The sequence below is a fragment of the Scaptodrosophila lebanonensis genome, unplaced genomic scaffold (assembly GCF_003285725.1).
Source record: "Scaptodrosophila lebanonensis strain 11010-0011.00,11010-0021.00 unplaced genomic scaffold, SlebRS2 tig00001412-arrow-pilon, whole genome shotgun sequence".
NCBI classification, from domain to species: domain Eukaryota; kingdom Metazoa; phylum Arthropoda; class Insecta; order Diptera; family Drosophilidae; genus Scaptodrosophila; species Scaptodrosophila lebanonensis.
The window spans coordinates 8,804,720-8,926,615 of record NW_022060739.1 but is presented as its reverse complement, the minus strand read 5'-3'; the positions used below and the strand labels follow the sequence as shown (position 1 = coordinate 8,926,615).

Here is a 121,896-nt window from a genome sequence, read left to right as displayed (position 1 = left end):
TACTTGTGAGTGTGTTTGAGTAAAACAAACTTGTTAATCAAAAAACAGCTGGCAATGGGATCTGGGCATGTGATTTGAGGCTCGAGACCGGCGGCTCGGGACTTCAGACTTTGGACAGACAGCTGCTTTGGTGGCGACTGTCTGCAAAGTTTTCAAGCAACACGTGCTTCGACATTAAAATTCTAACATCATCATTTGCAGTGCAAACAGAAAACTATATAAACAGACACACTTTGCTTCAGAGCACCAATAAGCTGGATGACAAAACCAATGTTAAACATAAAAACAAACCAGAAAGCTAAGCAGTGACAAATTATAGCAACAAATCGAAAATTAATAAAAAACGTTATTATGCAAGTGCGACAAAGTTTAAAGCGAGCAGTGCAAGAAACGCCAAACAAAATCCAAAGCATTAAACACAACCAGAAAGCACATTTAAAACTAAAAACATTACGACGTCGTTTAGTAAAAGTAACAACAGCAACAACAACAACAACAACAAAATTGAGCGAACAACAAAAGGCAAAAACCATTTACATTCTGCCACACCGGCTTTGTTCAAAGTCTATAAAATTAAGCTCATTAAAACGGAGGGTCTAACATTCGCATTGCTTGCGGGCCCCATGGGCCAAGCGGCAAGTATGTGTCGATTTCGTGGTTGTCGCTACAAAAAGAATAAGAATAGCAATAAAACGCCATCGCATAGCCAAAATAGTGGCAACAGTCCACAACAACAACAACAACAACAGCAGCAGCAATACGACCTGCAGCCAACAACAACAACGACAACAGGTGAGAGTTAATAAAGTTAATTGAGGGCTCTTAAATGATGACATTGAGTGAAAAGTTGTTCAAAATAAATACTTATACTTGTAGATAGAAGTTAAGTGATTTAAAGCGTGCTGGGAAAACGTAAACGTATCTAATTCAAAAATTTCATATTTCAATTAAAGTAGATTTGTTAGCTTGTTAAGCATATTTGTAGACATCTATAAAATAAACCTTTTATTTAAAATCACAATTAAATGGAAATTCAGAAAAATTGTTGATAAAAGGCAAACAAATCGCTGCAAAGCCTACAAATTGCAGCAAAAAGATAGTCATTACATCATCATAAGACTGGAAGTTAAGTGATTTAAAACATGCTGGGAAAACGTATCTAATTAACAAATTTCAAATTTTAATTAAAGTAGGCCATCTGGGCCAGATTTGTTGGCTTATTAAGCATATTTGTAGACATCTATAAAATAAACCTTTTATTTAAAATCACAATTAAATGGAAATTCAAAAAAATTGTTGATAAAAGGCAAACAAATCGCTGCAAAGCCTACAAATTGCAGCAAAAAGATAGTCATTACATCATCACAAGACTCACTGACCCCACGTTAATTATTATTCTATTAAATACAAGACCAACTCATCATCATCATCATCATACTTCGTAATCGCATAGAGGATGACTTAATTTTGTATACAATTTTAAAACTTTGAATTCAATGTTGTAAAAAAACACCCTTCTCTCATAATTCTTTTACAATGTCAGCGAAAAATATAAATGATTGCCATAGAATGTTTGCCAAAAGTATGCTTCCTAATATAAAGTCTTTAAAAAGTCTCTTTTTAAACAAAACTTAAGCGTTCTTCTTCACCATAAACATTCACCTAAACATTCACATTCATTTAATAAATTAAATTAAAATTAATGTTTGTTATTTAGGCATCAATGAAAATTCTCCACAAACTTGCCAATTGGTTATATAAAGAATGGACATCAAGTCGTACTCTTTATTATTATTGTTTGTTTATGTTTAAGTTTAAGTGCCTTAAAGCCTCTAAAAGCCTTTCCTGTGAAAACAAAGCTCTCACTGTTGCCACTTAAGCATTTTAAAGTCATTACATCACAAAACGCAATACAATATTCATGTTATGCATCCAAATAGCCGCCCTGAACAAAGAGAATGGAAAATGTTGTGACAATAAGCGAACAACCCTCCGACTAATTTGCATAAACATTTTGTCGCAATTTACAAATCAAAGACAAAACAAAATGTTGAAATGCCAAACGAATCTTATTCATTTATATCGATCTGTGAATCCTGGCATTTGGTGCATGCGATTATATTTGTATGTGAGCATATGTGTGAGAAGAAAAGAATGTTTTTGAACATTTGCCAAATTTCAATTTACATTTTGATTCAGGAGCAACAACAAAAACACTATGCATATACATATATAATCCGTGTAAAAGAGGAAGAAAAAATGTCTTGGCAATATACTTACCAGCAGAGCTAAAATATTTGCCACATGCAAAGGCACTCTCATTCTCATGTTCTCGTACAAGCTGACGCATGCAACCGCAAAGTTGCAAAGCACAACACGAGGCTGCGGCAACAACAACCACACAACTCGAAGAGCTGTCAACTCGTCATTTGACTTTGGAACATTGCACTGCACACCCACACACACACACACACACTTGAGTGTATGTGTCGACTCGAGACTCGAGAGCGATCCGAAGTTATTTTGCAAAATGTTTTGCATGTGGCATGTGGAAGCTTCAGTCAGGGGTGACGGGTAGGGAATAGGGGCGAAAAGTGCATACATAACGTCATGGGTAAGTGTGTGTATATTTGTGTGTAAATTGCACATAAATTTCAGGGCATTATGTAGCCATGTTTGTGGTTATTGGGACTTATACAGAACAATGAAATAAAAAATATACTTAATATAGACTGCATATTGCAGCAAGGAGATGGAAAAATGTAATGTGTACAAAATTTAAGCATATAAGTAGAAGCTTAGTGCTTGTATTAAAGGCGGGCTTGTTCTAATCCTTAAAGCAAATATGTTCATCATTGAAATGGATGAACAGGATGACAAACAGACTTACCTACATGCACTATTTCCTTCATGATTATGAAGAATATTGGTTGTTTGAAAAATGGAAATAGAAAATGCTGAGACAAATGCGAGTCGCAAGAAAAATAATTTATATTTTGATTGAAATTTGAAGTCCATAATAATTTTGCTTTCTTCACTTTATTTCCTACCAAATTCCACACAACAATTTATGAGATTAAAGCTCCAAAGCCTCAAACACAGTACAGTAGAATATTATATAGAGCCAATACTATAGATATACAAGGAGTATATATATATATATTAATCTATTATAATTTTCTTAATAAAACAAACGAAATTTTCCAATTTTTATAACTTTCTAGTAGTTTTGTGAAACAATTTGTAGCTGACAGCATCGCAAATAATTATCTTTAATAGCAACCATTGTATTTTATAAACACTCTACATTTTGTGGAAGCTTATTAAAAATACAGCCTTGTACCACAATTTAACGAAAATGTAACTCGAATGTAATGTGAAAAAACTGTATCCTAACGATTGAGGACGATAAACGACACACACTATCACACAATATTAATACAAACAACATTTTTTCTCCAAAGTACATAAATATTGTATCATATATAAATGTCAAGTCAATTTATGAAACCAGACTATAAATATTTAGCTTAACATGCCACTTAAAAGTTATATTTAGTGTGAAATTGCTGTTGTAATCCTTGCGATAACAACCAAACAATTCGTTTGTTGTGCGCCAAAAAAATAAAAATCATAAATCAAATTTTTTGCGCCAACTCTATGGCCAGACGCACCCACATAGATATGCTTATACTTGTAGATGTACATATAGACTCGACCTTTGTCAGCCATTCTATATCCGTATGTAGTGTACTTGCAAAAAGTTGTGAAAGAAACATCCATCACGCATGTTTATTTCTATTTTTAGCACTTAATCAGGCGCTCAATGGTGCCATTAGAAACACACACACAAGCGCGCCTTGACACACACGTGACACGAAGGGCCAATAACTCACGGAAATTGGCAATATTTCCGGTTAATGTTGAGCTACACGCCATTTTAAGGTTCTCTCTTGCAGCGCCTTTTACTTTAAATGTCATTGTAATTTATGGCTTTGTCTGCACTCAGCACCATGCTACAATTTGTCTCTATCGCTTCACTCCCCCCTACCCCGCTCCACTGGAATCCTCTCCTCCCCCTCTTCCGAGATGAAATGAAATGCAGAAATGCAGGCTGAGTGTGGGCAAAACTTTTTTGGAAGTCGTCGTTAAGGCAGTCGCTACTTAATTGCCACACAAACATGACGATGTGGGCCACATTTTCAAATTGATGAGCTGGAAAAACAATTTGGTGGCAAATTTATGTGAGTGCCGGGCACTTTCCGAAATGCCCCAAAATTGAAAAGTTAAACCAGACGTACTGCCATCACGACGATGAGGACGAACGCGGTGCTCATCTTTTATGATTATTTTGCAATTTAAATATGACAAGAGTTGGTTGTTGTTGTTGTTGTTGGCTTGTGTAGCGTGCGTGACTTGACGCTGTGAAGTGTGCAAAAGAATGGGTTATACAATAAGATAAGTGCGAGGGCTGTTTCCTGAGTATGGCCGACAGCTTAAAACTAAGGATTAACACCTCCTTAGGCCTTCAATTAATTTAAACAATTATTTGTGAGTTGTCTGGCAAAGTTAAATAAGTCCTTATGTAGGACATGTTTTCATTTGGGCTTAAAATCTCTTTCGAAAGTTCGAACTTTTGAGCCTAGTCGAAACTTAGTCTTGAACCCAACTTAAAGGTGCGATCGTTGCAAATAATCAATATGTATGTTCACAGACAAATGTGAATAAAAATAATGTATCTTGACCATACATACTACACTGTCAGAAAAAGCCATTCAGTTTTGATGGGATGTTCTGAATATTCTTCCAAAATACGAACTAATTATGAGAAAAGCGCTGAAATTTAAATAAACGCTCATCCATAGGATGGATTGCAAAGATAAGCTGCTCAGTCGTTTTGCTAAACATCTCTGTTCTTCACTGAGTCACAACTCTTTTCTGTAAAGAAAGAAGTAAACAAATGTATATATTTAAAGCTAAAAAAAATAGTCTCATATTACAATTACTTCCTATCCCCACCTCGTGCCGCATATCGATAGTCATTTGCATTGCAAATGATACGGAATTGAAGGCAATTGTTTGAATAATAAAATGGTTAAGCTTGTCACATTACATGCATTATCATATTTGTTGATTTTATTGAATTTTCCTTATCCTTGCAGGTCTGCACTTGCGCAGCATTGAAGAGCCCGCCTCCACGCCGCTCCAGCTTGCTTCGAGAATGCCCGCGGAGCAGGGGGGCACAGGGTACGTGAATGAGCACAGTTTACTGATTGCACAACGGACCGGTGTCCCCCTGCCTCTGTCGCCGCACGCCAATTACCCGCACAGCATTAGCAACAACAACAACAACAACAATAGCCACACAGCTGCATATGCAACATCAGCATCATCAGCAGCAACAACAACAGCCACCCACCACCAGCAGCAGCAATCACAACAGCAATCACTGCAACATTATCAATATCAGCAGCAACAACAGCATCAACATCAACATCAACACCAACACCAATATCAACAAGCATCGCCACAACACAGACCCTACGATCCAGAGCATGCTCGCATGGAGGCCTGGCTGGATGAGAATCAGGAATTTGTACAGGATTATTTTATAAGGTGAGCGAGCAGCGATTGTGTGCCAGTTGAGTGTTTGAATCGAGACTATGGGATTAGAAAATGGGAAGAAGAAAAATTGCTGCTGATAAATTTCTCTTCATTTTTCTTAGATCAGCATTTATCAAATCAAGTATTTATGCGCTTCTAACTAACTAAATAATGTGTTTAGTTTTCACATATTGAAGTGTTTTTTTTTCCTGTGAATAGAGATCAAATCATCGAGATTCCTTGCTCATTGTTTCATTTAATTAACATGTGAGAAGGAAATGTGGATAGCTTGTGAGTTTTTCACTGTCTTACAAAGTTACTTAATTTAATTAAAAAACTCAGAAATAATGCTTCAATATAATGGAAATTTAATGAAATAAAGTGTTTGTTCAGAGCTTTTTTCCATTCTTAATTTCTGTCAAACTAAAAATAAAAATTAAATAAATTTTAATCGGAACTATTTAAGTTCAAGCGCACAAAAATAGAGATCAGGGCAGCACAAAATGACGCAATCAAATAAATTGTAAAAACTTTCAGTTTGAATATTTAATTTGTTATCCTTTAGTATCTGAGTATCCAGAGTATGTGGCATAATTTAAATTAATAGAAAGACTTAGTAGATTTGTCCTTCTGCAATATAAAGCTATTCAGTTAGATAGAAGGTTGTAATTGAAGCACGATTGCGTATTTGAAAGTTCTTCCACAGCTGATGACAAACAAACTTAAAGAATCTTTCGAACTCCAGCAGCTGAAGGTTTTCAGCTGAACAATTTTAACTTATGACGACACTTCAATCAAGCATAGCTGATGAAGCTGCTTGTAAACAAGTCTCAATCAATTTATTAAATTTAAACTCGCAGCAACACGAAGTTATTATTTAAAAGAATAAAGTCAAGAAATGAACTCATGACATGCCGTTTCCCAAACGACAAACTCCGCAAGGACCTCTTTATTGTGCAACGCCATATTTACATATGCACGGCTATATACTCGTGTACAATAATATATGTAAAAAGTCATGCTGCGACAGCGACTGAATGTTCGTATCCGTTATAAAGCGGAAATTGTCTTTCATGGCTACAGGAGGCGCACAGCAAACGCACAGCATGACGCTATGGCAACAGAAACAAACACACACACACACACGCATAGATGCTCCACAGATACAGACAGACAGTCAGACAGTCAGACGTACGGACAAATAGATGGAGTGGGGGAGAAGCAGCCTTCGCAACAGACTCGAATGCCTGGCTTGGCCCCAATGCTGTGACACATAATAAAAATCACTAACAACTAAAAACATAAATTGGGCTTTATTTTCATGGCAACCGCCAAAATGCCGGCCGGCACAGTCAGGGGCTTCCCCACAACTCGAACCCAGCCGAGCTCAACTAGCCGACAGACGCGTCGGCCGACTGCTATTAAACGACGCAGAAAAAGGCTTCAGTTTTGTTTGCACTCGTACTTTGCATAAGAATGTGGCCTGGCACATGTTTCCTGGCAGCTACTGCTGCTGTCGTTGTTCTGTTGTTGTTGTTGTTGTTGTTGTTTTTGTTGTTGGACAACATTTAGTCGCTTGGTCCCAAACTCTATAATTCTCGTTAGCTTTCTCTCTGCAAAGCGTTGTGTGTGTGTATGGGTGTGTGCTGTGATTTTTATGCCGCTAGCGCGTGTTCATAAGGACACATGCTGTTGAAACTGCTGGAGATGTTGTTGGAGCTGTTGGCGCTTTTGGCCGTGACTGGCTCTCGTTGAATATTTATGAGCTGGCATTTTATTAGACAATTTTATGTACCACATGCATATAAAGCGCCCTGTCATGTTTGTCGTGTGTCCAATATGAATTTGCTGCGGCATTTGGCGTTTGGTTTTTTGTGATTTTTTAATACGCCAAACGTTGGTCGTAGTTGTAGCCACGAACGCAGCCGGTTTCCCACAACACCCAGAAGCCACAGGCACACTGTGTCAAAGCTACTTGTATATGAATAGGTCATGTGCTAAAACAAAAGCTTAAGCAGTTGAAGAAGCTGGTTTTTTGAGGAATCATAACTTTTTAAAAATATTTATATCTACTATATCCATCGAATATAAATATTTCGATTCTTAAACAACATTTTCTAGAAATATTTCTGTTAGTCTAGACTCTAGCGCACTGTGCTTGACTTATCGTGTGCATATTATTGGTTGTGAGTGTGTGTGAGTGTGTGTGTGTGTGTTTGTGTTTGAGTTGTTGCTATAAAAATTGAAGCTTAAGGCCTTAAACATGCACACTAATGAAAAATGCTGTTTGCAGGAAAGCAACACGTCAAACAGTGGACGCCTGGCTGGTCTCGCATGCCACCTCGGCTGGCAACGATGTCGTCAGCAGCAACTCGCCCACACATGCCGCAAATGGACAGGCGTGCTCATCACGTGGCGGCTCTGGCGCCACGACGCCAGTGCGGTAAGTTGATGGGTCCTTGATGGATGCGCTAATTGCAAATCCGAAAATCATCTAACATTATTACGCTTTACTGCCACAGCAAAATCTCGGCACACGAGTTCGAGCGCGGCGGCCTCCTGAAGCCCATCGTCAATACCATAGATGGCACGCCCACTTTTCTCAGCATCGGTCCCCAGCTGGACAGCTGTGGCTCTGGCGGTGTAGGAAGTATCAGCGGCAGCTGCTCCAATCAGCAGAGTGGCGTTGGCGGCCAGCATCAGTATCATGTGCAACAGCCCCACCATCATCAGCACAGTCATTATCAGGCGGGAGGGGCTGTGGGCAGCAGCAGCAGCGGAAGCGTCGGCAACTCCCATCATCAATATCAATATCATCATTACAGTTGTCATCAGAGACCGCAGCGACTGTCGCGCAACGAGCTCAAGCTGCTGGATGAGAAAGAGCTCATTTTTGAATTGGTGAGTGAAAGGGTTCAATTGGAACCGGATATTAAGTGGAATTTCCGGTATGAATGTACAAATTGAAAAAGGATATGGATTGTGGAAAAGTGTTTCTCGGAAATGTACAATTTCTGTAAAAAGAAAATGAAAAGGAGAGCTGCGTAAAGACAAAAAAGTTATGGGGAAAGTGCCATTTCCATTACACATGCAATTTGATTAACAATAATTACGCTTTTGAAGAAAATCAGGTAAAGGGAAAGTGGAATGTAGAAATAAATTAAAAAAGAATAGAACAGTTGTATATTCAATAGCAAGGATAAATGTAGGTGTGGAAGCAATTCTATGGCTTTTGAGGAAATGAACAGATCATCTGTAAGGCAAAAAATTAAAGACATACAAGTATTTGTACTTTTGATATCAAATAAAGCACAGCTAAGAACTTTCTTTCAAATTTATTTTCTAATTTGTTAATAAAATGGATTTCTTAATGAAATTTTGAAGTACCTTTGTTCTTAACATTACATTCCTTTTCAAAACTTAAAACCCAGCTTAGATTGTTTGCAGTTTCGAATAAAGATTACCAGAAACTGCTTTCCCACTTGCTTCCGTCCAATACTTGCTCTCCTATTTGTTATCTTTTGCCGATTATTATATATCAAGGCAATCGAACAGCTATTTTGTTGGCCAACTGAGAGCGTCTCAATTTTGACAAACGCAACAAACGCTTTGGCTTAGTAAGGAATACAAAAACTGTCTGACGAAGGTTAGGAATATACAACATTTGCATTTCTCTCTGACTCGTTAATGCTTATATACAAATGTATTTTGAATATGGAATGCAATGTATTATTTAGGCCGCTCCAGTACCCGTTGAATAATTGAGCAGAATTCCTCAAAAAGGCACGATACGTGTCGAAACGCATAGAAAAAAACACGTTAAACAATATTTATTTTTTTTTTACCGCATTTTCTAGCCCTACGCATGATTTCCTAATCTTTAAAGACGATCGCTTGATTAGCTTTCAGCTTGGCAGCATACACAGTTTACTTTCCGGTATATTGTGGAAATTATATCATCATTTATTCATCATATTTCGCCACTATAGTGGTCAGTATAGTACTTCCACCTAAAATGCGTCATGCGGTCAATAGTACAGAATATTTTTATTAGTTGCCTTTATATATTTTTCTTTGAATTTGATTTGTTCACTCGAATTGTAATTGAAATTTTGTGGCAGCGATTGCAACGTTTTATTTATAAACATTACTGCACGGCCGACGTATGCAATTTTCAATTGCTTTTTCCACACCCACATACATACTCGTACCTATGTACAAGTATGTATGTGTGTGCGAATATCTGCCCTCATGAGTGTGTTATTGGGTGCCAGCCTATTTGGAATGCCGCTGACGTTGTTATCAGCACACAGTTAAGTGACAAGGCACTTGCGGCGACAAATTGTGTCATTATTAAAAATAGTTTCACTGGAAACGTGTGCGAAGCGGGCCGCCTTAAGTTGCCTTTATGTCTGCTGATTTCAAAGGCACTCGACACTCAAGAAACGCACTCAAAGTATTGCTTTTAATGCCACAATAGATACTTTAAACGCTAGAAGGGGACTACCATGTTCAAATAAAGCCCATTTCAATCCGATTGCATTTAATTGAATTCGCAATGAGGGAATCGATGCTATCTGCATTTGCTATTACATTTCCAAACCGATGACTTTAATGGGACATGTTTAATTTTGTTCTCTCTCCCTCACTGCTCGCTGCCTGCTGTGGCTGGCAATTAGGTAAAGGATATATGCAATGAACTGGAAGTGCGCACATTATGCCATAAAATTCTGCAAAATGTGTCCATTTTATTGAACGCGGATCGTGGCTCATTATTTTTGGTGCAAGGACGCTGCAATGGCGCTGATGGCCTGAAAAAGTGAGTATATAAGAAATTTTTTATTTACGAATATATAGATTTTTTCTATTCAAGTTGAAAGTGAAAAAATATATATAAAACAAGCCACTAATATGCATAAATATAAATTAATAATGAATTATAAATTAAGTTCTGGGATTAGTTAAAAAAACTACCCATTGCCAATGAAATCCATAAAAATGGTAAAAGAATGGTAAAAAAAAATTGTGAAGAAGAAATGTGTGCCCAATAGCTTCAATAATATTAAAAAATCGGGTAAATAACGTTAGAAAAAAGTATTTGCTTTTAAAAACTTAACCTTAAATAAAGTAGGAGGCGGCCAAAGAATTAGTTTTAGAAAAAAATATTTGCTTTTAAAAACTTAAACTTAAATAAAGAAGGAGGCCAAAGAATTAGTTAAGAAAAAAATATTTGCTATTATAAGCTTAAACTTAAATAGAAAAGGAGGCCAAAGAATTAGTTTTAGAAAAAAATATTTTCTTTTAAAAACTTAAACTTAAATAAAGAAGGAAGCCAAAGAATTAGTTTAGAAAAAAAATATTTGCTATTAAAAGCTTAAACTTAAATAGAAAAGGATGCCAAAGAATTAGTTTTAGATACAAATATTTCTTATTAAAAACTTAAACTTAAATAGAAAAGAATTCCAAAGAAGTAGTTTTAGTTGCTTTTAAGTTAAACTGCAATCAAATCTTTGCACAATTTGACTTTTTTACGAACACTTTTGACACTATATAATAAATAAATGTTATTAAACAGTTTTTGTGAATTCTTTAATAAAATTCATTCACACTATTGGTTCATTCCAAACTTCAGAACCAAAATGTCAAATTATTTGCTATAAAAACAAAGTCTTATCCTTCAAAAACCCTATATGAGACATCATAATTTAATTGAATGATTAAGATATTTAATTACATTTAAAGGTATTTTCTTTCGGGAATTTCTTTTCGAAACCAATTTATATCTCCAAGGCAGCCCTAATCTAGAGTCGTACTCGATTTTTCGTTACTATTTAAAGCAATTGAGTATCCAGCAAAAAATTTATTTACTCACATCTGTTGCTCATGTGCTCGTCACTGGTGTTGGGAAATTTGGCCAAAGTCATAAATAAGAATGCATCAAATTGTGTTTGGCAGAATATTTATGGCCTTTGCATGTCTAGAAGCAATTTTTATTCTTCTCTCCTTGCGTTATTAATCAATTGATACTTTGAAATATGTACTCGACTGCTCTGTTCGAACTGTGTGCGTGTGCCATAACTCAAGACTCAGGCCAATTCAATTACCGAGTAATCCAGCACCCGAGCACCCCCACCGATGATGACTTCATCGTCAGTGGCACATTTTTACTGCACTCGCGTTTCAACTTTGTTTCAGCTAGCATTTTTATAGCATTTATATTTTTGGTATTTTATGTTCGCAATTGCAATTTGGCACACAAACTCGCAGACACACACAAACACACACACACACACGGGCGAACACTTTTGTCATTTTATGTGCAACGTCTGACGCCATTTTGTTGCAATCTCTCCAAATTGCCGGGCGCTAATTGCAATGTGTGCCCGCGCGAAGTTCAGCTGAGCTGAGTTGAGTTGAAAATTGGCAAAAGGCGAAACATTTATTGCAAAAAGTTATAAACATTCTGTGTGTGTGTGTGTGTGTGTGTGTGTATGGGGACATTGGCAAACAGGAAGTTGCAGCACAATTTATAATCCTTGCACACAGCTTTGATGTCTGTCGCTCACTCGAACTGTTTCATTATCCTTCTGCTTCTCTCTCCCTCTCTCTCTCTCTCTCTCCCTCACTCTGCAGATGTCTCGTCTCGAAGCTCTTCGATGTCTGTCCACGCAGCACAGTCGAGGAAATGGAACAGCAGGAGGAAGTGCGCGTCGCATGGGGCACAGGCATTGCCGGCCATGTGGCGGAGAGTGGAGAGCCCGTCAATATACCGGACGCTTACCAGGTTAGTAGTCGAAAGTTTTGCATTCTTCATTTTTCATCCGCCATTTGACAAATTTGAATGTCATTGGTACAAGAAGTACGAGTTTATTTGGAAAGTGCATCATAAATCATACGGCTGGCTAGTGGGGCCCCGGCACTTCAAACTGTAGTGCCATATAGATTTGTGTGTGTGGCAAGATTTATGGTATTTCATTAAGCAACTAAGCAGCAGAAAAAATGTGCAGTCGAACCTTGTACTCGTAATGCCAAACTGTTACACGAAATACAAGTGCAGCAGACATAGAATTTCTATATTAAAATATTAAGTTTTCCATTTTATAAAGTCAAGAGCAAGCTGTAAAATAAATAGAATGATTAGTCTAACTTTAATAACTAATTTGCTTCGAAATCAGCATTATTTACAATTTGTATTCTATTTAAAGCAAATACAAGTTAAGTTACAAAAAATGTTCCGCACCATGAATAAGTTTATAGAAGAAATGAATTGCGTTAGAACTTACTTTAATTTTTAACTGCACGCTGAACCATAATAATTTAAACAGTCTACTGGATAAATCATTTTACTTTACTTTAATTCTAAACTGAAGGCTCAACAATAATAATTTAAGCCGTCTATTGGATAAATCTTCTTTTTTTTTACTTTACTTTAATTCTAAACTGAAGGCTCAACAATAATAATTGAAGCCGTCTATTGGATAAATCATTTTCCCTACATAAATTAACTATTTATCCAGCTTTTTCATTATTGAGACGCTTAGATAAATTGCTTGTCGGAGTTTCCAACCGAAGTGGCGCCAAAAAGCATGCTTTAGTTTCGCAAATACCAATTTTTTCGCCCATATTTTCGTCCTTGATGGCCATTTTTCTTAGTGCTGCCAATTGGGCTGTAATTAATCTGAAACCGGCCAACAGAGAAAAGAGTGGAAATATGTGAAAAAATGTGGCACATAAATAAGTCAAAGGATACTTGTAGCTGACGAAAGTGGGGTCAAGCACTCAAATTGTTTGCCACTCCAGTGACGCAGAAACTGGTACATGTAATCCAGTTTTTAGTGTTGACTGTTCAATCGGAATAGAAAACAATAGAAAGCAGCTTAAAGCCACTGTCAAACAATAATAATGCGTGTTTCTTTTTGTTGGCAAACACGCAGAGACGGCAGCACGACAGTCTAAGCGTGCGCTATTGTTTGTCTATTAGCTGCCGCCAAAGGCCAACTTAAGCCCAAACTTGTCAGATAACTCTGAACAAATATATAGAATGCTTCTGTGACGCAAGAGTGACGCACTGCTTTCCCATTTTACTCTCAGTATCGCTCTTTATCTCAAGTTGGCCAACTGCTCTCTGCCTCAATATTTTCTGTTGACCAACAGCACAGCGTTAACACAATTAAGAACAGTAAGAAAAAAGCAGTTTAGCGCGCAAAAAACTTGCAGGTATAGTCGAATACTACTAACGAGTATCACGATTAGATTCTTTGCCCACAAAAGACATTGTTGAAGGTTCAAGTTGACTGCATGAGGTGTCATATGGTTGATTGACACTGTAAGTGGGTGGGCTTTAGAGCTCTTTTCTTCGCTCTCAAATCAAGCGTTCAAATATAAGGTTTGGCTAATGTTAGCAGCTCCACAAAGGCCGAGAGATAAGTGCTTTGTACTGTGTCAGTTACGTAAGTGTGAGAAAATACAAGAATGTTCTAAATGGAGCGTCTGCTTAGCTTGAATGCATATTTAAAGCCACTAGTTTAAGCACGATTTTAAAGAAAGAAAAAAACCAGAGTTAGCTTTGCTTGAAAAAATGTTTAGCTTATAAGCAGCATTGTTGAAGAATGAGCGTCAGATTATTCCTATTAAGTTATTTCCCCCGCAACTGGCATACAAAACAGCTAAAGATCAGGCAACTATGATGATACTTTTTGCAATCTTTAAAGTCTAGATAATAGACTGATTTATGAGATCTAAACAAGCTATTTAATGTAAATATTTTTCGGGTTGAATTCACGCCTCATTGGAATTTTTTTTTAATTTTTTAAACATTTTTCCAATTATTTGAATACATAAATGTAAAATACTCTCCTATAACTCTTTCTTTGCTTTTTCCTATTTTTAACGCTCACAGGATGAACGCTTTAATTGTGAAATCGATTCGTTGACCGGCTATCGGACAAAGGCCCTTCTCTGTATGCCCATTAAGGATTCAGCGGGTGACGTCATTGGTGTGGCGCAGGTCATCAATAAAATGAATGGCGAGTGCTTTTCTGAAATCGATGAAAAGGTGAGTGTGCGGTTCGTTCTGCTTAATTGCATAAGCCAGAAAGCGACAGAAAAGACTGCCAAACGCTTTAAAGTATGCAACAAAATTGTAATGTACAGAATTGAAAAGTACGGCAACATTGGAAATTTAAAAATCACTCTAGAAATTTTAAAGCATATATTTAAAGCGCGTAACAAACGAAATTATAGTTATAGGTAAAGCTTTGAAATAAACTAGTTAATTTATTTTAATTTATTTACATTTTTAATCTAGTTTTATTCATAAAATCAAAAAATCTCTTCAATAATTTGCAGGTCTTTGCATCGTATTTGCAATTCTGCGGCATTGGACTGCGAAATGCGCAACTCTATGAGAAATCTCAGCTGGAGATCAAGCGGAATCAGGTGCTGCTAGATCTGGCACGCATGATATTCGAGGAGCAGAGCACCATCGAGCACATGGTCTTCCGCATCCTCACCCACATGCAGAGTCTCATTCAGTGCCAGCGCGTGCAGATCCTGTTGGTGCACGAGGCGGACAAGGGCAGCTTTTCGCGCGTCTTCGACTTCGAGGCGAACGATCTGAGCGAGGAGGACTCTACGTCGCGCACCAGTCCCTACGAATCGAGATTCCCCATCAATATTGGCATCACGGGTCATGTGGCAACCACCGGCGAGACTGTGAACATACCAAATGCCTATGAGGATGATCGCTTCGATGCCAGTGTCGACGAGAGTCTGACATTCAAGCATCGCTCCATACTCTGCATGGCCATTAAGAACTCCCTGGGCCAAATCATAGGCGTCATACAGCTCATTAATAAGTTCAATGATCTGGTAAGTAACTGTGTAATGTATTCTTAGGTGAATAATTGATAATGTTCCCCAAAATGTGCGCAGGACTTTACCAAAAACGATGAGAACTTTGTGGAGGCATTCGCCATTTTCTGCGGCATGGGCATTCACAACACACACATGTACGAGAAGGCCATTGTGGCCATGGCCAAGCAGAGTGTAACTTTGGAGGTGTTGAGCTATCATGCCTCGGCCACCATGGATGAGGCGCATCGCCTACGCGTAAGTCATAATTTATGAGCAATCGATGCTCCCCTTTTGGGAATGGATGGGAAGGGAGGGGCAGGGAGGGGAGGGGAGGGAGGGGAAGCAAAAGTTAAACGCTGAATGCCGCACTCCATTTGCTTCTCCACTGCCTGTCTAACTGTGGTCGTAATGGCTTTGGTCTGTTTACTAATTTTTATGCTCCTTCATAAATTTATGCTCTACTCTGTTGCGTCTTCTGGACTCCTTTTGGGCCACAGCATTTTATTGTTTTTACGTGACAGCCTCAGGGCAACCTGCCAACGTGTTGACAGTTGTAATTAGTTTGTTCGCACAAGTGTGGGTGTGCGGACAAAGGAAAAGTTTCTCTGCCACACAACCATTAGGAGACAAACAGTATACGAATTGTAAGCCGGCAGTTTAAGCATCTTCATGTCCCTGACCAAGCAACAGATTTGAAGCATTTGCTTTGTTCGCCAACTTTTTGTATCTCTCCCTCTCTCTCCTTTCTCCTTTTGCTGTTTGTGTTTGTGTCGCTTTGTTGTTGTTGGCCTGCAGCCGACGCCCGACACTTTCTGTAATTATGCTGAGAAAATTATGACCGCCCTGTCGACTTGTCAGCGCAAATGACACAGACATAGCCAGAGACAGAAAAGCAGAAACGGAGACACAGCTAGCTACAGACGCTGGTTATTAATTTTAATTAAAATTATGTCGTAATACGCGACGCTTCACTTTATTCTCTGCTCTGCTCCTTCGGGCAATAAAATACGAGCAGATAGTAGTAAGTGAGCTGCAAAGCAAAAGTTTCGCTTAAACTGTCATAATTGTTAATCTACTTTTGCAGCTGCTCCTAATAAGGCTAAAGTTTATTTTAACCAACAGCTGATTTGCCTTTAAGCGCACTCTAATATCACACGTCTGGGACTTGTGACTTGAAGGGCATTACTCTTTGTTGATCTTTTAGCAGGCAGCGAGTTTATAAGCAAATGATGAAATATTATTGTTAGTCTCTACTCTTGGCCAGCCACTCAACTAATTCTATTTCAAGAAATTAAATTATTATTATAGCTGTATTTAGTTGTTCTTTCCACCGCTTTTGTTTACTTGAATTGCATATTTTTGTAGCAGAAAAAGTTTATTATTTGAAATTAGACTCATTTTCAAGAAAAAGCAGGACTCACAATTTCAATATTTGTAAAACTTTTCAATTATGATTTATGAAGTATTTGAAGAAAATGATAAATTATTTATATGTAGAATGGGCCTTCTATAAGAATCTTAGCTCTCTACGACTTCTGATATTATCGGCGCATATCACATTATGTTAGGATGATCTTATAATTATATATAGCAATTACTCTGATACTTTTGAGGCGGCCAGCGTGATAAATAAGCAGTTGATCACTAACCAGTTTAATATTCTGCTTATATTCATCTGGGAAAGGGTAATTTCTTTGCCTCATCTTACAATATCATATCAACATCGGATGTATAGCAATGGACTTTATTAAAATAATTTGATTTACTTAGAATAGATAATTCTCTTTTATAGAATTGTTGTTTCGAACATGTTTAAGTTAGAAAAGGCTTCGATGATTTGTACTTAAAGTATTGTAGCTACTTGCTTAACAATTTAAGATACTTTCAGAAAGCATTCAAGTCTCGCCAGGTAGAGCTATATAATTATCAAAAGAATTTTCTCATTTGTAATTGTGACACGTTTGTACATGTTCTCTATTATAGAATTGCTTAATCATTTGAAATGGTTTTCAAGTGTCACCAGAAGAGCTCTAATATAAATTTATCATAACTATAAATGCACATCAGAGTATTTATTGTAAATATTTCTATTATTTATTATGGAAAATGTCTTTTATCATAAATGTCATCCAGAATTTAATTATAATTACTTGAGTTAGTTCATATATTCTTTAAGTTGAAATAATCTTGTTTCATCCTTTCAAACACATTCAAAATAGGTTTTTTTATGCAGAGCTCTAATATGATGTGAATTTAATTCATTTTGTAAAGGTTATTCTATTCTATAGAAATAAATCATCTTTGTTAATCATTTCAAACCATTTCAGCTTAAAGTAATTTTAGACTGTCACATGGACAGCTCCAATATTTATATCCAATTCATTACCATTATCTTTACAGCGCCTGCGTGTGCCGTCAGCTGTGCATTTCCGCTTGCACGACTTCAAGTTCGATGACATACACTTCGAGGACGATGACACGCTGAAGGTAGGCTCTCTAACTAACAAATCTTGCTCAGTTATACATTTGTACATTTTTTCTTCAGGCCTGTCTGCGCATGTTTTTGGATCTCGACTTTGTGGAACGTTTTCACATTGACTACGAAGTGCTCTGCCGTTGGCTGCTGAGCGTCAAGAAGAACTATCGTAACGTCACGTATCACAATTGGCGTCACGCCTTCAACGTGGCACAAATGATGTTTGCCATACTGACGGTGTGTAAACGCATCAATCCCTAAATCGAAACGAACCTAAACCTTAATTGCTCTTGAATTTTGTAGACCACGCAATGGTGGAAGATCTTTGGTGAGATTGAATGCCTGGCGCTCATTATTGGTTGCCTGTGTCATGATCTCGATCATCGGGGGACGAATAATTCCTTTCAAATCAAGTGGGTAGCATTAGCTTCTAAAATTATTAGACTATTACTTACTCAGGCATCTTATTTTCTGTAGAGCCTCCTCCCCGCTGGCTCAGCTATACTCCACATCCACCATGGAGCATCATCACTTCGATCAGTGCTTGATGATACTGAATAGTCCTGGCAACCAGATATTGGCAAACCTCTCATCGGACGACTATTATCGTGTCATTCGTGTCCTGGAGGATGCCATTCTGTCCACAGACTTGGCGGTCTATTTCAAGTGAGTGTACAGCCATTTGTGAAAAAATATCTGATATAACTGAAGATCCTCTAATCCGAACAGCAAACGCGGAGCCTTTTTGAAGAGCGTGAGCGAACCCCTAAGCCATTGGGTGGATGAGGAGCCGCGTGCCCTTTTGCGCGCCATGAGTATGACTGTCTGTGATTTGTCGGCCATCACCAAGCCCTGGGAGATTGAGAAGCGTGTGGCCGATTTGGTTAGTTCGGAGTTCTTCGAGCAGGGTGATATGGAGAAGCAGGAGCTGAACATAACGCCAATTGTAAGTGCTTCCTTTTCTAAGAAATTCCACAAATTTTAACCCTCATTTGAGTAAAGCCTAACTTAACTTTGCAAGAGGAAGGGGAAACCGTAGGATCATTTTATTTGTCTTCAAATCTATAGTCTTATTAATTCATACATTTTTCCTTAACTCCTCTGCAGGATATCATGAATCGCGAAAAGGAGGATGAGCTGCCCATGATGCAAGTGAACTTTATCGATTCAATCTGTTTGCCCATCTATGAGGTAACTAAATGAAATTCCAATAAAATCTTAGAGATACTATTTAATGGACACCAATTCTAGGCCTTTGCCACACTCTCCGATAAACTGGAGCCGCTCGTGGAGGGCGTGCGCGATAATCGCGATCATTGGATTGAATTGGCCGACGATGTGAAAACCAAAACTAGTCAAGGTGAGGAGCAGACGCAGCAAATTGTGATAGCAAATGGTGACAAGGCCATGAGGGAGGACGCGGTTAGTGCTGATGATGATGATGATGATGGTGATGATGAGGAGGCGGTCAGAGCGACAGCCGAGCAGCCGGTAGCCGAGGAAGCAAGCGTAAATGGCCTGAATGTAGGAAAGAGCAACTGCGCAACTATTAACAACGATCTTGACGTCGCTTCTCCTCCCAGCAGCAAACGTCAGAGTCGGGCGGCCAGTGAAGACAGCAACGAGCAGCAGGACGAGGCGCAGCAGGAGGCGCAGCAGGAGGCGGACGATGACGGAGATGTGAACGGGCTGAGCACGGAAAATGGACACGTCTCCGATACGGAGCTAACAGCTACACATTCCAACAGCTGTTCCTCATTGGCATCCTCAACAACCGCCTCCAGTCGACTGTCCACGCCGCCGCCCACCGGCGAGGATGACAGCACACCCGCCTCACCCTCCAAGACGTTGCAGCCCACGCTCATAGCTGCAAACTTGGAAGCGCTATCCATGCCGGCGTCCAAAGCGACGCGCTGCAGGAGCTGTGAGCAGACGCGGAGCGGGCTGCAGGTCCGCAAGACCAGTTCGCTGAAGGGAGCCCATGAGTTGCAGTCCGAGGGCAGGCGGGGCAACGGACCCGCCAACTTGTGCAAAAGCACGCCCGCCATTGCACAGCAGCCGCAGCACCAGCAGCTGAATCATCACCACAACCACCACCAGCACAGTCATAGCCATCACCACCAACATCATCATCATCACCAGCATCAGCATCAGCACCATCATCATCATCCACATCAGCAGCATGGCGGTGGCGGTGGCATTGGCAGCGCCAGCATTGGCGGCAGCGGCCTTATTGGTCTCACCAATCCGCTCCTCAATGCGGCCGCCCTGCCCGAAAGTGATAAAATACCAAAAATTGTTGGCAAACTTGGAAATCTCGATGCGCTGCCCTTCAATGCGGTCTGCGCCAATGGCTTTGGCGTCTACACATCCAACTATATGCAGCAACAGCAACAACAACAACAACTTCATCATCATCACCACAACCATCACCATTTGCTGGGGCGTCGCCACTCGGAGACCACCGGCAATGGACCCACGGCGCTGGCGGCAGAGAAATAAATGTCTAGCCGTATATTTCAAACTGTATATAAGTAGGCATCTAATTCACCATTAACTGTCGATTCTGTCGAATCGTAGAATTGAATTTAAAGTAAATCGAGAGTTTGTCAAACTTAATAAGCAAAGCAAGCGACCCTTCCTCCTCATCCGTCACACCACACTTGTACATAACATTTCTTTTCTAATGATTGTCAATAAACAATATACAGTAGAAGCAAAAATCCGTAAAGCATACCATTAAGCGAATTGTTTGCACAACAATTTCACTTTTAAATGAAAATGAAAAAATATAAAGATTCCTATAACTATGTACTTGTACTGTACTCGTATATAGCACAACTTTTTGCTGTAATTTCAATTTTAGCTCATATGTATGTTCGTATATCTGTATGTTTATATATACGTGTATGTGAGTAGCGTGCATTAATGTTAGACTTAACGAATATCTGCATATACATATATATATATATATATATATATAAATGGTATATAGAATACACATTCGTGTAACACGATAGCAAGCAAAGAAGTCAAATTCTCTAGATATTTAAGCACAAAGTGTACCAAAAAAAAACAAAACAAAAAGGCAGAATAGAATACAATTACTCTTTGCTGTCATTATCGTCCTCTGCAACACTTGGTCGTTTACTAGAATGTAGCGCTCAATGCACCCAAAATAAATGCGAAAAGTATTCTATTTCCAAGCATATTAAATACAAGTATATCTATATAGATGTAAACGTTAGTCGAAATTATTCGATGGGTACCAAAAGTTTGACTGTAATGAGCCTAGAAAGCGTGCGAGCCAGCGAGCGAGTAACCAACCAATTAGTGATGTTTCTAACTTAAGTCGAGAGTCGCGTTAGAGTGTAACGGTAAACCTTTAAGCTTATTGCAAGCATTAGTTGTTAATCTAAAAGTAAAGCAGAAGTTAAAGCAAAACAAGAACCCAAAGCGCTTTGTATTTGTTCGGTGCGCTCTTTTCGAATTTAAATAAATATAAAGTCTACTCTAATATACTGCATATACTACAAAGATAAAGATAACTATAAATATAAAATATGTATGCATATATGTATGTATATATATGTGTGTATATGCAACATTATGTCGAAAAGCAAATTATTAAACAATTAAATGGTTGAAAACAAGGTACGGAAGTAGATCGATCGACGTGCATATATAGACAAATAATACATATGTATAGCAAATCGTACTTTGTGAGTTTTGTTATTTATTGTCAAAGTGTAGCCTAGACGGCATTATAGAGAAAAATAAACTCCACACACACACACACACACAAACACAAACTATTTGCTGTAATAGAACCACGTTCAACAAGTTGCAAAACTAAATAAAGCAAGCGATTATTTAAATTAAACAATTGAAGTTATTTTCTACAATTCGCATGTCATTTTAGGGACATTCCAAGAAAGTAGTCTCTTTTCTTCTTTCTTTTTTTTGGAGTTCCGTAAACTCTTGGATCTAAACGTTGGCAATGAAGCAGCTGAAGGAATTTCAGATCATCTTTCCATGGCTTTTGAAAATTGTGGAAGAAGTATTTCCAGTCACAACTTTGTTTTGTTAATATTTCTGTTTATTATCTGTATTTATTGTGTACTTTTTATACATACATATGTATAGTATAGTTCAAGTATAGAATATATTACGTACGAGTACATTCAAATGCTAACTAATCGGAAGTCGCTTAGTCTAGTAAATATTTGTTATTGTCGCGAACCTAAACAAACAATTTTGCTAAGTTTTGAATAGCGGCGCAATTCATTTTCCCAGATTTGTGACATTCGGAACTTTTAATTGGCAGCTGGAGATTTCGAATATGTATTTCGATATTCAATAAACGGTTCTTGTCTCTAGTAGGTTATACGAGTAGTCAGATGCATTGAAACAAGTCTTTAGATATACATAAGCGAACAAAAATTAAACTTAGGGCGACAATGCTGTTGGCTGTTGGTTGTTTTGTGACACATTGCCGTTAAACGTGCATAAATTATTTACAAAATACGCAAATACGTTGCGAAAGCCTGCTCTCAGCGACGCGTAGACGATGATTCTACAAGGACGCTATGAAGGGCGTCAGATCGGGAAACTTGAAGAGATTCTGATTGCGCGAACGTGTAACGCGCGGCTGGGCAAGACCCTGACGCTGCTGGGGACTGAAGCCGGAGGCCTGTTGGCCGGTCAAATAGATGCCGCACTGCGAGTTGCAGACCTCGTCACGCAGAATAGCCTCCTTGGGCCACTGACGTATCAGCTGGCCGCAGTCGGTGATGCGCAGTGAGGCACATTGGGCCTGGAAAATGGGTTGGTACAGATTAGCAAGAGCTACTGATTATTAAATCTGTATAACTTACGCCATCGGTGGAGCAAACACAACTGGTGCACGGCGAGGGGAAGGCGGACTCGCCAACACGCACATTTCGCGAGCCAATCTGGCAACCCTGCACATTCTCGCGCCAGGCATTCAAATCAATCTGTGGCATGGACTGACAGGGTACGCGAGGATTACTGCAAGGAATTACAGAGTTAGGGGAGTTCCAACTTTAAAAAAAATGTTTCCAGCTACTTACAGGAAATTGCTGGGCAAATCGAAGGCAGCACGTTGCATATCGCCGGGTATCTCCAGATTCTCGCAACTGATCTTGGCCAGCGTTACCTTACGTATCTCAGCCAGCTGAGCTTCGGTGAACTTGACTTCGGGGTTCTGATTCTCATACCAGTAGCGATCGCACTTGCGCAGCTGTCTAAACTGGATGCCGATAATGCATGCTAGTGTGGGACCCACCAGACCGCCCTGCAGCGGACGCTCTGTCATGGCACCAGGGAACAGATCGATATCATCGACGGAGGCATAGACCTTCTGGAAGCGGCTGATCACCTCGGTAGGTATTTCGCGACTCAGATCGTTCCAGTTGCTGGCGCGCTTCAGATTACACAAAGCACGGTAGTTGTTATAGGATGGTATGCCGTGATCGCGTGCTGGATGAAGGAATGGAAGGAGTTAGAGAAAGGGATGCAGACAAGTACCCTGCAAAGATTCTTACCACGCTGAATGTTGAGAGCGATCAAATCAATACCGGAGAAGGGAATCTTGCGATCCTCAAACAAGTGATTGGTGACCTCGCCGGTAATGAACTGATCCAACGTCTCCATGGGCGTGGCAACCAAACCGCGCATGATCTCATCAATGATGCCCGGCTGTAGCAAAGCGTCCATGCGGAAGAAGCCATCACGGAGCAGCAGGGGTGGATCCACAGGCTGATGCTGGACACTGAGACGAGGAATGTGGGGACGAAGCAGGGAGTGACCTATGCGGAAGGCGGCAGCAGCAAATTCATTGAAAATAATGGGACTGCACGAGGGATTATAGTCCTTGTAGTAGCCCTGAGGCAACAGCTTCAGGCCATACAAATTGACGGCGTTCCAGCTGAGAATGCGGGGCAGGAACTCGTTGAAGGCAATGTGTTGGACCTGAGCGCTGACAATACGACGGGCATGATGGAACAACTGTTCGCCGTTCCAGTGCGGATTGACGCCGCGCAGACCCTCGACAAGGCGATTGTGCTCTCGAATGAAGATGGTGTGGATGGCAGTCAGACCAGGTTGCTCGGAGGCGCGATCGTCGCCACCGCTGAAGCACAGACCACTGGGCGATTTGCACTCGGGATGGACGTTGGTCTGAGGCAACAGCTCCTTACCGCGCACTGGGTGGACGGTGCTGTTCATGCGGCCAGAGAAGCCACGCAAACGTGTAGCCACGCAAATATTCTCACCGTAGATCATGGATCCGTCCAGGAAGTGGGTGTTTTGATTTATTTGGTCACGTGGACCCAACGTCTGCTGGCCGGGCAGCGATCTCATCGAGGGGAAGCAAAAACGTTCACCACTGGTCACATTCACCTCAGGATAATAGAAGTCGCCAGGTGGCACGGGGAAGGGGTTGCACTCGGGGTGCACTGTCTGACGGGAGTTGCAACGTCGGCAGCTAGGAATGGACTCATGGAAGCCCTTATGTATGGGCGTCATGGTCAGATCGTGATCGACAAACTGCGCAAACTGCATGACCATCAGAGAGTAGCGTGTGTGCAAGTTCGATATGTCCGGATGTATGGTGGTGGAAATGGTGCGAGGGTTGGGCAATGGGCCTCCGGTAATGCCAGTAACACGGGGTGCCGAAATGCCATCCTCATACTGGGCAGGCAGCAGACGCGAGAAGGTGGTCAGCGACTTGCCCCAGTTGGGATTGCGCAGGTTGTTGCAACGTCCCGACATGGTGCGGAAGGGGCTGCTGGCATCGCATTGCTGCGATGGTTCCGGACATTCGCCCTCGTTCTGATGCTGCTGACCTATCAACGAACTTATGTCCACAGTCTGCAACGTGTCCGTCAGTTCGTTGCGATTAAAGGCTTTCTGATTTGGATTGAAAATTTGGCGCTTCCGACGCGAAATGCTGTTCAGTGACTTGAGAATCTCATTGGAGGTTAGCTCGAAAATTAACGAAGAATTGGCAATGTCTAGAGCAGCGCGATTAGCCTTGCTGAAAGAAGCTGCGGTGCCATCAGGTGATTTAGCGCTGACGCCGCCCTCTGTGGGGAATGGAAGAATGTAGTTAGGTACGTCTAGGTTTGTTGGTCTAGCACTGAAGTACTTACGTTGACGCCACACCTCGTACTCGAAGCGCTTGCGCTCCTCCAACTCCTGCTTGGCACGCTCCACAGCCGCCTCAATCAGCGCAGGATTCAATTCACTAAAGGCATCCTTGGTCTCGGGCTCAACATCTACATGCTCCACCAGAGTATCATCCTCCACACTCACTTTCCAGGGGCGTATATCGAACTTGGGCAGCTGGGTGCAGTCCAAAACGGAGTTCCTAAATGGTTACAGTAGGGCATGAGCTTGGAACTCCGAGTATAAAATGTCAGCTTTAACTCACAGATAGTTATCCTCGCGTATAAAGGCCTTTGATTGGGCCGTTGTTACTTGATGGGAGCCACAAAGCAAGCCGGATAGCGTGGTCTGACGAATGCTCTTCAGCTGTTCCAGCGTAAAGGAAGAGGGTGGAATTTCGTTCTCATACCAAAAACGATCGGTTTTCTTGATCTGCTCAAATTGCAGTGTCATCAGGCAGGTAATGGTGGGTCCGAACAAAGCACCGACAGCGGGATCTTCGAGCAGCGCACCCACAAGCAAATCAATATCCTCGGCGTTTCTGATAAAAGAAAGAGATAAGCAAATATAAGTTGTTGTGAAGGCCAAGACTTTCATCAATTGACTCTGAACTTACTGATAGATATCGCGCAAGTTGGTAATATGCTCCTCGGGTATATTGCTCAAGGTGGATAAGTTGTCGAAGCTCACATTTGTGGCTGCTGCGCCCTGGCCATAGCGACGCTCGCAAAGGTCCAATGCGTGCACATAGGAGGCGATGCCATGATCGCGGCCACGATGAACGGCCAACGCCAACTCAGACCAACCATCGGCATTCACTTGGCTGGGCACCAACGACTTCTGCAGAGCGGCAATCGACAACAGCTCGTGGGCAGAGCTCTTCTGTGACAGCATCTCGGGTGGGTACATGCTCCAGAAGGCAGGCATGGCGCTGGTGGCGAACTCGTTGTAAATGCCAGCACGCACTGAGCTCGAGTAGTTGGACGAATGCTTCTCGGGTGTCAGTCGTAGGCCCTCCTTGGCTGTGGTCTCCTGACCCAACACCAATGGCAAGAACTCGTTGTAGGTGATGTGCTGTATGGTGGCAGTTATAATGCGTCTAGCCTCCAAGAAGACATCCTGCTCCGACCACTCGGGATTAAAGTGAGCCAACTGCTCGCCAATATTGTTGTGCTGCTGCAGCAATGCCCGATGAAGAGCACCCGTGGCCCCTGAAAGTTGGCAATGACGGCAGCTCTCCACCTTCACACCGCCACTGATGTAGGTGCGCAGTTGGTCGAACTCGTGCTGAGTGGAGCCGTACAGACCGGAGCCATCGATATAGGCCGAGGCAATGTTCATCTGCTGGCGAGTATCTGCAAAGTAGGGCGTTTAATTAAACCAGTCTTCCATGTCGTCTATCATAAGAATTAAGTGAAAGGCGCCTGTTATAAATAAGATTTTTATCAAATCACTGACAAATCTAAGCATAAACCTTTACCTAGATGGGATAAGGCGGTACTCTTGAATCAAGTTTTTTTGGTGCTGGAGCAGTAAAAATATTACCATATTTTAAAAAAGCACCACCCGTCATGCGAATAAGTCTTCAAAGCTTATGAATCAGTGAACTATGCCTTATAGCTGTTATAGGAACGATTCGTGGAATGAAGTTGATTTGAGGGATTGCTGCACTTTATCAGCCTTTAGTCTTCCCCTTAGTCTTCTTTTTATTCAACCCAACCTTATCGCCTACTCACGTTTTTTGCATGCCTCGGCATCGAAGCCTGGAGCCGAGCGCTTGTATTCCTTGCAGTCGGGACCGGGACGGACAAAGCACTGCTGGAGCTCGCTGGGATCCTTAGCGCCGGCAGCCTGATTGCAGCACCGGCCGTTAATAGGCAGTTGTCCGACCTCGTACAGATCGTTGGCCAACAATTGGCCCCAGGCGGGCAGCATGGCAGTGATGTGCGGATGACGCAGCTCGCCCTCGACATGACGCTGCAGCTGCTCAATCACCAGTTCCGCATCCGGCAGGGCGTGAGTGCCGTGCGAGCTGCGTGGCTGACTCACTTCATCCGCATAGTCGGCTTGCAGCAGACGCAGGAAAATATCGCCCCGAGCGCCCCACTTGCGATGCGACACATTGTTGCACTCCGCTGTCGGCTGGCGGTACTTGCTCGGCGGGCACACATCGTACTCCTCGGCGGCCGCAACACCCGTTGGACTACACTGCGTCACAGAGCGAGCGCGCTCCGAGCGAAGCGCATTGACGGCACTCGACTCGAGATCCTCGGGCAGTCGTAGCGTAAAGCTCGGCGCACAGAGACACCTATAAATAAACAGAGAGAAGAGTTAGCAGATGAGTATGGGAAAATAGTAACTGTATTACGTATGGGGAGGCGTATTTCCCATTAGTCTAATCGTATTTCCCCAAGCTGTAAGCAAGCTCAGATATTTTGCATGCCTTGTGCTTATTTAATGGCGCAAGATCTCGATATACTTTGTTTCATCATTGACAGGCTAAGCCGGGTTGCGGGCTTTTCAATAGCTTAATTGTTTACTTTTTCACACTATTCAAACATTAGGCTTACAGTGGCTACAAATTATGCTTTTGGAGACAAAAAATGAAATAATTGTGGTAGCAATACTGGCATTAGCTGGAATTGTTGAAAATAAATTACAAATTTGCAAACAAACTAGTCAATTAGTGATAAGAAAACACTGGAGAGAAGCCAGACAGTGAAATATTCTTTACCATGCCCATAGCAGAAGCAATAAAAAGAGGAAGACCGAACGCGCTTCTTTAGTTGGTAGCTATAGTACTGGAGTGGAATTTTTTACTGATCACTTTTCTTCGAATTAAATTTGAATAAAATTTGACACAGAAGTAGAGAATCAGTAATTTATATTAATACGAATTAATTAATAATAATAACGTGTGCAAAGTTTGGTTTATATAGCTATGAAATTATGGACACTATTGAAAAAATTTTGAAGGGGGAAACAAATTAAAAAAATAAAATAAACTAGAGATGTCTGGCGATGAGCAGAGTCTACATACAAAGCTTTGTCAATGTGAGCTATACCGTTCCAGAAATACAGCCGTTCATACAGACAGACGGACAGATGGACATATCTAGATGGATTTCGCTCATCATGCTGCTTCAGCTTTTTACCCTTCGGGTACAGGATATAAAAACACACAGATTCCATAGAAATTTTCTTCAAATAATGAAGCAAGAAGCTTGCTTTAAATAATGAAAGAATTATATATGTAGCTCTATTCCATATTCAATTGTAGTTACTTAAAATAGCAAAGCTGAGCTGAAAACTAGCCGCAATAGCTGCCTAAAATCATCCAATTATTATATATTTAAAGCCACTGTGCAGCACATTTTGCTCAGACTGCCAATCAACTAAATAGATAAGTCGGAGGCATCAGCATAGACTGCTAAGCGTCTAACCGGATATCAGACGCCAGCTAATCATTTTATGGCCACTTAAACAATGGCTGTTGCTCTCTCAGTCAACGGGCAAACAAACAATGGCCTGACTGAACCGCTTATTATATCATAATCTCCGCACAAATATTTAAGCAATTGATTGGGGTTTTTTTCTATTCTCATTCTTTTGAATGAGTGGCCAATGAGTGGTTGGCTTCACGTGATTCTCTGGCTGCATTGACATTAATTTTCGAGTGTTGTTCGATGTCACATCAATTTGTAATTTGGCATGCTTGAGAGCTTTGTCCATTATGCAATGAAATGTGTATAATTTGCCATTATATCTATCTTGTAGTTGTTGTTGTTGCTTGCACGAGTATTGTGGGCGACGGAAACTCATAAAGAGTTGAGCAATGAACTCAATATGCGGGTCTGCGCACAGTCGAGTGCTCCCCCACCTCTCTGACCGACTAATGTCTTCAATTATGTTAATTACTTTTGCAAATTCGCCGCTAAAATTTATCTAATGAGAACATTTGTATGCTGTCAAAAATTATTGACTGACGCACATTGCGGGCTTGCACATAATTTTCAAATTATGACGTTGTCTATAAAGCGCATATTTTGTATTCCATACTATACTAAGTAGTACGAGTATATTGGACATAGTGAGTTGTTGTCTTTGAATTTCTGGTTTTTCAAATGCCACACAAACATTTCGAGCACTTTACGAGTATTTATTGTTGAAATATTCGTTTCTTGTTTGCTGAGTTCAGCTTCAGCTTAGATTGCTTCAAGTGTTGGCCAAAACGCAATTGGTGGCATTTGAGCATTTAGACGATATACGAGTATTCAAGGTTGATCTGTGTAGTTGTTTGGCTGCTTTGTGGCCGGCGAGTTTGTTGCCCAAGTCTTTTGTTTTGTACGTAAGCGTTAAATGCATTTAATTGTTTGTTTACCTCTCTCTCTCTCTCTCTTTTTATCTCTTTTATTTTACTTCTCGGAGAGTTCAAATGCCTGCCAACTCAGTCATTAGCCACATTAACACTTTGTGGCATTTTTCATTTTCTGTTCACCATTTTGGAAAGACTTTTAAGTGCCTGTTTAAACGCCACCAATGGCTTTAATACGCTTTTACAAACTTAACGACCAGCAGCTGAAATTGGAATATATGGGATTACAACAACAACCAGCTCCAAATTGGACTGCCGATTACATAAAATTTCAATAGCGAACGACAATTTATAAAAATATCAACTCTAATATGCAGAGTAGGAGGACAAAGGAAATGGTTTTCGGCTGCAGCAACATTTTGAACAAATATTTATTTATCGTTTATATTTGAATTTAAAATTTTGTTTAATTATTATAAACAAATAGTTTAAATTGACAATAATGAGTCCATTATTTTTAAAAGCAAAAGTAACTAAAACGACTCCGACTCGATGGCCTGACCTTTTTCACAGCCAAAGATATTCAGAAATGTTCTTATAGCCTAAATGGTATAAATATAGGAAACATTTAATGTTTTCATTCAACCTTAAAACATAAACTGATAAATAATTACAGTTTTTTCATCTAATTATATTTAAAAGTCTTCCAAAAATACTTTTCAAGAATATAATACATAGTTTTAAATAAATATAGTCTATTTTTAAATGACAGTCGATATACTTCGTTTTCAATTATAATATTTGTATACGAAAAAATATTTATTGAAAACCGATTTTATTTAATTGGAAAAACGTATTAATAATTGACATAATTGTGACATAAATAATGAAATGCTAACACAACAATATCTTCTTTAACGCGAATATTTTTTTGTTAACAAAAAAATAGTACATAAGCTCATAAAATTCGTTTTATTTCGAAACCGCTAGCAATTCGTTGCGAAGCAAATAAAATCAATTGAACAGCGTTGTTGCCAATTCTTTGAACCAATTCCAAGTATTATTAGGTGGCTTAAAATTGTTGCCAATTTCGGCAACAGCCACAGCAACAAAGGCAGCACATCAACAATAACAACAGTGCTCGCCTCGGAGTAATAATAGGTATTATATATTTATTTACTCGAAGCATTAGCGGAGCTTGTAGCCACAATAGCCATTACCTAAAGGCAGTCACGTCGCGGTTGATGCGCGCCTCCAACTGCTCAACGAAAGCGAAAGCTTTTGTGGGCCACAACGAGCAGCTGACACACAATTGGACGAACAGACAAACAGACAAACAAACATTCACACTTTGTACAGAAGGCAGCCAATTTACATTTGTTGTCTTAAAGTTGTGGCTTCGTTGCTTTGGTATTTATGTCACACACCCCGTGCTGAATTGAAGAGTAAAAAATGTGTGTCACATGTGACTTGATGACACCAATACAACAACAATAACAACCACAATGATAAAAATAATAAACAGCTGCAAATGGACAAGCAATTAGTGACGACAAATAATAGAAAAATAGGTATGCGCGGCACACACGTCGTATGAGTTATTCAATTTTTGCGCACAATGCAGACTTATGACATCGATCGCTTATGACTGCCCGCACCACAATTTGCTTAACAATTTAATGTATTAAGATGCAGCAACAACAACGACAACAGCACATCAATTTCCTATGCATTTCTGCTTTGATTTTGTGCAGAAAAAATGAAAGTTTCAGTTTATTTCCATAGCAAATATTTATGGTTGCTCCTAATGTTGACATCGATCATTTGGCAGATGCAAATCCGCAAATAAATTCATACGCAAATATTTGTATTTATGCTCAACAAACATTATATAATCGTGTTTTGCAAAAATGCCGATTAATTTTGTGTGCGTGTGTGTGTGTGAAATGAAAGCCCTTATTGAAAATGTTGTTTATTGATTTCTGCCAATTGGCAGGCGCTTGAACCTGCATTCAGGCATTCTTTACAACATTTTTGTTTTGTGATGATTCATCAGTGATTGCAGTTTAAGCGGAAATCAAATCAGCGTGTCGACTTTTTAATTAAAACATATAAAAATAATGAATTTAAATGCGGAATGTGTTTTAAGGTCATCAGCAACATTTCGAAGAACAATCGATGAATCGTTGTGTATGGAAGAATCATTTCTAACATCGTTTCGAGCAGTCTTTTCGGTAAACAACCATAAACCGATTTATTCATTATCTATCTTATTACTCCAAATTGTACAGCAGCTATTAAATAAATATGTTTTTATATATGAGCAAATCTGTTATAAAGGAATCCTTGAATGTATGGAATTTTAATTAACAACACAATATTAAATATTCCTACCTCCATATACTTATATTCGTAGTTACATATTTAATGATTTCTTATAATTACTAACTTTTTAATTACGAGTATTAAGCATGTGTTGGAAATATAAGTAAATACATTCCAAACTATCTCTCATTCAATAACTATTGTGAAATTGTTCATTCATTCATTACTCTTGCCTACTTTTTGAAGCTTCGACAAGAGCTTGCACAAATATCATCATCCTCTTAAGCATATGTACTATATAGTACATACATCTACAAATTTGTTGTATATAGACATTATAAATACCACGAATTACTGTCCGGCAAATACAAATAACTTGGGTATATACCCAAAGCTATTGCTGAAAGCTTGCATTTGCATTTAGCAATGTTGAAATAATAAAAACTGCAACTATTATCGCTGGCGCTGCTGTCAGTCAGTTAGGGAGTCAGTCAGTCAGCCAGCCAGTCAGTCAATCAGTTACACAGCTAGGCGGCGGCAATCACCTGAAACACGTGAATCTGAAAATACCAAATGGCAGATGTAACAAGTCAAACAGGTCGCCAGCTATGCGTCAGCTCGGGTGTTAGGGCAGAAGATTTCTGAATCAACAGGCAGTTGCAAATGTTTTCAATTCGATTTGTTTGACTTCCAGCGCGTGCCACAGCTATCATTGAAGCATTTAAGCAATTCACAAAAGCACTATTAATGCACGTACGCAATGCATATTAAAAAATTAATTAATTTGAAATCATTTTAATTGCTTTGTGTTGCCATCGAATGGCAAAACCTAATGCGATTACATAAAACTGCCGCATCATTTGTTGCCCATTAGGCCGCGGTGCGGTTAGTTGCGCACGCTTCCACATAATTAATTTGCAATTAAACAATTATTAAATGTTGCGCAGTGGCTGCCAATTATGCTCGCAAATTAAATGTCTTCCAATACCAACGACTTTCATTTGGATTTTCAAAGCTTACCCCCACATCTTGCATGTTTTCTTTTTTTTTATCGATTAGTTGCTGCTTACCTGCCAGTATGGAAATAAATAATTTATGTTTAGTAATGTATTTATTTTTATTTGCATCAAGCTATTGAAAAGTGTTGAGTTCGGTAGCACAGCTAATTATATGATTGCACATTAATGAAGGTTGTCAGGGACGCACGAGAAACGATTCGCGATAAGCAGATGCCTCTTGGCAGCCATACTTATCGGTTGGTGGATCGGTTATTTCATAAATGTTGCTAATGTTCCCCTCTTAGCGTAGTTTTGCTAAACAGCTGCAAAAACCTTTTGCACCTTATGCTATTTTTCTGGCTTGCGCAAAGCAGCCCAGACAAAAGACTTAGGCAACGAACTCGACGACTCAATTGCAAAATCAGGCAGCAACTGCAACAACAGTGGCACTAACAGTTAGCAGCAAGCACAACAACCAACAATTGCAACAACAACAACAACAATACTTTCAAAACGAAACCCTTGCAAATTATTTATGAGCCACTAGAGGCTTTTGTAAATACTGCAACGACGATATACTTGTACTTGTATGCATGAACTGGCCCGGCAACAGCTGAAAAGCGCATAAGGAAGTAAGTAGTAAATGCTTTAACATTGTAAGCATATTTTAAATCATTTGCTTGTTGAAGTAATAACTCTTTTAGGTTTCAAATGCTGGCTTCAATTTAGGGCCAGAAAAGAAAGCTATCGCTACTAAATGCTTTATTATGTTTATGAGTATTTAGACAGTTATTGAACTGCATAATTCTTGTTATAATACATTAACTGATAGTGCAGGGAATACAAGTATATAGTATGTACTATTTGAAGCATACGTGTACCTTTGGCAGTGTAGGCTGCAAACAGCAGCACGATTTCCAAACACTTTTTCAAGCTAAAACGCTTTAAGCGGTGCCATCTTCAATTTTATTACGGAAGCGTAGGCTGCACAGCAACAACAACAACAATCACAATACTACTAAATAGTAAGCCAAATGCCATGAGTCAGGGCTTGGCTTAGCTTGGACGAACTTTAAGCCCGACGCCTGTGGCTCGATTACTAAATTGGCAGCCCAGCGGGCGCGCTTTTCATTATGTATATATATATATATATATATGTATGTATGTACACTTGCCCGTGCATAGTTATGGGCATTCATGTCTCGGCGCTTTTTGTGCTGCAATTACTCCAAGGCACGTCGTAGCGTCATCATGTGACTTTGCAGCTGATTTCCTACCACCAAACAGCCACACACACACAGAAACACACCCATGAATATATACACACACACACATACATATATCCACATGTAGATATGCACTTTTTTGTAAGCGGTAGCTGGCGGCTTCAATATCGTCGTGGCACAAAACCATAAAACAAAACAAAACATAACCAAAGCTAGTCACATGATTTTTATAATTTTCATGTAGCCAGCTTTGCTTCTTCTTTTTCTTCTACTTCACCGTCTTCTCCGTTACGACTTGCGTTCGGCACATTAAGTTGTGCCCAGGTGTGTGTGTGTGTGTGTGTGTGTGTTGTTTTGGCGTGGTGTCTGGTCTGCCATTACACAATAACTGCAAAAATATGCGCCGAGCAGATGACTGCCAGACCCACGCAGCAGCAGCGGCAGCAACAACAACAATAACAACAACAACAACAGTTGGGAGCCTTTTATGCATTACTTAGCATTACTTTTGTTTAGCATGATTGAATAAAGTTAACACAATATTGTGAAATTAGACAGCAACCAACTCTAATATTTTAAAATATTTCATTTAAATGAGGAAACATTTCAAATCAAAGCTTCAGCGCTTTAAGAAAAAATGCAAACAAATGTTGAAAAAGTAAATGAAGAAAGTAACAAATTAGTTGAACTTAATTATGTCTTCGGTTCTTCTTTCTCAAATAATTGCAAAAGTTAACAATAAATATATTGTTAAATACAAAAATAAATAAATGTATTCTATTCTTCTTTCTCAAATAATTGCAAAAATTAATAAATAAATAGATTCATTGATATAAATTGATGAATTAAATGGGAATATTTCAAGGATTAAATAATAAACAAATTCTCTATATGATTAGCGCCATAAATTGCTATTTCCATAAAACAATCCTAGACTGTTTATAAAAAAAATGTTACCCAATAGTTCATCAACTTATAGATGGCGGGAATTGTTCAACAATTAATTACATCTGACCCCTGTTTAGAAAATTCCAACATATTATGGACATATTTATTAGAGCCCATCATTATTCAGTTTTACAAAATATAAATAAATTGAAAATGAATTAATTTCAAAATTTTACAAATCAGAATATTCATGGCTTCAACATCAATTATTATTAAACAGTTGATTTTAAAGCTAATGATGGCTAATTAATTACATCTAATACATACTATGTAAAATAGACGAATAGATGGGAAAGCAATAAATAATAAAATATTTGCTGGAAGTATTATTGAAATTATTTCAATTAAGAGTTCGTGATTTACATATTTATTGAAAATAATTGCTTTCAACAGCTACAACGATTTCCCTTTTTATTCTTAAATTCCAAATTCAACTGCTGATTTATTGCGAATAATATTACAATTTAAATGTAACAAATTATAACACATTGCTTTCAAAATATCGATTAAATTATTACATAAAATGAATTATTATATGAAATTTTAAACATTTCAGTTTACTTATTTGTACATTTTTCTTTATAGTTTTCCCAAGAAATTTTCGTAATAACTTCAATCAGAAAACGATTATGCATTATTTTTCGAAAGTTTTAATTTATTTCTAGCTATGATTGTCTAACGTTGAGGCCAACAGCTTTTTGAGTGAAGAAATATATAAAAATTGATGCACAGCCAAGCCCAAAATCAAAATTCAAGTGCAATTCATTACAATAATTTCAAATGCGTCTCAAACAGCAACCAGCAACTATGACAGCAGCAACAACATCATCGTTCAGAGCAACATTAACAACAACAACAACAACAACCACATCAATAACAGCAAATGATGCAATTGCAGTGCCATTGCAGTTAACAAGCGAACTCGCATGAAAAAAGAAGAGAAATATTTGTTACATTGCCAAGACTGCATTTTGTGGTGAACGTTCAAAGCAAATCAACAGGCGTGAAGATCATAATTCTATGCATGTATGCGCAGATAACTACATAGTTATATACATATCTCTATAGCTACATATGTATTCAGCATGTGTGTGTGTCTTCGTTCAACATCAGATAAACCATAATGTGGTAGAGTCTGGTGTCTTGTGACTGAATGCCTTTATATGGCCAGAAAGTGTAGACGTTGGCAAAGTCACGCGCCTGCCAGGGACACACACGCGTGCACACTCATACACCCATGCACTCAAACACTCACACACTCAGACACTCGCACACTCGCACACCCATACACTCATACACACGCACTTGTGCACGACTGGGGCATAACTTTCGTTTTCATTGCGAAAGTGCATACAAGGCGCTCGCAACTTGATATTGGTAAGCAGCAGCCACAACAACAACAACAACAACCACAGTGTCAGCAGCAGCAGCTGTCGGCCAACTGCGTGGCTTGGTATCTCTTGGCCTGTTTCTGCTGCTTGCTGCCTGCTGCCTCGAAAACAGGGTGTTGCATATTATGCAAATGATTGGTGGCCGGCGCACATATTTTCTCAATTTATGATTTATGCTCGAGCCTGGTTGGCCAATTTTAATAGCTTGGCCATCATCATTAATATGCAATCGTGTTACTCGTATCAAGGTCGCCACATACGCGCTTTACCGTTACGCCCAACCTGGGAAACTGTTACAAGCCATTATTGCCAGAAGAGGCCCCTCAGTGGGACATATTTGGAGCTCGATCGTGAAGTTTGCCAAAAAATTACAAACGAGTACTATGCTTGTGAATCAGCCTTACATGCAAATTTCATAATTGCCAGACGCACCTTCAAACCGAATGTTTGTTCAACGAATTTTCACTTTGGTGCTACCTTCGCCTGCGGCTGCATTGCCAATCACAATCTTCGAGCCAAATTAAGTGAAATGTATGCAAAAGTGAAAAGGTGTGCAGATGACTCTCACAGCTCATGGCTATATGTAAATAAACAGCTATAAGCCGAGGAAATTAGTGGGCACGACCTTAAAATACCCTCACTGATCTACTGGAGAAGGAGAATCAGCAGAAGCCAGGAACACACACTAAATACATAAGGAATGAGGAATGAAAAGAAGCAGATGATTTTATATTGTTTAACAATAAGAAATAGTATCTAGTACTAATTAAGCAACATAAGTAGAAACAACAAAACTTCTTCTTTTCAACCACCTCTCTAATTTATTTATTTGTTGTTATCGGCTTCTCCATATTTGTGTTTTCTCTTAGTGGTTTAACATAAATTAAGATAAAATCAAAATTCAAACTAATACAAATTAGTGTTTAAACTTATGACTATTATATAAATGACATTCATAATTCAATTATATAAAGAATTAACAAATAAGCGGTCGGCGCATAAATAATAGAGCAATTAACCCTTCTAATTGCTTTTTAACAAGAACAAAATCGTCTAAAAATCATTATTCTTATAGTACCTATAAATCTTATTTGACACTACAATTTGTTTGCTTTAATTGCATTTTGAGCGCTTTTAAAATAAATAAAGTATTTCATTGCAAAGAGAAATACGAAAGTGACTTAATTTTTCCTATATTTTTATATAGTGCATGACTATATTTTTGAGATACCTTTCTGCTTCAAAACATTAAGAAGTTCGTTAAACTTTGCTGGAATGCTTGGCATTTGTAGATTACTAACAACTGTTTATTTTCAACATTATAAAAAAAATGCAGCAACAACGCAAATATTTTTAATTGGCTGTCTGAGGAAGAAAGTTTATAAAAATGGATTAAAAATAGTGAGGCTTATCTTCTCTTTCTCCAAAATATTAAGTCGTTGCGATTAGACATAAAAAAACTTTGTTATTCTCACACGCGCAGAATATTTATCTATATTTACAAAACCGAGCATAGATTTGGCAAAGGGCATTATTCAAGCCGACATAGCAAGAAAATTCACACACTACTCCATTGTTCCCTCAAATTGAAGAGCCCACTGAAATGCCGGAAGACTTGAGGCGCCCGCAGACGCATCTTCAAAGACTTGTTGTCAGAAAACAAAAATTCGAAACTAAATGACAGTTAAATACACACACTTTACAAGTTTTATGGAGAGCTAAGCAAAGCTAAGCCGTTTAGTTCCGTTGTTGAAATCGACAGCAGCACCACCGCCACCACTGTCAACAACAACAACAACAACAGCAACCACTATTGTCAGAGTAATGGCAACAAAATAGTAGTGCAGAAAAACGACAACAAAAAAGAGTGCCAGTCGAGTTTTTTTGGTTGGGTACGGTTGCCGGGTGCCTATATTTATACTCCTGATGTCGATTACGTCTTGTGGCTGTCATATGTACGTTTGTGTGTGTGTGTGTGTGTGTGTATGCGAGAGTATTTGTGTGTGTGTGTACAGACAAAAATTTCACTTTCTGCGTCGTTATCTGTAGGCGTTGCGTATATTTTGGTGGCATTTTGTGTTAAGCTTTGTTGCTGCTGTTGTTGTTGTTGCTATTTTTACGGATGCTGCCGTTAACACTGAAATGTACCGCGTGCCGTTATGCGCTGCTGTTTGAAGGGGGGAAGGGGAGGGGGCGGGACAGTACCTAAAGCTATGCCAGTCGCGTCGCCTGCTGCTCATAAATTTCTTTTTAACCCAAATAAACCAGTTGTGAAACAGCATTTTTGTTTCTGTTTTTTTTTTTTATTTTGTCAATATATTTGGTTGATTGTGTCACACACACACACACACACACACTGTGCCAGCCCTGGCTAAGTGGCATGCAAACACTCAAAACTGCATGCGGAGACAAACAACAATACCAAAAAAAAAAAAAAAAAAAGTTGGCAAGGGGCGAGACACCTAAGCGGTTTGTTTTCGGTTTTCTTATTTATTATTTTTTGAGTTAACCTGTTTGTAGTATGGATGACGACAACTGGTCAGCGCAATAACCAGTTGAAACCACAAAAATGCTGTGCTGTGCCAATTTTTCCTTCATATTTTTTCGGCAGCCCCCTATACGAGTAGCTGCTGCCGTTGCCGTTGCCGCTGCGTGCCAGTTCTGTCACACATCAAAAGACTTGGGCAACGAACGGGCTAGTATTGAATATTTGTTGTTGTTGTTGTTTACTTGCAGCGCTTATCAACGCACATATGTACGTAAGTAAGTATGTACGAGTGTGTATGTTCATATGTTCAGGGTCAGCCGGTAGGCGGACAACCTTTCACTTTTAACCAGGAAATGCGCAACTGGGAAAGGTTCAGACAAAACCGAAACTCTGCAGCGTGCATTCAACTTTTCACCAGCTCCGCGCATTGTTCAACTTTTGATGGTTTCGAAGGAAAAAATGCTGCAATCGAAGATTAATTACCAAAGACATTAGCAACAATAGCCACAAAAAGCTAATGCATTGTTGTGGCATCGTAGGCAAGTAAACGAATGATAAATGACAGGCGATTCAAAAATGTGCAAATTTAATTTGTTTGTCATTTAATAAAAATCGTCGTACAGAGTACACTCTTCTTTCTCATCTCTCTCTCTCCCGCTCTTCTTTCTTTCTCTGTCTGCTATGGAGTTTCTGTTACAGCCTTGAACCCAAAGCCAGCGTCTAAATTTATGGTCATTTTTTTTATATTTACGCGCTGCCTAATTGAATTTTAAGCAGTTCTCGATTCTTGTCAAAATCTAGACAACGACAACAACGAACAACGTGTTTTGCTTTGATTTAATTATAAAAGCGTTTTATGGATGTTTGGCCGGCGGGGCTTAAAGAACCAAAAGTTGGCTAGTTGGGTTGCTGGCAGTGGCCTGCGCTTTTTGCACGCAGCCAGTTTTTGAATGTTTGGAATTCAATTCAATTATACAGATACATATGTCGATGTGTATAATGGCGCCTGCTGATTTGATTTATAAGTGTGCACGTCATGGCTCAATGTTTGGCTAATGAAGGTATTAATTTGGCTGTAGGAAGCGGGTGCAACTGGTTTAAAAAAATTCAATATGTGCCAAGCAAATTAAAAATAAAGCAGACAGCTTAGAAAAATAGCTACAAATGTGAATAATCTGAGCAGTGGTTTGTGCTTTAAATTCATGTTATTTTTAATCATTTATACCTATTTCCAGAAAAAGAGTTCCTAATTGCATTAATTTAAACAAATGATTAGATAAGCAATAAATGTATTTAATCGATAATATTTTATGTTAAAACATTATTGCTTTCATGCAAACAATTTGTAGTGAAAAGGTGTTTCTCACTCTATAGGAAAAAAGTAGTAGCTAGAGTGTTAAGGCCACCTTCAAAAAACTTTCCATTATCTCTGCAGCTTTAACATCATTCTATAGCTCTTCTTCATGCATTAGCCCCTGTCGCAGTATTTGTCCAGTAATATAAATATCAACCAAAACTTCAGTGGAGCACCCTTCAATTTGCCGTTATGCACACCCACAACATAATCTTTTTAACCTTGACAGCCACGATTTGGCGCAGTCAAGTTCGTTGCCTAAGTCTTTTGTTTTACGACCACACAACCTACGCCAGTGCTCCAATTAAAGCAAATCTGCGTAATTTTTGCTCGCATTTTTGCGCTTTTTATGCACAGCTGTATTTATTAGGAGCACATTTGTTTGGCCAAACCTTGACTATAGCGGCAAAGTTAATAAACAAATGTCAAATACTATACGTTTTTTTTTTTATTTTTTTAGTCGAAGTTGTAAAATATTCGACGAGCATTTTGCCAAGAATTCTGTGGGGCGACTAAGTGCCTGACTTAAGTGTGTCAACTAGACAATGTCAGCAGCGACGCGACGTCAAGGCAGCGGCAGCGACGCTGCGTTGTGCTTAATTTGCGAGCGAACATTACATTAAGTTGCTTGGCTGCATTCTGGGCGTCGCTGGCGTTGCATGACTAAGCAAAAGAAGTTGCAGCAGCAACTGACCAAGGCTGCAACTGCAACGGCTCAATGTCGCGTAGGCGTTGCCAGCAAACAGCTAAAAAAAAAAACAGAGTTGGAAACAGCAAATTTATCGGCGTATCAGCTTTGCTAATTAATTATCTAAGCAACATGTTGTTGAATGCGCACGGCTTACATAATTGCAAGCGCATAATAGCAGAAGAAGCTTGAATTTGCATAAATTAAACATTGATTAACACAAAAGGCAATTTTGCGCTGTATTGCAGAAGAAATAAAACTTACTTTCTATATTTAGCGTCAACATGCAAATTGGCTGACTATAGTTTGGGCCTTTAACTTCAAAACTGATCGAAAGACAGAGATTAACAAACCGCTCGGATGTTTGAAGTTAGGCCTAATCGTGAAGAGCGCGCTAAATAAATTATGTAAAAAGCGTCGAAAGCCAGACGGCGGCTCTCCTAACACAACAAAATTATGTCAATGTGGTTTTTTCTTTCTCTATCTCTCTCTCTCCTTAGCTGCCGCACAATGAAAATGAAGTCATGGTTATGTAATCGTTCCAAAAAACTACCACTGCCGTGACACACAAACATTAAAACTGAAAAGAAACCATAACAACGGCCAAAAGGGTCGCCTTTTTCGGTTTTCTTTTTATCTTGCTCCGTTGTTGGCCAAAAACCACACAGCAGCCATAATTTTAGCTGCTTCTTCTCTATACATATACGAATACCTTTTTTGTGAATACATATTCATCTCTGTGTAGTGTGTCTGTGAGTGTGTGTGTGTGTGTGTGAGAGAGTGAAAATGAAAGTGAAACTTTTCAGCTACTCGACTCAACATGAAATTGATTTTTCATGGCTTTTGCGCTTCATTGAGTTCAAGTGGAAAAAACAAAATTCAAATTCGAATTGTGCTCGATTAGCTCGACCCGACTATACTTTTCGGTTACATGATCCATCCGTCTGCCTGTCCATTTCAATAGCTCATTAAATTATGATTTCTTCTGCTGCTGCTTGCATAATTACTTTAAGCAAACTGTCAAATTTTAATACTTTGTTTGCTTTGCCTAATGGCGTTTTTACTACGTTTGTTAAAATGCAAATTCTTGTGGTTTAATAATTAATGCGCTTCCCAAGGCTCGGCTCGGCTCGACGTGGCTCGTCTCGTCTGTTTTTTGGAGGAAGTTACTGATAAGCAGCTGCCTAGCTGTGTCTAGACTTCCGATGCCCTGAACTTATGCGACGCGCTTTAATATGTGATTAATGATCTCTAAAGCTAACACTTTAAGTGCTTGCTCACATAAAACGAAACTCAATAACAACATAATTGCTGAGGCAGCATATCTCACATATATTATTATTTTAATTATTATTTTAATGGCCACAACATTAGACATAGGCTGATTCTGTTGTTGAAGATTATGTTTTGTTTTTATGCATTCAGCAAGCTGTGCATAAAGACTTGTAAAGGTTAACTGTCTAAGATTTTAGAATGAGAAGACTACACAAAAGCAATATAACTGGCTACATGGCTTGCTCATATTCTTTGATGACATCTTGTAAACACATTTTGTTTTAAGGATTAACACTTTTCCATTTAACAAGTGCCGCATTGTAATAAAATTAACATTTAGATTTTGCTTAACAATGAAGTTATTTCCTGAAACCGCGTAGGGTACAAATAACTCTTTTAGTCCGCCTGTGAATTAATTTTCCATAGTTGTTCACAATTTCATATTAAACCTGACAAACTTATTATTTGTAAAATCTTAACTTCAGAGTTTTTCAATGCAGCTTAACATGTTGACCGATTTTTGGTTAACTTTTTTCGGTTATTTAGAGCTATTCTTGAAAATAGTTAATTGCAGCAAACTCTAGAAAAAATTTTATTAGGAAAACTAAATTCTATTTCTGGATAACAACAGTACATTTAAAAACGAATTTTAAGAAGATAATATTCATTAGGAAGTGAAAACAAAACATTGTAAATAAATATAAATAAATCAAAAATAGAAAAACATGTTTAATATTACATTTATTGGAACAATTCATGTAAAACAAAACTTTTAAATCATTTTCAAACTGAATAAATTCAATACAAAGTAAATTAAGATTTCATTTGTTTTTTCGAATTATTACTTAATTGTATTGAAATATTTGTAATGCAATTAATCATTAATGAATAATAAAAATGCAACTCACCATAACATTAAACTAAATAGAAGCCCTTGTTTGACCATTTTGCCAACAAAAAAAGGAGTCCTCCGGTTCTCTAGTGGTTTGTCTTCTTTTTTAAAATAATTATAATTTATATTTAAATTTATGTAGGTTGTTGCTTAACAAATAAATAGCTTTTAAATTATAAATTATATTTGGCACGTTTGCGAATTGATTTAAATAAATATGTATATATGCATGTGTGTGTATATATGTCGTTGGATATTTGCACTTTTACTTGACTTAGCACTTGTTTATTTGAATTATTTTTAAATCGCGTTTGTTGTCAAAAAGCAAGAGAATTTTGAAGAAATCATAAAACGTCAGACGTCGTCTTGCCAAAGAGATTGTAACCGATAATGTACGCTATGATTTGTATCCTTTCGGTAATTAGCATAACGCAGGCAATGCAAAGCAGCACATTGACGCAAAAAGTATCGGACACACGACGAAGCTATCTTGGCCACAATGGAGAGCGCAGCGAGATCGCAACAAAGACATGCGCGTTCACGTCACGACCTGAACGAACGCGGCAACGAACTGAACGCAGCTCAGGCGTTCGACAAACACGGCGAGACCACAACAAACACACACACAGACAGACGAACCAAACGCTCGCTGGCACGGCAAAAACGTATCTGAAAGCTGTGAGCGCTGGGGCCGCGTCTTAAAAGGCAAAACACTCAAAACGGATCTACTGTAAGCCAAGCGTTGAGTGGCAAGCTTCGGCCAAGTTTTAGCACACAAAAACCGGTGGTGTAGGTCCAAAAGCTTTGCCGGTACCACTCTCACACAAACATACGCACAAGAGCGAGCAATTCCATTTGTATGTGTGTTTGTACAGCTCTAGAGAAAGTAAAGACGGGGCCGAAGACGACGCGATGACGAAGCTCGGCTTTACACTCTTCAACACAGCTTGAGGCCTACTCTGCTGCATATTTGTTCAAGGTAGCGCCATGCCAGAGCTTACTCTCGAATCTAAGAGAGACAAGAAAGAGACGCTAGAAAAAACTCAAAGGAATCTACAATATTGTTTATCATATTTCATCATCTCGCATTTTACATCATCTTGATTGATGGACTGCTTAATAGATCCTTTTTCAGTCGCAAATTTTTAAAGGAAAGAACTATACTGCTCATCTGTCATCTTACATCATCTCTCTAGCAGTTCTTCTGTTATAAAATAAATTTAAAAAAAACAAGAAAAACTCTAAGGAATCAATAATGTTGCTTAATATATTTCATCATCTCTCATTTTATATCATCTGTTTATATAATTTATGTACCTCGCCTCGTCCGATAGACTGCCTAATAGTCCTTTTTTCAGTTACACTACCGGCTAAACATCTGCCATCTTACATCATCTCTCTCCCTTTTTCTATGAACTCTTTCTCTCTTTCGCTAATCTCTCTCCCTCATTATTTGTTGTGCACATTAGTTGTCTGCACACGTTTTTAGGAACATACATAACTATATAAGTTAAGTTAGTGGCTTCTTCATTAATTGTTACTACTGATTAATCTTTGTACAAAGACTCAGAATTTGTTTTCAATTTTAATTGCGGGTTGATCTGACATCCACTGCTCATGCACTTGACTCTTTGAATCGTTCGCTTACTCGCTCATCTATGTAAGAGTATATCGGCAATTGTGAGAATTCAAAATAGCACGCTTGTTGGCGCTATCTTGTATGGTGTTGGGCCAAATTTTTGTTGTCATTGTAGTTCAAACGAAAACAAAATCAGGCCAACGTGCACATGCGTCGCGCCTCCAGCCCTTTGTTGCCAATTTTATTCCTCAACAATGCGAATATAATTTAATTCTGTTTTTTTTTTCAGTTTTAACACCTTTGTCTGCATTTTTGATTTCGTCTTTAGCATGTGAAAGGAGTCACGCGCTGTGTGTCGCTTGTTATTATTTTTTGTAATTTACACAAAAAGCAGCGACAAGAAGCCGCAGACGACCCAACAACCACAACAGCCACAACAACAACAAGTAAGTAAATGAATGAGTGAATAAATGAAGAGGCAAATATTTGTTGCTGTTGCTGTGCAAAACAAGTTTCAGCTGATTGTTCGGCTATATAGCTATATAGATATACATATATGGGCTCCTGCCATGATGTAAGCCAAAACAACAGACCGCGGGTGCCAGCAAGTACCAGTTGCAAAGGTCTCAAGGGGCGTCTGCCCCTCTTGGGCAATGGCTGCTATTTTATTGCTATCGGAGTTATTAGGGGCCTGGCCTCCACTATCCTAATCAGTCACCAGCACAGCCATATACGAGTACCAAAGGCGATAAAATTTCAGAAGCACTGATTAAAAGCCTAAGCATATCATTTAGCATTTAGGTGCTAAAATATTATATCAATATTGGCGACAAATGGCGACAGATGGCGACAGATGGCTTATTTGAGACTGCCACATGCCATATATTGGCCACACAGGTGTAATCATAAAACCCCAAAACAAAGCAAAAGCAACAGCCTTAGAGCGGATGTGGTGTTGGCATGCTAATTAAAATACGACATCAAGCCAATGTTTACATAAATCACAAAATGGTGGCGCATATTACAAAATCAAACATCTGTTAGAATTACCGAACATGCAAGGATTTTCCTATCATAAAACTAATAACGTTGATAAATTGATTGTCGACCCTACGCTAAGTTGAGAAGAGTTCTCACAAAAAAAAAAAAAACAAAACAATAAATAATCATAATCCCTGCTTGTACATTTTGTTAAGTTTGGCGTGTAATGTAATGGTTGTTAATCTCTTACTAAAATATATAAAAGAAGAAAAAAAACAATCAAGAATCCATCCTAATATAATCAATTGGTCAAACAGAAAAGTAATTGAATAATTTGATTATGAAATCTATCAACTAATCAGCTAATTCCAATCACAATTCAATCAATCAGTCAGTCCCACTCAACTCCTATCATAGTTAAATCAATATGGCAGTGAGTTAGGCAACGTTAAGCTTTAAAGTTATTAATGAAATAGGTAAGCAATCAATGCTTGCAATCAGTCAACTTTGTAGTCTTAATCATGTTTTTATTGATTATTAAAAACCTTTAAGGTAGTCATCAGTGAAAAAAAAACAATCTCTTTATAAATTCAGCAACCTATAATCGTACGATTCAATCAATAAATCTGTAAACTTATTTTAATCAAATAATTAATCGGTCAACGTCCAACTTTAAGCAGATCAATCAGTTAATGAATCAGTGTTTAGATCAATCAATTGGTTAATAAATCACTCATCTATTAGATCAATCAATCATATACATATATATTGTTTCGCATTTAAACATATGTCAGGATTTGAAAAAATGAGGCTTTTGAATTATTCCGGACAGTTTTGGGACAAGAGAGCTTCACATTAATGGGCTTTTAATAGGAAACAAGAAAATTTACTTAGCTGCTCTCAAATCTATCATCTATTTCTGTATTATTAAATCGTTTAATTATTAAAGAAATTTTTGGGGAAAATTCGCAAACACCCCCAGTTAGCCATTTAGAACATTTTTGTTCATTTTGAAAAATATCCTGTTAATGCAATTCGTTATTCGCTAATTTGCGCTGAAACTATATTCACACCTTCTTGAAACTAATGTCTAGTCTCTGACTCATGAAAATCGCGGAATCCCCAAAAGAATTTACTAACTATTTGTTATCTACGCAGTAGGTTCGAAGTCCCAATACAAAATGTCGTACAAATAAAGTCAATGAACGTGGCTTATTAGCGGTTGTTAGCAGCTAAACCTACTAAGAAATGAGTCAGAATCACAATTTTGAAATTTATACAAACCTTAGAAACGTGACAGATAATAGCTTATTTTTATTTTCTGTTTTGAAATGTATACAAATTTCGAAGCGTGTCAAATTTTTAGCTTATTTCGCATTTCTATACTATTTTTATTCGAGATGCAATTTTTTAATTTGTATGACAACTCTTAATTAGTTGAATGCAATTTTCAGTAAAAGGACAGCTATAGTATGTAATCCATTTATATTTCATGTAATATTCAGTAAAAGGACAGCTATAGTATGTAATCCATTTATATTTCATGTAATATGTATTTACCAAACTTTTAATCATCAATATATTTACAAATCAAACGATAGAATCTTAAAACCAATATATGTCAATTACTCTTCATAAGAGAATTAAATAAAATTCGAAAGAAAGGTGGAGATTAGAATCAGATGAATCTACTTGCAAAGTATGTGGGCTTAGCTGTTCAACTTAGCTGTTATTTTAGCTGTTTCTATAGTGAACAGATGACAGACATTAAGTTGATTCGTCGTTGTTGTTATGAAATGGGAAATGGTTTCTTTTCCTAATATACCCTTTGAGGCTTAGGCTACAGGATATTAAACATTGGCTGACTATGTAGACATTCACTGCTAAGGGTTTTTTAATTTTTTTTTTTAATACTTTGTTTTAGTTAAGTTGTAATAAAGATGAAACAATATTTTGAAAACTCAAATGTCGAAAACCTTAAATTAGTGTGCCTACTTATTTGCATAATGTCTTTATTTATTTTCAAATAATCTGCATTGCAACACTTGGTTATGGTAATTTGAAAAGCTATGACAACAACTTTCTAATCAATCAACACTGTTGTTCAAAAATGCCACCGCGAAGCAACAAATAACAAATATCAAATCAGCGCTAATGGCTGCCCTTCACATGACCTTGCTAGGGCCTTAATTTGCAGCAAATGTCATCGCATTTAAAAAATATTACTTCAAATAACATTTCAACGACCATTTCTGACGGTTTCTTGATTGCGAAAGGCGCACACAACCAAACACAACCTAAAATAAAATAAAATAAAAACAAAATTAAAGCGTAGTATCACGTGCTCTATGCCAATCTTCATTTGGTAGTTTCAAGTTTTAAGCTCACCTCGACGCCACCTCAGACATTAGTAACAGGAACCAAAAAAAAAAACAACAACAACAACATAACACAACAACACTGAAGCTTCAACAAAGCCAATATTGTTGTTAAATAAAAAAGAAGAGTGAGAGGGAGAGAGGAAAAAAACAAAAGTTGCTCGCTCACTTTTTTGTTAAAAATCATGTGACCAATTCGCTGCCTCATATAATAAATGCAATGAAAATTTATGAACTGTTTGTTTCAAAGCATTTGCTGAATTCCCAAGCGGATGTTAGCCATGCCATCAATACAAGCACTTATCGCAGACCGGCCCCCACATCCTTGAATGGAATGTTCTAAATATTTGCGAAGCTTCAGTTCAGACAATTAATGTTTGACTCTAATATGTAAATTGACAGAACTTTGAAGCCGGTTTGCCTATCAATATGCTTAAATATATCTATATATATAGATCTATATAATTAAAAAGCATTTTTAGATGGCGCCTAACACTTGTTGTGTTGTTGGGTTTTCTATGGCCTTTGGAGTGACCTTTTGCGATGAAATTCATCGGTCATTCCAAAGTCTGAACATTAGCGTGCCAGGCACGATCATTACGAGTATTTGGATCTTCTTCTTCGCATTCTGTCGATGTTGACGACCGCCAGATAAAGGCAGGTCCGGTTCGTCACATTACGTAAAACAATATCTTTTAAATGATATTTGAAATACATAAAAACGAAAAGTGAAATGATGGAATACCGTTAGAAAAAGTTGCCCCCAAATAATCACCCGAGTATGGCTTCTATTACTCTTCGTTTTATCTTAAAAGAGTAAAGCACATTACCAGAAATGAAGCACAAAAGTGTAAAATAATCAAAACTGTTTTTAATTTTTCTACACTTCAGCAACACTAGAGAAGTTCTAGAAAAACCAACGTAAAAATTGCAAAAAGAAATCCCCTTATAAGTTAGTTTTAATTTATTAAAAATAAATAAAACAATGTTGCTAATGTTTATCAAATATTCATACGAGTATTTATATTCACTGTAAACAACAAATTGCATTTATAAATCAGATGTTTTGGCTTCTAGCAGCCGAAAGGAGAATGTGAAGCTTGTTTTTTATTTTCGATTAAAGCAAGTTATTTTACCACATATTTTATAGTGTAGAAAGGTTTCGTAGATTCCCAACCTATTCGCGTGGTTTTCTCTATTATTATAATAACATTTCAATATCTAAATGTGTATCATTTAAATTTCTCAAAGACAATAAGCGAACAAATGATAAAGATGCGCACAAAAAAACTACTTTGTTTGCTCCTATAGATCTATAATTATTCTATGCTATTATATCGAACCGTAATAGCAACACTTCGCACTTGAACCTTCAAAAAGGCAGACCGGCGCTCTGCTTAACTACAAAATTTCCGTTAAATGGGAGCGCGTGCTCAGTGAAAGTAAAAGACTGGATGGGCGACAAAAAGCGGTTTCATTAAGTAGAATAAATTATGTAATAGATTTGCATAATGAATTCGTTATAGTGGCACAAGTTCAAGAGTGTAAAGCGCCCCGTCATGTGAATGCAGCCTACTTTACATACCTAATATTTTAACGTCTACAACTTATCAGCGATAAGTTGCTTAACTGCTTTTCGACTCCATACACCTATAGACATAAATCCACATATATGCATACATAATTCAATTCAATTCATCTCGCCAAGTCTTTGAACAAAGAACGTGCAACCCGTGGGTGTTTCATGAGCATTGAAATACGAGTCTGTCTAGCACACTCGTGATTGTAGCAACATACGAGTATGCCAAGTGCTCGGCATATTTGTGCCATGTGCCTTTTTGCTATTTTTGGTTTAATTAATTGAGACATACATAATTCATAGAATATGGCTAGATATTTAAGCTGCCAGCAAAACTGATGAAATACGCAACTCAATGGCAAGCAAATTCTAAACATCTCCGTAATAAAGTGGTAGCCATTTAGTCCAACCAGCAACAAGTTAACAAAGAAAATACTGTTGGCAAGTGCTTGTGGTGCCACAAGTGCAGCTATTGGCTACGATATAATAGCAATGAAAATGTTGTATATCAGCTATAAATTACTGATGAAATAACATTTGAGTTCAGCGGAAAGGTGGATTTAGATTTCTCTTATTTTCGAGCTACAAAAATAATTGCAATTTATAAAACAGTGGCTGCATATAACTCAACGCTTGAAATTTATTTGGGTAAAGGGTATTTTACATTCGGACTTGCTCGTCAGTAGCGTTCTTTCTTATTTGCCATACTTGTGAGTCGTCAGATCTGAAATATTGAGATGAAAACATCACAGATGACTGTACTGTAAATTTACCCGCAAAAATACCGGGATAAAAAATGTTGATAACATATTTTTCATTTATAAAAAAAACTTAAAATTAAAGCTGTTTATATAGAAAGTAATCAACAAACAATGTATTTATATGTACTTCTTATTAGTGATCATAAATTTCATTATTCAAATTTCATTATTCAAATTTCATTATAATTAAAACGTTGTGATGTAAGATCTAAAAACAACATGACTGAAAAATGATACTCTTTAATAACTTACTTATGAAAATAACAAGCTCATAAGTCATAGCTAATTTAAAGCATATCGAACTGATAATTTATCAGTATATTGCAATCATATGACCATTATTTACAATTTTCTTGCATCGTTTCAATTTATTTTACTTTAATTTCTTACCTTAGGCCACTATTTAAGATTTGTCATTTAAAAAAAAAAAAAAAAAAATTATAAACTCGTATTAATTATAATTGCGTTTATCAGTAGCACTTAGGTAAGGTCTCTAATTTTGCAAATAAATAAAATACAATTTTCGGATATTAATGTTAACTGTTTCTTTTAGCTTTTTTTCGCTAACTTTTCTTTCAGTTTCGCAAGTCAAGCACCGGCATTCTTAATAAGGAAATATTGAACAGAAAAACATTTTAAATTTCCATCAAATTCCATCAATTACCCTCATTATGAAGCCAACCTAAAAAGGTGCTAAGAAAGTAACAGAAAGATGTTCGACATATATACATCGCAGCCTAAAAGTAGGCAATTACATTTTTATTCTCTTCACTTCATAATTTGAAGGCATATGTTGAGGCAACTTTTGAAATTCTTTTATATATAGAAGAGTTTACAAGTTTGAATCAAAATTTTATAAAGAGCAAGTGCGCCAATGTGCCATCCTGGCGTCTTCTTGAAGGACCAGCTGTAGGAAGAACTCTACAGCTACAAGTACTTGGGCATACACTTGGAGAGGCGTCTCGCATTATAAATATCCACCGCAACAGCGACCCTTAGAGACAGAATCGACAAAATGACTTGGCTTGACTAACCAGCAAAAAGCTCTCTCTTGATCTTTCCTTAATGACTAGGCTGGTCTTAGCAAATCGAATTATGAAGCGGCATGTGGCATGTTAAAATAATATCACCATTTATTTTGCAGTGACTGTGACTTGGCAATGTTAACGATACATCGTATACGCCTAGCTATTTACAAAACACTTAAAAACTAGTTTGGAGGCACTCGGCCCCTCACAGCTCCTTTTTGCTTTCACGCGCCTTCACCGTCGTGGCACTCCACCATTTGCGTAAGGAGCGCAACATGCGCCAAGGTAGCCAAATGGTGAGCACCAGTACCAACAGTAGACAGGCGAGCACATCCAGTAACAGATACTGATAGAGGGGCATGAAAGCGCCTTGAGATTTCAGATGAGTCGCACCCTTATGCCGGATTATATACTCGATCCAGTAGCTAGCCTCATCGAGTGGATGCATGGGATTGTCACGAAAACGTTGGGACACTTGCTTGGCACTTCGTTTGTACTGAGGTTCGTAGATCAACGTCTCGATGTTGCTCACCAAGTCGTCGACGGTGAGCTTCGAGAAGACTAAGGAGCGCGCATAGCCCTCACGCACCGATTTTATGGTATTTCTATGCTGATCCCCATAGAGGGGTATGCAGAGCATAGGCACGCCCCAATGTATGCCCTCCTGCGTGCCAAAGAGGCCGCCGTGTGTGATGAACAACTTGATATTGGGATGCGCAAGAATGTCGTTCTGTGGCATCCACGGACTGATCATCACATTGGGTGGCAGCTCGCCAATCGAATCATTTTCGTACTTCCACAGCACCTGTTGCTTCAGCTGCCCGAAGGCCTTCAGAATGAGTGCCGTTTTCTCCGGCGGCATGTCCGTGCTCTTCATATAGGACCCCAAACTGAAGTAGACCACGCCATGGGTGGCCTTGTCAATGAAGGCCTGCATGTGCGCAGGTAGCGGTCGAGCGGGCTGGATATGTGCACCGCCCACATTCACCAGACCCGGCATACCGGGGCGTGGCAAATCGACACTGCGATGACTGTTGATCAACATCAGCGAAATATTTCGCTCCAATTGATGGACATGGGGAAGTGGTCCTGAAAAAACAAAGACAAACAACGAGACTATTAGAGGCCGCTTTTCAGATCGAAGATGCGATTGTCACTTTGACATTGAAGCGCTGACGTTAATAATTCCCACAATCAAGTTATATTAATCTACACATCTATAAATAAATGTAAATAAATATAAGCACCTTTTTATGTAAACTAATATCAATCCGTACTCGTTGCTCTTACTTAAGGTGCTTTAAGAAGTATTAGCCAATTATACTACAAATCAAATGTACTGCAAAAAAGTGATTATTATCAATCACTAGGTTTGTGCTTTTTTTCCTACAAACTGCCAGTCAGTTAAGGTTTCCAAAGCAGGCATAAATATAGCTTTCATTTAATTGTAATCAATAAGAAAAAGATCATAAAATATAGATTTGTGCTGAGAAAGGGATTGGAAAAATAATACAACCTGACTTTTGTTTAAATTACTTTATAGTGTGATAGGTCAGTTAAGCATCTATATATACTATTGCTCGCTATTATATGGAATATATAGTCTCAAAACCCAGAGAAATATATATAAGCGTTTTTTTCTAATTATTCATACACCTGCCTACTTATCAGCGTGATTTCATTTGTTTCCCACACTCACCTTTAATGGCATCACCGAAATATTTGACAGCCAATTCCTGCATTTTGGGCAAATAATACCAGCGTCTCATTATCGAGTCATACAACGATAGATATGCGTTATAGGCGCGTTGTGAGAAGCTCATGCGATCCGTATGTGGCAACAGCAGATGTGGTATAAAGGACCAAGGCGTTAACAGGCCCATAGCATGATCCATATTATCGGCATAGCCCATAGTTCCAATAGTAACGACGGGACAATTGAATTTATGGCCAAACATGAGAAAGGCCTCGTGGAAGAATTGCTCCAATATGACCAAATCGTAGTGCTGATCTGTGCTGGCCACGAGCTGCTTCAGCTTTTCATCCTGCAGTGCATGCTCGCTGGTCATGAGTCCAAGAGCCCACCACATTTGCAGATTCTGGAAATCGCTGGTGTATCTCATACTAAAGATGTTCTTCTTGGGAACTGAAACAATGGCAGATTTATATAACATGTTACGAATACAAAATATATTACTCATACGCACAGTGGAAGGGAATATCGAAGCTGGGATTGATGATGATCTCCGTCAAGTTTTCGTGCGGCTTCTTGGTGGGGTGATTATTGACGCTAGTCACCTGATGGCCTCGCCGCAGCAAATCCCGCTGGAAGTGCTCCAACCACATCCAGTGGCTCGGCGCCGGAAACGGTCCCATGAAGAGTATGCGAGCTGCCTCGCTGAGGCCGCCGGACATTAGAAGCGCCAGCGCCAAAAGCAGGAAGCGATTCAACTGCAGCTGCATCTGCAATAAAAATCAACAATCGGGTATTAAATTGCCAGTCATTTAGGCGACAGCACCTAATTAATATCACATCTCAACTTTAATCTGTTTTGTGTAATAATTAATTGTTTTATATCACAATTTGCATATTGCATCAGGTGTTAGTCTCGTTTCCACTTTGCGGTTGCGCATACACCTCCCATAAACATGATTTGCATTTGAATTGTGCGCACCGAGTGGCTGTGAAGTGCTTAAAGCATTTGCCATTCCTGATGAGACATAATAAGCTTAGCAGTGCTGCTATATTCGATTTGTAAAAGGCGCTTCCATGTTAGTTCCTGTCCCTAGCCACAATTGGCATTATCAGAAATCGGCACACCTATGACACTATATAGCACATATGCGAGTTATTGGAAATATAGCGTGTTCATTTCATCATTCTAATTAGAAATTTATTTATGAAGTGGATCGGCTGCATTCTATGGTCAATGCCTTATTCGGCTTGTAAGCCAATGTAAGTAACTTTATCTCTGGGCGTGCCAGACTGAATTTTATATTTAAAGCTTCATAAAAATTAATTATTATTAATTATTATTAATTATTATTATAATTATTATTATAAGTATGTCGTTATTAGCTACTATTTTTAAAGTTTAATACGCAAAAATAATGTCCAGCTTCGGTTAATAGAGGGAAATGGGCGCTCTTTGATTTTAAATCTTGCCGAACAATAAAATGTTTGCTTTAACAAGACTGTTAGATAAGGTGTCTAGATTAAAGTCAACTGTAATTGCGGAGTGGCTTGAAAGTTCTTCAAGGACAACTTCATTAAACTTCGCCCTCAAATGCAACCTAAGCTGATAGATAAAATGCATTTGTAAAAACGAATTCGAGCTTAAAGCTTTTTATGAATATTAATGTTAGGAGATAATTATGTATGGACAGATGACTTCTTTTAAAACTCAATAAAATGTTTATTAAAACATTTTTATAAAGCACTTATAAAGTTCAACATAATCGTACAAGTGTTCTCCATAAAACAGCTCGGAAAGTTTTGCCCAAAAACAATTTAGAACCCTTTGTATTTGCTTCAGCTGTTTGTCTCGTTTAATTCAATAATTTAAGTCTACAAGTCTGTTATCAATACCTATTTTCTTTGGCATACCCAGACGTGCGCTACTTCTTATCAGCAAATACTTAGTATTACGTATACACTTTCGTCTTATCTTCAGCCAGTGGGTCAACAAATATGAAGATCAGCTGCAGTATAGCAATAGAAAGTCACAGATAATCAGAGCAGCTATAGCAATTCAAAACAATATATCATTTCATAATATTGTAGCGCTCTTTTAATAAAAAAAATATGGTTCAACTTTGTCACTTCAGTTAAAATTCAGATAAACGGTGTTGCAATTTTTTTTTAAACAGCCACAAAAATGCATGATAAGCGCGATAAAATAAAAATGTTATTGTTGTTTTATTTTTCGCAAACGCGCTCGCAATTTTTTTCTGCTTTTGTTTATTTAGGTGTCGGGGATATGTCGTGCTATAAAAATATACATTTAAACGTTACTTGTCATTGAGAGAACTGATAGATCGCATGCCTCTACACAGGTACTGTTATGTTTAACAGTTTTACTTAGCAATTGCTTTTGTACAGCTGCCGATTTCTACTATATAGTATACACGTATTTGTCTAATAACATTATATGATATATGTATGACAAGTATTTTTACGGCATTCTCCAAGGTTCAAAGCGAGCTCAACGCGCATAATTACGCGTACTCATGTGGTCGGTTGTAATTGGCAATTTGCCAGATATATTGATATATACCAAGTTGTGTTTGATGATGGTGTCAATTATCTTGCGCAAAAAAATGTGGTTATTTTATTTTTAAAGCATTAAAAGTACACTTAAAATATTGATTCTTAAAAGCTATTTTTAGCATTTCAATAAATTGAATACATTAGTAAAAGGCCTGTTTGCAATGTTGTTTAAATTATCATTTGAAATAAAATGTGCACTCATTATAATAAGAATTGGCTAATTACAAGATGAGACCGGTTCTAAAGTTGAACTAAAAGTGGAACTGTTAGAATTGAAAAATTGTATTTATAATTTAAGCAATTAAAGTCTTTTTACTATTTATTCAACACTCGATTGGTCGTGCAATTAAAAACAATTGAATAATTTGGCATTCCCAATAAAATTATAAAAAAATTACAACGTTTTTTATAAACTAATTCACATAAAAAGTCACAATGTTGATCAGTTTTTAAGCTTAACTGCAATTTTCAAAGAACTTCTTTACGCTCTACTTTAGAATCATTTTAAATTTTATTAAAAACTAATTCACAAAAAAAGATAGATATTAACTCAGTTTATAAAAGCCACAAATATTTTAAAATCATTTATTATTGTACTATTTTTGATGGACTGGATGGACTCTGGAATAATATTATATATGTAAAATATTTAAAAGGAATATTTATTTGCTTCACAAACAAAGAAATTAAGTTCTTCTTAATACTTGAAATTATACACATTATATTTGTCTATAAGTGCAGCAATTTTTTAAATGTTGAACAATTTATATAGATTTACGTTTGCTCGTAATTATTAATTTCCTTAAAGGATAGTTTTTTAATGAAACGAGCACTTCAATACACTTCACATAACATTCCTTAAACATTCTTGTATTCACCTTTAAGCTTTTTTCACTTAGTATAACGATTTGGCAAGTTTTATTTCAGCACATTTATCACAATGCCAAATACTTATTTTAAAATATATTCGTATGTATAATCAGAAAGCGCTTTGTTCACGTTCTCGAGCAGAGTAGACTCGACTGCTGAGCTCTGCAGTGCAGTTATCACTGACGATCGGTTGGCGAACACCTCGAGTTAATCAACAGAAATCCAAACGACTGCAGAGCACTGTAAAAGCAAAATCCGAACCTCACACACAAATAAAAAACAAACGTCATAAAGAGCCTCAGACTTAGGCATTGGAGATAGAGACTGCCTTAAATGATGGCAACTTTTTGACTCTCACCGCGCAAGTACGTGGCGTTTGAAATGTATATTTCAAATGTTAAATGTAAGAATTCAACTATCATCACAAATTTGCTATTCAATAAAAAATAAGAATTAAATTGGAATTATGTTAACTGGCTAAGCTTCAAGAATGTCGGCTTAGCTGGATTGAGCTCAGCAGAGATTATTTACAAGGAGCTGTAATACGTTGTAATTTAGAATTTATTTTATATAAATAAATATAAGAAAGAATGAACATAAGAAAGTGCTCCCGCCTTTGCACTTGATTTTTTTTAATAGATAAAGCATTTTAATATGAGTTTATTTTTTATTTAGTTTCGGATTCGACATCAAAAAGCTTGACTTAAGTTGGTTGACAAAGGTTTAGAAAGACATTTGATTTCAAATTTTGTCATATGCAGTACAGAAGCACCCCATTTGGGATCTGACATGACAAGAAAGTATTTATAATTCTAACAAATCAATCACAGAGCACGTACATAGCGTGCTCATAGCGTGGAGAGCTTCTTGTGACGTAATGCCCAAGAGAGTGTCGAACAACAAAAACGCGTAATGGCGTCTCCGATTTCTTTTCTTATATATGTATGTGTGTGTGTGTGTGTGTGTGTACTTATGAATGTCGCTGTGTGTGTTTGCTCTGCTTAACAATTGCACTGTCGCTGAAACTGTTGGGACTGGCATTGAAATTAGTGACAATTTCTACTCATACATACATAATTATTTGTGTGCAAACGATGGGTCGACAAATGCCTGCCTATTCTTATTGTGCACAAACATACAAACAAACAAACATACATACAAGTACATGCATGTAAGTATGTGCGTGCAATTGTTGCTACAATTGATTGGCACATCGCTGCTTTGCCAAAAACAATTGCAGTCGCCATATGCATGTGACTGGGTATGGGATTGTCGAATTTTCGGGGGGAAGAATATCTCACGTGTTATTGAACCTGCTGTCTGCTGTCTGCCGGCTGTTTCATCTGTTTCTTCAGTTTAATGCGCATACAATTTGATGAATTTGAACAGCACGTGTGTGGGCTTTGGAGACCGAAACAAATTTTTTGCTGGCTGGCATTGAACTTTCGACCAGCAGTGGGAACAGAAACAAAAACACAACGCAATTAATTGTAAAATATATTTAAATATATTAAGAAACGCACTTGTCAAACGAGAAGTTTAAAGTGAATTCCTGTTCATTTATTATTAAAAAGAAATACAATGAAATTGCTTTAGTTATTTATTAGTTGTTGTTGTTTTCGAATAAATATGTATATTATATAAACAAAACAAAGCTCTGATATGAACACATAAAAAATATTGTCGCATCATCAGCAGTTTTTGTTTATTTACTTTAGAATAACATTTAACTTAATTCCTTTCATTTTTATCACAAAATACACAAGTGTTTTGCTTTATTTCAGAAATTTGTATATTAAAGTAGTTCTGCGCTTTTAAATTAATATTAATCGAATATCGAATAGCGAATTAAAGTGCATATATTTCAACTAAGTTCACGGACATGGAAAAGGTGCCTTGGACATTTTTGTTCATCATCCTACAATGCTGGCATTTCCTTTTCCAGTGAAAATTGCGAACAATAGACCGTCAACTAAGAAACGTGCTCAATTAATAAACGGAACGAAGCTTTCCCAACATACACATATGTGCATACATACATGCAAATAAAGTGTAATATTTGATTACCAGCTGGTTGTAACAATAAACGACCTCCCATACATATTTACATTTGTGGAAATCACAATTACGATTCGATGCGATGGAAGTCAAGTACGAATCGGCTGATAAGGCGAAGGTCGCACAACTGCAGCCAACAGGGCGACAAACGAATAATCCACAAATTAATTATAATTAATGTTTGCTGAACTTAATTGCCACAGACTAAACAAAGAGCTGTCAGAGCAGAGCTGCGTGCCACTTTATCATTTCGCCGCCAAATGCCACAAAATACATGTAAACATGCAACAAAATAAACAGCGAACAAAAACAACCGAAAACGGAGAAAAAACGGAGAATAAAACGGAGAAAAAACGGAGAATAAAACGAAGAAAAGACGCCGAAAACTTTTGAATGCAAATTGGCACGCTCCAATGAACCAAATCGAAACTGCAGTCGGGGAGAACGGGCGTGGGAGCCCCTCTTGTTGGCCGATGATGGACTGCACAGACCCACACCCGCTGACGGAAGCGACATCACTCCAAGCGATCTGGCCAGGAGACAGCAATGGAAAGGCATTCGAGCGCTTTTGATGAACGGCCCCTTGGGCAAATGCAGGCAAAACTTCATTCATAAGCTGGCAAGGAATAAATAGCTTTTGGCGCTACGCTGAAGTGAAATTGAATTGCGTGTGACGATATTCATGTGCATGACTGTATGCATACTACAAACACGTCTTGTATGTATATGTTTATAAGTATGTTTTAGCTTATGACAGACGATGCGAATTTTGGTTACTTTGTAGCATGAACGCATAAAAAATTTGGCACATGTTTTTGCTAAAAATTGATTTATATTTGTCGCATAACTTTCATTTTCTGTGGCACATTTTATCCCTACCTTCTAACTTTAAAGTCAAATAGCAAAAAAAAACTTGTATATCAGTGTAATAAAATGATGAATTTTAGTATAAGTTCACAGTTCTAATATAAATAAATGTTTGATTTTTTTTTCCGATATTAACGTTTTAAGAATATATTTATGCTTCAGTCAGAGCGGCAGTTAATTGGCACTGAAGCCAGTCTACTTCTAAAAGTATTTCAGAACTGTCCATTCACATAAGTTTGCAATAACAGCTTTATAGCTACACAAAAGACAATAAATTGAATATGAAAATATGAATTAGTACACATGCAATTATTATCTTAATCTATGTCGTATTTGAAACCTAATTTTCTTTATTATTGGATTGGCACGCTCTTAATTGTATTCAAATGAAATTGCCCAACTATTTATAAAAATAGAAAACCCACCATTAACGTATTTAAGCAATTCTTAAATAAGTCATATATAGATGGGAATCAATCAGCATTCTACTTGCATTTCCTAGCTAGAATTCATCACATTTATCAATCGAGCATCCATTTTTTACGAGGTGCAAACAACAAATTGCCCGAACTTTATAATTTAATTGGATAACATAACTATGAAACGTTTTCAGCGGCAAGCCCAACCCTAGTAACAGATCCAAACAATTTGTTAGTTTGCGCCAATTTAATGTTTAGTTTGCACTTCAATCCCGCGCACCAAATTAGGAAAAACTAATAGATACGTTTTGTGTTTCCCATTGTGTGATGTGCCATTTGTAGATACTCTATGTGCGTATCAATTAAAGCGCACATTTCCCAGGCGCAGTTCAGAGATAAAAACAAACAATATTTGAGGCACACACGCACACACCCCAATGCCCATGCCCATCAATGATGACACTGCCGATTTCCACGAAGCCAGTCAGAAATAAATACAAACATAAAGCATTCAAACTATATATACCTATATAGTTCCATGTATTTGTATGTACGAGTTGGTTTGGCAATTAAAAATTTCACCAAAAGCGCGTTGCGCATGATTAACGCACAAATTTTTGAGTTCGAGGCGAATTTCGTGAGGCCCGCAGCCTTACTGCTGAATACTGCTATAGTATTGAATATCGGAGCAATCAGCGGGTGGTCGATCGACGACAGCGGAAAATTGTTGCTGCCTCTGTTGCCGTCTAGACACATTGACACGATTGTTGTAGGGCGGGGGGATGTGTGTGGGGGGTGAGCGCGGTCACGTTTTTCTTTCTATCGGCAGACCAACTTCAATATTGTTGAGTGCCGTTGATGGACAAGCAGCTGTCAATGTGTCAATATTAATTTAATACGTCAGGGAAAAACAAAATTGTGCACAATTTTAAATTGAGTTATAAATGGGACGCATGAGATGTCTGGGGAGAGAAGCGTACGCTAAGGGTGAGCCGAGAATTTGAGAAAATTGTTTGTTTTTTTTGCGTTTTCCCATTAAACGTGCGAAGACAATTTTGTTTTTCATAACTGAGGTATTTATATAACAAATTAATAAAAATTAAAATAATTAATGTATCTGTATTTGGACATATCCCAGTTAGATTTTTAAAGCCATTGTAGGTTACAGAAAATTATAATAATATTAATGAGAAAATATTTATGCTAGATTGATCTACTTAGGCCGAATATATTGCTATATCTAGGCATAACACTATTTAAATATCCTTTGGCATAACATTAATCTTAATAAGCTTTTTGTGTAGTAATTATTAATGTTTTAGATTCTCTGTTTAGTTGAAAAAATTCGTTAAATAGCTAAGTTTATCAAAGAAATGTAGTATCTTGTCTTCCAATTCTGTCGTTTCAATCTTTTTGAATTCTTCTGCAGCACATTTGTTGGTTATGTTAAATGATCGGATTAAACTTACCTTAATAATAAAAAGTAGAAGAAAGTTATCTTTCTTTTTTTGCTGTGTATCTGTCCCGGATCTTATAGCGGACAAGGAAATGTTTGCACAATAGGCTCCAAATTAGTTTGTAAAGTGAGGCTTTGAATTGTTTTTTTAAAATGCTGTAGCTTCAGGCATTTAGGGAATAAGCCATATGACTTGTTTTATATAAGGCACAATACCTGTCACTCTCTCTTTTCTCTCACTCTCTCTCTCACACACACACTCTTTGTTGTCTGGTAATTATTAATGTTTTAGATTATCTTTTTATTGAAAAAACTCCTTTATCAAAGAAATGTAGTATATTGTCTTCCAATATTCTATTCTAATATCAGACAAAATATATTTGTTCAAAATAGATTGCAAGTCAGTTTAAGAAGCCGTCGAAATCCGTTCTTTAACAGTTGCTTTAAGGGATCCGTTTTAGGCTGTATACAATGTCCGTTCTCAGTTGAAAAATATTATTAAACATGAATTGAGATAAATATGCCATTGGTAAAAGGATCGCTTGCTCATGAGCGACTAGATTTGGTTTGAACGCAGATACCGCTCTCTGGTATGTCAAATGACAAACTAATTTCGTGCTCGCACACAACTTTATTAAGTGCTTGACTTACACATTGCCAGATAAGACTAGATGTTAGGCATGCGTGGATCCATTGCATGACTTAAGGTCACTTGAATTTGTAGCTTTCAAGTAACTGCCACCCCAGCAAACCTTTGACTTCTTTTGCATTTGTTAATTAGTGAATTACATGGTATTTGCATATAAATTCCAAGTTCATTACCTTTACATAAATTACAATAAATAGTGGCAAGCCATACACAAATATATATGTACATATAAGTATAATTGCTTACATACAGTAATGTACAAATATACACGCCTTAAAGTGATTCATTGACGAAATGCTCGAAAAAAGACGCCCTCGCTCTGAAGAATTTTGAGCTCAAAGCAAGTGATAGTCGAACAGTCATAAAAACTGTTCATGCGTGTAAGGATGCACCCGCGGTAAGTGTACTTACAATTTCCTTTGGAGATATGCGGTGCAGGGTTGCCAGGTCGACATATGATCTTGAAAAAACATATAAGTTTTCAATGCAAGTTTGTAGCTCTGTAATAGCAGTTCTCAGAAAATAAAAAGTTTGATGTTTAATTAAAAATTAAATATGGAACTCAGAAGTTTTCTGTCGTGGCAGTTTTGACTACGTTTTCATACTTTAAATATTCATTTAATTCAAATATAATAAGATTTATATGTTTCATCCCAAGGAGTACATTCTAATTCCATTCGAACTAATATGATTAGTTGTCGTAATATTCGTGCCTACTTTTGCTTTATTGTCTTAGGATTTTAAAACTAGTTGCTGTTCTTCTTTAAATATACATTAGATTGGAACACTATTTGCTTTAAGTGGTTAGCCAAATAGAACTTCTAAAGAAAATATCTAATCAATCAAGCAATCGCACTTTAAATCAAAACAAAGTTTTAAGTTTTATTAATTTTTGCCCTTCATTGGGCGCCGTTCTTTTTGAATTTCCTACTTATCAGCAGCAATCGAGTCCACTTCTTGAATGAATCGGTTTTCGTTTCAGCTTTCGTTCTAATTTAGTTTCATTAACTTAAGTGGTTAGTATAGCTTGAATATATTTTCCCTACACACTAGACAACTCTACACGAACGCACACGTGCACACATATTTAAATTTGTATGTAAATTGGAATAGATATATATGTATATGCATATTCTAAAGCATTTAAGTTAAACTATTTCCATGTGCTGCCCCTTCGGCTTTATCGAAGATTTCAAATGCGCTGCATTCGGAACATATTCGTGGCTCCCTTAAGCAATTAGTAAAAGTGCAGTTTTATGTGTTTTATTTATACATACATGCATACATATGTACATATGTATGTATGAGCATATGCATATGCCAGTCCGGAACCACAGCTGTGTGGCCTAACCTATAAACATAGTGGAGCGGCACTCCTACTCCTGCCCAGAACCAGACCCGGGCCCAGGCCCAGGCCCAAACCCAGATCAATGCCATCGCTGAGGCATGAAAATGTGACGAACTGCAGTGAAGAGAAACAGAAATTGTGCGTGCAATATAGTCGTTTCTCCATTATACGCTATATAGAAGGCCCTCTTCGCTTATCACACACGCCCCTTAAGGGTTGCAACTGCCGAGCAGCCCGCGTTGGGGGAGTGTAACTGATATGAGCACGAACACACACACACACACACACACACACACACACATACACACACATCTATGCAGCTGGTTCCCTCGACTGCTCCTTCATACTCATATAGTCGTACTGGTAGGTAGGTGTTTAGTGATTTTCTGCATTTAATTTATTAATGAGCAAAGAATGTCTAAGCACGACGAATGCTCGTGATTTATGTTTGGTTAGCTGTCAGAGGCATTTTTCTGATGAATGCGGAGGGGCACGGCCCGAAAGGTGAGGGTGTCAAAGGGTTCGTTAGCACGCCAAAAGGATATTCACACGCCCCGACAAATAATCAAGAAATACAAAGGCCCACAGGCAGAAAAAACATTCACCGAGCACTGGCACTGTGTAACTTATGCAACTTAATAGGCTGAAGAAAAATTGTTAGTAGATTTTTATCACTCAACGAAGCCGCACACACACACACACACACATGCTCGTACACAGGCAATCACATGCAAGGAGTTGACGACGACGACAACAACAACAACAAAGACATCGAGGCAAAAACAACATGTGGCCAGCAACTTGCCCAACTAAATTGTATCCACATGTGTGTGTCGCCCCAAAACGAATGCGATGCTGATCTGATCATCAGCAGTCGGCGGCAGTCGGCAGCAGCGGCCACAGATAATGCCCTGCAGCACCATTCGAACCAGTACGATCAGTTGTGGCTATATCCCTATATTTTCTATAATATTGTCTTTAATATTTTGAAACTGTTTGTAAAACTAATGTCAAGTCTGTCTGCTCGAGTAAGTTTTGAAACTTCTTGCATCTTTTATCTATATCTATATCTATATCTATATCTATTACTATATCTATATCTTTTATCTATATCTATATCTATTACTATATCTATATCTTTTATCTATATCTTTCACCTATATCTACATCTATGTATATATCTTATTCTATATCTTTGTGCTCATGCTCATCTGCAGAATGTGTGAGATTTTTGCGATGCGATTGATGGTTTTGTGAAGGAGCCGCTTGATCTGCAAAAGGTACCAGTTCCGCGCTAGTTCGCAAAAACCGCCGGGCAGCGATAGCGGCAACGTTAAACAAATTGAAAAATTCAACAACATCCTCGGCCTCTTGGCGCTCACAATTGCTCAATCGCGTATTTTCGCGTGCTCGCTGCCAGGCAAGGCACCCGAGACAGGGCAGAAGATGCCAGCCAGCCAGCCAGCCAGCCAGCAGCAGCAGCAGCAACAACAACAACAATATCATGTCCACAGCGAAGGCAAGAAAACTCAGCGCTCGAGTATGGCACATGTATCTAGATACATTTTGGGCTGCGCGCGCCTTCGTTAAGCGCCTTCGTCGCACACATTAAAAAGTGACTCGCGGGTGCGCCGCTGAGCGCTGCGTGCGGAATTTTCTTTTTCGACTTTTCGAGCGGCAGTCTATGAGAAAACGTCGCGCCGTTTGGTTCGTTTGGTTCGCTGTCTGTTCTCTGCTAGCGGCGGACTCTTTGGCTCTTTCCGATATTCGTTCATTGCGGAAAACTCTGTGCGTTTGTGTATGTGTGTGTGTGTGTGTGACCCTAAAGTATATTTACGTGTGTGGCTATGTGTGCTCATTAAGTGGAAAAGCGCGCTGAGCCATCCACCACACATTTTAAAAATTTAATTTATTTTTAAGTTATTTTTTCCTCTACCATATGAGCAGTAGTTCTGCTTGTTGTCGGTGCCTTTTGTCGTCTTTTGTAGAATTCCGGCTAAAAATTCAGAGCATGGTTCGTCGTTTTTGCTGTGAATGGAAACGTTTGTTATCGTCTAGATACTCTTTGGTATCTTTAAGCTAAGAAATGTGCAAAAATCAGATGCATGCCGCAATGCAAAACATATTACTAATTGACCGCGAATTCTGCTTTTGTGGCTTGTGGCATGGTATGGGAGAGTGCCAACGAAAGCTGAAAGTGATACGAAAACTTATAGCCACCAAGTGTGTGCCAATTGAAGTGCGTTTGTGGTTCGCAAAACAAAAGTAAAAGCGGAACTAAACACAAAGTCAAGCAATAAAAGTGCTCTGATAGTGATTGAAAATATAAACAAATAGAGGTTTTTAAAAATAATTCTGAAAAATGTAACAAAAATCCGCGCCCGATTATATTGAAAACAAATTTGTATAGTAATTAAGAAAAAGTACAAAAAAAATTAATATATAAGATCGTGCAATTAAAACTCACATCTGAACAGAATAATTGGAAAATAAGCGATTATTTTACAAAACTTAAATTTTGCAATAGGATATCCAAATCAAATAAAAATATAAAATAAATGCCCGAAATCTTTCTTAAATTATGAAAATTGCCATTAAAGTACTGCCAAAGACAAATCGACCTACTTCTTTGGTAGCTTTTTGTAAAAACATGTGCATTTTGTCTTGGAAATTAGGAAAACATGTTAAAGAATGTAAAGTACAAATGTATTTTCTTTAAACTACAGACAATTTTGTAAAGTTTTAAATAATTTTGGGACTTGAGCTTTATGGGTTTGAAAGTCAAATTTTTGCTTTAAAAACTAAAAATATCCATCTGGGTAAATAATACTGAACAAGAATAGATGATGTGTTCGTTTTATAAACTTGAGAAAATAATTTTGTAAAAATTTGTAAATTAAGAAACGCATTTTATTAAAATACAAGATTTCTCTTTAATTTGGGAGCGGTCTTTTTTATAGTGATATTTCCTAAAATCTAGAAAATATTTGTACAATTAAGTTGAGTTTTTGAAAAAGAAAACTTTTACTTAAAGCAAAAAGTGCACCCACTTTTTATCTGATCAGCTATTTCTTTTCAAGACAAACACTTTTAATATCGTATTACTTATAGCATTTAGTTTAAAAGTTCAAATCAATAGAAAACATTAGAGAAAGACATAGTGAAACAAATAAAGTTGGCTTTTAAATCTACTTTACTAAAAGTTGTCTTTTTTATTCAAATATGATTAAAATAAATTGCGATTCCATCCGTCAAATATTATTTTTGCAAAGTAAAGCAGAGCGTGATGATTGAAAAGTTTTGAACGAATTTTCTTGTCCATGCAATTCCTATATCTATGTATGATTAATGTTTGTAAAAGATATTAGCTTGGTTTTCAAATTCAATGATTGTTGTTAAATGCAATATAAATGAAATAATGCAATTGTTATCAAAGGCAATGCTTTTAATTTTATAATTACATTTAGATACATGGAGGGCAATCTAGAATCTTCCTTCAAATGCCACTCTATTAATAAGCTCTATATACTTACATACTTAACTCTTTTAAAGACTGACTTATTCAAGACAATTGAGGAAACAAGCTTGATTTATGAACTTTTAATATGGACTATAAATTTGTAACACACCTTACACTACTTCCTAAAATCTAACAAATCTCGAAAATCGATAGCCAGCTGCCTGTAACTCCCCACCCACCTTTATGCTCCAGAAGTAATATCGATTGAGATGCATTTATGTAAATACAGCGTGGGTAGTAACGCCTACCAATTTCTTTTCCTAAATGGTTGCAGTCACAACATTTTGCTTATCAAATCGAATTTCGAATTCGGACTACTAAAGAGCGCCGAGTTTTGTCTTGTGCCACTAATTTTAATTACCATAAAATAAACTGACTCAGAGGCTGGCAGCATGCAGAGGAAAGGTGAAATTTTCTATAAATGTAAATGCATTTATGAATTCTTATGTAAATGCACTCTACGGATAGCCAGCTAGCTGTCTGGCAGGCGTCTGTCGTAAAACTTGCCCTCAACGTTATGACGATTGTCGCTTTTGGCGCATGTCGTCTGCCATTTCAGAATTGTATGTATTTTGACGGCATGGGCTATAAAAATAATAATGACAAGCGCTTGCCGGCAATTCAGTTGGTATTTTCATAAGAAATTAACAAGCAAAATTAGCTGCAGTCTTAGACTTGGTTAGTTAGTCTTACTGGTAGGTACATAAGCGGCGAGCAGGCTAACAAGACGCCAGCGTCCTCCTCCGGCACCTCCTGAAACGTGCCCTGTGGCAGCAATTGACCCCATGATTTGCTTTGGCAACGTCGATTCTTCTGCTGTTGTTGTTCTTGTTGTTGTTGTTGTTCGTGCAACATTTTCCTTGCGACGATGACGACGACGACGCGACGATGACTGCAACTTTGGCGGCTGTGCTGCTTATTTTTAGATGCTGAAGCGTAAATAATTCATTTTCCAGTCACAGTTGTTGACGTTCGTCGCACAAAACGCAAAGTGACGTGCAACAGCAACAACAGCAACAACAACAACAACCAAGAAAAATAATAGAGTGTAGAATGTGCAGCCTCTTCCTGGGGCCTCTTTTTGATTTCTCCCAGGGGGAAGCGCGCGCGTCGCTGTTGATTTGCATCTAAACTTGAAAGTGTTTCTGCGCCCTATTTGGTGGCCTTTTGATATTTTATTTTTACACTCGACGCTCAGCACCGCTCCGCTCCTTAATAAACAGCCAAGGCTGTGGCTCGACAGCTCGCCAGCCTCTGTCAAGATGTCCGTCTGTCTGTCTGTCTGTCTTTCTCTGTGTCTGTATCTTTCCTTTACTTTGCGCCTTTCATAAATGCTCGCTAACGGTGCTTTATTGAACTTTGACTGCAATTTCATTGCGAAATCTTTTACAGCCTCTCACATTGAACTAGAAACCACTTCAAGCAATTTGTTGCTGTACTTGCATACATACATACATACATACTTTTCTCATTTATTTTAAAGTCCACAAAAAATTCAAAACAAAAAAAAACAAAACAACAAGAATTTCTCATATACAAGTATTGCAGCTTAAGCTCCGTGGCATGCCACTTAAGTTGCTTTTTATGGGCGTTTTACTTGGCCCAAAATACAATAAATTTTACTCAGCAGCTGGTGCGGTAGCCGCTGAGGAACTGAAGTACCTCCGAGAACGCCACTCGACGTCACCGACGACGCCGTCGAAGTCGAGTCGTAGTCGGAGTCGAAATGTATGTGGATGTGGATGTGGCAGAGGAAGCGGGCCAAGCAATGCGAAATGCGCTGCAACTCAATTAAGTGTCCATAAAGTATCTAGATACGCTAATCAATGATATATGTATGTATGTGCTCTGTCGCTTGAGTTACAAATGGTTGTGTGTAGGGTTCGAGGCGGCATAAAAAAAGAAGGAATTACTTTAGGCAAAACGGTTTCTGTTTTACAATCGTCTATGCAATTTTAATACCCTTTCAATTAAATCTTTTATGGCACACTTTTTGTTCAACTTGCAGGGAAATCAATTTTTCAAAATCCTAATGATTTGCATGTGAACTTTTAATGCCTTCAGGAGTTGTGGATACATTTTGATAGATGCACACAAAGGCTGAAAAATGAATGAACGTTTTTCAAATGAAGACTTATATGTATATACGGGATATTTCTCAAATATAAGATAAAAAGTTAGCTTAAATACTTTCAATTTCAGGCCACTAAAATCCTCGTTGATAATCAAATAATTGGACAAGCCAGACTTCAGATCTAGTGAAGATTTGTGAACTAAGTTTAGCCTTTGGAAAGAGTATTCTAAATTCAATGCTTAAAAGAAACAGTTTTGCCACTTTTTGCATTTCATTCAAGCAATTATGTATATCGCTTTTTATCAAAGAGATCTTTAAACAATCTAATATTTAAGTATTTAAGTTGAACATTTCAATTATTTATTTAATTATTTATTTATTTTATAAATCGGTTTAAATCAACAATAATTCAAAGTTGAAAATCCCGTAAAATTACTGTGCAAATTGAATAACGAAAAGAAAAGAAACATACAAAACACTTTAAAAGCAATTTAAAAATGAAAATATTTTAAAAATAGACAAACGAAATACAGTAAAAAAGTAAATAAACAAACAATAAATTCTAAACCATTAATATTTTAAACAACAAATTTGAAAATCATTCTCGAAAAATATCGAAATAATTTATGACCAAATAAATTTAAAATATAACTACACGTACGAATCAATAATTTTACACTTTTATTGAAATTATAAATAAACAAAATAAAATAAAATCTTTCTAGAAAAGCAAATCCAAGTTCTAAAAAAAACAGTGAAACAATTTTTATTGAAAATGGAGACGCAATTAAAGAAAATTGTTTCAGAAATAAAAATAAACGCATAAATAACGAAAAGTGTTAGCATAGAGTCTAATTATATCAAACAAATTTCTTCGATTTTGCAGTGCAGCAGTGAGAAAAAGTTCAGTGTAAAAACTTCAATCAAAATTGAGACGCAATTAAACAAAAAGCTGTGTCTGTGTCCGTGTTTGTGTGGCAAGTGCCAGACCAGTGCGTGTGCCATATAGAGTAGAAGATACAGATTTACATATGATGCCTATATAGCGAGTCGAAATCAACGACAACTCACACGCAAGAGCACCTTCGAAGTCGAAAGTGGGAACGGCCGGATCGGTCGTTCCGTAACTGGCAGGGCCGGGACCAGAGCCAGACGACAGACAACAGAGAGGCAGTCCCCGTCCCCCCCCAATGCAAACGCATGAGTTCTGTCAACGAAATGACAAGCAGCATCTGTCTATGTAGCCATAGCCATAGCTGTAGCTATAGTCCCAACCCAAGTCGAGGACGTGCTGCTGTGCGTTGCTATTTTTATGATCGCACTCGCTAAGGAGGCAAACACGGGAGGCAGAGGCAACAGCAACAGCAACAACAACAACAACAACTGGTGGTGCAGACGGATGCGTGGCCCCATGAAAAATCAATTAACACGCAGAATTATTAAAAACGACGAAAAACGAAAGAAACGAACTCTCGGCACTTGAAGTGCTCTGTAATTTTATAAGCAACCAATTGCCGCGCACTTCAAAAGCAGCAGCAGCAGCAGCGGCAGCAACATCCTCACAACAACATCCTCAGCAGCAACATGAAAATGTCGCCTCTTTGCGGATTAGGTTTTATGCTCGCTTTGCTGCAATTGCTGCACGGCAGCCTCTCCATGAAAGGTAAGTGCAATGCAGTTAATTAAACGTTAGACGTCAGAGTCAGTCACCAAACATGCACAGCAGCAGCTCTGCAAGAGAAATAGAACCTAATACCGCGCATAAGCATACGATTTATCTGCCAAATGATCAACGCACGATTTATGCTCATTACAAATATGGCCAACCACGAATTGGCGCACAGTGGCTGCCACGACAGAGCCACACATTTTCTGCTCAAATTGCCTGTGGAAGAAGCGACAGTCAGACAGTCAGACAGACAGACTTAAAGACATACTGAGTTACACCGACATGGACTATGTTCAAGCAGAATTTACTTGGCTGCCAACAACAAAAATACAAGCACAATAAATAAAAGTCAAAATAAAAAGTTGCAAATGCGTTGGCATGGCGTTATTTTTTACAGTGCACATACAGTTTCAAAGCCACATTTTTGGTCTGTGCTTTAAAAATGCAGGAAAATATATAGTACTCTTGAGATGACACATTTGATAAACCGATCTAATAGGGCGCACCCCTAACTCCCATACATTTAAGCTCAAATGCAAAACTAATTTATTTTGTTTATATGTTATGTAAGTATAACAAGACATTTAATTAAAGAACATTCAATTAAAAATAAAAAACACTATGATTATTAGTATTCAAAACTATTAAAAAAAAAAACAGATTCAAAGCTATATTCAAATCTTTGCTGATTTAAACAGATAAGATTTTTAAGCTTTTAACAAATACAGAAAAGCAAAAGTATTTAAAGTTCTTAGGGAGCAGTGATATTGAAACTACATAGTATTTAAAGCAAATCTATTTATGATAACATTTTGATTTGAAGAGCAGTATAAACTCATTTATAGCTTATTGATTATTATTATTACATTTTTAAGTGAAAATGCTTAACATATTAGTTCAATGTCTGAAAACCTTTTTCTAGCCATTTACTCCTATTTACAGTACAACTAAATTCATCGCTTCTTTTAGTAAGAAAAAGGGAGAATTGGATAATTTTATTCAATCTTTAAATGCTATCCACAGTGATTATTTTTATTATATTTTTAAGTGACAATGCTTAACGAATTATAGTAGTCCAATGTCTGAAAACCTTTTTCAAGTCATAGGAAATTTATAAAAAAAAAGACAAAATATTTGGGCGCAAATAGTACTCTTATTTAATGAAATTAGTTCATCACTTCTTTTAGTAGAGAGAATTTCATAATTCTTGGAGAATTTTATTCAAACTTCTTTAAAGCCCTTCTTCATCCAAACTTTGAATGCAGCATATGAAGTTTCTTGATTTTATGTTACCTGACTGTTTCCTGCATGGTATTATAGTTGTACATATTTCCAATTAGAGAAAATACTTCCTTTCCATCGTTGCACTTTTTAAGAATTTGTTTTCATTTGTCGCACATTTTTTGAAGTCAAATCATCAATCTTAGCTATCGAGTTGCAGATAACATGGTTTTAATTACACGATGGACGAGTAAAAGATATGCAGAGACGGGAAAAGGAGGAAAATCCTAGAGCGCCTTCCTGGTAATTGTTCTGCACTCATGAAGGCATCGCAATGGCCCTAAGGCAGCCATCTCCACCTAACCTAAGTTAGCTTTTTCGCCTCTTGGAAGCCATTGATATGCATTCCAGGGTATATTATTGTTATTTCCCCAACACTCCAGTTATAGCTGCCCAAAAGTGAACGGCGTTCCGCACAACAAATGCTGACACACTTAAACATTATCTTCATTGCCGACCACAATTGCCCGAACGAACCCCACAACTCTGGATGCCTTTCAGACCTCTCCGTTTAGTGTTAAATTTTCTCTACAACGTAACCACAACTCTCTCGCTCTGTTACCCATAAAATGCCACTTAACTGCAATGCGCCGCCGCAGCGTACTTAACGCATTTTTCACGCTTGACATTTGACTGGAGGCGCACTTTTGCCGTCTTCCTCTGCGATTTCGTTGTGGCTCCTCACTGGCCGCCATTTATTTGCTGCCAACCACACCACACCAACACACTGACGACCACATCTATATATCGTATATACACGTACGCGTGTGCTCTTAATTTTCTACAATATATATATCTGTATATATACCGACTTTTGGGTTGCTTGGCGCTCTTGGCGCGAATTGTGATTTCGAATGTATTTTTAGTTGGCACGTGACGTCACTTGTGGACGCTGGCGTGAATCATCGCGAATTTTCACTTTTTGCCACATTTATTTTTTAGCTTTTCATTTGTTTTTAGAACAACAAATAATGGGACTGTTGCCAAAAATGTATCTTTGTGTTCGTCTCTCTAGATACAATTGTATCTGAGTTGGTTTCTGTTCTTTTTCTTGCGCCATGTGCGCGTCTTTGTTGCTGCCTCTTCTCTCGATTATTCATTATTTTTTCAATATAAATTTCAACACATATGCTGCCTGACTGCACCCGAGTCGTGCAGAGTCGCCTGCATTTAAATAAATGCATTTTGGCGACGATATCGTCTGATTCTTTGACAACTATTGTCGCCATGGACATAAATGTCGCCAACGCCGACGCTACCGGAATTAAGTCATGGGAAAATTTATCTTTATAACTTTTCGATGGGTCTTGATATGCAGAAGGGGGAGAAAAGTACTTGTAATTGAATTTTATGCGACCCCGGAGTCTAATTAGGGGCGCCTGAATGTTTTCAAGATGTCTTTAGTGGCGGGCAATAAAAAAAATTTGTAAATGGGGAAGAGCTAAAAAATTAGGTTGCATGGGCGAAAACAAATTAAAATGATCTCTCGGATTGTCGCATAAGTTGTTGGTAGACACTTATCTTGCATTGAAGATTAAAAATATTTCTCCTATTCATTTAAGTACGTAATGAATTTGGGAAGAAGTGCAACATGCGCTTTAATTATCTGTGAGCGCATCATTTCAGGGAGACTTTCCTATCCAATTTATCTTATTAGTTCAATTATTTCTCCCAATTTTCGCTCCTAATTAAAAGAAAACGCAATACAATAAACACTTCATTACGTTGTTTTAATGAGTGCTTTAAACGGATCAGTTTCCAAAACTCTATGAAAGTTGTAGTCTCGGCAGACTGTAGAAAAGAACTACTGAATGAAAATAATAGAAATTGAAATATAGAATAGTTCTAAAACAGGATTTGAATTTGTTTAGTAAATTTTGATGAGCATTTATTGCACATATGTATTTAATAAAGTCCACCATTTAATATTTATTTTTATCATAAATAATTCGAAACCAACACAAGGTTAACTGTTCGTGCTCCACGCCCAAGCACAGACTATAAATCCGTCACAGACATATGTATATATAGATTTCTAAATTAGACTTCGGCAATTGAACAAACGACACGTTTTAGGATCACAAATCACACAAAAAACGCCAATAAAGTGTCACATTATTAGGTAAATTAACTAAGAAAAATATCATAAAATTATAAATGGCCAATGTCGTGAAAAATTTTAATTGATAGCCAAACATGAAATATAAAACACTCGCACACGAGCCAGCTAAACATCTATGGCTGATGTTGTCGGCGTCGGGCAAGTTGGAAACCCAAAGCCCGTCCTCTGCCATATGAAAGCAAATGCATAACACATAAAACAAAATATCGTTTGACTAAACAAAATGCGATGCGATAGAGGGGACATACAAGTATAACTCAAATAAAATAAACATTGCCAATAACATAAATTTACGCTGGCCAAGGCAACAGCCCCAACCGCGTCGGTGGCACCGAATGTTGCAGTTGCAGTTGCAGTTGCCGTGGCTATGGCTATGGCTATGGTTGTGGCAGTTGCAGTCGCGCGCGGCATAAAATATAAACATAAATTTAGCATTTTTGTGTGGCACGGGGAATGTGTACACAGAAAAAAACATTTCTACTAGCTGCAAAAGAAATGAATGGCAAGCAGTTTCTGAACAACCGCCAAACATATAAGTAAATAAAAACCCTTGAAATTCTGGAAATTTAACATTTCCCTTTATATTTATTATATATAGTACATACTTAGAAATGAGGAAAAAAAATGCTGCATATTTCTTGTTTCTATTTAGCACTTCAAATTTGTTAATTGATTGTTGCTGTTTCTTTTTTGAAAAGTTCAATTAAATTTAGAATTTTATGGAAACAGACAGCGCTCTGCCAAGGCAATTACATAGTGGAGAGAGCTTCGACCCAAAAAAAACTATAAGCTTACCTATTCTCTGACAATCTAGTTATGCAATAAAAGTTCCACATAGTAACAAATGATCGACACAGCCTAAGCCGGAATAGGTAATTGTTTCGTCTGTTGAGAGAATAAGGACACTTTTAACTAACAACAAGAATTGAAGGCACTTTAATACCATTGGTTGACAAATTATTTCTATCTTTAGTAATTTTATTAATAAGCTACTATAAATTTCAAATGGATTGCCTAATAAGCCATAAGTTACTGAACTTGGCAGAATTTCTTTTAAAAAATAACTGGAATTTTCTATTTGGTGGCTATAGCTCTTACAGTTTTAGAGATTCGTGTGTTCCTGCAGAAACAACAGCGTTTCTTGACTGCAAGCTTTAATAAGCCCGTCTACTATCTACCCGGAAACCTTAAATATGTACTTAAAAAAAAAAAAATTCTGCCATCAACTTCACTTCTATTTCTTGCCCAAGTTCGTATTGATTGTTTTATTTAAAAAAATATTGTTTATACTTAGTGTGCAAGCTTTTGAGACTTGTATGAAAATAAATAAACTTTATTGCTATAAAAATCAGATTTCATAGAATTATACTAATATTTTTGTGAGTGTAGCGTACAGCTTCGCTGTCACTTACCGCCTGGGCACTTGCTACGCATCTGTTGCCATAATTCTTGTTACGGGTCTAGGAAAGTTATGGAGTAAGTCCAAGGTGGCGTTGGCGTTGCTTGCATGAGCGATGACGTCTCATTTGTTTTTGGTTTTCCTCTTTTTATTTGGCTTTCATTCTGGGATATTTTTTTAAAGGCAGCAAAATTATGGTCGACATTCGAAATGCAGCCATCAACGCCGAATGCAACATTTTGTTTATGCAAATTGCATTTTACATACATATTTATAGCGCGATGTGGCTTCCTCAAAATGGACGCCCAATGGGTTTGTTTATTCAGCCCGCCCGCGCATTTTGTTTTGCTTAAAGGCACACAAGAAGAGCGGCACGATCGTCAACACCACCACCACTAACAACAACAACAACAACTACAACAACAACTAGGTCAAGACATTTGTATCACTTGGGAAAGTGTTTTGGGCTCGCTGGCTTTTAAGGTTTTCCGCCTTGACGCCTGATTGCTGCTAATTGGCGTCAAAATGCCACAATCAACGCCGACGCTGAGCACCAACGATCTTTTTGCCGTTGCCGTTGTTGTTGTTGTTGTTGTTGCTGGTGATGCTGCTGCTGCCTGTTTCTCATTTTTCCATGTGGTCCATTGTTTATCTATGTCGTCTGTTGCCTGTCTGTTATGCGAGGCATCTGTGCGCAACTGTTTTGTGTTTGGATTTGCTTTTTCAAAAAGAGTTTCAACCCAATTGGGTTAGGTCAATACTCTTCGAATTTGGAAGTGAAGTTGCGAATGATTACAAAACGAGTGAAAAGTGGGAAAATGGGGGACGTCTGAAATACTTGTACATCGATAAGCTAGAGATCAGTTGTAGTTTGTGGCTTATTCAATACTGTAGCTTGTTAAAAGCCTAGCATTGATTGTAAAGATTTTCTGTGCCTACGTATGTTTGGCTACTTGTTCCGAAACTTGTTATGGCGAGTTATATATTCAATAATATACTATATATATTCTTTGGTATCCAGGAAGTCCTTTCAATGGTCGTACTAACTTAGTAGTATAACTTAACAAACACATAAGCACCAGCCGCATGTAATAAATAAATTTCAGTAAAAAATTCCAAGAATTACTGGAGCTATAGAACATTTATTTTGGGAGAGTGGGGTGAAGGAGGAAAATTTTGAAACCCACTTGCACTGCGTACAAATATAAGGCATCTATGGGAAAAATTGTGTGTCTCTAGCTCTTATCTAAGTCTAGGTATTTGTACGAACAATTATTTATAAATAAGTACAAGAAAATTTAAGATTTTTTGTATTTGCAGAGTGTTTTTATTTAAAACTGTCCATCGTGGACTATCTTTAAATTGGTTAAATAAACTTGACAATGAATTTATTTCATTTATGATGAGTTGTATCTGGCTAAGAGAATTTGAGATGTTAGATAGTTTTGTTTCGATATGTATGTCTGAGCTAAAATACAAAAGCATGGTCGTGGTTCTAAGTAATTGAGTGAAACTTTCCAAGATTATTTCAATATCGTTTTTATTTTTCTGAAGCTCTTCTGTGCTTCTATTTCTAAGCTAATCATCTAGAAAATAAACTGAAATACACAGATAGAAATACTGTTTAATTGAATTGTGTAACTGTGTCTCTTTTATTTCTTTCAGATTAAAAAAAAGTTACAGACTTCCACAGAATTTCTTTTGCTAGCAATTTTTAAATCAATTTTTCGCATATACTCGTAATTTATTTATGCATTTATTTATATTCTATAAGTATGAACAACTTTTCTAAAACAGATTTAAAGTGAACGAAAATACCCATGAGATGTGCATCAAATATTTTTCACCTTTCACCCGCCACGCATGCCACACATACCCGTACTATATAGTATAGTATATGCCTCGCCTCGAAGTTGACAAAAAGCGGCAGCAATTTGTTTGCTGATAGAACATACTCGGAATGTTTTTAAGTAATTTATACCTCCCACTGGCGTGCTAAGTTAAAAACGCTTGTACTAAAATGTTAAGTAATCCCCAGGCTGTCAGCACGGAAACCTTGTCGCCGGACTGACAAATTTATATTTAATAGAATATATTGTTGCACAAGCAACAAGAGATAAAAATGCGTGTATATTAAACAACATAAATCATGCGATTGCCAGGGGAGATGGGAAGAAAGAAGCAAAGTAGACTGATTGCCTAAGGAGGGCAAAAGAAATTAGCAAGCGGCCGCGATCACACAGCTAATTAAGCAAATCAAGTATATAGCAGATGGATAGATAGATAGATGAAAGATGGATAGATGACGGGTTAGACATTGACTGACAAACGCAAGAATCTACGCTTGGACAGAATGACAGCTGACTGAATAAATTTGTGGCTAGATTGGCAATCAAATGGTTGCAGCAATTAAAGCAACGTCTGTTGCAATATATCTGACGATCTGAGCTCAATTTAAATTGTTTTTCCTTTTTTGTTTTTCGTTCTCTTCCCACACATGCGTTACAGTCTCGTTCTTTGGCGATGGTTACGTATCGATGCCGCTCCAGGAGGCCAAAATGTCAACGAACATAAGAGTCAAGTTTCGCACCAAGCAGGAAAATGCATTTCTCTTTCTGGCCGCTGGACGCACGGACTACTGCCTGCTGCGCTTGGAGAGCGGCATCATCCATTTCAGCTATAAAATTGACCAGGATACGTTAACCGTATGTTGCCAAACTGGCCCAAAATTGGTTTTCCATTCACGCATACATATACATATATGTACATCCCTCTTTACAGATGCTTTCCCCCAAGAAGCAGAAACTCAACGACTTGGAATGGCACGATGTGGCCGTCCAGCGTTTCGAGAATAACATAACACTACAGGTGGATGGAAACATTATGCGCAAGACACTGGCCATCGAAATGGCGGCGTTAAATGTGCATTTTGGCACCTTTCTTGGCGGCGTTGGCGATTTTCCAGCCGAGTATTTGAGTGATGTAATTGGCTTTCGTGGCTGCATATCCGATGTGAGTAGCATACCCAAATGTGGCCAAAACCCATTCGAAAGTATTTTATGGCAATTATACAAAGCAATGTATTTTCTTTTGAAGCGAATATTGGTTGGCTTTCGAAGAATGTAACGCCAGCATTAGTACCCCATCTTTTTAATGCTTCCTTTTAACCTAATTGGAGCTAAGAATGTAAAAGTTATTTTAAATGACAGAAATATGATGCAAACGAGGAAAATATGGTCATGGAACCAGTCCTATTTTGCATTTATTTGCAATTTTTGTTACAAAAATATTGAAAATCTTAAGCTTCTGTTTCAAAGAGCTTTTTTTTATCATTTTAACCTTTTAACATTTATGAACTTTTTAAATTTATTTATGAAAACTCTCACACAGTGAATTTAGTGGATCTTCAAAAATGACAGCAGATTTTATGCATTTAACATTTCTTACGTTTCATGTTTGCCTTTTATTAAAGTTTTCAATGTTTTATAGCCAAATATAACTGCTGCCACAAGAACAAGGAACTTTTTTTGATAGTTTTAATAGCTTTAATCTCTATTTTACCTCACTTGTGTGTTGAATTTTGCAAGCTCTCATATCAGTCAACACTCTTGCCAACAAAAGCAGCCAAAGTTGCCCAAATCGCAGTTCTCATTTATTCATTAGTTAGAAGTATATATGAAGCATTTCAGTAAAGACTTAAATATTGGAAATTGCAATTTTGGGAAAATTAGACTATACGTGTAAGAATGAGCTTAGTTTTTACATTATATTACTCAAGTAATCGTCAATTTCTGTAGGTTCCAAGCGCCTAAAACCTCTTTCATCGCACACTCCAACTTCAATATTGTCGCAATCAATTTTCCCCTGAAATCCCTCTTTGAGTGCCAAAATAGCGGTGTGCACAGCATCTGGTAGTTCCATTTCTGGGCTAAAGCGCTTCTCCAAAAATATTTTGCCCCTCTCTGCATTCTTGCCGAGAGCCGAGGCCTGCCAAGCAAACGAAGCGCTTGTGGGATCCACCTGGTAGAGATGCGGCCTATCAAAGTCCCACCCGCAAATCAGCATAGAAGCACCAAAGGGACGTACACCTCCCGACTGAGTGTATTCCTGCATTAGATCGACCATGCGCTGAACAAGTTGTTCGGTTGAAATGGCCTCCTTATAGGTGAGATAGTACTTTGTGGCCATTTTACGAGCGTGCTTAACCAGCATGCGATAGTCAGGACCCATGCCCGAGTACACCGATCCAATGTTGTTGCTTATTTTCTCCACACGATGTATGCTGTGCACCTCGACGAGTGGAGAGTTGAATTTGTGCTCTGTGGCAATCACAACGCCATTAGAGGCCACAATCCCAACGGAGGTGGCACCGTCAGCCACAGCGGCCATCGCGTATTCCATCTGGGCGAGGTTGCCAGCAGGACTGAAGGTCGTCAGCGAGAAGCTGTAACGTTCCCTCGACATTTTAGTGTATACGTGTATATGAGTTGAGGAAAAAACTAAAAATTATAAAATAAATATTGAAGTGACATAGAGAGAACACAACATTTGATTGAAAACTACGAGATGATTGATTGATTTATTGCTCTCAGAGGGCGGTTCTTCGTGGTTTCTCTGCTCTTGGATAATCATCCAAAAATCGTTGATTCGATGGCTGCTCCTGCACTGCCACTTACAGCTTAACATAGCCCCCAACAAGCTCAAACTGTTGTACAAACTGTTGTTTGTATAGTGAAAAAGTCTGTCAGTCTAGTGCATTCAAAGCTCTTATCTAGGTTCCCCTAGTTGGGTACGCACATCTCTTTATAACTATTCATCTTTTCTCCGCGCATTTACAATGTTATTAACGAAACTGTTTTGTCCATTCGCAGGTCTTTTATAATAACATTAACATCATCAAACGCGCCAAGGAGCGTACAAGCCATACGGCCAGCACTGGCGTAGCCTGGAGCTGCAGCAATGAGTTCGATGGTACCTTGCAGGACAGCATCAGCTTTCTCAACAATGATTCATTTGCCTTGATGCTCAAGGAGTCGCATGCAGCCGGCGAAACGTGAGTGGCTGATACTTATAAGAAGCGAAACCACAAGCGAAACTAAATTGTATTCGTATCCTCTAATTTGCAGTCTAACTCTACAATTTCGCACGATGGCCGAGTCGGGCATTATTTACTTCAATGGCGGCTATGACTTTGTGTTGCTCGAAATCGAGAATCAGCATCTGAAGTTCACCTTCAACAAGGCCGGCAGTCTGGTGCAGTTCATGACAAATGAGTCCGTCTCGGATGGCAAATGGCATCGCATCCATTTACGCTATGATGCCGCCATGGCCGAGCTAATGCTGGACGATGCGGCTGATCCCTATCACGGCACACACGCTAATGACACCAAGGCGCACATAAATCTCGAGAAGAGCATCTTCTTTGGCGGCGTGCAGGAGCAAATGCGCCGGCGGCTGATTAACAAGGGTCTGCGCATTAACGAACTCAGCTTCAAAGGCTGCATGCGCGGCCTGCAGGTGAATAGTTTACCATTGGGATTTGGAGAGATGAAAATCTCAAGGCACTTGGCACTCAACTGCCTATGGAAATATCCGTGTGTGGAGTACAGTCCGTGCCTGAAGAGTGGCGTTTGCAGTCAGTATGGTGTGGATGAGTTCATATGCTACTGTGATCAGTCCTATTGCATCAAGGCTGATTTCCAAGGACCCTTTAAGGTAGGATACAGCTTAAAGTGCACATTTTCTGGTAGAAAGAAATGCCTTTATTCCCTCTCTTAATTTTCTAGATATTCACCGAAACCAGTCCTGAGGTGGAGTTGCTTTACATAACGCCCATGCAGCTGATCGAAGGCGGCACTGCTTTTCTTTCGCCCCACTTCATAGACATCCTGCTCGATACGCGTCGCTATCCCAGTCTAAACGAAAACTCAATTGCCTTCCATGTCGTCCAGCAACCCAAGTATGGACAGCTTTTGCAATACTCTGCAGAGAAAACGAATTTCGTGCCTTGTCGCACCTTTAATTTGGCCGATCTGGCCACCGATAAACTCAAATATGTGCACAACGGCATGGAGAACTTCAACGATCATGCCACTCTCGATATGCAAATCTATGGTGACGCCCAAGTGCCGGAGAACTTGCTGGGCAAGCACCGATTTTTGTTGCATGCCAACATCACGCCCGTAAACGATCCTCCTCAACTGCAGCTGCACTCGCACAAGATCTTGCGTGTTATAGAGGGTATAGAGCGTATCTTGGATATGGATCTGTTTAATATTGATGATCCGGATAGTGCGGCTGAAGATCTAATCTACACCATACTTCCTTCGACCAAATCTCAGGAGGCCTACGGACGCTTCATGGTCAACGGCATACCGTCGATGACCTTTTCTCAGGCCGATGTCAATGTTGGCAAGGTGGCCTATCTATACAACTCGACGACTGCGGAGTCCTTCAGCTATCAGTTACAGCTGCATGTCTCGGATGGCATAGAGACCAGTGATACGGTCTATTTGCCCGTTTCGGTACATCCACTGGAGCTGCGTTTGGTTAACAATACAGGCCTCATAATGATACACAAGAGTTCGCTGCTCTTAACGCCGGCCAATCTATCGATTGGCACCAATGCCGTGGACGAGCACATAGACATTCGCTATGATGTGGTTAAGCCACCGCAATATGGTGCTCTGCAGCGACTGCGTCAGATTGATGGCTCTTGGGTGAATGTGGACTGGTTCAGCGATAGCCAAATGCTGTTGGGTCACATACGCTATTTGCACAACAGCGATTTCCCCTGGCAAGACGAATTTAAGGTGTGTATTATTAAGTGTACACTGTTTTCCACAATTGCTTACGATTGCGATTTCCCACCTTCACAGTTTATTGCTTCGTTCGGGTTTGTGACCACGCAAACATTTGACTTCCGCATCACTTTCACACGATTGCGTATAACAACCAGCAAGCCAGCTCTGGTGGCCATCAACGGATCGCGTGAGTTTCTGCTCACCAATGTCCTGCTGTCTTATGAGACTGTGCCCATTGGCAGCTTCCCACGCAGCATTATCTACAAGATTAGCAAACCGACCAAGTATGGTGGGATCTATGTGGAGGGTTCCCGCAAGGCGGCTAAGGAAATGGATTCGTTTACGCAGCAGGATATTGATAAGCGACGCATTCGGTATCGGACACACAACAGCTGCTACTCGAGCTTCAGCGATGAGCTGGAGTTCACGGTCTCTGTGGCCGAGTGTGATGATGTTGTGGGGAAACTAACCATACTCTACAGTCCACTGGAGGAGCTCACGAATAAGCTAACCTATCAGAAGCACGAAGTGCTGCAGGTACAGGAGGGAGAGCGGGCGCTGCTAACCAAGAACCATTTCGAGATACGTTTCAACATCTACGAGAGTCTGCAGTTTCATGTTGCCAATGCACCGGAGCATGGACTCGTCTGCATGTATGAGGAGCAGACGGGCGTGGCTACGCCCATCGTACAGTTTACGCTGGAGCAACTATTTCGCAACGACATCTTCTACTGCCATGATGATACAGAGTCGACGGACGATGGTTTCGAGCTGCTCATACTCTCGAATCCGGAGACAGATATGCAGTTCGTGGCCAAAATGCAGGTGCACATAAAGCTAGTAAACGATAACGAACCCTTTCGCACTGCAGAGCGCATCTTCCATGTGGTACGCAGCGGCATACGCACGTTAAACCCGGCCGTACTTCAATATCTCGATGCGGATGTGAATACCAATCACACAGACATCCACTATATACACGTCTCCAGCACCAATGGGGCCTTCTATAAATCAGGCCACTTTGTGGACAGCTTTAGTCAGGATGACATAAGCAATCGACGCATTATGTTCCAGCATAAGGGACCAGATGCGGGTACAGCCTCATTCATTGTCACCGATCACCAACATGAAGTAAACGGCTTGCTCGAAATTCGTGCCTCCGATCCCTTCGTCTCCATGCTGCCCACAAATGCGTCCATTGTCCAGGAAGGCAAGTATGTTGTATTGAAGAACAAGGACTTCATTTTGGAAACCAATTTGGATATGAAACTGGACGAAATCTACTATGAAGTGATTAAGCCACCCTCCTATGGCATACTCATGTATTTGGGCACACAACGAGGGAATGCGGAAAACAACGGCACTCTTAGCTACAAGGCTACTAACTTTACCTCCCTCAGCAATTTCACGCATTTAGATATTGAACGTGAACGATTGGTGTACTGGAACACAGAAATAGCATCTATGGATAAAGTGAGGTTAGTTTCTTCGAACTTACCTGAATGGAATTCGGCGTTCATTTAGAATATTTCATATTTACAGATATCGTGTGCACATAAAAAACATAACTACAGAGGGCGAGGTAATCTTTCGCATTTATCCCTCAGCCTATTGGGAGCCTCTGCAGGTGAAGAAAAATCAAACCCTTTATGTGGAGGAGTCTACAAGCGTGCTTATCTCACGCGATATTTTGGAGGTAAATAGAAAGATCAGCACTTCTTTTGCACAATTTAATTTCTTTTATTCTTAGGTTGTTCATCCGAACATCTCACCCGGGGACATAACATTCTTGGTCACTTCTTCGCCGCTGCACGGTTATCTGGAAATGCAATCCATGACCTTTGATGATGAATATAACTGCAAGGTCTTTGACCAATCCTCCGTGAACACTGAGAAAATGTTCTACATACAGGCTGGGGTCAACCAGTCAATGGATTACTTTATCTTCGATGTCACAAATGGCATTACCTGGCTGCGTCAGTTGATGCTGAAGATTGTTATCATTCCAGAGAAACTTTACATGCACACCAATATCATATCTGTGGTTGAGGGTAAAACGGTGCAGCTGAGCGCTACAGATATACAACCCTATTCCGAGTACTATCGGTCCAAGATTTTGGAGTATATAGTGACGATTACGCCCCATTCGGGATACATTATGGCAGGCACTTCGAAAGTAAAGCGCTTCACTCAAAAACAACTAGAACAGGGAACCATTCAATATGTGCACAATGGAAGTGAAAACTCAACGGATACTATTACCATGGTAGCCTTGGCTAGAAACAAGGAGAGCGTACCGTTTGAGCTGGAGTTTGCCGTAATACCAGTCAACGATGAAGAACCAATGATGGTAACCAACACGGGCTTGCAAGTGTGGAACGGTGGGCGTTATGTGATCAAATATACAGATTTGAGTAAGTGATAAAAACAACATTTTTGAACTATCGTACAATGCTAACCTTCTATCCAACTCTTACAGTGGCTCAGGATTATGATACACCAGCCGAAAATCTTACCTATATGGTACATCACATCTATGGTGGGTACTTGGCCCAGAAATCCGCACCGATGCAAAAAATCGATCACTTCACACAGTCACAGATCAATAATGAACAAATCTACTTCATACACGATGCCAACTCGCGAAAGAATGAGTTATCCTTTGTGGTAACTGATGGTCTGTTCAATACCACAACGCAGCTGCTCAATATAGAAATCAAGCCCATTGAAATAATTCAAGAACGTAATGAGAACTTGCACGTCTTTCCCCTAACGAAGAAGCAAATTTTGCGCGATCACCTGCACTTCAAGTGCTCCGATGAGGAGCGTGAAATACGTTACAATATCACGATGCCACCGACCCGAGGACGCATTATCAATGAGTACTTGGAGCATGGAGGCGGCCATTCGAAGGAGGTCAGCGAATTTACACAGAACGATGTGGACAATGGACACATATTCTATGAACATACGGTTCTGATTATGGAGTTTCGTAGCAACGACTCATTCTATTTTGATGTCTTGGCTGAACGCAGCGATCGTTTGTTGGATCAAAAGTTCAATATCGAAATATCCGTTTCTTCCGGTGGTCTATTGAGATTTTTACCCGTATCTAAACTAAATGTTACGGAGGGTGGTTCAGTGCCCATTAATCTGGATTTCTCCAAAATTCTCGAGTATTTGAAAACACGCGCAGGCATTCATAATCCGGAGTTGTTTATAGAAGCCGTACAAAACCCCACATACGGTCGTATTGGCTTGGGTCACGAGTTCAAGAGCTTGCAGCGATACCATCCGAGTGATTTCTTAACCAAGAAAGTTTACTACATACACGATCATACCGATACGCTTGAGGACACCATACTCATGTCTGTCTATTTAACGCAAGGGTGAGTTAGTAAATCAATTTGTTGAAGTACCACGCTTACATCTTCCTCTCTTCTTAGGAACATTTTTCTGTGTAATCTGACAATTCCAGTTTCGATTCAACCCATCAACGATCAGCCCTTTCAGCTGATAACGCATTTGCCAAAAATGACAGTTGTCGAAGGCGAGAATCGTACCATTACACGCAATGTATTGCTGACTGAAGATAAGGACACGCCGCCAGAGGAAATCATTTACGATGTGATGAGCGGCCCCACGTTGGGCGTGCTTAAAAAATTGAATAACGATGGCCATGCTGAGGAATTGCTGGCCTTCTCGAATCAATTCACGCAGGCGGACATTAACAACGATCGCATCGTTTATGTGCACTTTGGCATGCCACAGTCGACCACATTTTGCTTCACCGTCTCCGACGGTCAATTTAATCCGGCCTATGAAGTCTTTACCATCAAAGTGGCGCCTATAAGTCTGTTGCCAGCTTCCGAACAGCAGTCTGTGAGCGTGCAACAGGGGGCGACAAGTGCACCCATGAAAGTGGAACATATCGGACTGAGCACAAATGTGCAAACTGAACGCTTGTCCTACAACATTACCAACTCCCCACTCTATGGCATAATTGTGTATAAACATCAGCCCACCCTGAGGTTTACACAGCAGCAGCTGGAGACCTCGCAGATCAGTTACATGCAGACGGACCTGAATCGTTCAAATGACACCTTCCAAGTGAGTGCCTATGTGCCCGGCACCAATTACGCCGCCCAAGTTGATGTCGTAATAGCCGTGGAGCCTGTCATTAAAATCAACGACGTCGCCCTGCGCGATGCTGAGTCCAGCACGAGTGCAGCAGGTGGAAAGGTTAGGCTGAGTACCTCGCTGGTCAATGATAATGCTCTCTCTCTGAAGCTGAATAGATTCAATCCGAAATTCGTTATCACTCGCATGCCAGCGACGGGCCAAATTCGCAAGATTATACGCAGCACTGGTCTGACAAATGAGCCGCAGAACGAGCGCTCCACCAACATATTCTCCTACAAGGAGCTCCGTAGTGGTGTCGTCTATTTTGTGCCCAACAAAGCTATCGACGATACAGAAGCGGACACTGATAGCTTCGACTATCAGCTGCTGATTAAGACCGTGCAGCCGGCACAGGCTACTGTGAACATCGAATATCGAACACATGCCGATGAGGCGGAAACTGTTCATCTGGGCAGTACAAACATCTCGATTAACTATTTAGCTGTGGGTTGTGCTCTCTTTATCGTGATCATTTGCATTTTGATTGTGCTGCTTATATTGAAGCTGCGGAAGTTGCGGAAACACAAGGCAAACATATCGAAGGATCAGCCACCTGCCTTACCCTGTCCGCCCGACTTGACTTCGGTTAGTCCACAGCATAATCATCATCATCATCACAACCATCACAGCAATCATTATGCCAGCTCTGAGGCGGACTCTGTGCCCGCTACCGGCAATTCAACGCCCCTGCCGGGCTTCAGCAACATACCCCATTGCAAGATCATACCCGTGGAATCGTATAAGCACGAGTTTCCCGACTACGATCCCGACGAGGACGAGACAGACGATCAGTGCGATCCACAGCAGATTATGCTGCCCCACCGCTACAATCCCTATCAGTTGGAACACGACGCCTGGAGCTCTTCCTGTGACATGCCCAACGATTTTATGGGCTATGCCTCAGTGCCGCAAAGCATATCCGGTTCGGTCAGTTCACCGCCCTCGGCGCCGCCCACGAATCCGCTGCTGCGTCGAAATCAGTATTGGGTCTGAACGCGAGTATACTTGTATGTTGTGTGTGCTTTTGCAGATTAGTTACATAGCTATAACTACATATTTATTAATGATGTGTGTGTACATTTAAGGACTGACTAATGAGATTCGACCGTTAATTTTTAGCGCATTTTTTGACTTCATTACTGGCTACTTAATTAATTGTGACTTATCTGAGCCATAATTATACATACAAACACGAATGCATACATACTACTTATATGTATGTATGTAAGTATGTTTTTGATTTGCCATTTGCAATTTTAGTTTTACAATCTATGAGTTTTACTCAATAGTTTTATACGACTTGGCCAACTTTCAAATTAGGTCTTAGTATTGTGTTTGAAAACATACATTTGAATATTAAATAAATGACAATACTTTTAAGAAAATGTAAATGAATTTTCAATTTAATGCAATATTGGAGCGAATGTTTTTGGGAATAATTTACCTATACATTGTATGTATGTATGTACTAAACATATTTATGTTCAGTTAAACATTTATTTTGCAGTTATCTTATTGACGTCTGCTTTGTGCAGGCTGCGATTCAGCTATTACTTTATTTGAATTCATTGGACTTTTTCAAAAACTTATTTATAATTCTTAATCATTTATTTAAAATTCCCTATAGTTCCCTATATAGTAATTAAACGCTTTCGTCAACAACAAAAGCCCGTTTGACAACAAACAAACATGCGGCTCGAAGCTAAACAAGCCAACAGGTGTCGCAATCGCAACAGCTGATTCGAACTTTTGTCGTGAACCGCACCAGTTCCGATAAATGCCGCACGTGAACTATCGAATCACTTCATAATTCAAGTTTAACTAGATTTAACGGTAGATTTTATATTTTCGTATTTTTAGTCAATCTTTTTCTTCTTTGTTACAGATAAATTATAGGTGAATGTGTTTCCCAAAACAACTATGCACCAACTCTAAATTTGTTTATAGCCTCATTTCAGAGTCAAACGAATTTATTGGCGCGCAATATTGGAAAACGCAATATTTCAAACGGCTTGATCAAAAAAACAGCTGCCTTCAGCTAAAATCTAGTTGGTATAGCGCTGGCCTTTTGATTTGAACCTTTGTCTGCGATATCTAGTGGCATTTAAAAACGTTGATTTAATTTACATTTTGGTCAATTTTACTAACTACTTGTATTACTTTTGTTCCAGCAAAAATTCGCATTACATTTGATATTTAAAAAGAAAAACTAGATAGGGGGTACAACTGTAGTACTATACAAATAACATTTAAATAAAAAGATAATCAGCATAAATATTTAAAAAATAAGTGACCTATGATGCTTCAATTTCATAATACTATCAGATAAAGCCACGGGCGCTGATAAACGGCGTATCTCTATCTAAGATGGCGAAGAACTCACTCAACTTGAAACTATAACGTTATTAATCCCTGCAGTAGAAACAAATCTTTATTATCGATCAAAAGATGTTTATTATAAAACACTTGTGTGAACGTACATCTGACGCATAAGGGAATACCGCATCTAATCAATTAAATATATGATCAGTAAATATTTATATGACTCAGAAGCATTTCGGTCATCAACTGGCCCTCGCACTCAGCAGGAGATCCTCACTCGATCCAATCATAATGCATGCCAGACACATTCCTTTTAAATCTTTTTAATAGTAAATACAATATAAGAGTACATATATCTAATTTTTGCTGCCATCAATATCAGGTAATGACATTTTCTTGCCAAAAATAAAAGTTATAAAATATCACTAGTTTCAATGTGATGCACACTTTAACCAAATTATCGTTGCACTTCCATGGATGTGTGCCCGTCTGTATATGTTTCCATAGCGTGTCCAATTCCGCGTCTCATATGCCACTATATATAGCTTTAAGTACACAAATAAATACAAGTATATATCGATATCCGTAAGCAGGCTGCCTTTAAAAGGCCGCCGTTGTGACGGTCGGTTTCTCTGAAACTGGCGTCACAACCATGGCCTGATTATCGTACGAGTACTCGGTGACCAGTGTTGTTGGTGTTGTGCTGTTCTCGGCCGGATAGCGTGTGCTAACCGGGGTTGTCATGGTCAGCACCGAACCCTCGGCAGCGCCTGCAATAAATCAAAACAAACATAGTAAGTGCGGATATTTAGACATCAATGGAAGGAGGAAGGCTGGGAGCGCAGGTAGCAGAATGCAGAATGCAGGATTCAGACTTACCTGCAACGCTATACATTGTGGACGGTTCTCGCTCTATGTCCCGGTTAATGGCATTGATATTCTGTATGGTGGTGGCATTAAGATCCTTACCATTGGCCGTCACATGGTTCGGCTGTTGGCGTTGCTGTTTCGGTTGCAGTTTCTTCAGCAACTGGGGCACGCAGCGCGTGTGGCGCAACCAGCGCGCAAATTTAAGCAAATAACGAATGACAACCAGTGCCAGCAATATAATCAGCAGCAACAATATCAGATTCTGTGTAGTCTGAATGTTTTGTATTTCGGCTTTCAATGGCTCGTATTTCTTGTAATCTAAAATATATAGGAAATTTTCAAAAGATTAAACGCAAGTCTTAATCTTTGCTCTCGGCAGAGCTAAGCAATTTATGAAAACTAATACTTAATTGCTGAGAAATCCCAACGCTGAGCAAACAACTTGAAAAGCACAAAACATTAATTATGGCTAGTACAAGTACTTGTATAGAAAAGAAACAACAAATTGCTTGTGCATTGTGCAAAACTATACAAATGATGTAATCGCACACAATTTTTGTAACTTAGCCAACTTGAAAATCGTGTGGCAGAAAAGCTAGACACAAATAACGAAGCATAAAATGTCGTCATTTTATTTTATTTGTTAATAAAACGATAGTTTAGTAAATGAATTGCAAATGCAGACACAGTGCTTAACTTTAGCTAACAACAATTTCCTAACTGATCCCCAAATTACATCTTTCTTAGTCTGTTAACAAAGTTATATCTTGATCGAATGAATGTTTTGTTATTGCAAAAAAATGCAAGCATTCCCCTTACTCACAACTGTTTGATATTTAGTTATGCATATAGTATTAATTACTTGCTGGGGTTCAAAATGCACTCTTCTAGGAACCAATATAGTGACAAATATTTGCTTTACTTTTTCAATTACAGTACACTGCATCGTAGTAAAAAAAAAATAAGTTATTTGCGTAAGGAAGTGATTTACGAAAATCTGATTAAGCAGTTTGAAAACATACTTGTATGACTAAATAATGTAATAGATTTAAGATAAGATAAGATCTGGACTGGTCTTTAATTTAAGGAATTATCTACTGTAATCGAAGTTCAAGCATTTCTCTAAATTATTATTTTTGGTGCATTTCTGGAGTTTCTGCTTAACTTGTTAGCCTATATATATTTGAAGTTTTTTTTTAGTAATTTAAATAACATTTTTAAATGTTGTAAGCACATATCCATTATTTAAAAAACCAATTTCAGCATTACCCAACAAACTATTATTGCTCATGTTTCTAACGCTCATAGATGTGTTCCTAACTTAAGGGGGGAGTTTTCTTTCCAACCATTTCAATTCTTGTAAATATAAAGAAAAATATTTCTATTTAATCTGGAAAGAAATCTTTAATTCCAATAAGTTGCGAGTAAGATATCTTCTCGAAACAACTACCTTCTAAAGATTTCGCAGTATTTTTATTTGTATGGTCTTTCACGCCTAAAAGTCTGCAACTCTCAAAATGTATTGAAAGAAAACATAAATCCAAAGATTAGATTATGGTGTTTAGAGGAGACACCAAAAAATTAAAAATTTAATTAAATAATGCACGATGCATTTAAAAAATAATGTATGCATATGATAAATGAAAAAACTTCAACAAATCCAACTGCTCTTGTGCCCCAAAAAAGCCCCAATAATTCAGCCTCCAAGAAAATATTTAAAAGACCAAGTATGCAACTTTCTTTGTATTCTTTTATTGATTTTAGAAACCAAGTCGATCGGTTGCAAAATGAGGATTTTTCAAACAAACTTTGAAGCTATTTTTCCCCCCCTTGGAGCTCGAATTTTCCAAAATCCCTTCTTAATGCGCACCTACACTATGATAGGATACTTGAGCCCAAATTTGTCGATCACCAATCAGTCAGCTACATATCTGAATACAATATCTAGTAGAAAAAAGATATTTAACAAAAATTAATTTTATTTATTAATTATTTTATTATTATTTTTATTAATTAATTTATTTCAAAATGAAATAGCTGAAACTGTCTTTCTCTAAAATTTCGAATAACCATAGCGTTCTAGACACAACACAAGTACAGCGACTGCTTATATTGGCAGCTTTATCTTCTTGAACGATCTACCCAGTTAGTGGTAGCAGAATAACAAACTAACCTGCACATTCCTTGGCGCACGTATCGGCCTGATAGTTGTGGGAAGCATCGTCGCATATGGAGGCGCAGGCGACACAGTTCTCCGTGAACGGAGAGCAGTATTCGTCCCCCCGGCACACCTTGCCGTGGCAGTCCTTGGCATCAGCCGCCTTAAACAGCGAGAAGCTGGGCAGTAGGGTGGCGCCAATTGAGAGCGCCAAGTTACGCATTTCTTTGGGGGGCATTCGTAGGATGCAAAAATATTTATATACTGGTAGTATGTGTGACGTTATTTGTAGTTGAAAATGTATTTGTTATTGTTGTTATTGTTCTGTAGTAGTTGTTGCACTTTCTACATAACGTTTATTTGTAACGAATACATGTATTTGCCTTAACTTTTAAGAATTGCAGCTGAAATTATTATTTTATGGATCGCGGCACGTTGGGTGCTATGAATCATTGCTCTGCCGCTGCTGTTGACTTCTTTTTTAATTGTTACTGGATTTTTTATGAGCGCCAAGCTTCAGTCTGCATACAAGTGCGAGTGTGTGTGTGTGTTTATAAAGTTATGCTTGTGTGTGTTAAACGGGTTTTGCTTGCCACATTCCAGCACTTTTTGTAACTTTGTAATGCTTAACAATTTCCCTTTATACTAAGTATATACTTGTATGAAAAGGCACTTTTCACATTATTATTTTTGATATACAATTTGTAATTATCGACAATTCACGCACTTTTTAAATAGTTGGCTGACACACACACACAATGACTTTGTGAGTAACTCGGATTCTTCCGTCCAGACACTATAAACAAAAAGCCGTCGACTCGCTCTGAGCCACACTCAGCGCGTTACTGAAAAAAACCTCGATCGCTCACGCCGTTGTGTTACCAACTGATGAAACGCTCAAGCGCTTTGACTCTGACACACACACACACACAGAGAGATACATATATGCATATGTATCTATGTGTGGAGGAACACACACACATCGATAGAGTTTGCAAAACGCACTCAGCGCCCGCTGGTGTATGACTTGACTTTTGTTTATTTTGTTTGACGATCTTCACACACTTGTGGAACGCTCAGCGCTATTTGCTTATATGTATTCGAAAGTATCATGTATCTGGTAGGCAGGTAACTGATTTCTCTACTAATACGGACTCTCTACACACTCTCTACCTCTACTCGTGTGAGTGGCAGACTGTAGCCGACACTTTGAACCCGGCTTTGTTGTTCTGGGCCTGTCGATTAAAGGCTGTATTTGTTAAAAGCAATCGGAGATTTGTAAGTACGGGTAAACAGCCTAAAGCTAATATTTTCAAAAACAATATAAATCGATACACTTTCTCAAAATAGTTCATTTGTAGCGACATATTCTTCATTTTTCTGCAGATTCGATATTGTGTTTCTGTCTGAAATAAATGATATTTTTTGATGCTGGCAGATATGTAAATGTATATCAAGTTTTGAAATCATTTTTCGCTTGTTCTCTCTCTCTTAATTTTTAAGCATTTAAATTATACTATCAAGTCTTAAATCCTTTCAGTAGCCAATTAAAAAGTCATAAGGTTTGTTAATAGACTTGTATCTTTTAAAGAAGGGGACTTATTTCAAATATTTTGCGTTGCTTCTGTATTTAACAGAAATTGAAAATTGTATGCTTTTGTTTGTGCTCCCAAATGATTTAAGAATTTATTTAATTCGCTGTTCATCTTTTAATAACATTATTGAGCAGTAAGTGCGTTTTATTTCTAAATATGTATAGTAACCTAGCATGTAGATATCTGACGCATAAATGTTCAAAATTGTAAAAATAACAAACAAAACACTTTTAATATTAAATTAAATTTAATATAAGAATTCTTAAAACACACAATTAACGGCCCGCATTGATTTCGTTTTTAAACTCTACAAGAAATATAGAAAAGTATATTAGGTTTTCGGGAGGTGAAAAATGTTTTTTTTTTTTCAAATTTGACACTTTTTGTAAGAGGGGTATCTCTATCTCTTAAGAATAGAATAGAATATCAAGAATATATACAAGTATACTTTATGGGGTCGGAGGGAGTTCTTTTTCTCTGTTTTTTACTTTGCATAAACCTGATAAAGTGTATAGAGGGATAAAAAACCATTAAAGTTATCAAAATAGCCCGAATCAAAAAAATGAACTGCACAAATATACTATACATATGTATGTAGGTGTGGGAAAAAGTTCACAGCACTTCATGGCTAAAACCTTATTACAAACTTAATCCAGAAATAACAGGTAAATAAATACAGCTCTCCTAGCCAGAAGCGAATTTAAGCTAAATGTCTAATCTCAATAAATCAGATGAGCTCTATATGCAGAAATTCCTGGTGACACATTACTAAAAAGAAAAGACAAAGAGATAATTCCAAGGTCGACATATGATTTCATAGCTGATAAGAAAGAAGTCTGCACATTAAGTTCTTCCGTTATTGTTTTCGAGTATCTGTTATTTCCGACAGCTCAGTTATCTCCAGTTTATAAAAATTTATATAAATAAATGTAAACACTCAATTGAGATTAACCGCTTGGCAGAGAAGCGTGGAGGCGGAGGGCAGAAGAACAAAATACACACAACTCAAAAAAACATGTGGAATTCCTGCTAACGCGTTACTTTTTGTGAAATGATTGCTGTTGTTGTTATTGTTGCTCTGCGAAAACCTGTTTTGAGTTGATAATAAAGAGAAACTTGGTGCAAGACTTGACTTGAGTTGGTCGAAAGCTTGACTAAACAGCTCCAGCAATTGCATGAACCATAAAAATACAGCAAACTCAGAAGCAATTCAATTTAAATTAAATTTGATAAATTTGCTATGGCAGCGCAATTGAGTTTATTTAGTGAGTGATTATATTTACAAGTCGTGTGGATTTGATTTTATTTTATAGATAGGGCAGTTAAATTCAAAATCAAGACAGGCAAAAATTCAAATTAATTTTCTACTACTTGGCAGCACTGCGCAACAGCAACATTCCTTCCACGCTTCCAGTCGCTCTCGCGTGCTCTCTCTCTCTCTCTCTCTTTTGTTCATTCCACTGCACACACAACACATAGGTGTGTGTGTTTCTAGCTGCTTCGCTGCATTTGTTTTGTTGTTGTTTGGTTGTAGTGGTGGTGGTGGTGGTGGTGGTGGCGGTGTTGCTATTGCCTGTATGGTTTGGCCAGCCAAGCCACATTCGTTGAGCGGCTTTCGCTGTTGAATGAGCTGCGAACGCGTGAACGTCAATTGAATTTTGAACGGAAACAGAACGCGTCCGCTCTGCTAATTAAAATCGAGTGCGTTCTTCGGCATCTATCCAGCAGATACAACCAAATTGCAGCTGCCACAACTTACAGCAACAACAGTGGCATGTGCGCCTGCATGTGTGTGTATGTGCGTGAAATCTATAAATACTTCTTATTTGCGGCCTCTGCGACCACAAAAAAGCCGTGAAAGTGAAATGTTGTGACCAGAGTATCTGTTAAATACAATTTAATTGCTTCAATAGAGCTCAGAAAACACGACGCAAATTAATGAAAATTTGAAAACCTACTTACAAACGTGCTATTTTTTGTTGTTCATACTTTCGGAACATTTTTATCTCACCGCCGTGTTTTCATGCCTCGTTCGCATTTGTTTTTGTTATTGTTCTTTTTGTTGGTGCTGCTCTGGCCTGAGAGCCGCCGCCGCAGCCACCCCCCCTTATATAGTCGTCGGCCATTCAGCCTCAACAAGTAATTCAAAACGTTGCCGCTCGGCTTCGTTGAACTGGAAGGCGCGGCATGCAGCATTTTAAATACAAGAACAGCCCAACGACGTCCTTGAGCTCATAATTTATACACCTGTTTAAGCGCTCAACTGTAAAACAACAACAACAACGTGAACACGCACTTTTGTTTTTGTCGCAAAAACCGGGAAAAATAAAATCCAAAAATGAATAATTTCACAACAACAACAGCCACTCCAGCAACTAAGGAAGCGCTGCCCAGAACGGGACACGTTACTGAAGGTTAGTTCAGATTATGCACAGATTTTGGCAACAAATATCCGAGGCTCGTTAGATGAAAAATAAGAAGAGGTTCAAGGTGAAGGTGATTTATTTTATTTTGAATAGCGTATTATAGACATGTTAGTGCTAGTGGAAAAACTCAACTACTTTCTATACTGCTTATCAATAAGAAAACCTCTTGAAGAGGTAAGCGAGTTCGCAGAGCTACTCAACAAATTTTTGAGAGAGCGATATAACTAACTCTCTTGAATTATATTATGTATGATAAATCCAGTGGTAAGTTGGTAGCTTAATAAAATATTAAAGAACGTTTCATTTCTCTTGAAATATAAATAAACGGAGAAATTGCACATCGAGTGGAACGAATTACGATCTGCGTAGCCAATCAAGCGCTACAAATAAGTTGCCGTACATAGTAATATTCATTACACCCAGAGAGTAAATGGGCATACTAGTTTAGTGCGAAGAAATCGTGAGACTCCACAAAGTTTATGCATGGAAAGTCAAGATATATCCATGCCTACGTCCGTCTGTATGTACGCTAAAATTTCGGAAAGTATAAGAGCCAGAATTAGCAAACTTGGTACCCAGCTTCGCCTAGATATGATAAGGCACAAGTTCGTTCGATACAACCCCTCACTCCCCCAAAAGTGATATTTTCATTAATATAACAATGCATGAAACTGCTTGCCCAAATATAACCTTAGCAGCCTGTATGCAGCTGACAAAACAGCCATAGCAATAGTTAACCTTATATAGTTTTTAAAACCTTTTTATTTGATCCATATAGAAATTCAAGAAAAGTAATCAGTGTTGTTTTTGGTCTCTTTAGATCAACGAGAACACTAAGTACTTTTAAAACTACTCTTCCTAATGAGTCTTACAATAATAGCCTTTCAACATAATCTTTTCAAAGAACTTCTAACATAAACAACCTGGCAAATCTTTCAAAAGAGAGAAGCCGGCTTATGCTAATTTAATTTTGATTTATTTCCTTAAGAATCATAAAGTGGCAGAGCTTTTATTTGCTTCTTCCTAATATTTACTTAAAAAATTGCTCCGACATTTTTAATTAAAAACCACTGATTTATTATTGTAGTGTCCATTGTTTAATAACTCAGAAAAGCGAATTTTTTGTTTAAACAAGAACAACTAAAGATTATTACTAAACAACCGCATGTCAACCGCAAAATATTCTTTTATGTAACCGCCTTGGGCAATGTGATTCACACTCGCACAATACTCGAAGGTATATAGATAAACTATAGCCAGACTTGGCCAAAACTGATGGAAAGGTATTGACTAAGAGCATGAGGCAAAGTATGAGGCGAATATGCAAATTTTGCAGCTCAATTGGAAGACAATGGAAGCCCAAAACGATACACACAAAGACTGCATTCAATGGCTCTGCTTAATTAGAAATTACGACATACACGTAAATGAGAAAAGAAATTTGTTGTCCAAATTGAGAGTGTCTGACACGCCAGGCAACTCTTGTATGCTAATGAAGAATATTGGATGAAGAGGGCAACAGCAGCAGCGACTGATTGCGGTTTTTTTTAACAACAACTTTCACAGACAAAGAGGGGGGAGAGGAGGGAGACAGGTGTAGCCATTTGGCAAGCAACTATGGGGCACATCTCCATAGTCATGCTATGCTACAAAACTTGGCCTGCAATTTAGTTTGAAAGTTTGCTTGTGCTCGTATACTCTACACAATAGAAAGGGCAAGAGGGTGTTTTAATTTGAGTCAGACTGTATGTGAATTGGAAAACTCAGGCTTTGCGATTAGTACAAAGCTTTAAGAAGGGAACTATAACCTGTATTGTTATTTTTAGCAAACATCTGTTGGTAAGAGTATGATATTGGAACTGAGCTTAATTTAGGCACGCCTCTCTTATGCCTTCTATGGGTTAAATCATCCTAATACAGCAGCTTGGTTTGAATTGGTCTACCATAAGTCTAACCAACTGTTCGAGTGTATGAACGTCGACAGCTTTTTAATGACAGATGTTGGAGACAAAAAACTTTGTCATGTAGGTTCTAGTAATTCATATATAGTTTCTAATTTATAATTCTGCGTTACAGATGTGATTGTTGATAATATTTGATAATTAAAACGCATTATTAATAGAATATTCTTGAGTTTGATAACAAGATATTGAATACAAGCACATGTTAAAGCTTGCTGCTTGCTTTAGAGATGATCTTCAAAAAAAATACCTACATACATCTGATAATATGGTTAAGAGTTTTCCCATTGTTCTAGCAGAGTATTAGTTTGGATCATAACCATTTGTTCAAATATTGTTTTAATATTCTAAATAAGAAGTTTTTAGTTGCATTAAAAGTTTTTAATATTTTTTAAAATTTATAAACCTTTTTTGTTTGAAGCAAATTAGATATTGGAAACCCTGCTCTGATATTGAAGTAAGCGTTGAGTTTCGTTTCTTTCCCTCAGCATTATAAATACTTATGTATATGCCAACTGGATAGAGAGTATTTCATAGTCATTTGCGAGCAACTTTAACTTTCCCACTCGTTTTCTCTGAAATGATAAACAAAAGGCAGACGCTCGGCATCAGCCACTATAATAACAGCAACAACAACAACTACTGACAACATCTAACAACAACCGAACACTAAATTAAAAACATCTACATCAAAAACAAAAAGCTGACAGCATGTGAAGAAGAAATTTCAGTTGAAAATAAACAAATGCTGGTAGGAATAGCTGACTCCAAACAGAGCTCCAAGCGAGCGAACAGAAAGGGAAAATTTTTACAGCACTTGAGGTGCAAAAAATATAAGAGTAGAAAAAAAGTGATACCGCAGGCACTTTCCATTTAATGAGCGGCTGCCAAGCAAAAGTAAGAAAGAAATAAAAAGGTAAGGCGCGTGCAGCTTTGTGTATCTTTAAGATACGAGTATGCGTTTGAGTTCGCAAAACTGCAACAGCTGACGAGCCAGTGAGTGGCAATGGGGTTAGCTGACGAGTTGGCTGGTTCAGTCAGCCTGGCTGCTTCATTTGTTGCCAAGCATGCATAACAAAAGACCCCCACAAAGGCAGCCAGGCTGGCAGGCTGGCACTCAAATGCTGGCCTCTTTTTGCATCGCCTGATGTTTGACTGACAAACTGCTGCAGCGGGAAGGGGGCAGGGGAGTGCTGTTGTGGGGACAAACATTCAGCAGCTGCATGACGAGGCTGCCTTGCAACTTTGCGACTCCGCAAGTTTGTTTCACTTATTATACATACATTCTGTGGCACGGCATGATTCACTTGTCGGCTCGGCGACAGGATGTGCCGAACACTCCACACTAACATGCTCATAGAGATGATGATGATGAAGATGAAGAAGATGATGATGAAGATGAAGAAGATGATGATGAAGATGAAGAAGATGATGATGAAGATGACGATGCCTCATGCAGTGCATCGTTTTAGTGGCACAATGGCTACGCACTTTGATAGAACAAAGCTGGCGAGGCTACTGGCCTGCTACTACTACTACTACAGTAATACCTGCACATGAGAGGATAATGCTCTCATTTTATTAAGACTATAACATTTTAATACAGTTTTTGTCGACTATTGTAAGGGACTTAATGTTTCCACAATTTTAATGCCATCATGCCATTGCATAAAAGTTTTCATAATGCTAAGTTTTCGAACTCTTTTATATGTTGAAGTATTTACTGACATACCTGTTAATATAATAATAAAATAAAATAATTTCTTGAATAAATTCAAGTTAAAATCAGACCAGTTCCAATAACGGAAGAATCTGTAGGTGCTCCTCAAATAAAAACATTTTTCAACTTTACTCAAAGAAAATAAATCCTAATATTTGGAATTCATTAACGATCTAGAATAAAATACCAAACCCAATTTGGTAGAAAAATTATGTAAAACATCGATACATCAGCGATGCTCTTCAATCGCTCCTATTTGTCAACTTAATAAAAAAAACCATTAACTCATAATTATACTTTTGAAATAATAAATATACTCGATAAAATCCGTATAACTGAAACATTTTTCATTATTCGTTGTTACAAGAATAAAATTGTCACTATTTATTGTTCTCTGACGACGTCAGTGTAAAGGAGTAGTTCTGATGAAGAAGAAAACAAATTTCTTGTGATTATTTAATTATTAACTAAGTTCGTTTCAGCACTTTGTAGATCATGATCATGCATACTTGTTAACTATTATATGGCCCTTTTTTACCCATTACTGGTCTGTAATTTCGTTTAAGATTTAACTTCTCATGTGATTTGATTCCCAACACTTCATTTTCAAGCTATAGAGAACTGCCAGCTCGTGGTCCATAATGAAGAATCAGACCTTAATCAAAGTAATTTAGAGGATAGCTGAACTAGGGCTGTAAAATATTTGATACTTACGATCAACAGGGATTACATTAGATTAAATACCCCTATTTGCTTGATCAGTAGTTATTACAGTATTATTATTACTTCTATCTTTACCTCTTTAAGCTGGAGCTATTACTATAGATATTATAAACAGATCGAAGCTTAAATAATTTCACTTTTTTTTTTTTTAGCGATTTTCTCAGTAACAAAATCAATTAACCACTAACTGAACAAAATTAAATTTGATTGTCACATTCAAGTTATGGTTTCAAGTATGCATTTGACTTTATACGATTAATTAATTTTTCAAAAACAAATACACCTTCGGCAATAATGTTAAAAATCGTTTCTGAATCTATTCTTTATGCTGCTCTAGCTTGGACATGCTTAAGTGAGGCCAGATTGTCGAATATTAAATCGTTCACCATAACCTTTGGGTCTTCGTTTTCAATTTTGTTACTGGTTTTGAAAATAGGAAGACATTTTTGATAGGCCAGCAAAATGCATTTAACACTCAGCTAAGAGATACTATAGTTGAGTTACAAATAAAGTAATCCAGCATGGGGAGCGAAAGTAAGAAGGTTCGGAACGCTTTTGGCTGAGTTGAAAAGTATCTAGGATATAGATATTTCTGATCCATTCACCAAGCCATTTATAGTTATGCTAAACGAAAAATATTGTAACCAAACTTCGTCTTAATGAGTAGTTTCTTGTATTTTAAAATACATTTTCCAGCAATTTGATGACATTGGCGGGAAGGGGAGGGCGGAAAAGAGGCTATACAAAAACTGTCTGCTGTCTATACATATCAAATGGAAGTGACGTGAAAGCATGTTTGGCATCCTCCATTTCAACACATCGTTAATAAATTACATTAATTACATTATTCACATAATTTTCATTGCATACTGCATTCTTTGAACTTTCTACCACTTTCGCCATTTCATCACAAATCGGTGCATAACTAATGTTTGAACATTACACAATTAATTATGCGTGTTAGTTCAGTTGTAAGTGCTTCAGGGGATGCCATAACAATTAAATGGAGCCAATTCCCCCTTTTAGCAAATTCGTTTTTTACAGCTACTACTACCTGCAGAGCAAGGCACAATTATTGGCAATTTTCTTTTGAGCCATGCAGTTGGCCAAATGTTTGCATTCAGAAAGAGCCAATCAATGGCAGTTCAGACAATGGCTCAACCAGCTCAGTACTCTTCATCATGATCATCATCATGAAGAGTATGTTCATCATCATTGCCAACTGTATTATGGCCAGAAACAGAGGCAGCAGCAATTGTCATGGCTAAGGTCAATGTAAGCAGCATGTGCCGGGCATGCAGCCATCGAATTCGTTCGTCTCTGTATAAAAATGTGTGCCTCCAAAGGTAAAACACACACACACACACGTGCACATATATGCATCTTCGATGAGTATGTGTGTGTGTGTGTGTGGATATATCTTTCAGCTGCCACATTCAAATAGTCAGCAACTGCGTCGACTACGACGACTGCGATGAGTACGCGTCGGCGTTCCAGCCATTTCTGCTGACTGTTGCAGCCAACCCGACCTAGCCCGCTCCCCTCCCCCCTCTCTCTATCTCTCTCTCTCTCTCCCTCTTAACAACAACAACGCACTGGCATGTTCAACAACCTTGAGTCAGGTTTTTCCACTTTCGGCGTCGCTAATCAATGCAAGCGTCGCCGTCGAGCATCGTCGTCGTCGTCGACGTCCATGCATTTATTCAGTCTCTTCTCTATATACATAATTCGATTTTTGTTTTCCAGCTGAGTTTTCCTGCATTTTCCTGACTTGTCAGCCCATTTCGTGTGCGCTCGTAAATTTTTGTTGATTCGTGTTGAGTGAGGCCGCTGAGGCTTCGTCAAACGGCTTTCTAATTTGGCTCTTCCGCTCTTGTTTATATATTCATAAATGTATTTACGATATATACATATATATATTCGGTATAGCTGTGTAACATAGGTTTTCACGCGATCGCATCGAGTCATTCACACCAGCCAGAAAATGCGCCCAAGTTTACGTTTTCTGGCTGCGGCTGGGGCTGGGGCTGGGGCTGTGGGTGTCGAAGAAAATTCAGTGTTAGAGGCAGACAAATCGAAAATCATTGATGGAAGCTCGGCAAGTGCAAAAAGGTCTGTTGTATTGAATGTGCATTCCGTTTAAATGGCCGGCAAATGAATGCTCAATAACTTTCAATTAGCAATTGCACGAACCGGGCCACGTACTCGTACACGACCAAGCAAGCAAGCCAGCTCTATTCTATAATTTTGATTGCTCTGCTAGATCACGAATACAGCACGTACAGTGGCAGCCAACAAAATGGGGAATATGCACTATTTTTTGAAAAAATTCTAGGCATAGATTCATAAAATTGAAATCGAATAAAGCTCTGAAATGAGGCCAAAATTAATCCCTTAAATCACAGTCTTTATATTGTCCGTTCAACAAATTTCAAGCCTATATTTATTTAGTTTTATTCCTTGAAAGGAATTTAACTTTTGGCTTTCAACTTCAAACCCAAACTTGCAAAACATCTTAGCAAGACTGCTCAAATTTCAAATATTTCATATTCCAAAGTATTGCCTTAAAATAATTCAAATTAGTGAAGCTTTTTCATGCTAAAACATCTTGAATTTAAAGCAAAATTTTGTGTACAAATTCGCCTAAGTGTCTTACATTCAAATATTCCAAAGTATTGCCTTAAACTCTTAAAAATTATTCAAATTAGTGAAGCTTACTTATAATTTCGGATTTTCTCTCTATATCGTGTCAAAACATTTTGAATTTGAAGCTAAATTTTGTATACAAATTGGACTTCAGTGTCTTACATTCTTTGTTAAGTTGTCTACTTTACTATTCTCATTTAATTAGACCCGTTTGGTTTGTATTAACATTCGATTTTCAAATACTATTTAAAGTCAGTCAACTAAACTGTTTTTGAAACAAATAATGTGAATATTTGAAGCAAATTTGCCATTACTACTGCTACAAAGAAGATGAGTTGGCATCATTAATAGTATGCACAATATTAATGTTTATGTGCAAAGCTATATATCGAAAACTAATAACTAATATTTACTGTACATACATATTTACTGTACATAAAATCGTCTAATATTTGTTTCATAAAATATTTGCTTTAGACAATGTCATCAGTCAGCTGCTCTCCCTTTTCGATTGAAGGCTTAGCCGACTTGTATTAGCAGCTGTCTCTTAACCAGTTCAAACAAAATGCAGTTGGTTGGTTGGTTGGACAGGGTAAGCATTGCCTAAATATATGTGTGGCCATGTCGTTCTACGCCCCAATTTAGAATCATCTTGTGAAATCAATAAAAAGCGTCAAATACCTTAATAGTCCAGAATGATTTGCCCAGATACAAGACTTGTTTTCCGCATGTTGTGGATGCTTTCTATTGCTTTCTTATAACTACAACTAGAGCCGAAGTCTTCATGGAATGATTTGCCCCGATACTGGGTTTAATTTTCAAGAACTGCAGCACAGACATAGAACCACATAAAAGATGTTGTGTGGACGCTTTCTATTTCTTCCTCACCATTGTGGGAAACAGGCAACCTTCTAAAGGCCATTCGCCTTTATGCAAGTCCTCTTCTTTCCCTTGTGACTTGAAGTGTAAACAAAGTGTTCTACAAAATTCTGGAAAATTATCAATGTTAATTTCGGAACTGTGCCATCGGCTTACTCTACGCCCGAAAGTTAATTTGCACAACTCTGTCAAATTCCTCGGAAACCGTATGACGCATGCGCAGCACACTTTTAATGCGTCTGTGCTTTTTGTTTGTTTACTTTAGTTGTGGTCAACTCATTGAATACAGATGTATATATATATGTGACCCAAATTATTGCCACTGTAGTGCGCCATAAAAGTGGTGTCACTTTATACTGCGGTTGTTGTTATTGTTGTAGTGGATATGCACCACACACAAAGGTTAACTGTTATTTGGCGCAAGAAACCCGTTCAGCAAGTTCAGGTATTTACAGACATATATTTCATTCCACCAAGTGGTAGGTATAGGTATGCAGTTCATGACAAAAGAGCGCGATAAATCAAATCCATTCTGAGTTCTCAGCTGGCTGGTTGGGTGAGCAATGTGTGCCGTGCTTATCAATGAGTTCGGCGCAGGAAATTACTACGAAAAAAAAAGAAGGAAAACAAACCTTCCACAAAATATTGACAACTGCGGGCATTTCGAGTTGATTTTACGAACGAAACAGCTGCAAATTATCAACATGAACCGTATATTGCAAGTTTTTACTATTTTCCATTTCCTGTATGCAAAGCGAAAAGGTGCAAGAAGCAGAAGCTGAAAATAAAAAAAATATTTTTACGACAGTGTACTACTTATACGAGTACATGGGTACATACATATACTATTTCTATATAATGTACAGTAAGTTAATTTCAACACATTTGTTGGCCAAACCGTTCTCCTGTTCTCTATTATTGTTATACTCTGCAGTCCGAATCGAAGCAAGGTATATGGGTTTTCTAACAATATATGCATGAGTCGTGCTAGCGGTGTATGTTTGCATGTATGAACGCCTGTTTCTTCTTGAGAACGAGTGCTGTAGGCCTTAAATATTCTGAGCGCATTATTTTTAAATACATAAATATGAAGTATATTGAAGTTTTTCGATATTACTACTCTGTCATAGAATAATGTTAATATCAATCAGTTGCTTATTTTGTAAAAAACTCATTTTCCACCTGCACTCTTCCTATCAATTTTTAAATTATAACTTACTATGTTATATACATAATTTTAAGTTTTAATATGAATACTGTAAATAGTAATAGTAAATAATAGTATACGTGTATATAACAGTATACAAATTATAAGAGCTATGTAGCTTAAATTTTAACAATATCAAATGCAAACGTATTCAATACTAAAATGTTTTCTTTCAAATCTAAGCAGTTCTAAGGAATGTAACTCTATTATTCGCTTTATCATCAGCCAGTATGAATCCACGATTCCTGCGTCTTAGAGCCCACATTTCTAGTTGCATAATCTTACCGATCATAGATTTTATAGATTATAGCTACAATACTTATATTGTATGAGTGTCCTTTGTTCCTCAAATATAGTATTTGTTTAAAGATAGACTATTTTCCTATTACAGCAATCATGTGCTATTATGGAGAGCATTTTTCATAAAATGCTCAGTACAGTCAATTCCAAAGTTGGGTGTATCTCTCCATAATGTGAAGGATAATGGGTAAGGTTGGGACATCCAAGACATCCAGCAAGAATGGCAGATCATATGCTGTAGATACATATATATGTACATTCTTGTATATCATCAGCATTAAGAGACGAATCCAAATCGTAATATCAGTCCATTCGTCTACGTTTCAATCACTGCTCCTCCCACAATTAAAACTTTGCACCGATCGCAATAACATTACATAGCAGGTTACACAACTATATGATATAGTTTAGTTAGTTTTTATGTTGAAAACTTCTTTGCTTCTACATAGTGATCACAAATATGTTTAAAACGGTCTCTAATGGATATATAAGATAAGATACGTAGTACGAAAAGAGTTGGGTGGAATCAAGTTCCCAAACCATCACCAGGGAGGCATACAGTTTGCTTCTAACTCAGAGTACAGGGTATACAGCTTCGGCACAGAAGAAAATAACGTTTGAGCTCGATTTTCCTGCCTCCCTCTCTCTCCCTCTTCTCTCTCTCTCCTCTCTCTCTCTCTCCTCTCTCTCTCTCTCTCTCTCGCACACACACACCATCACTAAATTTTTTGCTGCCGTTGTGCATAATAAAAAGTTGCGCTTCGCGCTTTTGCTGGGCATTATAAAGAAGCAGACGTAAGAACAACAAAGTCTGGTCATAATATGCTGAAAGCAACAACAACAACAATAGCAACTACAAATACAAAGATTGCTTGCCTAGTCAGCATACCAAATGACGCCCCAATGTGTGTAATGTGAGCAACCTGAGCATTCACGCCGAACGTCGAACGTGGAACGCTGCAAAAAGATACTTTGTTTGTAGTTTGTGCGCGCTTAAGATACAATTTTGTTGAAAGCTCACAAACACACATATTCGCACATCTCAGTACATACATACATATACATATACGGTATATGTATATCACTTATGTGTGTATTTACTTATCTTCTTACTACATGCATATGCGAGTAAAGCTGTTCTTGACGTGTTCGTCATTGTTGTTGTTGCTGGCCAGTGAGAAATCAAATGGAAAAGCAAACAGCTAAATTGATTATAGCAGCAAAATCGCATTTTGCTGTTATTCCTTGGCCACCAATGGGGCCAACATTGTTGCAATGGGGCGCGAAACAGCCAATTTCGCAGCATTACTTGATTACGCTCTGGAATTGAAGCGCAGCACAAATTGTTGTTAATTAAAAGCCGCCACTTGAAATGCAACTTAGGGCCATGCCACATAATTTCACTAAGCGTGTTTATCTAATTGACCAGCAACTGCAGTGGAAAGCAACCAAGAGCGAGACCGAGAGCTCACCATAAATCAATGGTCAGAGTTCAGCTAATTGAGTGACGACAGCTTAAAGGCAAAGAACCTTTAAACTAGTAGAGGTTGACGACTCAAGCAAAGTGCATGAAAATGTTTCACAGCTTGACAGACAATGTTAATTATTAATGTACTTGAGGAAGTAATAAAAAGTGATATTTAACTTTAAAAAGTAAACATTAAAGTATTGCAATAGAGATCTCAATTTTTGTAATTATGCATCATTAAAATCGCTTCATTAGCGAACAGCAACTACTTATAATGGCATGCACTAAAGGTTTTATTATTTGAGCTTTATTAAATAATTAATAGAAACTTAAGCTGCTAAAAGCATCTTCAATCAAGGCGTACAATGCTCAAATATTATAGAATAATACCAGATAATATGCTTGGCACTTATATCTACATAAGTAATTATACAAGCATTTAGAGTAGGGTTAAAGAAAATATTGAGTAAAATGAAATTAATAATAAAGTACTATAATAAACTAACAACAAGAGGTTAGTTATCATAGAACGGAACGAATCTGAGCAATCACTAAAATATTAAAACTTCTTACTGTAACCGACAATTTCTTAAAACCATTTTCCAATTAAATTCTAATTACATGATCATATTTTTTCTCTCTTGTAAGTATTAAAAAACCACAGAAGATGCAATTTTTAATACATGGGAGCTGCAAAATGTGAAAGCACTCGCTAGTCTATTAAATTAAACTTTAACTCTTTTAGACTAAAACTTAAACCTTTACCTACTGCCTACTTCAGCTATGTAAACCCTTCTTAGAAGAGAAACTTTGGTTCAAATCTGGAGCTTCGCTCTATATATGAAAACATATTATCAGATGATCAACGACTTCCAGAAGCTAGAAAATCCTTCATTGTTAATGGGCTCTAATTCAGCATAAAATTTCAAGTTTCCTATTCTTAATTTAGAAACAACAACGACAATACGATGTTGGGAAATATTGAATGGATAAAACATTCTAATTCATTATAACATATCAAATTTCTTATTCCAAATTTTGTAACAACAATGGCAAGGCTAATAAATTTATGCAATGCTTATGCCATTCTTAAATATCTTCCGTTGAACCAATAAGGAACAATTTAATTCATTTTACAAAAGAGATGTAGAATCATAAACTTTAAGACAACTTTAATATTTAAATCTATAACTACAATACAAATAGAAATTGGCACATCGCAGAAGCCAAAAGTTACAATTTTTCTACACTCAATAACATTTTGTTTCAAATTTGAATTACTAAATGTTTAAATTGTTCAAATTTCTTTTTAGACAACAGAGCGTTAGATACATTTTTAAGTCAAGCTAGGACTAAACGCCTAAAAGCATAAGATAGGCCCAACTAACTAATTGTATCTGTGTTTTCAATCCAAATGCAAATGTGTATTTGGTTGTAAGATCTGTAAATACATCTAATCATTTATTTAACTGCAAGATCTATTTATACTTAACTTTTAACAACAACAAAATACAGCAGGAAAGTATTCAGAAAAATAGTTGATGTCAAAGAGTGTACAGCTACCGGCTAGTTTTTCAAATCCTTTTTAAAATTTTACAAGAGTAGTTGCACTCTTTCAAACGATTCAATAGATTCTTAACGTCTTATCGTAACGGACTATAAAACTTTCTTTCATGTTTGTAGCTCATGTCAAGCGGCTTTCCAATTTCCCCAATCTCTTTAAAGTAGAGTATCCGAATTGCAAGCTGCTATGACTAATGATAAATGGTGATGCCTCCACATAAATACTCATATCGTTTTTAAGGCCGTTGTCTGAGCTCAAGTGTTAAGTAGCAGCCGGCAGTCGAAAATTCTCATTCCTCCTCATCCACTTCTTACAGCAGCGGAATACAACACATAATTAAAATTTCATTTTACTACGCTTTCGCTTATCAAATCGAGGAGATCGGGGCTCGCAATGCAGCGTGCAGTGCAACAACTTTTTCCTGCCCGAAGCTGTCCATCAAATCGATCAAATGTTGATGGTCTTTGCCCCTAATTGGAGCGAAGTTGTTTGTCGCCGCACACTGACTCAAATGCTAGAGCTGCGTGCGTGACAAAAAAGGTGCCACGAGCACTCACACATTTTCACGAATCACGAATATTAACTGTTGATGCGCCTTGGAATTTGTGTACAGAATTTGTAAACAACCGATTTTCAAGTATAAGATATTTTTATTTAAATTGGTTCTGTACAATTTCTTCAACTGAGGTTTTCAACACTGGTCTACTCAAGTCAATCGGTTCACTAATGACAAAGTTATTCAATATTTACATACCGACATAAAAGATGGCGCACCCTGTACACTGTCCCAGAGGATACAAGTTTTAAAAGGATTAATCATTATTGTATGAGATTAATTTTATGCGCACTAATGTTTATTATATTATAATAAATATTTTTAGTCCCTGATTTCTATTATTTGATAGATTCTATTGACAACTCTGAGTTCTAGTACAATTTTCAGATTTCAATCTAAAAATATATACTTTATATTAAAAGCGTTTATTTGACATGTGAAATGAAAAAGAACAAAAGAAAAGAAAAAGAACAAAATTTTAGATAAATTCTCACTTTGGATGGAATTGTGCCTAATTGGTTATTCCCAGTCTTGTTAAGTTTTATTGTAAAGTAATTTTTCTAATACCAACTATGTTGCTTGGTGTTCTTCTAAATTCTGCTAACATTGGAATTCTCCTAAAGTGGAATAGAATGGAGATTTCTCCACAATTTTAAAACTTCTTTGATTGCAATCACGCAATCACGCACATCTCTAGCAAATACTTGTAAACATAAGCAAATGTACAGACATATCTACAACTGCATCAAATACGCGTTTCCATGTATACATATTTCAACATGCGCTGCTGTTGGGGCCCCCCTCACCGCATAGTTCTTCGTACGCGCATATACATAAATGTGTATGTACATAGAAGTATGTGTGTGTATATCTTTCAATGGCATTTCTTTGTTTAAACTTCCCCCACCATCAGCATCGCCAGCAACCAAATCGGACGCTGCATCTTTGGCTCGTTTTCGAACGTGACTCATCAAGTTTGTGTGCAATCAGCGGTGCTTTTAGAATCTTTAAGTGGAATGTGTGGTCGGTCTTGTTGTAGTCGTAGGGTTTCGTTAGATTTGGCTTGTAACCCGATCGGCTTAAACCGGCTCGTCGCTCCGCTTGAGCAGACAAACGAGCGCATTAAGTATCGGTTGTCGTTATGATTTTGATGTCATATAGAAATTAACACGGTCACCAGCACTCTATAGGCCGTATAAAAATCCGCTTATCGCAGCCCCAATAACAATAATAATTACATTAATTTTTATGCTTTCTTCCATTTCCCTCTTCATTGCAGTCTGCAAGAAGTGGCTGGAGCGTGAGGATGGCGCCCTGGCCTACAAACTGCAATCCCAGGAGAGTAAGTGTGTGCTTGCATTTCGATTTGATAATTAACTTATGCAGCAATGGTCATTTCTTTTACGTCCAGTTAATGACTTCTATAAGGGCAATCGTTATCGCAATGCGGTAGTGCGCGAAGATTTCCCAACGGCCCTCCATGAACAAATCAAAGAAACTGAGAATGCACAACGGCAAGTGGAGGCCTACAGAAGACGCCTAACAGAGCAGTAAGTAATGGGAATTAATTATGCAGCTCACTGGCTCGTTTACTTACATACAAGTATATGTATGACACATGACTTATGTACGAGTATGTTTCCCGCAGGGAGGAGCATGACAAACGCATTGCCAAAGAAATTGCAGACAAACTGGAACGCGACTTGCAAGAACAGCAACAGAAGGAGTTGCACGAAAGCGAACTCATAGCCCAACAAATGCAGGTGAGAGGATTTAATTAGTTCTCGAAGCTATTGTAGTTGTTGCGTTGAGAACTTTACTTTTTTTTATATATTTAATATAAGCAGATAACTTTACTGGCAAATACTTATCATTCTCAATTCCAAGTATTCCACACTTACTAGAAACTTTTTTAATTTTGCCTCAATTATAGGAAATTTATGTGAACTTGCCGCCCGTGCCGCCTCCCAGTTGCCGTGACAAGGCCCGTCCACCCCCACGACCTGCCAAAGCAAGTATTCTACAACAGCAGCTGCTGCAACAACAACAACAACAACAACAGCAACAGACATGTCAACCACATATATCAAATGGAAATGTTGAGCCGACTAGCTCCACACAAGCTAGATATCACCACAGTCAGCCACAGCCACAGCCACAGGCTCAGCAACCATTGCTACTGCAGCAGCAACATTTCTCACAAACAGACAACTATGTAGGACTATCGCTCATACCAAATATTGTAGATATGCCAACAAGCACACCAGTTAGACAAAAACCCACACAGCACCTTACCAACTATAGCAACAACAACCACAACAACAACAACAACAACAATCAGCTGTTGGTGAGTGACGCTGAACAAACGTCACGCTTCCATCATCAGCAGCAACAGCAGCAGCAGCCACAACATCAAATATCACCAACCTCAACAACCACTGCAGCCACACGCCGCCATCAATCGCAATCGCAATCGCAATCTCAATCACCACGCACACCAACAAATATTTTGCACACACCCACACACACGAGCACCGCATCGTTAATCGACGATTTTGTCGATTATGCTGATGTTGCTGACAGCATACGCTCCTATGATATGTCAGCAGCAACATCTGCCGATGCTCTCGATGCCAGCACCAGCACCACCACCACCATCACCACCTCTCATTATAAACAACGCTCGCCATCCCATGAGAATTTGCTTAAAACTGAACCCAAATTTCAGAAGTTGTCGCCGGAGAAATACGATCAGATGGTGGGGAACTTTGGCGTTACGGCGGGCAAGGTCGCTGAGCGGCACATGCAACAGCATGCCGACGACATCGAGGTCTATGTGGATCCCTGTGATTATGCCAGTTTGCGTGAAATCGGAATGCCCATGGAAGAGATCAAGGAGCTGAGCAAGAAACTGAAACAGGAGCAAAAAGATGAGGTGGGTTCCAAATCAGCAGCATTAATGGAAACTTAATATGGAATAATATTTGTATTGAAAGGGAACTCATATTAAAGAGTATTTTCAAGTTTTTGAAAAATATAAGCAAAAGTTTCCATTTGAAATGGCTTAGCTTTGTCTAGAAATCGGTAAAATATGTTATTACTACATTCAACATTCTTTTCAATGGGTTTTTTATAAAGGCAATCAAAATACTGTTTTAAGAATCTAAAAATTACTTATTTTATCGTGCGTTTTATCGTTTCTGTAGCTTTGTGAAAAGTAATTTTGTTTGATAACCATACTCTGAGCCTTTCAAAAAATAATACAATCAATAGATTTTTAATTGAATCGTTCATTATTTTAAAATATATATTTACAACAATTTTTAAACGTGTTGGGTAAAAAATATATATCTGGCCAAGTACCTTCGGTTTCTCAAAAGTAAAACCAGCTAACAAAAATAATATTTACACAATTATTATTATTGACATAATCGTATGTTTATCAAACAATTTCAAGAATTATATTCTGTTTAAGCAAATGTTTTATTTTTTTCATTTAGAATATTTTTTAACTAAAGTTAGAACAAAAATATTTTACATTTTTCATTTAATACAAAAAAAAAAATTAATACAAAAGATTTGTTATATATTTTCCCGATTAATTTAACCAATAATTTCCAAATTTTAGTTGCTGGCACGTCGGCTGCAGGCCATTGAGTCGAAGGACACCGTCAGGCAGGAGGAACGTGATCGCATGCTGGCGATTGAAGCTCAAGACAAGGAACTGGCCAAAATGCTGCAAGAACGGGTAAAATCTTTTCAATATAACTTATTAAGAATAATACTTTTTACACACTCCACAGGAGAAGGCCAAAGCTAAGCGTGCCAAGGAGAAGGCGCGCCTGCGCAAGAAGGAGGCCGCAGCTGCAGCCGCCTCCGGCAACAATTCCACACTCTGCGGCAGCAGCAACAACTCACACTGCGGCCCATTGCTGCCACTGCCACAGGACTGCATGTCCGGCCACAAGTCACAGCCGCCACGACCGCTCGATGAGAATGTCATCGATGTAGAGGCCTATTCGAATCCCATAGACGTACTGAGCAGCCATCAACGAACCCAAAACGGCACTCTGACCAATGGCAGTCTGACGCGCGATTCGGGCTCGGCTCACAGCTCCATGCAGCGACATCATCGCCTCAATGGCAGCTTGAGTCGTGAGGACGATATCTACACGCTGCCCGTGGACAGCTGCCGGCCTGGACAGAGGCCCGTTTCTCTGCACATGGCCGCTGAAACGGGACAGCAGCAGCAATCTCAAAACTCCATGACGCGGTGAGTCTCTAACTAAAAACAGTCTAACAATCCATATTTTATAGCCAATCTCTATTTGATAGTTCGGAGCATTATGGCTCGGAGAGCTCGCACGATGAAACGCTTCACCTGAATGGTCACGATTTATCGCCACACGTCAAATACTCGAACTCGGCAAATTTTGGTATATATGTATTTGAAAGTGCTCTTTAATGTGGTTTCATATTTTTTTCTAACATCTACATTTTTATTCTTGCAGATCAAAGCTCCAGTCCCACGCCGCCTTACATGCCAATTCAAGGTACGCGCAGATCGAATTCAAGTGAGGATCGAAAAAAGAAATCCAAGGACAACAAATGCACTCACCAATAAAGTCTGATGGCAAAAATCGTAGCTTTCACACATACTTACATATTCAAACATACATATACTATACAAGTATACACATACTATATAAACATATATTTTGATGTTCTTCCTTCAATTGACTACGTACTTTATTATGACAATGAAATTGTTTTGCTGCCTCTTCGTAACTCGGTATCTTGTATCTTGTATTGTTAGTGCTTAGTAATAGTAATCTTAAGCTGACACTTGTTGTGCGGAATCAAAAATAAAACTTCAATTTGAAAATCAATTCAATGGAATAGAGTTCTTGAACTTACAATTAGTGTTCGAAATACTGCACTTTTTCAATTAGCGAGACAGAGAAAAAAAACTAACTACAGAAGAAGAAACAAAACATTATCGAACACAAATCCAATTTTAAATCGATTATTGTTTTTCGTCTTCTGTTGGTAGGCCAAGGTTATCATTTTTTTTAGGTATCTTAGACTTCTATGTCGCGCGCCAGAAGAGTTAAGCCGAATTACTCTAGGGTTTGAAGTTTAATTTGAATGCAGTAGCCCAAGGCGGTTTTATTTAAAGTACAATTTCTAAGTCATCTACTCGTGTAAAAATAGGATCTACAAAAAGTCTTTTCGTGTCTTCAAGACATCAAAGCTAATGTATATTATTTACATAAGCATTTATTAAGGTAGAGTTTTATGTAAAGGGCTTTTTAAGTAAATATAATTACAACTTTGAACGCTTTTCCGTTTGCACCCATAAACTACACTTTGAGTTCGTAGATTATGAAAATATTTATATATTTACTGTCATTTAAAACTGTGGAATAAAAAAGTGTATGAAATGGAAGTCCGAATTACAAAGCCTGCAAAAAACACGAGATGACTATCGGAATTGCAAAGCTTACAAAGAGCATGAAATATAATTTTCAAATGAAATATATATAGTTTTTAAAATCCCTTCTGCTGTTTGTAGAGTAAGTATGTCTGTGGTATCAATAGCCCTATTGGCCGCATGAAAAAGCATACAATTTCAAGTAAGTTTCAAGTATAGCTCCTCCCATAAGACTTATTTATAATTAAGGAAATATAAGAAATTTCCAGCGTTAACATGACTTTCATTCCAATTCCTTTTAAGGAAGCAATATTGTTAAGCTGTAACACTGTTAAGCTATTACACTGTTAAGCTGTAACTCTGTTAAATACAAGCACTGTACAGTTGTAACACTGTTGGGATGAAATATTGTTACACTGTAAAATTTTAAAACTGCAATATTGTTGATTTCTAGCGCTTCTAACCTGTGACACATTGTTGCTGTAATACTACTCAAATGATAAACTTTTGTTGTTTTCATTCCTCAATTTTTCTTTAATATTTGCAACAAATTTAAATTTCGACCAATAAAATTATTTGACAGTTTTCCATAAAGAAGAATCAAATGAAAGTTGTAATAAATTTATGTTTACACCGGCAAAGTATTTTTGGAATGCCTTAAGTAAGCCTTTGTTTCAATAAAAAGTCGTTTTGTGAAGTATACATTTAAATATCATAAACTTTAAACACATTTTCCAATTTCTACCAGTTTTCAATTAAATATTAATTATTTTGTAATAGTTTTTGTAGTTCCTTAAGTTTATTATTTTTCTAGACAATTTAGCTTATTTATAATGTTTCCATTATATTTTAAATGTTCTCTATTTGCAGTATAAATAAATACTTATAAATACTTATTATGCGAGTGGATGGGTGAGGATTATTAGGTCATATTAGAATATGACTCTGTTTCCGTTCACGATTTCTTCACATCCTTTTCTTGCTTGTCCTTTCTTCACTTACAATTTTAGCGGTGTCCTGAAACTCACGCGATACTCCTCATACACCTCATAACTGAAGTTGAAGCGATCTAAGACAAACGAGCTATTGTGCCAGCTCCACTCCAGCGCATATTAGATTAGTAAAACAGCTTACTTAGTCAGCCAACCGATGATGGACTTTGCTGTTTCCCCAATTGATCGATTTCTAGAACAGCATAAAAATAAATGTTTAATGAATAAGAAACTGAACCAAAAGTTATTGAACTACAACTTAGCCTCTTCCTGAAGTTGCAGAAATATGTGTGTTCTACAACTAGTCCTCGCTTAACACGGCTGCTATCATATGCGAATCTTTCTTCAAGCTTTTCTTTAAGTTTCTTTAGAGCTATCATCCGATTTAGAATTGTTTGCTTCATTCACAGCAATAACAATTAATAGTTGGTCATCCATGCCTTTATATTCAAAATTCTCATGCCCCTTATCGACATTCATGTCTTCAAATCCTTCACCTTCAAGTAAATATGCTAATTCAATTTTAATTTCAAGAATATTGTGGCAATTGGTTTTCGTTGTTTGTAATAACAATAGGATCTTCCAATCATTGCAATGCATTACATACATTGATGGAGTCTGAAACTAGAACAGGAGTCTGTATCAAAAATTCAGAGTATAAAAAGCCTGATATATAGTGGTATGTCTTATACCATGACCCATGTTCCACTTCCATCTGTCTCGAGCATATTTTAGATCCATCCAGAAGCCTGTACAACTTTAAATGTAGCCTTCGCCCTCTACGCGGATAGTGCTAAGAGTTGCGGAAGGCAGGCAGCTCCTAGAAACCGATGTCTAGCTCTTAGTAGAGATGGACAGTCGTAGCAGAGGTGGATCAAAGTTTCCTCCTCTTTCTCATTACGGCAGCTCCGGCAGAAGACGTTGTAATAAAGCCATAGTCTAGCGGAATGGCGTCCTGATCGCCACTTAGCATGGGCTTCTGCTTAGCTTGCAGAGTGAAGCTTTTCCTGTTTAAAGATTTATTATTTTCAGTCGTGTAAGAACAGTTTTCAATTTATTAAAAGTGAAATTTATCGTATTAGACCGACTTCTCCGCTAAAAGTAGAGTTAAGCGAGAGCTATGTGTAATTGCTTATGCTTTATGTGAAATGAACTCACTTGTTTTATCGCATTTCCGAGCTACCAAGTAAATGATAGAGCTGAAATGTATTATTTGTATTGAACGAGCTTGGATTTTAGTTGGATTAGAGGGGGAACGTTCTACTAACATCAGCAAGTTTGCGTCCAATACCGGAGATCAAAACTTGTGAAACTGGTATTAAAAGTCACAAGTTAGGGTCTCAGGGAATCAGCCATACAAACATTTGCACATGTCACTAATACCAATGATGCATTTTTCAGAGGTATAGCCATGAATGGGGCTACAGTTATGTACTTCAGCGAGTATTCACACAGTTTCTGCACGATTATTGGATAATACACATATTGTATGGCTATGGCTATTAAGTTTTCATTGCTTTTGTCTAATTTTTAAGAGGGTCTGTGGATAATTGCGGCTTATAGTCAAGCAAAGAAAGCTAGCACGTTGTATAGTATGCTTCATGAATACTACTATACAACCTACTACCTCAATTTGCCAGAGAGAAAAAGGTCCTTGGTGTAGTCCTTTTTGCTGGTTATGGTTGGATAAACGTATACTTCTCAAACCAAAAAGATGTGGTGAATCGAAAATGATAAAATAAATGAGGGTGATGAGTGCGTGAAATTGTAGTACTTTAGCATTATTTTGTTTACCATTTACTTTTCTTTCATTCACTTTTTGATTATTATTCTGTTTTCTGTGTTCTTTCAAGTTTATGGTTTGTTAATGCTTGTTACTCTTTCGCTGCCAAAAAACCAGTTGTTTGCATTGACAGAGTCCCATAATGCCGGTCTTGTAACAGATATAAAACAGCACAAGTTCGGATTTACGGGTTTCTGTTAATGGTCCATATTTTAGTATGCACCATTGCTTTGGATTTTGTATTTTTCTCAGTACGAGTATTTATGCAGTTAGTTGATTATGCAACGCCTTTTATCGCTGATGATTCAGCTACGCAACTACCCCTAAATGAAGATATTCAGCGTCTCTCCTTAAAGTTGTTTCGATTGGATTGTGAAATAATTTCGTTGATTGTGAAATTCACTGCAAAATAGAGTCGATTAGTAATGGTTTTGTTCGGCATTTAGGCACTCACTAGGTTGCGGTAAAGTCACTTCAAGATTCCTTTTGGGCTTCCTCATAATGATGACTAGTGTTGTGATCTATAAAAGAGAGAGAGTTTAAAAAGATTTAGTATGCTTTCCATGCATCGATTTGCAATCATTTAGAGTAAGCTCTGATGTAATGAATGATGTACTTGGCCCAAATGACCATCCACTGGGAGTAACTCAACTGCCGCCCACATATGCCACACATCCCAGAATGGCAAAGAAATAATAATAGTGTAATAGAGGACAGTTACATTTCATTAAGCAGCTTTTCTTCAGAATCATACCAAATAGGTTATTGTCATTATTAAAACTTTCTTCTGACCTATCTATTAAACATTATTGGACCAATCATTTGTAAATGATTTCAGCTATGGCAATAGTTTAAATCAAGCTCTTCTTATTCTCAACAACCTTTTTATAAAAGAAAGTAGTAATGTCTCTCTGAAAACTTATTTTGATTGATCGCAAATGATCCTTTCAAAAGAAAGAAAGAGTACAGTTTTGCGGGAAGTGAAAAATGTAACAGGCAGCAGGAGGCGTGGCAGACCCCACAAATATATATTCTTGATAAAAATTACAAGCCGAGTCGATCAGCAATGTCTGTCTATCTTGTTTTCCATCTTCCATTTTCTTTTCCACTTCTTATTATTATTATGAAAACGAAACATCAAAAATTTTGTTAAAACACAATTTGTTACTATTTCTGTTAGCGTTGGTTTAACAAATTTTGTTTACTCCTAATAGAAATTTTCGAGTTTATTTATCTGGAACCATTTATAAAATAGTCTTGTTAATAAATAATATTTTAAAATATTTATTTTAAAATAATTATTTATATCTTTATATAAATATTCATATGTTTTTTAATTTAACATAAAAATATTGGAAGTACACGTTGAAAATTTTTACTTAAACAATGCTTTCTTTGAAATATTTTTTGTTATTTCATAAAATTACTTTCCGGCTTTAGATAAATATATATTTATGTTTGATGAACAATTTGTATAGCACGTGAAAAAATGTATTGGACCTTATTTATTTAAAAACAAATTCTTGTTTTATTTATTTACTTGTTTTTGTTTGTTCCTTATGCTGGTAATTTATATATATATATATATATATATTATTATACATATATATTATTTATTTATTTATATTGTTATTTTCATATTTTTTATTCTTACATAAAACTAATTAATTAAATCAGCATTTAAAAGTCGTTTATTTGTATTGCAAATGATAATCATTTTAAAAAGAATTGTGAACACTTTTTTGTTGAATACCTTTTTTTTATCTTTAATACATTTTATTGCCTTTCCAGTTGTCTCTTGAATTGCTGATTATTTGTATTTATTTCAAAAATATCTATCACTTTATTGCTTTTCACTTTTCTTCTACTTGAGCTTTTCTCTAAACACATCAAAGTTTAAGATTTTGTTATTTTCATATCAATTTAGATTTCGATTTAGCCAGGCAAATGAAATATGCTTTTGATTCAATTTGATTTCTATTTGCTGCATAAACTTTATGCATTCAATATTGCACACTTAGTTAAACAATTTTCATTTGCTTGCCATTAAATTCAATTTGCAACAAAGAAAATCGACAAATGCATAACATATTTACACACACACACACACACTCGTTTATACAACAATGCAGCAATTTCCCAAAATGCTAGACAAAGTAAATAATGAAAACTTGCAGGCAACAGCGAGTAAATTCTTAGTTCTTATGTTTTTTTCTCTTCTTCATAGTTATTTGTGTGTGTGTGTGCATGTGTTCATATATTTGTATATACGGATATAGACGCGTATTCCTGGCCTGGCTTTCTTGGCAAGTTGGCGCTGCGCTTCCTGAACGGCTCTGAATGCTCAAACAACAAACTGAAACTGAAATGCCATTGCGAGCGGTGCCAGCAGCGCGAGTTCTTCCTGTTATGTATGTGTGTGTGTCTTTATATTTGTATGTGTGTGTGTGTGTGTTTGTGTGTGTGTCTCTGTATCTATCGAGTGTTTTGGCTATATGTTGCTCATGTTTGTTGTGCCTGTTCGATGTTGCTGTTGTTGCCGATGTTGCTGTTGCTGGAGCAGCCAGCCAGCCAGCCAGCATGCACACACACGTATGTACATAGATAGGCGCATACATACATACATATGTATAGCAGACGCTGCCAAAATGCTGCCACCAATGCCCCGCGTCCGTCGCCCAACGACGGCAGCCAAACAGCCATTGGCTTGCTATATCCACATGTTTCTTTGGTGGTAGCTGCTGCTGCTGCTGCTTCTGCTGCTGCAACAACAACACACTCACACCAAACAACACTCGCACACTCGAACACACACACACACAACACTCATGCATGCCAGCACGTCTGAGCGCAGTTCGTTGGCTGTACCTATTTTCGCGTATTTTAGCCAGGACCTGCCTCAACAATTTCAAACACAGACTCACACATAACAGCAGCAGCAACAACAAAAGCAACAACAACGACTACGTCACACACACAGAAAACATTTTCTGGTTTCCTTCCTACTTATGCGGCGCAACGTTGGCGTCGCTGCTGCAGCAAAAACCGGTAACAAGTCGATGTCAACGTCATCGCTGCGCCGCTCTCTTTATGCTGCTTAGCTTTGTTGCCAATTTCTCTCCTGTGTGTGTGTGTGTGCTTTTATTTCCCCTGCAACATAAACTTGCATCAATTTTCTCTTTCGCTCTCTTAAGCTCGCTGCTGCATATTTGTTTACTTTCTGCCATGTCTGCGCTGTGCTTTGTCTTTATTTTCTTTTACTTCCACTTGCATTTTGTTATTTTGCCGGCCAACAAAAATTCTCTGCCATTTCAATGTTGTTTGCAGCTGCTAAAAAGGCCAAATATCGTCCCACCGCAGTTTTTTAGTTATTTTCCGTTTTTGCATTTCATAAGCTGCAATTATTTGGGGTTTTGTTGTTGTGATTGTGGCTGTGCTTCTATAATACCTGCGCTTAGTTTTCGGCAGTTTTTCATAATCCGCCAGAAAGTCGGGGCGGAAATGAAAGTCATAAATGTGCCCATTAAAATTTGGCAGAGCTTAAGGGAAAATTATAAATTAAAATGCCAGCAGTTTGTGGCTAGAAAATAAAGCCGAAAATGCAAAATAATGGAATATTAAGCATACGCCATGTCATACAAAAGAGAACTATGATTTGGTCATGTTTGACAAAATGTACTTATAACTTAAAGTTGGTGGAATAAATTACTATCTCACATCATTATTTCACCATAGAAATGGGGCTTATAAATTATGGTTTCAGTCAGCATTTTTATAGACCTGCAATCAGATAGACAGACAAGTTGCACACATTTTTTAAGAACTCCATCAATATAATTTTACCTTTAATAATAAGTGACATAAAATTTAAACATCTTGGCTTCTTCACTTTTTAAAGCCTACTTCTAGAATTACACAAATTTGTATGAATACTGCTTCTGTTGTTGTTCATTAGTTGATAACAACTATTCTTTCCATCATATCTTTATATTTTTTAAGCCATAAAATGTATATGAACTTCTGTTCAAATCCAAAATTATTTTAAAAAAAGTATCACTAGAAATTGATATAAAAAATTGGTTCAATGCTCCCCTGACGATAATTATATTTTATTTTCTAAAGTTCCGTATTTTCAACTCGCTAATTGTAATTGTAAATAATTATTTTTATAAAAAAAAAAAACAAAACTAAAAATAATTTCCGCTACGAACTACCCCGAAAGTATGCTATGCTCTCGTACAATGGTGTTCTAATTCCATGACACGTGGAACGGAAACGTTCCGAAATTATGCGAAACAATCGCAATGAACAGCTTTTGATTCCTCCAAAAGCAACGTTTTAGAAACAGAAACTAAAATAGGTATGTTATTAACTTATGGTCAGTTTTAATTACGAACGTATACTTTATTTTTCTGAAAGAAATAAAGCGCATGAGTTTTAATTATGTTGTGGAGAACTGTATTTGTTGTTTGCAAATGTAAATATATTTATACAAAATCACTCATACGTAATGTTGTGCGTATCTGATATTTCATTTAAGCATTTAATTTCCCCCCAATGCATTGAATAGAATTTTCATTTCAGCGCCATGCATTAATCAAAAACTGTCCGCACAGCGCGCGCAATGATGTGGAAATTTCGCATGTAAATGAATCGCCATTAATTTTAATTTCGATCGTTTGTTGCTTCGTACGACTGGCGATTCTCGCATCTTGCATTGTTTGTTTTGGCATGTACAACAAATAAATGCCTTTATTACTGCATTCATATGCACATGTGCATGTGCCATAAGAATTGCTAGCATGCATTTCAAGCATTTACGGCAAATTAAAGCGCCCGTGCTTAGTATCTTTAATGTGGACTAATGGTCATTGTATAAAATATAGTTCACTGCTAATATACATATGCAATAAATTCTCTAGAAAATATGTGTTTAGGTACTTTGTACTCTTATTAGGTCAAAGTTTGGTCCT

The 121,896-nt window shown here is 37.8% G+C and overlaps 7 protein-coding genes across 9 annotated transcripts; 3 read left to right on the top strand and 4 right to left on the bottom strand.

The window, feature by feature from the left end:
* The first annotated feature begins 220 nt into the window (after window positions 1–220).
* LOC115631030 (dual 3',5'-cyclic-AMP and -GMP phosphodiesterase 11) lies at window positions 221–21,797 on the top strand. Of its 3 annotated transcripts, none has more exons than XM_030527651.1 (17): window positions 225–792; window positions 5,163–5,616; window positions 7,898–8,047; window positions 8,127–8,505; window positions 10,284–10,423; window positions 12,238–12,388; window positions 14,504–14,659; window positions 14,953–15,474; window positions 15,538–15,714; window positions 17,860–17,946; window positions 18,005–18,172; window positions 18,239–18,348; window positions 18,413–18,601; window positions 18,665–18,881; window positions 19,043–19,126; window positions 19,187–19,444; window positions 19,522–19,563. In XM_030527651.1, the coding sequence occupies exons 1-17, from the start codon at window positions 624–626 to the stop codon at window positions 19,546–19,548; spliced, it is 3,438 nt and encodes a 1,145-aa protein (XP_030383511.1). In that variant the 5' UTR covers window positions 225–623; the 3' UTR covers window positions 19,549–19,563. The 3 variants fall into 3 exon arrangements, with proteins under 3 accessions (XP_030383509.1, XP_030383511.1, XP_030383510.1); XM_030527650.1 differs by having other exon boundaries at window positions 19,519–19,563; XM_030527649.1 differs by having other exon boundaries at window positions 221–792; window positions 19,187–21,797.
* A 305-nt stretch (window positions 21,798–22,102) lies between these two features.
* LOC115631178 lies at window positions 22,103–43,057 on the bottom strand. The gene is made up of 9 exons (XM_030527867.1): window positions 43,043–43,057; window positions 26,863–27,434; window positions 25,743–26,481; window positions 25,392–25,667; window positions 25,111–25,328; window positions 23,503–25,044; window positions 23,029–23,437; window positions 22,813–22,966; window positions 22,103–22,751 (listed from the first exon to the last, which is right to left on the bottom strand). The coding sequence occupies exons 1-9, from the start codon at window positions 43,048–43,050 to the stop codon at window positions 22,512–22,514; spliced, it is 4,158 nt and encodes a 1,385-aa protein (XP_030383727.1). The 5' UTR covers window positions 43,051–43,057; the 3' UTR covers window positions 22,103–22,511.
* Window positions 43,058–51,412: 8,355 nt separating this feature from the next.
* LOC115631311 (UDP-glucuronosyltransferase 2C1) lies at window positions 51,413–56,638 on the bottom strand. Its single transcript, XM_030528025.1, has 4 exons — window positions 56,481–56,638; window positions 53,540–53,795; window positions 53,032–53,478; window positions 51,413–52,421 (listed from the first exon to the last, which is right to left on the bottom strand). Exons 2-4 carry the CDS (start codon window positions 53,793–53,795, stop codon window positions 51,538–51,540), a joined length of 1,587 nt encoding a protein of 528 aa, XP_030383885.1. The 5' UTR covers window positions 56,481–56,638; the 3' UTR covers window positions 51,413–51,537.
* A 13,435-nt stretch (window positions 56,639–70,073) lies between these two features.
* Window positions 70,074–87,457, top strand: LOC115631588 (chondroitin sulfate proteoglycan 4). Its single transcript, XM_030528389.1, has 11 exons — window positions 70,074–70,526; window positions 77,843–78,039; window positions 78,116–78,346; window positions 80,206–80,387; window positions 80,461–81,049; window positions 81,121–82,146; window positions 82,213–83,615; window positions 83,680–83,833; window positions 83,888–84,551; window positions 84,617–85,526; window positions 85,584–87,457. Exons 1-11 carry the CDS (start codon window positions 70,448–70,450, stop codon window positions 87,310–87,312), a joined length of 7,164 nt encoding a protein of 2,387 aa, XP_030384249.1. The 5' UTR covers window positions 70,074–70,447; the 3' UTR covers window positions 87,313–87,457.
* Window positions 78,965–79,798, bottom strand: LOC115631589 (proteasome subunit alpha type-2-like). The gene has a single exon (XM_030528390.1). The coding sequence runs from the start codon at window positions 79,796–79,798 to the stop codon at window positions 79,094–79,096; it is 705 nt and encodes a 234-aa protein (XP_030384250.1). The 3' UTR covers window positions 78,965–79,093.
* A 1,491-nt stretch (window positions 87,458–88,948) lies between the features above and the next one.
* Window positions 88,949–92,528, bottom strand: LOC115631637 (protein grindelwald). The gene is made up of 3 exons (XM_030528446.1): window positions 91,685–92,528; window positions 89,521–89,829; window positions 88,949–89,411 (listed from the first exon to the last, which is right to left on the bottom strand). The coding sequence occupies exons 1-3, from the start codon at window positions 91,905–91,907 to the stop codon at window positions 89,242–89,244; spliced, it is 702 nt and encodes a 233-aa protein (XP_030384306.1). The 5' UTR covers window positions 91,908–92,528; the 3' UTR covers window positions 88,949–89,241.
* Window positions 92,529–94,884: 2,356 nt separating this feature from the next.
* LOC115631423 (uncharacterized protein DDB_G0284459) lies at window positions 94,885–113,502 on the top strand. Its single transcript, XM_030528151.1, has 9 exons — window positions 94,885–95,678; window positions 109,994–110,056; window positions 110,126–110,264; window positions 110,363–110,477; window positions 110,648–111,649; window positions 112,343–112,462; window positions 112,518–112,987; window positions 113,050–113,150; window positions 113,226–113,502. The coding sequence occupies exons 1-9, from the start codon at window positions 95,603–95,605 to the stop codon at window positions 113,336–113,338; spliced, it is 2,199 nt and encodes a 732-aa protein (XP_030384011.1). The 5' UTR covers window positions 94,885–95,602; the 3' UTR covers window positions 113,339–113,502.
* The last annotated feature ends 8,394 nt before the right edge of the window (window positions 113,503–121,896 follow it).

Excerpts from the sequence above, each read along its gene's own strand:
- LOC115631030 (XM_030527649.1), top strand. The coding sequence starts at position 624 with ATGGGCCAAGCGGCAAGTATGTGTCGATTTCGTGGTTGTCGCTACAAA. Across the intron at positions 18,173-18,238 it reads TGATGTTTGCCATACTGACG|ACCACGCAATGGTGGAAGAT; the intron begins GTGTGTAAACGC and ends TGAATTTTGTAG. Across the intron at positions 18,882-19,042 it reads AGCTGAACATAACGCCAATT|GATATCATGAATCGCGAAAA; the intron begins GTAAGTGCTTCC and ends ACTCCTCTGCAG.
- LOC115631178 (XM_030527867.1), bottom strand. Across the intron at positions 26,482-26,862 it reads TGCCGAGGCATGCAAAAAAC|ATACTCGCCAGCAGATGAAC; the intron begins GTGAGTAGGCGA and ends CCTACTTTGCAG. Across the intron at positions 22,967-23,028 it reads GATTTGCCCAGCAATTTCCT|TAATCCTCGCGTACCCTGTC; the intron begins GTAAGTAGCTGG and ends AATTCCTTGCAG.
- LOC115631311 (XM_030528025.1), bottom strand. The coding sequence starts at position 53,795 with ATGCAGCTGCAGTTGAATCGCTTCCTGCTTTTGGCGCTGGCGCTTCTA. Across the intron at positions 53,479-53,539 it reads CTTCGATATTCCCTTCCACT|TTCCCAAGAAGAACATCTTT; the intron begins GTGCGTATGAGT and ends CCATTGTTTCAG. Across the intron at positions 52,422-53,031 it reads TTTCGGTGATGCCATTAAAG|GACCACTTCCCCATGTCCAT; the intron begins GTGAGTGTGGGA and ends TTGTTTTTTCAG.
- LOC115631588 (XM_030528389.1), top strand. The coding sequence starts at position 70,448 with ATGAAAATGTCGCCTCTTTGCGGATTAGGTTTTATGCTCGCTTTGCTG. Across the intron at positions 80,388-80,460 it reads TCGCATGCAGCCGGCGAAAC|TCTAACTCTACAATTTCGCA; the intron begins GTGAGTGGCTGA and ends TCTAATTTGCAG. Across the intron at positions 83,834-83,887 it reads TCTCACGCGATATTTTGGAG|GTTGTTCATCCGAACATCTC; the intron begins GTAAATAGAAAG and ends TTTTATTCTTAG.
- LOC115631589 (XM_030528390.1), bottom strand. The coding sequence starts at position 79,798 with ATGTCGAGGGAACGTTACAGCTTCTCGCTGACGACCTTCAGTCCTGCT.
- LOC115631637 (XM_030528446.1), bottom strand. The coding sequence starts at position 91,907 with ATGCCCCCCAAAGAAATGCGTAACTTGGCGCTCTCAATTGGCGCCACC. Across the intron at positions 89,830-91,684 it reads GTGCGCCAAGGAATGTGCAG|ATTACAAGAAATACGAGCCA; the intron begins GTTAGTTTGTTA and ends TATATATTTTAG. Across the intron at positions 89,412-89,520 it reads CACAATGTATAGCGTTGCAG|GCGCTGCCGAGGGTTCGGTG; the intron begins GTAAGTCTGAAT and ends GATTTATTGCAG.
- LOC115631423 (XM_030528151.1), top strand. The coding sequence starts at position 95,603 with ATGAATAATTTCACAACAACAACAGCCACTCCAGCAACTAAGGAAGCG. Across the intron at positions 112,988-113,049 it reads TCTCAAAACTCCATGACGCG|TTCGGAGCATTATGGCTCGG; the intron begins GTGAGTCTCTAA and ends TCTATTTGATAG. Across the intron at positions 113,151-113,225 it reads CTCGAACTCGGCAAATTTTG|ATCAAAGCTCCAGTCCCACG; the intron begins GTATATATGTAT and ends TTATTCTTGCAG.